The sequence below is a fragment of the Arachis hypogaea genome, chromosome 11 (genome assembly GCF_003086295.3).
Source record: "Arachis hypogaea cultivar Tifrunner chromosome 11, arahy.Tifrunner.gnm2.J5K5, whole genome shotgun sequence".
Lineage (NCBI taxonomy): Eukaryota > Viridiplantae > Streptophyta > Magnoliopsida > Fabales > Fabaceae > Arachis > Arachis hypogaea.
This window is the reverse complement of record NC_092046.1, coordinates 143,034,005-143,165,261: the sequence shown is the minus strand read 5'-3', so window position 1 is coordinate 143,165,261 and position 131,257 is coordinate 143,034,005. Positions and strand designations below refer to the sequence as shown.

Genomic DNA, 131,257 nt, shown 5'->3' with positions numbered 1-131,257 from the left:
TTTTAATACCCAATAATAAATGTATAAATTAAAATTAATATTGTTCCGTACAAAATCATAAAATGTATAGCATACTCAAAACATATCCGATCCGTATTAACTGTCATTGTTTCTCAGTTACATTATGACAAATCTGGTTATTAAAAAAGATTAAAATTAACTTAAATATACACAATATTATTTTATGATTTTTATTTCTAGTTTATTATCATAAAAAGTCATACATATTATAAGAGAACCTCATCTTTTTACTAATGGTTCTTCCATTCAATGGTTGAAGCATAGGTTTAGTTCTTAACATATTCGTAGATGAAGTTCAGAGTATATAAAAAGATGGCTAATAAAAAAGCATAAATTACTATTTGTATCTATGAAAGATACAAACGCTTACAAATGTATCCATATAAGAATAAAATGGCAATTGTACCCACGGAAGATAGCTTCCATGTGCCAAGAATACCCTAATGGACTAATTGTATAACCAACGTCTGGGTACTCTTGGCACATGAAAGCCATCTTCCATGGTTATAATTATCGTTTTATTCTTATATGAGTACATTTGTCAGCATCTGTATCTTTTATGGGTACAAATGGTAATTTATTCTTTAAAGGTAAAAATCTCTCTATAACTATTAACATCGCCGATAACAAAATTATAAGTCTCTATAAAATAAAAATAAAAAATATATAATTTTAAAGTTATTAATCATAGACTATGGACAAATTTTTAAAAAAAATTATGGATCAACATGTAATTTTTTTTATATTTTTATTTTTTTCTAAAATTTTTTAGACTTATCAACATTTAAGTTGTCTATACATCACTTCTCAAAATATTATGATTTCATAAGTTATAATATGTGGAGTAAATCACTTTTATAAACCATTTGCAAACCAATTTTACGTATATCTGTCAAAGTAAAAAAAATTACGCGCATGTCTCAATTTACATATCTATGTAAATCAAATTTATGGAGTTCAAATTATGTGTTTTCGTAGTAAATCGAATCTATAAGATTCGAATTACTTGGATGCTATCTATGCTACTAAATCGAATGAAGGAGATTCGATTTACAATGAGATGGATTGCTATTAAGTGAGTATAAATCGAACATTTTTACTTCGATTTAGTATGGACCATATAAATCAAAATTTATAGATTCGATTTAGTAGGGGGTGACATAATTCGAATTCATTGAATTCAATTTACTTTCTAATCACAATGTCAAGTAAGTCGAATCCTATAGATTCGATTTATTATTTATTACCCTAATTCGAATTCATTAAATTCGATTTATATAGAAATGTAAATGGAGATAACTAGGTAACGTTCTTGGGTTTGGGGGATTTAGGTAATTTTGGGATGACTTTGGTTTATCAATATAAATTAACCTAATATGTGATATATAATTAAAAATGAGTCATTAATCAATTCTAAATTTAAATTTAAATTTGAGGAAGAAAATAAAAAATATTTTAAATTTTATCTCAGTGACCAGAATTAATTTCAAGATAAGAAATTATTTTGTATATATATATATATTGTGGAATAGTATGGTCATTTGCTATTTTTTAATGGTAAATATTATCAAATAAAATGGTGTAAGAAATTAGAAGAAAATGTATTTATAAATTTAGAAAATATTAATTTATTTTTCAATAGAATAAATTATATATTGAATAACAAAAGTTATTATTGGTTTCTTTTCGCACTAAGTAAAACTTAACGATGGTGTTTCGGTACACCATGTTATCAAGAAATATTAATCGATCTAATAACTTTTGTAATGACATAAATTTATGAATTTAAAAATTTAAAAATCATTTCATAAAATGTGAAGTTGTAACAAGTAACAATATTGATCATATTATTTTGACTTCAATAATGAATACGATACCAACAAATAAAATTATCCTAAGTAAATTTCAACAAAGACAAAAGTCCATAAGTATTGCTATTAATGAAAAATTAATCTATTTTAAAGATAAATACAATTTTTTTCTACGGATTTTCTAACTCGGCGAATCGAGGATTAATCCACCACATATTGATGCTCTATTTATTAAGGGTAAGATTCAAACTCCAAATACTTGCTTAAGCAGACAAAGGCCTAAGTATTGTTTTGGTCCCTCACGTTGAGGGTCGGAATCGAACCCGTCCCTGATGTATATTTTGATTTAAAATCATCCTTAAAGTCGTATTTAAATTTAAAATCGTCATTTCTAATAAATTTTTTTTATTTATTCCTAAACTACCCCTATAATAAAAAAAATTATAAAATTTAAAAAAAAATAAAAGAAAACACGGTGAGGGGGAAGAGAAAAGGGTATTCGAAGGGAGGGGGAGGGAAAGGGGGAAGGAGAATGGGGAAGGGGAAGGGGGAAAGGGTGGGCATCATTGCCACCGTCGCCGCCGCTGTGCCGTTAGGAGGGAGATCCGAGGGAGAGAGAGAGAGCGTGGAGTTGAGGGAGCAGAGAAGCGCGCCGCCACCTCCAGACGCCCTTGCCGCCGCCGAGGAGAAGGAGAGGAAGAGGAAGGGATGTTGTCCGCGCCCTGCCACCGCGTCAGTTCCCCGCCACCGTGCTGCTTTGCCGTCTATGGGGAGTCGCTGCCGATCCGCCACGAGCCGCCATCGCAAGTCAACAACGAAGAGAGAGAGAGCCGCGAGGAGGAGGATCGCGCCACCCAGTCGTCGTCGTCCTCGCTGCGCCGCCGCTTTCTTGCTTTCTGTTTTTCGTGTTCTTGGTGGTGGTGGTGTTGTTGGTGTTGGTGTTGGTGGTGGTCTTGCTTTCTGTTTCTGTTTTTGGTTTTTGTTTGGTGTGGTTTGGTGTTGTTTGGTGTTGTTGCTGTTGTTTGGTGTTCTTGGTGGTGGTGGTGGTGGTGGTGCTGGCTGTGGTGCTGGTTGTGGTGGTGGTAGTTGTGGTGGTGCTGGCTGTGGTGCTGGTTGTGGTGGTGGTGGTGGTGTTGGTGTTGGTGGTGGTGGTGGTGGAGGAGGAGGTAATTGTGCTGGTAGTGGTGAGGGTATATTTGTCCAAAAAAAATTAAAAGGACGATTTTAATACGAAAAAAAACGTTAAGTATGATTTTAAATCAAAATATACATCGGGGACGGGTTCGATTCCGACCCTCAACGTGAGGGACCAAAACAATACTTATCCCAGCAGACAAATGAGATAGATAACCATTCAACCAATCCAAATTAATTAAAATAAATATTAATTATTTTTAATATTTTTAAATTATAAAATATTTATAATAATAATTATTATATATTTTTTTATTTAAATTTTAATAAAAAAAATTTATATAATTTTATTTATTATCCCGTGCAGGACACAAAAACATACACTAATTCTAAATAAAAAGCAAAAAAATATTAGAAAGTTAACATTTTACATGAATATTAGTTAAAATTTAATCAACGTCTTATTTTTATACTATTAAAATTTAAAATTTATAATTTAATATTAATTAGTATTTAGAATATTAAATAAATATTAACAAAAAATAATAAATTTTATTGAGCGTTTAGCATTATTTAAAAAAGTGATGAACCACCGTGTTGATAACGAGTTTCATATTTAATTTTAGAATTTTGTTAGAGAGACAATGAAAATCTTGACAATATGTACAATGGCTAGTTATTTAGCTTAATAGAAGTAAAAAATAAAAATCATTTTATAAATTACCCTAAATCCAAAAATCTCCATTCAATTTCAGAAATTAATAACCATCCAAACCCTAAATTATAAATAGTTTTCACTCCCAAGTCACTCTTCCTCCCCAGTCGACAGTCACTCCTGTAGCCCCCTCCCTGTTACCGTAGTTATTAAAATAATTATCCGACTAACTAGTAAAATAATCATCCAACATTTATTAATTATATATACTTAAATTGAAACAAACAAAATAACCATCCAATCCAGCACATTTGCAGGGTGAAAAAAATCGACGGCGACTAGATTGTGAAAGAGAGCAGAATTAAATCAGAAGTATTAAAGAAGAGGGCAAAAAGAGTTAAAGATTCTATATCTTCATTAATTGTGGATATGTGGATATTATGATATATAGCCATCAAAGTCATGGATTACCAACAAAGTTTTTGCCATTTCTGTCATTAATTATGTATCTTCATTGATTGCAGATAATTAAGTATAGCACGGAGTGATGCACGTATGAAACGACCGCCTCGTCTGTCCCCTCGTCTCTTGCGAATGAAGACGCTGGAACGGTGAAACTAGCCGTCTGCCGAGCACTGCACATGGCTTTTTTGACATGGCTTAGATGTTATGCATGGGAAAGTAATTTTCGGTCTATCTTGATTAATTTCTTTTGCATGCAAACAAGAATCACATGATGATGTGTAGTGTAGTGCAGTGCCTTTGATTTTGACTGTTGCTGGATTATTTATGATTATGAATTTTTTTTCTTATCTTTTTTGTTGAATTTCTTGCTACTTCTTTGGTGATCTTCTATGAATTTGTTTGTAAAATTTTGCATCATGGGTTAGGTTGGCTTATAGTTCTATGACCTCATGTATGGACAAAAAATTTCCCATTTTTCTATTGATTTGTGTTGCTTTTTTGTAATCTGCAGAACTGATGAGGTAATCAACACTCAATTTATGGTTTCTCGATAAATTTGCCAAAAATAGGTCAAGCATTTTTCTTCATATTTTAGCTTGAAACAAAGAGGTTGTTATGGCTTATTGGCATTACATTCGTAGTGTGTAAATTAAGTTATTAGTTTTGTTATGGAATTGTAATTTTTTTAATTATAATTATAGCATGTAAATAATTATGTAGATCAATAAAAAAAATCAATTTTTTTATATTTTCTTATTTTCTCCGGATGTATGTCTCCTATTGGCACACTTTTGTTACTATTTTAAATGGCACACTTTTGTTACTATTTTAAAAGAAATTTGTGATGACATTTTGCGATAGTATTGCAACTAATTGACTACATATTATTTCCTAGCAAATTAGCGACTAATTCATAACTTTACTTTATCATTTTGAATAGCTTTGATTTAGCGACAAAATTCCTACAAATTTGATTAAGGATTTTCAAAGATTAGCTATAGATTTGCGACAAAATGTGACAGATTTGCGACTACATTAGCGGACAACTTGCGACGAGTTGAGTTTGGAAAATTTCTCGCTAATTAGCGTCAACTAATCTTTCTATTTTGTCTACGAAGTTAGCTTGCATTTAGCGATGAGTTTGCTATAGTAGAGTTTGTCGCTAATTAGCGACTACTGTTTAGTCCATTTCTTCTACGGAATTAGCTTTTACTTTAGTGATTGATTTGCGACTATTTATTCGGTAGCTAAAAAACTTTCCGATGAATTAGCGACTGTTGTGTTTGCGTCACTGATCTGCGACTTGTAATTAGCGAGGAAACCATTAGTTGCTAGTCGGTAGCTAATCCGCCACAAATTATATTTTGCGTCAGATTAGCGATGATTTTACGACTCTTTTTGTAGTAGCTAATCGGCCAAATTCTTATAGTGGCTGCGCATATGACGCAAAGTGCATAACGGTGTTGCTCGGACGTTTGCGGTGCGCAGCGTAGCGGCTGATGTTGCTGGCAGCGATGAACCTGTGAGAAGGAAAGAGATTAGACGAGAAGAACGTTCCTGAAGAAGTCATATCACATACGGAGAGGGAAGAGTTTGCGGTATACGTAACTGTCGCTGCAAATCCTTATTTTTTTAAATTTAAAAATGGAAATTATTAAAAATTAATTAATTTAATTATCATGTGAATTTAATTTTTTTACCTTTATTATACATATTGTACACTTAAACTCATTGTCTTTTTATACTTTTTCTTAATTTTAATTGAAGATTAGAATATTATGGTAAAGAATTAATGTTTAGTAACTTATATTATTCTAGTCAAAATATATGTCTCTATCCTTTGATTAAATTTACTTCATTATTTTCTTTAAAAAGTTGGAAGCATTGTCTTTTAGTTTTTTTTTTTTTTTTTTGAACGGAATTCTCCTATGTGATAGATTTGTTTTATGAATTAGAATATGCTGATGAAGGTAACTCAATATATATATATATATATATACATTCTTCTTGTAAAAGTGTAAAACTGCACATCCATTGAGAAGAAGGAAACAGAATATATATACTTTATAAGATTGTGGTTTTTTTTTTTTTTTGTTAATATATTTTGGTAGGTGAGTTTAAGAGAAATGAATGTCACTACAAATACTAGAATGTTGCAGAACATGCTTTACAATATATATGCTTTACATATATTATTTATACGTGAAAAATTAATTTTTAAATTAGTTATTATATATATATTTATATAAAAATATATAATAAATAATTTTTAACGTAGATATAATATTTTTTAATCGATCAAAGTCCTGCGAGGCTAAAATATTTATATTTGATTTGATCAACTGAAATAATTCTCGTGAAAACGTTAAAAGTGTGAGACTTTGATGATAAGGTTAGTTGACTAAAACATTTCATGCATACTTGCATAGGATTATAGGAATTCAGTCAAAAAATTTTCCATAATATCGTCTTCAATGATTCTTTTAAAAAAATTATCTGCGTTAACCAATAGTTTGAATAAAATTTATATTCTCCGTTAGTGAAATTGCCAAAAAAATTAACTATATCTATTATACATTTATATTTATATATTAATTCACATATTATTTTTAATTAAATAATTAATTACTAAAATAATAAAGTTTGCAATAAAAACAATTAAATTCGTTTATATTAATATAATAATTTTTTAATGAGATAATAAATACATATTTCTATACGTATATATTTCTTTCACACATGGTATAATTAAATTATTCACTCCAATTACATATCTAAGTATTTTTGGCAATTAAGTCTAACTAAATTCATCCAAATTCAACAAAAACCACTTTTATCGCACCAGCATATACACATACGCGTTTCAATAACGTAAAACATATCCTTCTTCGTCTTCTTCTTCTCCTTCTCCATTTCCTCCTCCTCCTCCTCTTCCTCTTCTTTTATTGAAATTCATGCACGTAAATTCTTCTTTTCTTTCGTTATTCTCAATTTCTCATCACCAACAACACTAATATTTTGCTAACATCTTTATCGGTTCTGATTTTTTCTGGTGCCATCATTAAATAATTTTGGTTCGTCTTCGATTCATTTGTAAATTAATTTCGGTTTATTTGTGTGTTAATTGATGTTCACCTAATGTTGCTGATAAGTATTGACCAAATTTTTTATTATTTCTTAAGTAATATCGGTTCATTTCTTAGTTTATTTGAGGTTCATATATTTGAATCCAGATATGAATTCAATGTATTTGTGTTAATTGAGGTTCACTTGATGCTACTGATAAGTATTGACCAAATTTTTTATCAAAGAAAAATGAAATTATTTATTATCAGTTTATTCAATTACATTAGATTCTACTATATTCCATTCACTTGGTGCATATTTGAATAAGCAGTCAAAAAAACTCAATCATCAACAAAAACACATCAAATTCATTTCTAGATCCAAACAAAACTTCAATTAAACTAAGAAATGAACCGAAATTACTTAAGGAATAAAAAATTTGATCAATACTTATCAGTAGTATCAAGTGAACCTCAATTAGCACACAAATGAACTGAAATTAGTTTAAATTGAACCAACAGTAACAAAGACTCAATCATTAACAAAAACACATCAAATTCAATTCTAGATCCAAATGAACCTCAATTAAACAAAGAAATAAATCGAAATTACTTAAGAAATAAAAATTTGGTCAATAATACTTATCAGCAGCATCAAGTGAACCTCAATTAACATACAAATGAACCGAAATAAATTAATAATGATGAACTGAAATTATTAAATGATGGCAACAGAGAAAATCAGAACTAATAAAGATGTTTACAAAATGTTGATGCTATTGGTGACGACGATAACGAAAAAAAAAAAGAACAAGAAGAACTTGTGTGCAAGAATTTAGAAGAAGAAAGAGGAGGAAAAGGAGAAGGAAACAGAGAAGGAGAAGTAGAAAGAGACGCGTGATTTAAAAAGTTATTATAACAATTTGGTTAGATTTAATTAAGTATTTTAGTTGGATGTAGAGCTTTATTATAAATTATTTTACTTCCTTTATTTCATATTAAGTTTTTTTTTTTAACTTTTGTTGTAAATTAAATATCGTTTGCTAATTTTAAGAAGCCATTAATTAATATTTACTGTATTTATGTATAAATACATATGGTATTTAATTCATTTTCAATGCATATTTTATATTTCAATATATATAGAGGGCTTGTTTAGGTTAATTTAAAAAAAAAAAAGATCTTTTTTCGAGTTATATTTTTTTAAAAGATCTTATGAAAAAGTAAAAGTAATTTTATATTTGGATATCTCATGCAAAAATATCTTTTTATCTAGGGTAAAGTACTAAATTGGTCTCTTACGTTTGGGCGTAATTCTGTTTTGGTCCTTAAGGTTTAAAGTGTTCTATTTGAATCCAAAAAAGTTTCATTTAGCTTCAATTTAGTCCCACCAAAGGTCAAAGATAAATAATTGACAAAATGTCCTACATGACAGCATAATAAGAACAAGGTTGATAATCTAGAGAATAAGTACAAGTTCCAGAGGTACAAAATCAACCATGGATGCATCAATACATTTATTTATCATTTTTTTTATAATTAAAATGAAATATTTTCTATAAAACTAAAAAAAATGTTAAATACATGTATTGATGCATCTACGGTTGATTTTGTGCCTCTGGAGCTTGTACCTATTCTCCAAATTATCGAACTTGTTCTTATACTACTGTCATGTAGGACATTTCGTTAATTATTTATCTTTGACCTCACGGTGGGACTAAATTGAAGCTAAATAAAACTTTTTTTGATTCAAATAGGACACTTTAAATTTTAAAGACCAAAATAGGATTACGCCCAAACGTAGGGGACTAATTTAGTACTTTACCCTTTTATCTATCAATTATATTTGAGTATAACAATATAAAAATATTTTTTTATTTATTTATTACATGAAAAACATCTTTTTCTAACGAAAAAGATCTTTTAAAAAAAGATGTAAATTACATATTTTCAAAAAAGATGTTTCTTTTATTTTTCTAATGCTTTTACTTTTACTACTAAAAATTTGTCAAATATGCTAAAAAATAAAAAAATTATTTTTTTATTAAAAAAAGATATTTCTCATTAAAATAATGGCACCCAAACAAACACTTTATATTAAAAACTAACTTTAATGTACAATAATTATTTTTGTTTTATCAAATTGAATTCAGATAACGGCCAAACTAACCATAAATAGCTGCCAAACTAACTCATAATTCCTCACTGAATCCCAACCCATCATCGTTTCAAGAAAAAGAAAATGAGGAATAAGGTCTCAACCCCTTTAAAACTTGTTCTTCTCTCTTTGACTCTTCTATCCACAACATATTCGGATGATTTGATAGACCAAACATGCAAGAAGACACCATACTATGAACTCTGTAGCAATGTCATCCATTCAAACCCTGCCACCCCAAGTGATCCAAAGGGTATGGTTGTGATAATGATCAACTACGCTCTAGCAAATGCAACTGACACTCTCAAATACATTGGAGACCTTATTAATAAAGTCTCTGACCATGAATTGCAGAACAAATTGGCCTTTTGTGCTGGTCAGTCATATATGCCTGTTGTTAAGTATGTTCTTCATGAAGCTGTTGATTCTATAAACCAAGGCGACTTTGACCTTGCAAGTCACTATATTTCTAATGCTGAGAAAAACATTGTTGCTTGCAACAAGAAATTCACTGGGAATCAGTCACCTTTGAGTTCTAGGAATGGGATTATGCTGCAGCTTCTTGATATTTCTGCTGCAATTCTTAAGAATTTGTAAATCGCTGATTTTTTTTTTTTTTTTTCTGGTGACTCAAATAAACCTATATAACTACTTTAATTATTGCACAACTAATTTCACTTTACACGAATTTAGTAGGATTTATAATTAGTCTAATAATGATAAATTCGGTATTTACCATCATAGTTTTTCGAATCGATGGTTTAACAAAGTTGGTTTTCTATAAACACCACATCTGCAATCTAATGGCTAACGACATTTAAATTTATTGAAAATGAGACGATTTGCATGCAATTGCAGCACAATCTTTTGATCCATGTGCGTCCATAGTACACTAGTGCGTTCATTATGATTGTGGACAACTTTTAAATTGCGAATTATCTTTCACATTTCTTTATTTTTATTATTTAAGTTTTAATTTTTTATTATAATTTTATATATTTAATTATTATTATGGATTATGCCACATGTACACCAAAATCAGCCACCAGTATAAAGAGAGCAAAAAGAGCTAAAAATTTTATATCTTCATTAATTGTGGATATGTGGATATTATGATATATAGCTATCAAAGCCATGGATTACCAACAAATTTTTTGCCATTTCTATCATTGATTCTATATCTTCATTGATTGCGGATAAATATAGCACGGAGTGATGCACGTATGAAAGGACCGCCTCGTCTATCCCCTCGTCTGTTGCGAATAAAGACGCTGGAACGGCGAAACTAGCCGTCAGCCGAGCACGACCGGTGCGTTGGGGGCTGCGCATATGACGCAAAGTGCATAACGGTGTTGCTCAGACGTTTGCGGTGCGCAGCGCGGCGGCTGATGTTGCTGGGTAATGAACCTGTGAGAAGGGAAGAAATTGGACGAGAAGAACGTTCCTGAAAAAAGTCATATTACGTGCAAAAAGGGAAGAGTTTGTGGTATACGTAACTATCGCTGTAAATTCTTATTTTTTTTAATTTAAAAATGGAAATTATTAAAAATTAATTAATTTAATTATCATCTGAATTTAATTTTTTTACTTTTATTATACATATTGTACACTTAAACTCATTGTCTTTTTAGTCACAAAAAAAAACTCATTGTCTTTTTATATTTTTTCTTAATTTTAATTGAAGATTAGAATATTATGGTAAAGAATTAATGTTTAGTAACTTATATTATTCTGGTCAAAATATATGTCATTATTTTCTTTAAAAAGTTGGAAGCATTGTCTTTTAGTTTTTTTTTTTTTTTGAACGGAATTCTCCTATGTGATAGATTTGTTTTATGAATTAGAATATGCTGATGAAGGTAACTCATAACAACCATATATGTACATTCTTCTTGTAAAAGTGTAAAACTGCACATCCATTGAGAAGAAGGAAACAGAATATATATACTTTATAAGATTGTGGTTTTTTTTTTTTTTTTGTTAATATATTTTGGTAGGTGAGTTTAAGAGAAACGAATGTCACTACAAATACTAGAATGTTGCAGAACATGCTTTACAATATATATGCTTTACATATATTATTTATACGTGAAAAATTAATTTTTAAATTAGTTATTATATATATTTTTATATAAAAATATATAATAAATAATTTTTAATGTAGATAGGGACGGATCCAGAAATAATATTATGGGAGGCCAATAATATATATAATATTAAAAAATTATGCAAAAAATTATATAACGTAAAATGCATTACAAAAATATACTGATAGAGAATATATTTTAAAGTACAAAAAATATATATGTCATTTTTATTAACGAAGTGGTTGATTTCTCATTTCATAAAATTCATCGATAATAGAATTTGTATCAAATTTTTCTACAATTTTCTTTTCAATATAATTAAAATACAATTAGCAAAAAATTTATCTTTCATTTTATTTCTGAATTATTCTACACAATATTCATAGCTGAAAAAGAACTCTCGGTTGTAGTAGTTGAAACAAAAAAAATTAATACCAAATAAATAAAAAAAACGCTCACAAGAAGAAAATAATATACTTGATGGGAATTGAAAAATTTTATTTAATTAAAAATATTAGTAATAATATCTTTTCATATTTTTTTAATATTGTTACTTACTTTTTAGATATTAGAAATCGTTATTTTTATTTATATTAGACTAAATACTAAATAAATTTTTAAAAAATTTAAATCGTACTTAATAACTTATTACTATTAATCTTTTTTTTTTAAAAGTTGTGGGGGTCGAGGCCTCTACTCGCCCCGTAAAACCGTCCCTAAATGTAGATATAATATTTTTTAATCAATTAAAGTCCTGCGAGGTTAAAATATTTATGAAAATGGATCTTCTCCAGTTTTTTTAACACTTAAGAAAATAAAGTGTGATCTCTCACCGTTAACTTTACAAGTGAGACTAAAATTAAATATAAAAGAGAAAACAATGAAGAGTGAAAGATCACAATTAACACCAACCAATTTTTTTTCCACCGGAGAGGATCCACTCCCAATATTTATATTTGATTTGATCAACTGAAATAATTCTCGTGAAAACGTTAAAAGTGTGAGACTTTAATGATAAGGTTAGTTGACTAAAACATTTCATGCATAGGAATTCAGTCAAAAACATTTCCATAATATCGTCTTCAATGATTTTTTAAAAAAGTTATCTGCGTTAACCAATAGTTTGAATAAAATTTATATTCTCCGTTAGTGAAATTGCCAAAAAAATTAACTATATCTATTATACATTGTAAGTATAATACCCACAATTTAATTGGCCCTAAAATCACTTACTCATATAAATGACGCTATTATATTTTTTATCTCTCAAACTCACCAATACTCATATGAAATAATAGAACAAAGAAATACTTCACATAATCATATCTTTTTTCATTACATGGAACATACAAAATACATAAGGCATATATGCCTTTATATAGGCAAAGTTTTATACTAAAAGTTCATGATTCTACTAGCTTCTTAATACACATACTTATTCAACTTTGCTTCTTACTTTGACTATTCAAATAAGTAATTTCTAGCACATCTTGAAAATTCTTCATTAAGCTTAGTCATCAATCTTGAAGCTTCCAATGCACTTCATGATTCTTCTAGTATGGAGGTGATGAGTGCAACTTCCTTTCAATTCCAATTCAATTTGATTTTGAACTTCTTCATTGTTGTAGAATGTTGTAGTTATACTACTCTCTTGAATGCTCTTCAAAAATCTTCAAGCTTCCACCAACATTAGCTTCTAGCAATATCTAGCCAATTGATGATTATTGTATTCAACTCAAACTTTGCTTCTTCAATTCTTTAACCATGCTTCATGAAAATTCTAATCTATGCAAGTTGATTTAATTTTTAATCAACATTGCCTCCCTTAAATCAAACTTGCAGAATTAATCATTCCAAGCATCTTCTTCAATTTGTAAAATAATTCAGTCTTCAATGGCTTTGTAAATATATCTGCAACTTGTTCTTCAGTTGGACAGTACTCGATCACAACTTCTTTTTCATTCACCAATTCTCTGATTTTGTGAACCCGAATATCAATATGCTTCGATCTTCCATGAAATACTGGATTTTTGCAAAGTGCAATAGCTGACTTGTTATCACAAAATATTGTTGTTGGAGTACTTTGTTTCTCGTTCAATTCCTCAAGAATTCTTCTTAGCCAAACTGCTTGTGTTGCACAACTTGCTGCTGCTATATATTCTGCTTCTGCTGTAGATAGTGCTACTACTGGTTGTTTCTTTGACGACCATGAAATTGCACCAGAACCAAGATAAAATACAAATCCTGAAGTACTTTTTCTTGTTTCTATATCTCCGGCCCAATCACTATCAGTGTAGCCAACAAGGTTTACTTCATTAATATTCTCATAATAAATTCTATCATTTAAAGTACCTTTGATATATCGAAGAATTCTCTTTGCCGCTTGCAAATGGTTGGTACAAGGCTCTTCCATAAATCTGTTAAGCAAACCAACTCCAAACACAATATCTGGTCTAGTCGCAGTTAAGTACCTCAGACTTCCAATCAAGCTTTTGTAGTATGTGGGATTTACTGCTCTCCCTTTATCTTCTCTCAGCAACTTGAACTTCTCTTCGACTGGAGTAGGAACTGGCTTTGAATGTTCCATCTGAAATTTCTTCAAAATATCATTTGCATATTTCTTCTGAGAAATGAAAATGCCATCATCTTTTTGAACCATTTCAATGCCAAGAAAGTAAGACATTAAGCCCATATCTGTCATTTTAAAGTGCTTTATCATAGCCTCCCTGAATTCTGTAATTATCTTCAAATTGTTGCTAGTAAAGATTAAATCATCAACATAAAGACACACGATCAAGATATCTCCAGGTTCAACGAACTTGATATAAAGAGTATGCTCAAACGGGCATCTTCTGAAACCATTCTGAATAAAATAAGAATCAATCTTCTTGTACCACGCTCTTGGTGCTTGCTTTAACCCGTACAAAGCTTTCTTCAATTTGTAAACTTTATCTTCTTTTCCAAAAAATTCATATCCTGCAGGTTACTCAACATACACTTCTTCTTCTAAAGTGTCATTTAGAAATGCAGACTTAACATCCATTTGATGTATCTTCCACTTATTTTGAGCCGAGAGTGAAATAATCATACGAATAGTGTCTAATCTAGCAACAGGAGCAAATACTTCAAAGTAGTCGATACCTGATTTTTGTTTGTATCCCTTTGCAACTAATCTTGCTTTGAAACGATCAACTTCACCATTGGGTTTGTACTTAGTCTTGTAAACCCACTTTACTCCAATCGGCTTCTTATCTGCTGGTAAATCAGTCAGCTCCCATGTGTCATTCTTCTCAATGGCATGAATCTCCTCATCCATTACTTTATTCCAATTGTTGTCTTTAGAGGCTTCTTCAAAGTTCAACGGCTCACAATCTGAAAATAGAGCAAAATTTATGATTTCTTCATCGGACGGATCGTTGTCATTGCCAACTTCATAATCTGCTAATCTAGCAGGTAGTCTCCGTTCTCTTTGCGATCTTCTAGATGATTCTGGTTGTTCAGTTGTGTCAGGTTGTCTTTCTTCTACTTCGTCACATGTATTTGGAATTATAGTCAGCTGCTTTTCTGTCTTTGTGTTCCAGTTCCACATGGCTTTCTCGTCAAACGTCACGTCTCTGCTGATGATTACTTTCTTTGTTTCTGGATTGTACAACTTGTATGCTTTTGAGTCTGTGCTATAGCCAATAAAGATACACTTCTCGCCTTTGTCATCTAACTTCTTCCTTAATTGATCTGGTACATGGGCATAAGCGATACACCCAAAGACTCTGAAATGATGGATGGAAGGCCGCTTTCCACTCCAAGCTTCCTCTGGAGTTTTATCACGAACACTCTTTGTTGGACACCTGTTTAAAATATGAACTGCTGTTGCAACTGCTTCTGCCCAAAATTCTTTAGGCATTTGTTTTGACTTGAGCATGCATCTGACCATATCCATGATGGTTCTATTCTTTCTTTCAGCAACTCCATTTTGTTGAGGAGTATATCTAGTTGTTAGTTGGTGTTGAATTCCGTGTTGCTTAAAGTATTTTGAACACGCAAGATATTCTGTTCCTCTGTCTGTTCTGAGAATTTTGATTTTACAGCCACTTTGTTTTTCGACAAACGCCTTGAATGTCTTAAAGACATCACATGCTTCTGATTTCTGCTTCAGAAAGTATACCCATGTATATCTACTAAAATCATCAATAAAAGTGATAAAGTACCTGCTACCACCATTACTTGAAACTTCTACAGAAAAGAGATCTGAATGTACAATTTCAAGTAATCTTCTAGCTCTCCAAGACTTTCCTGTAGGGAATGGATCTCTATGCTTCTTTCCCAGTTGACAAATCTCACAAACACTAAACCCTAATTAATTCACATATTATTTATAATTAAATAATTAATTACTAAAATAATAAAGTTTGCAATAAAAACAATTAAATTCGTTTATATTAATATAATAATTTTTTAATGAGATAATAAATACATATTTCTATACGTATATATTTCTTTTACACATGGTATAATTAAATTATTCAATCCAACTACACATCCAAGTGTTTTTGATAACTAAGTCTAACTAAATTTGTCCAAACTCAACAAAAATCACTTTCATCGCACCAGTGTGTACACATACGCGTTTCAATAACGTAAAACATATCCTTTTTCGTCTTCGTCTTCTCCTTCTCCATTTCCTCATCCTCCTCCTTTTCCTCCTCTTTCATTTAAATTCACGCACGTAAATTCTTCTTTTCTTTCATTATCGTCATCACCAACAATACCAACATTTTGCTAACATCTTTATCGGTTCTGATTTTTCCTGGTGCCATCATTAAATAATTTTGGTTTATTTTTGGTTCATTTGTAAATTAATTTCGATTTATTTGTGTGTTAATTGATGTTTACCTAATGTTGCTGATAAGTATTGACCTAATTTTTTATTATTTCTTAAGTAATATCGGTTCATTTCTTAGTTTATTTGAGATTCATTTGGATCCAGATATGAATTCAATGTGTTTGTGTTAATTGAGGTTCACTTGATGCTACTGATAAGTATTGACCAAATTTTTTAGCAAAGAAAAATGAAATTATTTATTATCAGTTTATGCAATTACATTAGATTCCACTATATTCCATTCACTTAGTGCAGATTTGAATAAGCAGTCAAAAAAACTCAATCATCAACAAAAACACATCAAATTTATTTCTAGATCCAAACAAAATTTCAATTAAACTAAGAAATGAACCGAAATTACTTAAGAAATAAAAAAGTTGATCAATACTTTTCAGCAGTATCAAGTGAACCTCAATTAGCACACAAATGAACTGAAATTAGTTCAAATTTGAACAAACAGTAACAAAGACTCAATCATTAACAAAAACACATCAAATTCAATTCTAGATCCAAATGAACCTCAATTAAACAAAGAAATAAACTGAAATTACTTAAGAAATAAAAATTTGGTCAATAATACTTATCAGCAGCATCAAGTGAACCTCAATTAACATACAAATGAACCGAAATAAATTAATAAATGATGAACTGAAATTATTAAATGATGGTAGCAGAGAAAATCAGAACTAATAAAGATGTTTGCAAACTGTTGATGCTATTGGTGACGACGATAACAAAAAAAAATAGAAGAAGAAGAACTTGTGTGCAAGAATTTAGAAGAAGAAAGAGGAGGAGAAGGAGAAGGAGAAGTAGAAAGAGACGCGTGATTTGAAAAGTTATTATAACAATTTGGTTAGATTTAATTAAATATTTTGCTTGGACGTAGAGTTTTATTATAAATTATTTTACTTCCTTTATTTCATATTAAGTGTTTTTTTTTTAAATTTTTTTTAATTTTTTTTGTAAATTAAATATCGTTTGCTAATTTTAAGAAGCCATTAATTAATATTTACTGTATTTATGTATAAATACATATGGTATTTAATTTATTTTTAATGCATATTTTATATTTTAATATAGAAAAAGTATAGGTCACCAATAATATTTTTGAACAATGTGTGAACAATGTGAATTAATAGGGTTAAAAGAGTAAATTAATCTTAAATTTAATTAGTAGTATTAAATTAGGATATAGTGTATTTTTATTTGATTGGTGGTTGTTCATGTTGTTCAAGATGGTCATTGTTTACCTAGCACTCCCCAATATATATAGAGGGCTTGTTTGGGTTAACTTAAAAAAAAAATCTTTTTTCGAGTTATTTTTTTTTAAAAGATCTTATGGAAAAGTAAAAATAATTTTATGTTTGGGTATCTCATGCAAAAAGATCTTTTTATCTATCTATTATGTTTGGGTATAATAATATAAAAATACTTTTTATTTATTTATTACATGAAAAACATCTTTTTCTAATGAAAAAGATCTTTTAAAAAAATGTAAATTACAACTTCTTAAAAAAGATATTTCTTTTATTTTTCTAATGCTTTTACTTTTACTACTAAAAATTTGTCAAATACGCTTAAAAAATAAAAAATACATGCTTTTTTATTAAAAAAAAGATCTTTTTTATTAAAATAATGACGCCCAACAAACACTTTATATTAAAAACTAACTTTAATGTTCAATAATTATTTTTGTTTTATCAAATTGAATTCAGATAACGGCCAAACTAACCATAAAGACCCGCCAAACTAACTCATAATGGTTCAACTAGTAATTTAGTATTTTGACCAGATTAATTTAGAATTCAATTTTAATAACTATCAACATAATAAATGAAAAATGTACAATCAATTCAACACGAGTATGTGTGAGGTGGAGAAATTTGACTATGTTGTTCGTGTGGGTGCCCTAGTGTGTGAGGATCTAGCTTCTATGAAAAAGTTAAAGATATCTTTTTTTTTTTTTAATCAAAAAGCTCAATACAACAAGTGGTGTAACGATAATAAACAATTTAGAAATCACCAGGTAAAGGCATAAATTATTTAGCAAAATTACATGATATTTTTTGTCATCTTTGACATTGTCATCAACAACAGAAGGGATCCACACCTAGCCACTCCTTAAAGTTTATGAACGACTGGTAGATAATATCGTCAACCCTTTTTCTTTTATTCTGAAAGATCCTCATATTCCTTTCAAGCCAGATATTCTAGATTATAGCACAGAAGGATACCTTCCACCTTTTTGCGCTCCTACTTACTAGTTAATGACTCAGTCCAACTCTAAAAATATTTCTTTAGCGTCCCTGAGCATGACCATTGCCTTCTAACAAAAGATAGCCATGCACACCAAACCTGCCAAGAAAAATCACAAGCAAGAAACAAGTGGTGACCAAATTTAACACCGTTATTACACAACACACAGACCACATCTTCTTGGTTAACCACTCCCAACCGACTCAACCTCTCCTTTGTATTGACCCTCCAGTCAAGACAAACCAGATTCAACTCTTGGTGGGACTAGACCCTTCCATACAGTCCTAGTAAAGCTGAAACTCGCTATATCCTCCGGAAGCAATTCCATCTGCAATTCCTGCACAAAAGAGTTAGTAGAAAATACACCCTATTTATCAAACTTCCACACCACTCTATCCTCTCTGTCATATACAAGATTAACCAGTCTTAATGTTTCATGCAGCTGGTTCAGCAGGTCCAACTCCTATTGGAATAGCTCGCGCCTCCATTGGAAATTCCACATCCACTCTAATCCGTCCCAGAACCCACAATCCCCTATGACGAATCCTTTTTGGTTTGAAACTGAGAAGATTCTCGAAAAAGTATCTTTCAGGGGCCCACCATACAACCAAACATCCTCCCAAAATCTCGTTCCTCTTCCATCACCAATTTTCATAGACAACTCATTAATCATCTTCTGTCTTACTCGATGATCCTTGAACTGTATTTGGCATATATCCTTCCATGACCCCCCGAGTGGGTAATGCCTGGAATGATAGCATCACCATGGGATTCAGATTGTTGCAAGAGCATACAACCTTCTTTCATAAAGGGCAATCCTCCTTCAAAAATCGCCATCAAGTTAAAGATATCTACAAAGTCATTCTAACGCTGGTTATAGTGTGTTGAGAAGGAGATTTTGGGAGTAGTTGATCAGGTCACTAAAATATGGTGGTTAGTTAGTATTATGTTTGTCAAATTTTAAAATTTGTTAAGGACTATTTTATCAATAATAAAAATTAGATACTATGTATTAAAATCTTTCGAATGTTGATTTGGTATTGAATGAACTCTCTCAATTTTTTTTTTTTTAACAATTGAAGAAGTAAAGTGTAATCTTTTTATTCTTTTACTATTAATTTTATAAATGAGATAAAAAAAATTATGAAAGAAAAAGAATAATGAAGGACTAGAAACTATACTTTACTTCCTCAATTTTTTTTAACAATTAAGACTTGAGAGAATCCATTCTCCCCACTTAAATTTTACTAATAGAATTTAAACATAAAAAAATAGATCTCACTTTATTGTATTTTTATTTTTAGACAAATTAAACCCACCTTCTATACACAAGAATTCGTCGTAAATGTAAAGTAGTCAACAGAGGATAAAAAGAAGGAATTCTCATGTGTTATACATTTAGGAAAAGGAGGGGGGAGGGGGTTGCTCAGAACAGTTGTAGAGGATTTCTTTTTACTAAATTTAACATAAGAATTATAAAGTGATAAAATAATAAAGTAGACAAAAAAAATAATAATTATTAAATTTATAATTTTTATTATGTGAAAGTTATATGATCTTTATTTAAGAGTAATTCAATTATTCTTTTTATTTTATTAATTTTTTTATTGAGTAAACTACTAAAATAGTACCTAAAAATTTATATTATTAACAAACGAACTCCAAAAAATACTAACGACAAATAAGTTATCGAAAGATTTAAAAACACGAAAAAAATTACATTTTAAATATATATTCTAAAAAAACTTTAAATATTATATTTTGATGTAAATTTCTATAATTATTATTATTTTTTATTTTTAAAATTTAATAATTTTTTGTCAAAGTGAATTTAAAAAAAAAAAATTGTATATGACCACATTTTTTTTAAAAAATAAAAAATCCAGAGATTAATTTTGTTCTGATTTTTTTTACATCTTTTAAATATTCAATTCAAATGTATTTACAAAAATTTAAATTAAATAAATAATTCGTTTGTTAAATACAAAATTTTTTTTGTCACTTACAAAAAAAATATAATTTATTTATTATTTTTTACGCATTTTTCAAATCTTTCAGGGGTCATTTTATTAATAATGCATTTCAAGAATTTTTTTTGTTAGTAATTAATTCTTTTAGATATCAAATAGATAGTTAATCCTTTTCTTAATTTAGAAGATCTTAGAACATCACCAATGCTAGTTCTAATTTTATTTCATGTTGGGTCCTACAAGAACATTTGTAGGACCATATATCATAAATAGTAATTTGAAATTAAAAATGAAATTTGTTTCTGTAGCGCTTAATTTTCATTTAATTAGAATTTTATATTATTTTAAATTATTTCATCATCATAATTATACAAATGATAAAATTTTATTAGTTTTTCATTAAAATTTTTAAAGTGATATCAATTTCATTTCATAAATTAATTTTAATATAAATTTTAATTCTACATCAATTCAATTATTAAAAATATCAAAAGTGATATTCAAAAATGATAATGCATAAAAAAATAACCAAAATTTATTTTATTTAATATTTTTTAATTATTACAATAATTAATAAATATTAAATAAAACATGTTATCACGAATTTTAACTAATTTCTTTTAATTACTAAACATTTTGGATTCGAAAAATACTCCATTTAAAATGCTCTTGAAATTAAATTTAGAACACAATTCACGAAGCATGTAATATTTCCTAGATTCATCTTTGACCTACATTATTAGCCAAAGAATCCACCCACCTCTTCCCAAAGGAAATGGTTGTCTCACACTCTCTTATAAAATACTCATACAATCTTGAAGCTTTATAATATAAACACGGAGAAAGTCTAGGGACAGCATATTTTGTGGTTTTTAGCCATCAATTAGCTATTAATGATATTTTTAATGGTATAATATTATATTTAGTTGTGTAAAATTATTCAATTTCTTTTTTATAGTTAAGTACTGGCCAAAATTTAACAAAAGTACTGCCTCTAGCACTTCTCTATAAACATGAAGCAGCAGTACTACTTATCATCTCTTAATATATTCTTGTGCACTATTATTGTTGTTGTAGCTTCAATGTCTCATAGTGATGATGACAAACCCAAAGTTATAGTGCAAGCATGTAGCAACACACCAAACCCTGACCAATGCTTCCACTACATCAAAGCTGATCCTAGGAGCAACACTGTTAAGGATGTCCAAGATGTTGGAATACTCATGGCAAGAATTTTACAACTCAAAGCAAAACTCGCCAGGGACAAAATCTACCGAATGATGTCGGCCGCAGAAAGACCGGATTTGAAGGTTCATAAGTTGAAAGCATGTCTTGGAAGTTACAATAATATTTTGAATGTTGATGTTGAAGTAGCCATTGATGCTTTCAAAGATGGGAATCCACGGATGGCTGAAGTTGGTGCTGATACCGCTTCCCATGGAGTCAGTGATTGTGAGGAAAGCTTCAATGGGGAATCTCCAATTACCAATTTCAATACTCTTATTTAGGGGTGTTCAAATCTAAACCGATCCAAATTAAACTGTTTATTCAATTCGATTCAAACCGAAAATCGATTAAAACCGCATTAATTCGGATTTGATTAGATTCTATTTTTTGTAAACCGCTGGATTGGATCAGATTTCAGATCTACTTTTCATAACCGATCCAATCCAATCCAAACCGCACAATGTGCTATAATATTATTATTTTATTATTATATTTACAATTATACTTATAATATGTTCAATTTGTTATACATTTTTCTATTATTCATGTATTATTATTATTTAATAAATATTTTATGTTTAAAATATTATTTATTTATCCATTTTAACTAATCTATAATTTTATTTCTATTGTTATGTTATCGTTAGTTTTTTTAAGATATTGTTAAGACTTGTTATGTCATCGTTGATTATTTAAAATTTGATGTTGAGACTTGTTTATGTAATTAATTTTTTTATTTAAAAAACCGCAAATTCAAACCGATCCAAACCGCTTGTAATCGGATCGGATCGGATCGAATTTTCAAAAAAAAATTTCATCCAATCCAAACCGCACCGCACATAAATTAAACATTCGGATCGGATGACTTTTTCCCTTAAAACCGAACCAAACCGCACCGCGAACACCCCTACTCTTATTCATGATATTGCTCTCTTGCTAGCGGCTATTGCTAGAGAATTAGAAGAGTAATTAAACTTAATTAAGTATGAATGCATGTTTATGTAAATAAAATAATTAAAATATTAATATATATTATGTTAAGTAATTTAGTTATTTTATGTTCTTTTTATTAGAGTAAATTAATAAAATGACAAATAAAATTTTGAAGATTTATATTTTAAAGAGATTAGTTCATAAAAAATATTAATAAAGTATTCTAAAGACAAGTTAACTCAAATTAATTAAGACCTTTTATTAATTAGGACCTAATTTAAAAATAATGTATCAACATCTACTATTTTAAAAAATTATTGATATTTTTTAAAAATTAATTTATTCAAAATATTAATTTTTACAATTATTGATATTTTTTAAATTAATTTATTCAGAATATTAATTTTCAGTGCTTATTTGTCACTCAACTCATTTTATTATCATCTTTTACATGAAAACATTTATTCACATGAGGAATCACTTCAAAATAAACCACGCAAGGGGTTTATTTTATTTTGTACTTTTCTTTCCACTTCTTTTGGTCCATTTTTTAAGGGGTTTATTTTATTTTTTAAAATCTTGACAAAACTATTGACATATCTGAGTTTTAATTTATTCTTTCAAAATCATCTATAATTATATTGTTACACTATAATTAATTTTTTATTATCTTTCAAACATTATTATTCAAAATATAAATAATCGCATTAAAAAAAACTAGAGGTTTCAATTTAACAAAATAAAGTAAGAATTTAGTTAACATGTGTGTCTTAGCTTATTAAGGACCCATGATAGATTTATTATTAATAAAAAATTTTAAATTTTTTTATTTAATAAATATAAAATAAATATATTAAAAACTTAAATTTTTTGTATTTTTAATAAAAAAAATTTAATTTATAATCTTAACCTATATATTTAAGACATATAATAGATAAACTCATAAAATAATTGCATTGAAGATATAATCATAGTGGGAGACAAGGGTGATATATGTTGAGTCTTAATTGTAAATCTAAATAAAAATTGAACCACGGTATTGTTAACGAGTCTCACATTTAATTTTAATTGAAAACGAGATTATTATGGTAAAGAATTAATGCTTGGTAACTTAAATTCTAGTAAAAAATTGAACCACTATCACCCCTACCACCGTCATCATCATTTGGGTAAACTATTAAAATAGTTCCAAAAATTTATGTCATTTGACAAAAACTATTTTTAAAGATATAAACGATAAATAAATTCTTGAATAATTTAAAAACATGACGAAAATAACCATCACTACAAGAAGTTCGTCAAAAACCGTTGAATTTATTAACAAATTTTTAAAAAAAATCTGTCGATAATATATTTACCGTCGAAATAAATTTGACGATATAAATCTCACCGGTAATTATTTATTGGTGAATTTTTTCGTCCACCGCTAATTACTATTGAACAATTCTGCCGGTAATTTTTACCATCGGATTTTTTCCGATAAATCCGACGGTAATATATTATTAATTAATAATTACCGGCGAATTTTACCAATGGTAAATCTGTTGGTAAACTTAAATTTTAATTTTTTTAAAAAAATTTGTTTAAAAATTAATATATAATTTTAAATATTTAAATTCAATAATTTCTAAACTGATATATCAAAAAATATAACACTAATTAACTCAAAAAATAATTAACTCAAATAATAATAAACTTAAAAACAATAAGTCAATAATGAATTCAGACAATAAATAAGTTAAAATTAATTCAGACAATTAACAATAATCAACTAATTAACTCAGATAATAATAAACTTAAAAAATTAACAACAATAAACAATAAGTCAATAATAAATTCAGAAAATAAACAAGTTAAGATTAATTCAGATAATTAACAATAATCAAATAATTAACTCAAAAAATAATAAATTAAAAAAATTAACAACAATAAATAATAAAGCCAATAATTAATCTAGATAATTAACAATAATTAACTAAATATCTCAAAAAATAATTAACTTAACAACATTAGAATAGAAATCAGAATAATACAATTGAGGATGTTACACTTGTAGATTCGAATAACAATTAACTAATCAGAACAGTGTAGATTTCAAACACAGAATTATTAAAACAGAATAAAAAAAATCCAAAATCAAAACAGAATTAAAAAATTCTAAATCTAAATTAATATATTATGAACTAAATCTAAAAACTGTTAAATCTCTAATACAAACATCCTAATTGCAAATTTTTTAATACATAATAAATTAAAACCAGCTAAAAAACTGACTATTGAGTTACCTGGAGACAATGGCGATACAGAAGACTTTACTGACGTGGTGGCAACACAGACGGCAAAATGGCAGCAACGGTGACCAACCGGCAAGGCTGCATTAGGATTTTTTTAAAGAAATTGAAAAAAATAATAGGAAGAAGGAGAAGGACAACATACTTGGAGGAAGAAATGAGGTAGCTCCGGCGACACAGGGAGCAGTGGCGACAGTGGTGGCAGCCGTGGCGGCGGTAACAGTGGCGGAAGCGACAAAAACGGCGACAATAGAGCGACCAACGCAACGCAAGGAGTCCACGCAGTCTTTAAATGCTGTTGGTAGTAGCCGACGCTGGTGGAAGAGCTGTCTGAGGTGGTTTGGAGGGGGAGAGAGGGGGGAGAAGGTTAGAGAGAGAGATTGGTTAAAAAATGATGGGGGAGAGGGTTCGCGATTCGAATTTAGAGTAAGATTACCATCGGATTTACCGGCGGATAAATCCGACGGTAATATACTTTGTAAATGTTCAAAATGCAGCATTGCACTAATTTGGATTACCGGCGGATTTATCCGCCAAATCCGCCGGTAAATCCCACATAATAATCGCACCAATTTTTTTTTTCTCTAATTATTGCCGGCGAATTTATCGTCGGAAATCAAATCCAGCGGTAACTTTTTTACCAAACGAATTTATTGTCAAATCTAACAGTAAACCCGCCACTAATGTTTGATACTAAATCCAATGGTATTCAGCGTTTTTCTTGTAGTACAATAAATATATCTTTTAAGCGGCAAAAAAATGTTTAAGTTTAGCAGACTACTTATCCATTGAGACTAATTTTTTTCGGTAACATTCATAAAACTATTTAGAAGGTACAAAAAAAATTGAAATTTGATCTCTAGAATTTTTTATTCTTAAAAAAGAATTAATCATTCACAATAATTTTTTTAAAAATTCACTTGATATGAAATTATCAATTTTATAGATAAAAAGATATTATTTTTTAATAACTCTTGAAAAAAATTATCAAAATTCGATTTCTAAAATTTTTTATAAACATATATTTAGTATTTAGTTATTTTTTATAGCGTTTTTAAATTTTTTAAAAATTTATTTGTCGTTTGAATCTTTTAAAATTATTTTTGACAACAATGTTGATGAGTTTGAAAAATTCCAAATAAAATTAATGATGATCAAATATTATTAAAATAATTAATTACAAAATTATTAATTTAAATTTTAATTATCATATGTTAATTAATAATTTTGTTATGCAGATTTTGTGGCTAGGTTAAAAATGGAACAAGCCCAATGTGATAATATTCAGCTTTGTGCAAAAATGACTAAGCATAGATGGCTGAATCTTCTATTTCATTAATTGGGCCAGCTTTTGGTGAACAAGCCCAGATTAATATTTGCTTCTAGACCAAAAAGATTTGGTCCGAATTGAAAGAGAAGGAGGGAACTTTGCATGCTTAGTTCGGTTACTTTATTCACTCCTTGGATTGGAATTCAAATTTGATTAAATGGAGTTAATGCAGACATTGGTAACATGAAAGAGAAATAGCAATTGATTTGATTGCCATCATTAATGACACACGCTACTAAGCAAAAAGGAAGTGGAAATTAATTCATTTTAATTTCTTTTTTCAATTACATTGAAAGTTTTCTCTCTTCTCTCTCTTTTCTCTCATCACTTTCGATCATGTCACAAAGAAGAAGAAGTTGCAAGCTATCAGAGATTAGGCACTGTAGCAGTGAAGCTATGTGCAAGCAAGAAGCCATTGTGATGATAGCGTTGGGAAAAAGAAGATCCACAGTAGGGTGTGGTTGAGATCTTTGCCACTTATAGTAAGAAGTGGTGAGGAAGTCTCAAGCTCTCCATACTCAAAAATGGAGAAGATCCAACTCGGTCAGAGGAAGAAGATCCCTTGGAAGCATGACTCGTCTCTACTTTTGATCAACCACCACAGGAGGTAGCTACTGTAGCTACGTGGAGGAAGAGGCAGAAGATAAGAGCAGGAGGAGCTGTCAAGCATCAAGGACTCATCAAGGGTCAGGAATTCTTCTTGAGGAGCAAGTCAAGATGGAAGGTTCGGATTGATGAAACTTGGTGAGAAGGGATGACACAGAGGTAATTGCATGTTGGTTTTAGCGTTTAGTTTCCTCTCCTCTCTCTCTGGCCGAACCGGTTTTGTGTGAAGAAGAAGAAGATTAGCTCGGTTGGATCGGTTTCAACCTTGGAGGCTTCCCCTTCTATAATAAGGGTGGACAGCCAAGGCTTGAAGTAAGGAGAAAAGAGTGAAAAGTACAGAGTTCTCATAGCTACCCAAGCTAACAGAAGTTCTTCTCCTTCAATATTTTTCATATTGTATTTTTCTGTTTAGTTTTGTCTGTCTTGAGTCTCATGGAAAAAGGCAAACAGTGAGGTTTGTAAGAAAAAGCCATAGAGCGAAAAAAGACAGAGTATGCAAAATTAAAAGAAAAAGTCATAGATGTCCGTCCTAGAGGTCCTTTGTACATCTGTATTGTGTTTCATGATTTTGTGGGAATCCCCTTGTGATGAGTTTGGAAAATTCTAAACTAAATTGATGATGATCAAAAATTATTAACAGCAAAATTATTAATCTAATCATGTGTTAATTAAATTAATTTTGCTGTGCAGGATTTTTCTATTGGGCCGAAAAATGAGTTTCTGGCTTAAGCCCAAAAACCAGCCTTGTTGCATGATTATATACTAAGTGGCTGAAATTTTATATTGTTGGGCCAAGCTTAATGTTGCTTACAACCAAGCCCATGGTTAATTTTTTATGAGAGCCTCTTATGCTTGATCCGAAATAATTTTCATCAAGAAAGCAAATGTTAACCAAATATGCCAGAATTTAAATAGTATCACTAAGCCCAATTTGTTATGCATGCATGGTCCGAAAAGAAAAATGGAATTGAGGCTCAAAGATGAAAACCCAACTCATTGAACTTTGGTTGCATGCTTCCAACGGACTTCACACATTAACTTATTATGGAATTCAAATTTTATAAAGAAAAGTTAATGCAGTCCTTGGGAATATGAAAGAGAAAAAGTCAAGTGATATGATGGAAATTAATGGTAGCTTACACGCTACTTCACAAGCTTGGAGAAATGCACCTAATTAATTTATCTATCATAACTCTCATAGCTTTGCTTTTCTCTTTCTTCTTTCTCTCTATTTGCTTCTCTTCTTTCTTCGGTCCTTATCCAGGAAATAATGGAAGAAATGTTCTTCAACCAACAGAAGGAAGAAGCTGCATGCATCAAGACCATCAAGCTAATGATGGCAAGAAAACATACTAAAATAAAAATGAACTGTGGCTAAGATACTTACCAAATATGGTCAGATTTGGTGAGGTTATCTTGAGCTTTGCATGCTCAAAAAGGAAGAAGAAGATCTCGGCCAGCAAGGGAGATTCTTGAAGCATGGCTTGTCTTTGATTCTGCTCAACCACCACAGGGAGTAGCTAGAGTGGCGAAGTGATGGTTGAAGGCAGAGATTGAAGCAGATGAAGTCATCATCATCATGAAGCATCAAGGGCCAGAATTCCATCTTTGAGAGCAAGCCAAGGATGGAGAGCTCGGATTGATGAAGGGTGATGATCAAGAAAGGACTAGAGGTAATTGCATGTTGGTTAATGCATGGTTATCTCTTCTCTCTCTATGTGGCCGAACCGGTTTTGTTGAAGGAGGAAGAAGTTGGTTCGGTTTTGGCTTCAATAAGTGGAGGCTCCCCTCTTCTATATTAAGGGTGGACAGCCACTGTTTGAAGCAAGGAGAAAATTTGAGAGTGCAAGGCACAGTGTTCTCAGAGCTACTTGAGCTAACAGTTTTCTCTTCTCCTTCAATGTATTCAGTTTTGTATTTTTCTGTTTAATTTTTTCATGTCTTGAGTCTCATGGTAAGAGGCAAACAGTGAGGTTTGTAATGAAAAAGCCATAGAGCGAAAAAAGGCAGAGAGTGCAAAATTATAAGAAAAAGCCATAGATGTCTTAGAGTTCCTTTGTTCATCTATGTTGTGTTTCATGATTCTGTGGGAATCCCCTTGTAAGTTGGATTAGCACTTTACAAGTTGTAATCAGATTGATTATAGTGAAATTTCATCATGTTTGTGATGGAGACTGGATGTAGACTGCACTGCACTTAGCAGCTGAACCAGGATATATCTGGGTGTAATCTTTCCTCTCTCCAACTCCATTTCTGTTCTATACTGCACAGGAGCAAAAATCAAAATGTCTCGTGGCAAGTGACGAGCAAAAACAAAAAGTCTCGTGTCCAGAGACGAGATAAAACAGAAAAGTCTCCTCTGAGTTCAGCAAGTGTCAGCAACATAAAAAGGGGGCTAAGATTCAACCCCCCTTCTCTTAGCCACTGAAACCATCAATTGGTATCAGAGCTTGGTCTCAAAGAGATCAAGCTTTGCAGCTTGGAGTAAAGATCCTCATGGCAGAAAACAGTGGCGCAAATGTGGTGTCCTATAATCTAACTGAAGGTCAATCAAGCAACAGACCTCCTCTTTTCAATGGGAAAAACTATACCTATTGGAAGGAGAGGATGAAGATATTCGTACAAGCAGTGGATTACAGACTTTGGAAGATTATTCTCGAAGGGCCTCAATTTCCAACTATCACAAGTGCAGAAGGAGTTGTTTCTCTCAAACCAGAAGCAAGATGGACCGAGGAAGATAGGAAGAAAGTGGAGTTAAATGCCAAGGCAATAAATCTGCTCAATTGTGCTATCAGCTTCGAGGAGTACCGACGGGTATCAAGATGCACAACGGCAAAGGAAATCTGGGACAAGTTGCAAATCACCCATGAAGGAACCACCATTGTCAAGAAGACTCGGACAGATATGCTAAATAGAGAATATGAAATGTTTGCAATGAAGGAAGGAGAGTCCATTGATGAACTGTTCGAACGGTTCAATGCTATCATTGTTGGCTTAGATGCTCTGGGAATTACTCATTCTGATTCTGTGCTAGTGAGAAGAGTGTTGAGATGTCTCACAAAAGAGTGGGAAACTAAAGCCTTAATTATTTCTGAGAGCAGTAGCTTAGACTCCATGACTCTTGATGATTTGAGAGGAAATCTTCTTGCTTTTGAAAATACCTATTTGAAAAAAGATACAAAAAAGAAAGGAATTGCATTTTCTTCTGTGACTAACCCTCTGGATGATGAATCCAGTGATAACTCTTCTGAAAATGAGTTTGTTTTATTTGCAAAAAAATTCAGGAAAATGGCTAAGCTCAAAGGCAAAGGCAGCAGCACAAGGAGAGTAAAGAAAGACCTTAGCAAGGTAACTTGCTATAATTGCAAGGAAATGGGGCATTTCAAATCTGATTGTCCCAAGCTGAAGAAGGAGGAAAAACCGAAAAGAGGAAAGAAGAAAGGACTGATGGCCACATGGAAAGACCTGGAGAATGACTCTGATGATGATGATGAAGAAACCGAGACCAAGTCACAGACATGTCTCATGGCAGACCACATAGATCAGGTAGTCTTTCATAACCCTAACACTGAAGATCTCCATCTTATGATAGACCACCTTTCTGAAAAAATAAGATGCTTTCTGCTGGAAAATCAAGAACTTGAACAGCAAATTACCATTCTTAAGGCCGAAAACAGTTTTCTAAAAGAAAAAGTGAGAGAGGCTGAAACTGCTTATGATCTTGTTGAAGAAAATAAGTAGTTAAGAGCCCAAGTTAGGAGCTGTGAAAGTAACCATTGTGTTCTTGCATATGTGGACTGTTTTAAGCAAAATGAAGAGTTGCTTAAAGAGGTTAAAAGACTTAAGGAAGACTTGGCCAAGTTTACACAAAGTTCCGAAAATTTAAATCACATCTTGGCTAGTCAAAAACCTCTTTATGATAAGGCTGGGTTGGGGTTTTATAAATCTGAAAATTCACATTTTGAAAATATTGCTTCATCTTCTAATGACACAAGATTTCAAGATCCCACCTACTTTAACAAAAATGCAACTCCAAGGTTTTGTAGACTATGCAATCGGAATGGACACTTTCCCATTCAATGCTTTTTCGGTGAAAGAATGGTTGGTGACAAGGTTTATAAAATTGTTTTTGATTACAATGGCTTAGGACATAGAAGATGGTTTAACGTAAAAGGATCCAAAAAGATTTGGATACCTAAGGTTACTTAAGCATTGTTTTGTAGGTGTGCCTAGCATCCAAAAGGAAGGAAAATGTGTGGTATATGGACAGCGGATGCTCTAGGCATATGACCGGAAAGGCAACCTTCTTCATAAAGCTTGATGACTATGATGGAGGACTTGTCACTTTCGGTGATGATGCAAAAGGAAAAATTGTAGTTGTTGGGAAAGTTGGTAAAAACTTTTCTTCTTGTATAAATGATGTTCTCCTTGTACATGGCTTGAAACATAATTTGCTTAGTGTTAGTCAACTTTGTGATTTGGGTTTTGAAGTTATCTTTAAGAAATTTGTTTGCTTAGTTGTGTGTGAAAAAACTGGGAATGTTCTTCTTGAAGCTAAAAGATGTAACAATGTGTATGGATTAACTCTTGAGGATTTAAAGGAACAAAATGTAACATGCTTCACATCTTTTGAATCTGAAAAATGGCTTTGGCATAGAAAATTAGGACATGCTAGCATGTATCAAATTTCTAAGCTAGTCAAAAGAAATTTGGTTAGAGGAATCCCAAACATCAAGTTTGATAAGGATCTTACTTGTGACGCTTGTCAATTAGGCAAACAAGTAAAATCCTCTTTTAAATCAAAAGATGGAATCTCAACCAAAAGGCCATTGGAAATGTTACATATTGATCTTTTTGGTCCTACTAGAACTCAAAGTTTAGGAGGTAAACATTATGGTCTTGTGGTGGTAGATGATTACTCTAGATTTGGTTGGGTACTTTTCCTTACTCATAAGAATGATGCCTTTCATGCTTTTTCCACTCTTTGTAAGAAAATTCAAAATGAAAAGGATTTGAAAATTGCCCATTTGAGAAGTGATCATGGAAGAGAATTTGAAAATCAAGATTTTGAAAAATTCTGTGATGACTTAGGGATTTCTCATAACTTTTCATGTCCTAGAACCCCCCAACAAAATGGGGTGGTTGAAAGAAGGAATAGAAGCCTTCAAGAAATGACTAGGGCTATGTTATGTGAGAGTGAAATTCCTAAATTCTTATGGGCTGAGGCTGTGAATACAGCATGTTATATTTTGAATAGAACAATCATTAGAAAATGGTTAAAGAAAACGCCTTATGAGCTATGGAAAGGAACCCCTCCAAATCTTAAGTACTTTCATGTTTTTGGATGCAAATGCTTTGTGCTTAACAATAAGGAAAATCTTGGAAAATTTGATCCAAAATCATATGAAGGAATGTTTGTTGGATATTCCACCACTAGCAAGGCCTATAGAGTTTATCTCAAGGAACATAGGACAATAGAGGAATCCATACATGTTATTTTTTGTGATTCTAACTTAATTCCTAGTATTGTGAAGGATATTGATTCAGATTGTGAAGAGGATGGAACAAGCAAAGAAAATCCCAAATCTGTCCAGAATGAAGAATCTGTCAGCCCGATTCTGTCTCGTCAGATTGAAGGAGAAACTTCCATTTTATCTCCTGAGCAGACACGAGAAAATGAAACAGCAAGACCACCAGAAGCTCATCAAAGTTCAACACCTGGCCGAAAACCTAGAGAATGGAAGTCTATGAGGGGTTATCCTCATGACTTCATCATTGGTGATCCCTCTCATGGTGTAACAACAAGATCCTCCACCAAAAGGCAAACCGAACCTAGCAACTTTGCTCTTTTGTCACAAATGGAGCCCAACAATGTCAAACAAGCTCTTGAAGATCCATCATGGGTCAAGACCATGCAAGAGGAACTAGCTCAATTTGACAAGAATAAGGTTTGGACATTAGTACCTTATTCGGATGATATGAAGGTAACGGGTACTAAGTGGGTCTTTAAAAATAAACTTGGTGAGGATGGACAAGTTGTTCGTAACAAGGCTATATTAGTGGCCCAAGGTTACGATCAAGAAGAGGGTATAGATTTTGATGAGTCTTTTGCTCCGGTAGCTAGAATGGAAGCAATTCGGTTGCTTCTTGCCTATGCCGCCCATAAAGGTTTCAAAATGTTTCAAATGGATGTTAAGTGTGCTTTCCTTAATGGCTTTATTGATAGAGAAGTGTATGTGGCTCAACCCCCCGGTTTTGAACATAAAGAGTTTCCAAATCATGTTTTTAAATTATCTAAGGCTCTTTATGGGCTTAGACAAGCTCCAAGAGCTTGGTATGGAAGGCTTAGCGCCTTCTTGTTGGAAAATGAATTTCAAAGGAGTACCACCGACACTACTTTATTCATTAAAGCATCTAATGATGATATACTTCTTGTTCAAGTTTATGTTGATGACATTGTATTTGGTTCGGCCAATATTTCCTTGTGTGAAGAGTTTGGAAAACTCATGACTAGTGAGTTTGAAATGAGCTTAATGGGAGAGCTTACCTTCTTTCTTGGCCTCCAAATTAAACAAACTCCTAGTGGTACTTTTATTTACCAAGAAAAATATGCAAAAGAACTTATTAAAAAGTTTGGCCTAGAAAATTCCAAAGCAATGGGCACTCCAATGCATTCTAATATAAAACTTGAAAAAGATGATGATGGCCAAGATGTGGATGAAACAAGGTATAGAGGAATGATAGGTTCACTCATGTACCTTACCTCCTCTAGACCGGATATTGTTCAAAGTGTGGGTGTATGTTCAAGATTTCAATCTCACCCAAAAGAATCCCATCTTACGGCTGTTAAACGCATCATTAGATACATTAAGGGAACTTGTGACTATGGCTTATGGTATCCTAAATCTGATGAATTTTGTGTAGTAGGGTTTTGTGATGCAGATTATGCGGGAGATAGAGTGGATAGAAGAAGCACGTCCGGCATGTGTTGCTTCCTTGGAAGCTCACTCAACATGTGGTCAAGCAAGAAACAAGCCACAGTGGCTTTATCCACCGCTGAAGCAGAATATATTTCCGCATCTGCATGTTGCACTCAATTAATTTCGTTAAAAACACAATTGGAAGATTACAAATTAAAAATCAATAGTATTCCCCTATTTTGTGATAATATGAGTGCAATAAATATTTCAAAAAATCCTGTTTTGCACTCAAGAACCAAGCACATTGAGATAAAGTATCATTTTATTAGGGAACATGTGCAAAAGGGTACTATTGATATTCAATTTGTAAAATCAAAAGACCAAATTGCTGATATTTTTACAAAACCCCTCTGTGAAGACAGATTCTGTACCTTGAGAAAAAGCTTAGGAATGTTTGATTTAAGTTTCATTGAAAATTTGTGAATATTTGACTCTGCTCAGTTTTTGCTCGTAGGTTTGGACGAGAAACAATAAATGGCAGAATGGAAGAGCTGTGGTCAAGGGGGAGGCAACGCAGAATTCGAATTTTATGGGCCCCACCAAAAATTCTTTGACCCCACCATGACAGTTTTGTTAGTTTCATTTCTTTTGAAAAATTAAATCAACAAAATCCCTTGGTTGTCTCATCAAATCTTGTTGGAAGAAGCATGTTGTCAAATCAAATCTTTCCCTCCAACTAATCCCTTGATTTAGGGAAACCTATTTTCAGTTTTTGAAACTCCCATGGATAATAACCGCTCTCTTAATGGGTAATAACTTCTCTCATTCTCTCTCCAATTAAGCATTTAATGCTTCTCTAACCTCCCATCACTCACCTCACTATTCGGCCACCCTTTCATCTCCAACTTCCATCTCCATTGATCTCTTTCATTATGAAAAAGAAAACAACCCCAAGAAAGAGTGAGAGAATTCGCCAATCTCAAAAACCTTCTACACCTCAATCACATACCCACATTCACATCGATTCCACCTCCTCCTCTTCTCTTTCACCCCCTCCAAGCGGACCGAGACTATGAGGCGCAAAGTTATCACTCAAAAATCTTCTGAAGAAGGAAGAGCGAGAAGGCGAAGGAGCCCAGCATTGAAGAGGAAGTAGAAGAGTCTCATACCTCACCTTCTCCATCATCGCCAAAAGAACCTCTCCACATGCATCCGGAAAGAGTTCCAAAAAGACGAAGGGTTTCGAGTTCCATGAAACTAGAGAACCCGCAAACCTTGGGTCAATGGAGTTCAAGAACAAGTTTCACAAACAACACTCACATTTCGATCCTTCCAGGTTCTCTACGTGTGCTGCTTTTGAATTCCACAATGAAGTCCTGGAGAAACGGCATTTGTGTCTCTCTTATCTAGTGAATCTAAAATCTCTGGCATCCAAAGGACTCGATTTACAGCCCATGTTTGAAGGCCTTAAATGGTCACCTCTGCTTCATATTCATAAAATGGTGTACCCAGGGCTGGTTAGGCAGTTCTATGCAAATCTAAGGTTTATTGATGGCAGCCTTCACTCTTATGTGAAACGGGTTCAAATCATATTGGATTCTGAAACAATCTCTTCTGCCCTTGGATACATTGATGAAGGGCCAAAGGTTTATATGAGTGATAAATGGGACTCACATGTAGGAGTTACATACAAGCAAGTGATTCATCAAATCTGTGAAAATCTGTCTGGCCTAGATGGAACTGTTCCGACTCATAAGGCTTTGGGTCCAACTAACTCTCTGCTGCACCGCATCATAATTCACATTCTCACTCCTCAAAGTGGTTCTCACAACAGGGTAACTGTATCTGATTGTCTCATAATATTTGCTTTAGTTACTTCAACTCCTATTTCATTTAGCTATATTATGATTCATCACATGTGGGAGTCTGTGAAAAGTACAAAAAAGGCCAATCTACCTTATGGAATGTTTCTTACATGCATTTTTGAGTACTTTAAGGTAGATTTAACCAATGAGGATGTAGAGAACCGTGTTTCCATGATTAGAGCAGGCGGAGCTGCAAAAAGAGGAAAGAAATCTGATGATGACTTTGAAGGCCGCCCAGAATCCTCAAAGACGATTGGTTCCCTCAGAGAGATTCTCACAGAATTCACCAATATGTCCGATCTCATGGTTCAATTTCACAAGTCTACCCGCAAACTTGCTTATGAAAATGAATTGGCATGGAAGAAATGTCAAGAGAGGGTCAGTCTAATGTTGGAAAGTCTTGAAAAAGAAGCTGGCAGTGATGGCGCCGAGGAGGACCCTTACTTTAATCTTTTCGATGATTAACTCTCTGGTTACTATTTGATATTGGCACAATTTGGCTCAATTAGCTCTTTTGTTTTTTGTTAGGGTTGCAATTGACAATAGCTACCTTGGTGATACTTTGATGACACCATTTGGTTATGTTTTGGACTGTTATATGGCATATTCTGTTTTCTATAACAATGTTTTGTGCAGGTGCCCCCATGATGACAAAAGGGGGAGAAATTTAAGGTTCCAAAATTGAAATTGGAACGAAACAGGGGCTGGAGGAAAACAGGGAACAGGGGATGAAATTTTCAAAATTGAAAATTCATGATCACCCTTGTTCAAAGAATGCATGTTGTTATTGCATTCACTATGGTTGCTGCTTAGTTTATCAGGATTAATTAATGATCATTTGGCATTTGGTTTATAATGATGGTTGAATTATTTTAATGCCTGATTACTGATTCATCATTGATAAACTTTTTGGATTAAAAACTTATTTTTGGCAGTTCCTTTAAACTATGTAATAAAACTGCCCTGTTTGTTTGCTCAAATACTTTTCCATCATGTTGTTTTGCTCTGATATCTTTAACAGGAAAGGATTTGAAAAATATTTTGATAATTTTTGTATGAAATTGTTTGAGCAGTAAATCAGTTTAAGATATCAAATGAGTTTTGATTATCAATTAAAACTGCTCATAAATCAAGCATTTAGCATCATAAAACATGCTAAATAACATTGTTACTTGAAACTTGATTTAAAATGTTACAGGTTAAGTGCTTCCCTTGGTAACATAAGCATACATCAAGGGGGAGCATTGTGACATTTTGAAAGGGGGAGAAATTCAAATCAAAGGGAGTATTCTTTACTCAATCTCTAAATCTTTTCCCATTTCAATTTTAATAATGTTTGTCATCAAGGGGGAGATTAATGAGTTTGGAAAACTCTAAACTAAATTGATGATGATCAAACATTATTAACAGCAAAATTATTAATCTAATCATGTGTTAATTAAATTAATTTTGCTGTGCAGGATTTTTCTATTTGGCCGAAAAATGAGTTTCTGGCTTAAGCCCAAAAACCAGCCTTGTTGCATGATTATATACTAAGTGGCTGAAATTTTATATTGTTGGGCCAAGCTTAATGTTGCTTACAACCAAGCCCATGGTTAATTTTTTATGAGAGCCTCTTATGCTTGATCCGAAACAATTTTCATCAAGAAAGTAAATGTTAACCAAATGGGCCAGAATTTAAATAGTATCACTAAGCCCAATTTGTTATGCATGCATGGTCCGAAAAGAAAAATGGAATTGAGGCACAAAGATGAAAACCCAACTCATTGAACTTTGGTTGCATGCTTCCAACGGACTTCACACATTAACTTATTATGGAATTCAAATTTTATAAAGAAAAGTTAATGCAGTCCTTGGGAATATGAAAGAGAAAAAGTCAAGTGATATGATGGAAATTAATGGTAGCTTACACGCTACTTCACAAGTTTGGAGAAATGCACCTAATTAATTTATCTATCATAACTCTCATAGCTTTGCTTTTCTCTTTCTTCTTTCTCTCTATTTGCTTCTCTTCTTTCTTCGGTCCTTATCCAGGAAATAATGGAAGAAATGTTCTTCAACCAATAGAAGGAAGAAGCTGCATGCATCAAGACCATCAAGCTAATGATGGCAAGAAAACATACTAAAATAAAAATGAACTGTGGCTAAGATACTTACCAAATATGGTCAGATTTGGTGAGGTTATCTTGAGCTTTGCATGCTCAAAAAGGAATAAGAAGATCTCGGCCAACAAGGAAGATTCTTGAAGCATGGCTTGTCTTTGATTCTGCTCAACCACCACAGGGAGTAGCTAGAGTGGCGAAGTGATGGTTAAAGGCAGAGATTGAAGCAGATGAAGTCATCATCATCATGAAGCATCAAGGGCCAGAATTCCATCTTGGAGAGCAAGCCAAGGATGGAGAGCTCGGATTGATGAAGGGTGATGATCAAGAAAGGACTAGAGGTAATTGCATGTTGGTTAATGCATGGTTATCTCTTCTCTCTCTATGTGGCCGAACCGGTTTTGTTGAAGGAGGAAGAAGTTAGTTCGGTTTTGGCTTCAATAAGTGGAGGCTCCCCTCTTCTATATTAAGGGTGGACAGCCACTGTTTGAAGCAAGGAGAAAATTTGAGAGTGCAAGGCACAGTGTTCTCAGAGCTACCTGAGCTAACAGTTTTCTCTTCTCCTTCAATGTATTCAGTTTTGTATTTTTCTGTTTAATTTTGTCATGTCTTGAGTCTCATGGTAAGAGGCAAACAGTGAGGTTTGTAATGAAAAAGCCATAGAGCGGAAAAAGGCAGAGAGTGAAAAATTATAAGAAAAAGCCATAGATGTCTTAGAGTTCCTTTGTTCATCTATGTTGTGTTTCATGATTCTGTGGGAATCCCCTTGTAAGTTGGGTTAGCACTTTACAAGTTGTAATCAGATTGATTATAGTGAAATTCCATCATGTTTGTGATGGAGACTGGATGTAGGCTGCACTGCACTTAGCAGCTGAACCAGGATATATCTGGGTATAATCTTTCCTCTCTCCAACTCCATTTCTGTTCTATACTGCACAGGAGCAAAAATCAAAATGTCTCGTGGCAAGTGACGAGCAAAAACAAAAAGTCTCGTGTCCAGAGACGAGATAAAACAGAAAAGTCTCCTCTGAGTTCAGCAAGTGTCAGCAACATTAAAAGGGGGCTAAGATTTAACCCCCCCTTTCTCTTAGCCACTGAAACCATCACCTTGCAAGTTGGGTTAGCACTTAGCAGTTGAAAGCTTGGTAGGTGACCAAGTCAAGTTCAAGATTAGAGATAGATTCTGGACTTGTCCCGGATAGGAAGGGTAGTTCCTAGGGAGAATTGGTGTCTGTAATCTATTTGATTATAGTGAAATTCCATCATTGTTGTGATGGAGACTGGATGTAGGCTGCACTGTACTTAGCGGCTGAACCAGGATACTTCTGGGTGTGATTCTCTCCCTCTCTTCTACTCAATTTTTGATTCTGTTTGTAGAAGACAAAAATGAAAAATATCTCTTCATTGGTTACGAGAAAAAAAAAATGTCTCTTGACTAGTGATGAGACAAAAAGCAGAAATATCTCCTAAAACATTTTAAAAAGGCAGCAAGTGTTATTCAGCGAAAATGGGCTAAGATTCAACCCCCTTTTCTTAGCCATTGATAAACCATCGAATGTAAATTTTTTAAGTACCACTTAGTTTATCCTTGCCTTTTACTTTTCCTAATGGAATTCTCCTATGTAATAGATTAGTCTTATGAATTAGAATATGTTGATGGAGGTAACTCATAACAACCATGTATGTGCACTCTTGTGAAGAAGAATACAATCTCAATAGTCAATACTACCAATGATGACCAAACTAATATGTCACTACAAAACATTGCTCCCAATAAACCAATTCTGGAAGAGGAAACATGCATAGCAGACGACAAACCAATCATGGCCTTTGGACTTTGTGTTAGAGAAGAAGCGCTGTGCACATGTCCATGGGCAGAGTAATCATGGCTGAAATGATGACAAGCAAACCAAACATTGCCTTATATAGGAACTCTGAATGCATCTCTTAATTTCTTTATACAAAGCAACATTCTTGAATGGTAATGTTGTAGTCTTGTGGAAGCTAAAGCTGGCTAGCTATTGATTCTTTTAAATTTAAGGTGGGGGAGTGGGACACTAATTTTGAAGAACATGCTCTGCAGATAGGCCGTCAAAATCGCAGGTTTTTTCTCTAAAATTAAGCCTGTTTAAATTTTGGCCTAAATGGACTGAACCCGATTAACCCGAAAAAAATAACGGGATAAACGAGCTAGCTCGCGAATTAAATGGGTGGTCCATTTATTTTTTTTATATTTTTTTTTTAAAAAATTGCACTTTTAGCCGATATTTCTCACGATCCGACCCGAAAATTCGACCCATCAACTAAAAAAAAAAATTTAAAAAAAGTTTTTGACCTAAAAGTGATATTTTTTGTCAAAATATTTTTCAAAAAATAAAATAAAAGAATAAACGGACTAGCCCGTTTAACCCATCAGGCTGACCATAAACGGTCCGGACTAAAAAATTATATCCCGCAAATAAAGCGGGCTTAAACGGACCAGCACATTTAACCCACAGGCTTAACGGGCCGGCCCTAAATGGGTCGGGCTAGTCCGTTTGACAGCCCTATCTGCAGATATGATTGATTAAAGGTGAAAACTCAAGTGCAGTCGACTTCACGTGGAGTGGATAACTGAGAGTCAATGGCTATCAACTATCAATCTCACGTAAAATCGACTGCACCTGAATTTATTACTCATGTAAAGATGTATTTAGGTGAAGATATCAGTTAAAATATAAACACATGGACGTTAAGTAATTTAATCAAACATATTAAATAATTTAACATTCTCAATCATACCTTACCTTGATTGAAGTCCTTTGAGACCAGCTTCCATCAAGGGAAAATCAGCAATATAGTCACCAATAACATGGATGATGCCGCGTTGTAGTTATTAGTTAAACATGACGAAGATTATGATGCAATTAACCAATTTGAGTTGGTCAGGTGGTTAACTCACTCGTCCATTTAAACAAATGTTGGGAGTTACTTTTAAATGGAGCTCATATTCACGACAGATTAGTTCTTATTATGATGTAATTTAACCATATGTTTTATAGTATATGATTGATTGCATGCGTGTGTTTGTCCAATATGAAAGTGCTATATTAGCTTAGCTTAGTCCTGCATTATCATATCATATTTACAATAACAAGTTAATAACACACTAGTCACTAGCCTCAAATAATGTATATATAGTTCTGTATATATGGACTCTCGTGATTCTCGTTTGATTTGTTTCTGGAATAAAACATTCGAATAATTTTCCAGCTTTTTACTTTTTTTACTTTTCACCCCCTTAACTTCCTGTTTTGTTTCTTATTTTATTCTTGTTTATTGTTCAATTATTGGAACGTTGTTGGAACCAGGTAGGTCATACTCATAGGTATAATTTCATTAATTTGATGCATCTGTCTTTTTCTCTCCTTTTCACACGGATTCCTCTCAATCTTATTTATTAAATATAAATTGTGGAGAAGAAAATTAAAACAAATAATATTGATGATGGAGTTGGCCGAACCAAAATCTTATTTAACAAGTAGAACAAATTATGCATATAGGCTCGTCCTTTTCTAATGTTAAGAACTAGTTTAGGTTGGTATCCCCTTACATTAACAAAATAATTGGTTTAATTTCAAAGTATAAGAAACTCTTGGTATTTACTGTCAAAAGAAAATATTTGATAACAAAAAAATTAATTAAAAATAATTAGAATTTATTTTGTTTAATATTAGTTAATTGTTACAATAACTAATGAAAATTAAGTAAATCAAGTTCTAATTATTTTTTTTTTTGTTTCTCTAGTATTACTGTGAGAATAATGATTATTTTCTTTACTTCAGATCAACTATGTCAAAAATAATATTCGATTTGAATTCTTGACTTTTTAATTATTAAAATATTCTCTTAATTACTTTAAGACATCAGATGACGTGTCATCAAGCGACACACATGTATTTACCTTTATTATTAATTTATTATTATTATTATTATTATTATTATTATTATTATTATTGGTCCAACCACAAGAAGTGAACACCAAACACCACATAACAAAATTGGTGGCTCTAAAGAGAGGAGTGAAATTTTGGAAGTAAAAAAATGTGTGATATATATTTGATTTGATCACCTAAAATATGAGGCTACAAATAATTGTAGAATAACTTTAGTATGTTAAAAGATTCTTCAGTGTCAATGGAGGAGAGCATCAAAATATTAGTTAATAAGAAGACAAAAAAGGTGATGATTATGTTTGAGTCTTGAAATATAAGAAAATGCAAATTATTATTATAGTTGTTAGTTAGTATGTCATATGGTGTAAGGGAATGCCTTGATTGATGAGGAAAACAAGATTGCTCTAACACAATGAAATCATGGGAGTATTTGTCCTCTAATGTATACTAAAATCTTAGTTAAAAAACAATGAACAAGTATGTGTCAGTCTCTTGGGGTCAATAATAATAATAATGTTTCTTAAATTCCCAGGGAAAAAGAATTTGATTTAATGAGCAAACATCATATCAAAAGATCTTTGATTTGGCATCTTACAAGTAAAGTAGGAAGAGAACAAGAAACAGAAGAGAACAGAACAGAACAGAAGAAGGTTTGGCTGGGATTGGTTTCAATTATAAATAGAATTTAATTTTAATGAACGGTTAGTGTTAGACTATTAGTATTAAGTAATTATATACATGAAGTGTTTGTTTAGGTGTTATTATTTTGTTAAAAAAAATATTTTTTTAATGAAAAAAAGATATTTTTTCTATTTTTTAGTGTGTTTGGCAAATTTCTAGTAGTAAAAGTAAAAACACTAGAAAAATAAAAAAAAACATATTTTTTGAGAAGCTGTAATTTACATCCTTTTTTAAAAGATCTTTTTTCCTTAAAAAAAATGTTTTTCATATAATAAATAAATAAAAAAGTACTTTTATATTGTTATACCCAAACATAATTGATAGATAAAAAGATCTTTTTGTATGAGATATCCAAATATAAAATTATTTTTACTTCTCCATAAGATCTTTTAAAAGAAGATAACTTGAAAAAAGATCTTTTCTTAAAAGATCACCCAAACAAGCCCTTAATTATATAACGCTCAATAAAAATAATTATCTTTTATATTAACTGCATAAATGATCATTTAAAAAAATAAATGTAATTGCACAACTGTGTAAAACATTTTATACTGCCAATATATCAAAATTAAATTCTTATAAATAAAAGACGAAGATGAAAACAAGGTATCCGTGATATCCAAGCAGGATTTGACCTTTCTAAAAACAAAGGATTCATCCAATAATTACATTGGTAGCCCATAGTTACAAAGATAAAACAACATACTTGTGACCATTCTTCTATTGAAAAGACTACAAAATCTACATTAAAAAAATGGTATACACCGACATAAAGTGGTGCTCCTTAATGTGGAATTGAATCCTCCTATCATTTTAGGAGAAATGTTGTTTATATAATTAGAACAACTAATAATTATTGTGAAAAAAGTTTAAAATGTTCATTTATACTACTAAAATTTATCATTAGTTGATTATGTTTTCGAATTTTCTATAGAAATTAATAGTTGTTTGATGAATCCTAGTTATATAAATAATTATTTTCATTATTTAAATCAAATTTTGATTAATTAAATTTGACTTTTTACTTTTGGAATGTGAGAGACCTTAATAATAAGATTAGCTATTATTAGAATAGTTTACCGATAGAAAAAATTTAATTCACCCAAAAAATTTTACATAATTTTTTTTATAGATTGATTTGTTGGTTAATTTTTTGTATGTACTTATTATGGGTAATTATTTTGTAATAAAAATAAGTGAAAATTTAGGTACAATTAACTTTATGTAAAGTTGATAATTCATAATCGTTAGATGACAGTTTAGTCAAACTTGTTAAATCATTTAAGAACTCTCAACTATCAACTTCACATAATATATATTAACTGCATATGAGTTTCTATCATAAAAATACTATGTACATACTAAAAAACAGTCGTCAAATAAATTATTATTATTATTATTATTATTATTATTATTATTATTGTTTAATTTATTTTTAAAGTATATTTTATACAAATGATTGATTTAATAATTAATTTTTAGTAGACAACTATGATCATTACATAATAGAAATTAATTTCTGTTTCTTTAACCATTTACCTTATTTAAAAAAATATATATAAATTACCAAATTGAACTCAAACAACGGCCAAACTAACCATAAATACCTGCCAAGAAAGAAGCATAGAGAGATCAGAACTCACAACTCAAAATTCCTCTCACAAATCCCAACCCATCATTTGAAGAAGAAAAAGAAAATGAAGAATAAGGCCTCAACATCTTTAACACTTGTTCTTCTCTGCTTGACTCTTGTATCCACAAGACTAGTGAGTAGTCAATCATCTTCAGATGATGGTGGTGATGATTTGATAGACCAAATATGCAAGAAGACACCATTCTATGAACTCTGCAGCAGCATCCTCCATTCAAATCCTCTCACCCCAAAGAGTGATCCAAAGGGTATGGCTGTGATAATGGTCAACAACATTGAAGAAAATGCCACTGACACTCTCAATTACATTCAAGACCTCATTAAGAAAACCTCTGATCAACAATTGGAGCAACAATTGGCCTTTTGTGCTGAGTCTTATATCCCTGTTGTTAAGTATATTCTTCCTCAAGCTGTTGATGCTTTGAAACAAGGCAAATTTGGCTTTGCAAGTTACTGTATTTCTGATGCTGAGAAAGAACTTGATGCTTGCAACAAGAAATTCTCTGGGAATCAGTCTCCTTTGGGTGATAGGAATGGGATTATGCAGAAGCTTGTTGATGTTGCTGCTGCAATTGTTAAGCTTTTGTTAAATGGCTGATTCTTCTTTTTCCTTTTCCTTTTCCTTTTTTTTTTTCTTTTTAATTTCTTACACATTATTCTTGGTTGTAGCAGGTTGCGTCTAGAATCTAGATACTGTTTCTGAGACAATATATATAGAAACTCGTTTGGCACTTGTATTTAGCATTGCTGTTGTTCTTGTTTCATAATAGTAAATGCTTTAATATATGCTTTGGTTTTGGTTATGTATATATTTCCATAGACTCATATGATATGATTCTATTTCTATGTATTTTTGTTTGAAGTTTTTCACGATATCTCTTAGTCCGATAGATCAAGGAATAATACGTGAATTTAAGTTCCATTTAAAGGTCTGTTATTGGTTAATAAATTGTTGTATGCACAAAACAGGATTTGAACTCCTAATACTTGTTTAAGTGAACGACTCGACTAACCCGGTTATATTTCTATGTACTTTGAAGCAGATGTTTATAATAACCTTAACCTTTTCTGACAACCTGTCAAACTTACCGTTACTTCAGTTTCATTCAACTTTAAAATCATGTAATTAATTGTAGATTCCAAGTATTATCTGATTTGTTCTTTTGGTGATGTTCTAAATTATATAATTTGTAAACAAAAGTTATAGTTGTTGATTTTGTTAGCATTTCTCTAAATGATTTTTCAACTTTTTAATATTAAGTAGGTTTTAAATAAATAGAAGGTCATTTGTAACAATTATTATTACTATTACTGCTAGTGTACTAATAAATACTAATTTATTTATTAATTAAACTTTTTATTTATCAAATATGTGAAATAATAATAAATATATGCATACCCAAGATAATTACTGTTTTATATTCCATAAGTTAATGTTTTGAAAAATAAGAAGAAAAAATTATGAAATATTGATAAATTATGTTTTAGGAACAAAAATTTGTGTACTAAACTTTTTAAAAAGTGAAAAATTAGGTTGAGGAGCTGCCAATGTGAAATGGGTTTGAGTAATCGAGAACTTTCGATTGATACAGATTGGAAACTGTTATAGGTGTCGATTTCCCATAAGACGAAGGTTGCTTTGTCAACTTTTTTCTTAAATATGTTTGTCGGATCACAGATAGAGCGAGGCATTGTCACATGCACCATCACATGTCTATCTATTCAGTTCTCAACATTGCAACATGCACATTGCAATTTACAATTAACAATTAACAATTAACATTGCATTATGGTCCAAACTTGCCATCACATAATTGACTCATAATATGGTATCATAGCCACATCTATCTTCCTTGTCTCAATGTTTAAATTCTCTATTAAACCAATCAACCGTCCCTTTCTTGACATTGTATTCCAATATTTCATTACATACATACATAATTTGTTGCTGTCAAATTTTAGTCTCTGATCTTTTCCTCTTAGATGGATTTCTACTCAAGTCAAATGTAGCTCAAAGCACTCTTGACAATTGTTCCTAGATGATAAATATTTCTGAGAACATGGCGTAAATTAAACTGACGTTTGAATTCAAATTGAGATACAGATACAAGTTCTTTCTTTCTAAATCAGGTAGATTCATATCTGAAAAAAGTTTACAATAATTTCTTTTAAAATTTTGACTATTTATCTCTTGAAATGTCTACGAAATACCTGCGATCGAGTAAATAGCTCTACGAACGAGTGTTCTTATTCTACTCGAGTCAAATGTTAGCCCAAAACACTCTTGCCAATTGTAAAACCCATGAATTTTAATCCATGTCTCCTAGTTAGAAAGATGGTACCAAGAAAGATTTGAAAGGCCTTCTCTTATTGATTCACAAGAGGGAAATGATACAAATACATCAATACAACATAAATTAGGTGATCATATTCATACATAATTATCAAACTTGGAAAGCAAAATCTCCTCCAACTCTTAACTTTAGAGAGTATGAAAAAGCAACATGTAGTTGCTAAGGAGGTAAGTAACTACACCTATAACACTATTATGGTAATTTAACTCACCCCCATCATTGATTAATATACACACTGGGGATAAACTACCCAACATATTGAGTCTCATAATGAAGAAAATGCTTTGAAAGGCAAGAAGAGAAGCAGCACAAGAGCACTAAACCCTCTTTTCTTGGTCAAGAACAAATCCTTAATGTGCATCTCTGCTCAGTTTTACAGGAAAATCCGAACCGGTAATTCGCTGAACAAAGCTGCAAGGTACCATCAAGTAACAAAGATGATGTTACAAGGCTGCTAACTCCTATATTAATGACAAAAACAATAGGAAGAAAAGGGTTCCACCAAAGGCAGTTCGACGAACAACATGCATTGCATTTCAACTTACTTGTGAGAGTGAGACTCAAAACTGGGGGCAGTTACATCACTTGAAGATGGATTGAGGTGGGGTTGAAGTTGAACTTCAATCAGAGCAGCTTCTGCTTCTCCTGCAGGTTCAGGAGATCCCTGGAAACTCGCCACCGAAGTTTTTCCAGGCGACATGCCTGCAAAGGGAACATGTTAAAAAACTGGGTTAAAAAAGGAAGTTACAGCATTCAAAATGGAGATGAAATACATAATTTGTTAAAAAAGCTCCATGTGATGATTGTTCATACATAACAACTATTGAATCAAGCTAAATTCTAAACCTAATCATAGAACTTTTGATTCTTTAGTTATTCCTTATTAGAAAAAACAGTAACTATCATTAGATATGTGAGTAGAAATTCAACATGGTGATATTTCATAGAAGAGTACTCAACAAATATTAACATTAGTTATCATCGGTCTATAATTGTGGACAAGGAAATTCTATCCAACATGCAAGTTTGACCAAAACAATGACTTTTCATGGAGTCATTAAACATAGTACTTAAGTATAAGCATGAAATTTGAATTGACCAACATGCAGACATGATAACGAAAGCAAAATACAAACAAACCAAAACAAAGTAAAGCGAAATTCCAACTCAATGATTCCAAATAATGTTATCAACATAGCATCTATCGATTCTAACTTAAACCCGCCATCATGTTATAGTGCACAAGATTAGAAACAAAAGATCACATGCATAATATAAATTACTTTTGTTATAATATAGTAACTACCTTGGAGTACTATCACAATGCAGAAGATAACAGTAAAAATCATGGCAAACATGCTGCTTCCGGAAGCCGAAGATGTCTTTGCAGCTTTCATCTTCTTCAAGGCTTTCATGCGTTCTATCCTCGCACGCTTCAACATGGCGAGTTCAGATATCTCCCTGATTAGCTTTTGGTCGGCCGCATCCAACGATGGAGCTCGCGGAGGCCTTGGAGGCTTCGGAGACTTTTTGTTACAGGACTTCTTATGCTTCTCCTTTGAGGTAGGAGTTTTGGCTGCACAATGTACTGAAGACTTGTTTGTAACTTCCGAAAAATCCATGGAAGCTCCACTTAAATTCGAGTCATTGCAGGATACCCTATGCTTATTATCATCACTTTTCTGAAAATCATCACTTATTGCCACCCCACATTCAAGATCAATTTCAGCATCCTCATCTTTTGCACTTCTATGATCCATCCCAAAACTAATGCAAATTTTCCTCCAAACTGTCCCAATTAGGAAAAGACAAGTTCTTTGAACTCAATTTATAACAGAAAATCACCTTGTCAATATATAATACAGGGTGATTTTCTGTTCTTTTGTGATGTAAAACAAAAATGTAACCCTAGAACTGAATTGACTGACCCTGCATCATAACAAGAGACAGAATTCAATCAATTGAACCAAACTAAAATCTTACAATAGCTAAAAACAGCAATCCAAACTTACACAAACAACATTCAAAGGAAGGAAAAAAAAAAAAAGAAAGTAGCACTAGGAAACACTCCACATTATAAAATGAAAGCTAAATTGCAGCCACATCATTGAAATGCATATATTCAGCTGGAAACAGATGAAAAGGGGCCAAAGGTAGCAGCTTTAATTTAAAGGTAGCTTCAACCATGAATAATAATAATAAATTAATAATATAAAAAAAAAAGAGCATTCAAGAAAAGAGGAATACCCTTTGAGGGAAAGAGAAGTAACCCAAGATCCGATGAGGGACAAAAGAGCTTGAAGCACGGACACGAATGGAGTTTACAGATTTCAGAACATGGCTACTAGGAAACTACCTTAACCTAAGTTGGAAACTGGAAACTGGAATTATTAACTGCAATTATGTTAATAATTAAAATTAAAATGTGTATATTTTATTTGAAATTTTAGTGTGTTCCGAAAAAAAAAAAGAGCATATTTATACAGCCAAAATATAACCAAAGGAAGCTTCAAAGGAGAGAACCTGCCGACAGTTGGCAACTCCACATTTTACTATCAGCTTCCTCGTGTTTCAAATTAAGTTGAATTGATCGAGTGGTCAACTTATCCATTTATTTAAATATATGTCAACAATTTAAATTTTATTTTATACATGTAATATTTTATTTATTAATAACAGATTTTTAAATAGCCAACTGAATTATAACTCAAACGGTATATAGTCTTTTCATATTTATTTAGAGACCGCGAGTTTAAATTTCTCTATCTTTAATTTAAAAGAAAAAACAAACTCTTAAAAAAAAAGCTTCCTCATGTTTCTTTCATTTTTTTTCTTTCTTTTCTTCTTCTTTTCTTTTTGAATGAATTTTGTCATGTGTGCTTGTTTGGGACCATTAAGTATACATCAATATCACTATTAATTAACGTTGTTTTCATATTTGAATTACTATTAGCAAAATAGATATTTTTGTTATAATGTTGTTATCTCTGGGAATATATACAAAATAATTTCTTCAATCCGTGTATTATAAAGTTATTACCAATTTTAGTTTTTTTGATAAGTATCTTTTTAAATTAGTAAATGAATATTTTTACTTTTGTTTGGATAACGTTGTTCATTTTTCCTTAAATTTATATTATACAATAAAAAAAATGATAGGTAAAGTAATATTATAAAAAATTGAGTGTATTTTTTTTTAATTATTACCATACTAAATACATTGTAAATTCTTACACAATTATAACAGTGACAAAATCTTATTCTATTAAATAAAACGAGCTACATGAGTCAAATTATTTATATTTATGATTTTATTTTATTTAGAAATTACAAAATTATTAAAAATATGATTAAAAAGAGTTTAGTTAATATATATTTTTAGAGCACATAATAAAATTATTAATTAAACAGTTATAAAAAATATTTAAAGTTCAGATTTTTGATATATTTATTGTGCATTTGTTAATATAAATTATTTAAAAAAAATTATTATTAATAATTTTAACTTGTATTTTCCAAATATCTATGTTAGTTAAATCTTTAAAAAAATTATTTCTTTCTTCTTATTGTTTGATTTTATTTTAAACAATTTATCATGTGTATGTGTATCCACTATCGGTGGAGTAATTCACATAAAACCTTAAATAGCGTCATTAATTCATTATTGATCGTTGATGCTACACCGACAATTTTTTTTGGGTTAATGATATGCAGAGTTGTATCTATCTATTATCTATTATTATTTATAACAAAAGAAATATCTGCAATGATTATCATCAAAAAAGAAGTCTCTGCATTGGACTCCACAACCTCAGGATATCACTCATATCAGATTATCTGGTAGTGATATATAAGAAATAAAAATTTTAGGACAAAAACAGAAAGGGTAAAGGTTTACCTTTTCTTTTTTATAAAAAATCTTCTCTTTTTCTTTTTTTATTTTTTAATTTCCCCCAGGTCGTAAAGGATTCAGATTTGAAACACGTTTATCACTCTACGCATCTTCGGTGCTATTTCGTTAAGCATGTGCAATACTGCAAATTTCGTTCATTATAGAATCTAATATATAGTTCTATAGCTAGTGAAAAACAATGATGTTATACCCAACAAACTGAACAGTGAAACTTACATTACATGCTTATATGGAAAATAACTTGTTTTCAGTAACCAGATTTCATTGCCATGATAGGTTTATTATTATTTAGCTAGTATGATTATTATTTTCTTTTTGGTATTATTTCCTTGTAAGTATAACTTTTATTTGATAAGAAAATGGCTTCAAGGTTCATGAACTGAGTCCGCAGGGTAATGGGACGTGACAGTAGGACCAGTCCACCAAACTTAGCGAGAGATATGCTGAGCATCTACAAAAGATTATTCCTTGCGAAAATATTTATTGCATTCCATTTAATATAATTTATTATGCTCAAGAATAAATTACTATTTGTACCCATAAAAGATACAGATCCTGACAAATGTACTCATATAAAAATAAAACGACCATTATAATCATGAAAGATGGCTTTCGTGTACTAAGAGTATCCAGACATTGGTTACACAATTGGTCCGTTAGAGTATTCTTGGCACACGAAAACTATCTTTCGTGAGTACAATTATCGTTTTATTCTTATATAAATACATTTATCAGCGTTTATATCTTTCAAGAATACAAATGGTAATTTATTCTTATGCTCAACGATAAATGAATCAGAACTGTATTCACATAGAACGAATACTTCTAATTCTTCCCCTAAATAAAGCTGCTTTAATCACCAGGACGTTGGGATTCAAAGTGAGACCTTGAATTTCTTGAGAGGATGGACTCTTTTCCTTGATCAATCAAAATTTAACGTTAATTCATCGTAGCCTATAGAATATTGTTAGTTTATCGTTAATAGTTCTTTGGATACGTCGTATAGATGTAGCTGTTGTGTGGGGTTCCTTGTATTTCATTTAGATTTAAGGGTTGCATCCTTGGGGGCAGAACAAACCAATGAAAAGAACCTTTGGCATAACACGTGCAGCTTATTTCTACATGTTCAATGACAAAGGTACAAATGCATGTGGGTTTCGATATTACAAGATTTGGAGGCCCCAGCACTGAAATTGAAACATAAACATAAGTCTGTCAGATCAGCAGAGCTAATAGAACCACCACGTTAATCATGTTTCTATAATTGACTGCACTAAAAGGAAAATATACTAGATGGATTTAAGAATTATCAACAAAATTAATCGTTTTGGCTATACAAGCTAGTATATCAAAAGCAACTATGAAGCAAATCAAGGAGCCTCTAACCTTATTACTCCATATAGACCATAAGCAATTTATTAAGATCTAAAAAATACCATATATGTTTCACAACTTTCAATCATAAAAGGAAATAAATTAAAACTTGAAGATGGCAGCACCACTTGATGGCTTCGAAGCAAAAAGATAAAGACCAAGGTCGTCCTTCTTGATAACACCCTTGTCAATCCTCTTTTGGAAATAATGTTCCTGCAACGTATAAAGAATCCATTGTTAAAGACATGTTAATTAATAATTACAAATTCTCAATGATTTAGGCAGCCTAGTATTGTAGGGATGCAAACCTTCAAATTAAGGATATACTGTGGGACTATGCTCTCTTTCACCAAAGCAACAGCACAGCCACCCCATCCAGCTCCAGTAAGCCTTGCCCCAAGGGCACCATTCTCACGAGAAACTTTTACGAGTTCTTCCAACTCAGGACAGCTGATTCAATCAACAAAAAATATTTTAAACATAACGAAGAAAAAGATCAACTTTCATGCCAAGAAGGGAAAGTAAAGTTTCCAAGAACTATTCCTCATTCTGTCAAAAATTTTGAAAGCAAGTATAAGTATGCTGCCAATACCTGCATTCATATAAAACGCTGCAGCTATAATGACTCTCGTTCATTAGGTCACCAAGCTTCTTTAGCATCTCCTCATCACTGAAAAGAATTGAGAAGTTAACTTCCACAAAATTTATGCGCACACGCAAAAGAATTACAAAATAGACAAACAGGTAAGTCCTTGCCAATTTGCCATCATGTTGATGAAAACAGAAAGACAAATAACTTTAACTCCTATCATGTACTATTCATACAGTAAAATAAAAATGTTCAATCAAACAGAATTCAGATTTAACTGTAACTTAAATTTTCCAGGGTTAAAATGATCTGTAAATGAGTGTTTTTTATCCCTTTGCAAATGAACTACCAAATACTTGGACAATTCTTCTAGAAGCTTTAAGCAATCAAGAAATATGTGATGCGAATAATAATAATCAAGAGCACAGAAAATGAAACACTAATAAAAGAACAAGGGTTCGATCTCACCTTAGATTTGATGATACAACGTCCTTGAAAGCGTGCACCCTCCTGGCTTCCGAATAAACATGAGCAGCTCTCTAAGAATAAATGCATCAATGCAAAGGCACAGGAAATAGTTAGATATCATATAATTGGAGAAAATCATACATGAACTCTAAATAATCAAGAATATAATCAAAAGGTGCACAAACTATCTGATCAGCAGTTTTCAATTATTAAAGAAATCCTGAACCAAAAAGCATGACTAATTCCGTACAAAACTATAGGTTTCAAACCAAATAATTAACAAGAAAAGTTATGTTCAGAATTGCAGCATGGTAATACAAATGAGAGAAAGTGTCTCCACTACACGGGTGCAAATGCAATCTAGATAATCAGAAATGACCCTACAGCATTACAGTAGTCACTAATCAAGAGAGAGCAGAACTAGATGAACAGTTGATACCATATTAAAAGTTATCAACCAAGTGATAACATAAGAATCAGATCTCAATAACTTTGCTAATGAGGATTAGAAAAGAACCTGATGTAATTTGTAGTGCTTTGCAACTTTTAAAACTTCCACATAAGCAGCATTGCTGCCCAAAAATGACCTCAACTTTTCACCCGTAATTGCCTCGATTTCTTCAGCTGTATATGGTTCTTCCTTCAAATATTCCTGTACCCAGAACATAGTTAAGATTTTAAACAGGAAAATGCTAACAATTTCTATGAACTTAAGAAAAAAGGTAAATTTTATATCAATTGAAACAAAATATTCATAATATAAAGTTTAGAAAGAAGAAAGAAACAACATGTCTTGCTTGTCCAATATTATAGATGGCATAATACCAGGTAAAATTACCTTGACAGCAAGTACTGGATCAGAGGAATTATGTTTACCAGCAAATTGTACACATAATCCTTCAACGTCAGACAATGTGCTCACTTTTGACATTGCCTCTTTGGGATTCAGTCCCAACTTTATACCAAGCACAATCTGGAAAATTTAAAAGAAGCACTCTATTAATATAGTTAACAACACAATAGGATTAGCTAGTTAGCCTAAGCAATAAGCATTTGACAGACACCAAATTAGCAGTTCTAGGAAAAAGGGCCAGAAATAGCAGAAATGAAGAGATAATGGTATTATCTTGTTCAATAAATAGATATAAACATTTAGATGCTAGGATATTCAAGAACTTACAAGTTAAATCTTATTGAGAGATAAAAAAATGCTAGTGGTGGATATAAGATATAGGTCGATCATGGAAGGTTGCTACAGAAATAATACAAGAAGATACAACAAATAACATCGATTAGTCTGAAATGTACTTACAGAAGCCAAACGGCATTCAACAACCCTATTATTATAATTTGTAGCAGCAGTAACAGCCTTCTGAGACTCTGCCAAAGAATGGGCTATCACAAAAGTCCCGCCAGCAGGAAGTTGCACATCAGTTGCACGAATTGGGTTGAAATCAATCAGCTCTGCAAAGCCAGTTTTGGCCATGACAGAGATTGCCTGTCAAGTAAAACAAAGGGGAAAAGTTAAGTCTAGGTTACATGCCAGAATGTCCAGGAAAGAGCAACAAATGTAGGAATTCATGTGCTGGATAAAAATGCTGTGAATCACGTAACAATTAAAATTTATTCACAAACAAAAGGGCTGACTGGATACAGAATAATGCACTAATGACTTGATGCAAATGACTTCTACAAAAAATTTAGGTCTCAACTAGCATTTTCAAATTGAGATATCTATTATAGTGGCTAATGAGTAAAAAGAGAGTAAGAAGCTACAATGCAATATTTATGAAGGCCACTCCACAGGGAGGAGATTTGGAATAAAAGACCAAACCTGCATTAGTGATAAGTAATCAGCATACATTTGCAGAATTTAATTTTGATGCACTGTAAGTGTAAAATAGTTTTACACGTGCATCCAATTACGTAACGTCACATCAGTAAAAATAACTACTTTTTACACTGACCGCGTGAATGATTATCGAAAAGAACGAATGTGATTGCACAACTGTGTAAAACGCTTTACACTATCAATGCATCAAAATTAAACTCTACATCTGCATTAAAATTGGTATAAAACATACGTATGAGAAAAGATGTACCCAACCTGATCCATCCCACCAGATTGGGTCCCGACATATCGTTCACAGTCACATGTAACTTGTGCAATTTCTTTCTGTCAACAATATAGGATAATGTATGTTAGGTACAAAACCAGGAAAAAAAATGTTAAATACATACATTACATAATTAATTATAAAAAAATACATGAATTCAACAAGATGGTAATTGTCCATTTATCCTAGCATATCTTCATTGTGACAGATAGATAAATAAGTTAATTCATTTAGTTGGCACAACCTGACACTAAGAAGGTCTATTCGAAATGTATCTCAGATAATAGTCATACTAAAAAAAATAAAAAAGATCATGAAAATCAACAAAGCATGGAGGATAAAGATTTCTGAAACAACTTCGATAGCCTCAGTTTGATATTTGAATTGATGACTAGATCTGATTTTCTAAGAGTGTAAGAATTGGAATTCCAGTAACACTATCATGTCAATGGGGGCACTGTATCAAATAGATTTTTTTCATAAAGTTGATGTGGCATAAGTTAATCCGGATGGGCACATCTAAAAGGTTTAACAAGCTCTTTCTCTTTTGTTACCTGAATGATACAGACAGTTTCACTTCTATTTTCTTAAAAAAATAATTATTACAGTTAAAAGATAAAAAGTCCAACAAGATGTTACAAATAATTTATCCATGCAAATTTTAACCAGATAAATTTGCAAGCTCCCCCTGAAGGGCAAAATAGTATTTACAATCAAGTAGAAAATGCAGACCTTTGGGAAGTTAGCATCAAAAGCAGCCATAATAGCAATTGTGGAAGAACAAACAAATGCTGCAGAACTTGATAGTCCAGAACCTATAAAAATAAATAGTGAATAGATTAATAAATTATGTTTCTCTCATCATCTCCAATAGAGCAAGAAAGATAATGATGGTGATCACTTGAGCTAAACTTTGATATCATTGGTGACATTCTAATTTGGATCAATGAGCACACCTGTTGGCACAATTCCATCAATAACAACATCAAGTCCAACTGGTGGGCCAACATTCACCCCTTTTGCTTTTGCATAGTCGTAGAAACCTTTGTACCTACAGAAACCATATAGACAGATAATATTAAGAATTCATTTAAAAAAAATGCTACTAATTATTTCTTGTTTAGCAAATAGAGAATATCATTGGCATCTATTTTAATGATTTATCCTCCTAATGCATTCAATACTTTTTTGTTTTGCTTAAGAATTAGGAAGAAAAAAGAAACATAAACCAAAATGAACTCACCCACAAATAAAATAGTGGCCCCATTTGTGATTCTTCAAATCGAGTTGCTGCTCAAAATTGAAACCCAGAGTATATTAACAAAACAGAACTATCTTATTGGTAAACTGAATCTTCAAATAAACGGTAAACATCCACTCTTAGAAGTTAGAATAATAATAATAATAATTAAAAAAAAACGCAAAAACAAAGAGGAATTGAAGAATTGAATTGAGGATGGACCTGGTTGGGGTCAGCAGGGTAAGTGCACATGGAATACTTTTTATCATTAACATTAGCGATCCTAAGCTTCTTGCTGCTTTCATTCTTCCGAATTGCCACGATCGTATCTTGACGAATTGCCATAGGCAACACCGAATATCCTTCATAGTCAATGTGCTCCCCAATCAAGTTCACTCTCCCTGCACCACCGCAAACAATAACAATAAACATATTCATAATTAATCTAATTAATTAATTAATTAATTAATTAAAACACACAGAAAATGAATCAATCTCGCGATTCACGAAGATCCGTAACCAATGCATATCCATGCAAACACACATGCTGACATGAAAATGTTCAATAGAGAGAGAAAGAATGAACGAACCAGGTGAGCGAGCGAAGAGTTGAGGCGCGTGACCGAAGAATTCTTGAAACTTGGACTTGGCCGTGTCAAAGCGGAGCTTAGCTTCTTCGAGCTGAGAGCCTTCGCCATAGACATCGTTCAAGCTTTGGAAAATGGGGATCGGAAGCTCCTCGTGTTTCGCCATTCTTCTCTTCTCTTTGTTTCCTGATTCAAAATGCAGAATCTCTCTTCAGCTTTCGCTTTCTGTTTATGTTTTTCTCTCTTTCTCTCACTTTAGAAGCGAGTTTTCAGATTTCAGTGTTTTTATTTATTTATCTGTTAAACGACTTTGAAAATTGAAGCGTTTTGTTTTATTTGTAGTGGCGAGTGATGATTACCACTGAAAACACGTAGGGTTGTTTACACGTAGCACTAATAGACAGAGAATTATTCCCCTTATCATTTGAGAAAAATAACAATAACAATTATTATTAAGGATTTAAGATTTTAAACTTTTTTGTAAATTGAATAATTAATTAATCACGAATTGCAACTAATGATGGTAAGTGAGTGGATGAACAACTAAGTAGGAACTTTTAATCCCGATTGTTGTTGTCAGATCCACTTAATTCTCGTATTACCTTTTTAATATGTTTCCAAGCAGAAATAACCCCACTCAATCAATCTGAATTATGAATCTTTTCAGGATTTTGAAATTGAATTCAATTATACATTCCCAAAATTTTAGACAACTATGAGCATATAAATTCTAGAGTAAACTATCAAATAGTAGCCAAAGTTCACATTACTTACAAAAAGAATTTTAAAAAATAATAACAACAAATAAATTTTCGAAAAATTTATAAATGAGATAAAAAAATTTAAAATATTAAATTTATATTCTAAAAATAAATTTTAAAAATCAAATTTTAATATAAATTTTGTAATTATTATTAAAAAATAATATTTTTTATCTTTAAAATTTAATAATTTTATTCAAATAAATTTAAAAAAATTAATGTAAATGATCATATTTTTTTAAAAAAAATATAGATATTAAATTTTATTTTAAATTTTTATGCACTTTTTAAATATTTATTCAAATATTATTAAAAAAATTCATATCAAATAAATAAGTCATTTGTTAAACACAAATTTTTTTGTTATTTATAAAAAATATAATATTTATTAGTTATTTTAAGAATTTTATTATCAGTAACTGAATTTTTTTAATAGTGAATTGGTCGCTTTTTAATTTTCATATGGAAGTATAGTATGTGTTGGATGTCTTTATGGAGAAGGGTGCTTCACCTGAGTGTGGTGTCAGGTAAACCACAAATCAGACCGTGTGTCTTGTATGACTCGGACAGTCCGTGTTGTAGGTGAGAAAACGAACCCTCCAACTTGTGCTTCTCCTGCCACTTGTCGCGCTCAGTTGGCTCCCCCAACGGTGCCCTACCCAACATTAAGCCCCCGCACTCACCATCCGTTTTCACTTGATCGTCCTCTCAATCATCCAAAATATGTAAAAAAAAATTTTTAATTTTTTTATATTCCGTAATTATAATTATTATTGTTAGGTGGTTAATTATTATTGTTGTGGTTAGAAATTGAATTTAGAAATTATTATCATTTTTACCAGATGTAGCTTTTTTTTTGAATTTTTTTAATATTTTATAATTAAAATTATTATTGTTAGGAAGTTTATTATTGTTGTTGTTATTGTTAGAAGCTGAATAGAAATGTGTATTATTTTTGTACTCTATCATCCAAAATAATACACTTTCAAAAGTACTTTTATCATCCATTTCTCTCACTCTACTAAATAATAACAGAAACCACGTTAACAAATTTTTGGATTACATACCATGAAGGAGAAAAATACAAATACCAGAGAACTAGAGGAAGAAGACGAGCAAGCTTGAAGAAGAACACGGAATCTGAGAGTGTTGAACGAGTTGCACACTTTTATATTTTCAATAACTCTATATCAGACCCACTGTTTATCATCATTGGCAGATTTAAATTAATATTAAAAAAGGAAACTCGGATCCTACGATTTCATTTTCAACTTGATAATATATATATATATATATATATATATATATATATATATATATATATATATATATAAAACGCACAGTCTATTTTGCATTGTTAAAATTCAAATTCCAGCCATCAATCCTCTGACTGTTTGTTTGTTTATTTTTACTTAACAAAATTCTTTCATCTAAAAATGACATAAAGCTGTCACACCTTTTTGTCTATCACTCCCTATTTCTATATCCGGAAAAAGCACACTAATGGGTTCATAACTAAAGAATTGAGCCTGAATTGGTAGTTAATCTTAAATTCTATATTATTATTATTATTATTATTATTATTATTATTATTATTGGTTTGTATTTCATGTGACAGTCAATATAAAGGGTAAATTATATATTAGTCTACAAGACTACAACACATCCCATCATATTCCTAAGCTTTCATGTGGGGTACATAGGGTTTAAGCTTAGATATTTTCAATTATTGCTATAGTGATGTGTTCAATATGAAATCTACCGATTTTAGATTCCTCAATTATCATAGCACAAACTTGTAGTGCATCATTAATTTATAGATTTGGTATGTCTGTGAGATAAAGTGGGTTTATCTTTTTTGAAAGTGATCATTCAAAAACTAGTAATATATATATATATATATCTTATTTAATTACCAAGAGCTTCGGGTGTGTTGGAAGGCATTTTTGTATTTTATTAGATATTAGTATAATTTATTAAATTAAAATATCAAAATTATTATATATTATATGTTAGGTATATTAGTATGAGAAGACGATAAAATTTTATATTTGTGTAGTGATTTCAAGGAATGATTAGATCGTTTTTTTTAGAGAGATATTTGTCCCTACACTTAGTTGCTATAGGATTGATGACAATACTGTCCCAAATACAATGAAATCTAAGAATTTCTTAATTAGCAATAGTAAGAAATTCTCAACTCTCTTGAACAAAAAATTTCTTAATAGTTGATTAAAATTTACACTTAGTACTTCTATTTCTGAAATTGTGGACAAGGACTTATTTATACATATTGCACGTAGCAATTATAATTAGTTACGTATACAAATGGTTATATCTTTTCTATTGCCAATAGATACAATGTTTTGAACATACACAATTCTTAAAGAGTTGTGTCCATCTAGCCAATAGACACAATATTTTGAACATACACAATCCTTAAAAGGTTGTGTCTTTTCAACCAAATGGTACTAAACGGTTAGTAACTGTTTATTAATATTAATAATATTAATTAATCAAAGTTGTAAATACCCTTCAATCCCCTACTATTTACAAAATTTAAATGTCATACAAGTATATACATAAAAAATGTGTCACTAAGATTAAACATTCTTTTAGTGTAAATTTTAAAGTTCTAACGAAGTAATAGGTGTCTAATCGATTAAACATATACTCCATATGCTAGTACCAAAAATCACACACATTACTTATACCCTCCAAGTTCAAGAGTTTACAATTTTAAACACTTATATGGCTTTGTGCTCATCCTGATTTCATGAATATTTATGAGAATAAAACCTCTAAAATTCTCGATTAGAGTGGCACCACTCTTATATTCATATAGGTGGAATCTTTTAATAGATAATATTATCATTCCATTAAGAGTTTAAACTCACCCTCCTAATTTATTGTAAATAGCACTAAATCTTATACCTTAGTGCTCCAATTGCTAAATAACTTGTTATTACCCATTAAACCTTGAAACTAGTGGTCTACTAGAATAAGGTTGGGTTCCCATCATTTAGCAATAATAGGTTTTAATCCTATTTTAGCAGTAGTCTCTTTGATTTTATCCCTTAACAAACCTTTAGTCAAAGGGTCTGCTAAATTTCCTTGAGATCTTACATAAGTAATGGTAATTACACCATCATCTATTAATTGCCTCACAAACTCATGTCTCAAACTTATATGTCTAGACTTTCCATTATAAACCTTATTATATACTCGAGACATGATTGATTCACTATCACAGAAGATTGAAATGGATGTCGTCTACTGTGGCCACAGCTTTATATCATATAACAAATTTCTTAACCATTCCGCTTCTTTACCTGTGGCTGATAAAGCTACAAACTCAGCCTTCATAGTAGAATGTGTAATACATGTTTGTTTCTTTTAGGCCCAACTTATTGCTCCACCACCTATGGTGAAAATCCATCCTGAAGTGGATTTGTTGTCACTAAGATTTGTAATCCAACTTGCGTCGGAATAACCTTCTAAAACTGCGGGATAATCACTATAATGTAATTCCAAGTTTATGGTTTTCTTGAGATAACCAAGAACTCTTGTTATAGCTTTCCAATGTTGATTGCTAGGCTTTCCTATAAACCTTGATAATTTGCACACAGCAAATGCTATATCAGGTCTAGTACAATGCATTGCATACATTAAACTTCCTATAGCACTAGCATATTCTAATTGTGTTATAGGTCTTCCCATGTTTCCTTCTAATTTAAGATTAGGATCATACGGCGTATTGGATTCTTTAATTGTGAGATGATCAAACTTTTCCAATACCTTTTTGATATAATGAGATTGACTTAAAATAAAGCCAACTTCATTCTTATGCACCTTTATGCCTAATATTGTATCAACTTCATTCAAATCCTTCATCTTGAATTTAGAAGTTAGATACTCCTTCGTTATACGAATTCCTTCTAAATTTGTTCCGATGATTAACATATCATCAACATATAAACAAATGATTACTCCATAATTTTTAGTAAATTTTGAGTAAATACATTTATCCGCACTATTATGCGAGAAGCCATTTGATAACACCACTGAATCAAACTTCTCATGCCATTGTTTAGGCGCTTGTTTTAACCCATACAAAGACTTAATTAATTTGCAAACTTTCTTTTCATTTTCGGGTAGCACATAGCCTTCCGGTTGCTCCATATAAATTTTTTCATTAAGATCTCCATTTAGAAAAGCCGTTTTAACATCTATTTGATGTATATGAAGCTTATGTATAGATGCTAATACTATAAGAGTTCTAATAAAAGTCATTCTTGCCACAGGTGCGTAGGTATCAAAATAGTCTAGACCTTCTTGTTGTCTAAACCCCTTGGCTACTAACCTTGCTTTAAAGGTTTGTAATGAACCATCAGTGTTATACTTTCTTCTAAATACCCACTTACATCCTATAGGCTTTGATTCTCGAGGCAAATCAACCAAGACCCAAGTATTGTTAGATAATATTGAGTCCATTTCATCATTTATTGCTTCTTTCCAAAAAGCAGAATCCCTTGAAGCCATAGCCTCTTTGAATGTTTGAGGATCACTCTCTATGTTCATAACAATATGAATCTTGTTTGTTACAGAATTCCTAGTTCCTTCTACCAAAAAGGTGATAGACTGAGAAGAAATAAAATATGGACCCAAGTCATTTTCTTTTGTTACTCTCAAAATCTTCCTTAGTTCAATTAACTCTTTGTCGCTTAGACGTTTATTATTTTGATTATTTATTTCTTGTGAAATATTAGTATCATTTTGGGGATACTCTGAATTAGAAGTTGAATCATTGATATATTTATTTTCAATAAATTCTACTTCTCTTGATTCAACAACTACATTAGACACTAAATCTAATATTCTATATGCTTTAGAATTTTGAGCATATCTTATAAAAGTCCCTTTTATGGCTCTTGGCCCCAATTTGGTTCTCTTTTGATCAGGAACTCGATAAAAGGCTAAACACCCCCACACTTTAAGATAATTTAAATTAGGTTTCCTTTCTTTCCAAATTTCATAAGGAGAAACATTTCTATGTCTTGATGGTATCCTATTATGGATATGACATGATGTCAATAATGTTTCACCCCACAAATTGTAAGGCAATTTTGCATTTAGTAACATTGAATTAACCATATCTACTAAGGTACGGTTTTTCCTTTCCGCCAAACCATTTTGTTGCGGAGTATATGGAGCGAAAGATTCATGCACAATACCATGTAATTCACAAAAGTGATCGACTTCATTAGAAAAATATTTTCCACTTCGATCACTACGAAGAACTTTTATTTTCTTATTATGCATATTTTCTACTTCCATTTTATATTTCTTAAACATTTCAAAAGCTTCATCTTTATTTCTAAGCAAATACACATAAGTAAATCTATAACAATCATCAATAAAAGTTATAAAATATCTTTTTCCTCCTCTAGTAATATTGCCATTTAGTTCACAAATATCACTATGAATCAACTCCAATAAATGTGTATTTCTTTCAACTTTAGAAAAAGGTTTCTTAGTCATTTTGGATTGTATGCAAATATCATATTTCTTATTAAAATCCTTATTACTAAGATCAATATAGTTATTCTTTTGCATATATTCAATTGATTTGTAATTTAAGTGTGCTAATCTACTATGCCATAAATCACAAGAATCAACAACATACAATAAAACATTCACTTTATTAATACTAAGTTTAAACATGCCTTCAGTACAATATCATTTTCCTACGAATACATCATTCTTAAGCAAGATCACTTTATCGGATTTCATTACAACTTTGAATCCTTTCTTACACAAGAGACTAACAAAAACTAAATTTTTTCTCAAATCTGGAACATATGAAGTACATTTATTAAACTTAATTTCTTTCCAAATGTAAAATTCAATTCCACAGTTCCTTGACCACAAACTTTGGCTGAGTTGTCATTATCCATTAAGACCTCTCTATTGTTCACTTCTTCATATGTTTGAAATTGGTTACGATCATTGCAAATGTGAATAGTAGCCCCTGAATCTAACCACCATTCAGGTGATTTTTCTTGTGTTGCTATGTTAACTTCTGTAACCATGCCAATATGCATAGCAATTAGATCCTTCTCTTCCACTAAGTTGGTCTTTGATGCTTCTTTTTTCAGAAGTATACATTCTTTGATATAGTGTCCTTTCTTGTGACAATGATAACACTCTCTTTGTCTCTTCTTATCTTGCTTTGAATCTTTAGAGAACTTTCTTTTCTTCTTATTGGTGTTGTTTTCACCAATATGATTCACTTTAAAACTTTGAGAAAGATACATAGCATCACGTTTTCAAGTTTCCTCCTCTATACGCATATGCCTTAGTAATTTTTCAATTGTGAAGTCCTCATCGAGATGTAAAAGTTTCTTCCTATAACCATTCCAAGATGAAGGCAATTTTGAAATAATTGCTCCAACTTGTAATGATTCAGGAATCACCACTTGTAGATCACGAAGTCTACTTACAAGGATTTGTAATTCATGAATTTGATCCATGACAGGCATAGTATCATTCATAATAAATTCAAAATATTTCATCATAATAAACTTATATGTTCCTTGTCGTTCGATATTGTACTTTTCTTCCAAAGATTTTCAAATCTCTAATGGTGATTGAATTGACATATAGAGATCATAGAGTAGGTCGGATAAAGTATTGAGAATATGACCTCGACATGCAAAAGTATCTTCATCACGTTTCTTCTTCAATTGAACAATCTTTTCTTTCTCTTCCGGTGTGGAATTTTCAGCGGCATCGGCAATTGGTGTAGTCTTTGGGTCAATCACATATGCAAGATTGATAACTGAAAGAAGAAACATCATCTTGTCTTTCCAACGGTTGAAGTTCGTTCCATCAAAGCGATCTAATTTGACGAACTCTTGATTCGTGACCTTGAACGTACTATTTTGATCTTGTGCCATCTTCAAGAAATATCTCTCTAAAATTGTTGGGTATATTAGTTTGAGAAGATGACAAAATCTTATATTTGTGTAGTGGTTTCAAGGCACGATTAGATCGCTTTCTTTAGAGAGATATTTGTCCCCACACTTAGTTGCTATAGGGTTTATGACAATACTCTCTCAGGATACAATGAAACCTAAGAATTTCTTAATTAGTAATAGTAAAAAATTCTCAACTCTCTTGAACAAAAAAATCTCTTAATAGTTTATTAAAATGTACACTTAGTACTTCTATTTCTGAAATAGTGGACAATGACTTATTTATACATATTGTACATAACAATTATGATTAGTTACGTATACAAATAGTTGTATCTTTTCTATTACCAATAGATACAATGTTTTCAACATACACAATTCTTAAAGAGTTGTGTCCCTTTAGCCAATAGACACAATGTTTTGAACATACACAATCCTTAAAAGGTTGTGTCCCTTCAACTAATGGTACTAAACGGTTAATAATCGTTTATTAGTATTAATATTATTAATAATAATATTAATAATATTAATAATATTAATTAATCAAATTTGTAAATACCATTCATTATAAAATATATGGAGCATTTGTGTAATTGTATTTCATTAAGTCATATTTTAGATAAAACAATTATAATTGAGTGGTTAAGAAGAATGTACAAGGATTAAGGAATATCTATTATGTCTTACTCAAAAAAATTATTTTACCAAAACAAAATAACTTTCATACAATGATTACAAATTGGTGTATTTTAAAAATAAAAATACTATGTGCATATAAATTAGATACTAAATTATTTACTATATATAAATATATATATTATTTAATTATTTTAAATATATAATTTATATTTTAATATATATTCTATATAAATAATAACTAATTTGATAGTTAAATATTAATGTACACCTAACATAACCTAACATAATTGTTAAAAATTTATTCGAGTACGATTGATCAATACAAATACTTAATATTATACTTATATTAAAAATGTTGTCTTTTCCAATTATGTATAGGCTTATCTAGATTAACATAAGGATTAAGTATGGTTTTGGTCCCAAAGGTTTTCAGCCAGAATCGAAACCGTTCCTCATCTAATTTTTTATTTAGAATCATCCTTAACTTTTTTTCGTATTAAAATCGTCCTTTTTATTTTTTTAAACAAAAATACCCTCACCACTACCAACACAATTACCTCATCTACCACCACCGCCACAACCTCCACCAACACCATCACCACCACCACCAACGCCGCCGCCGTCCCCCTCCCCCCTTTCCCCTTCCCCCTCCCCCTCCCTGTTTCCCCTTCCCCCAACCCCCACCCCCCCACCCCGCGTCCCCTCCCCCTCCCCGTTTCCCTTCCCCCCACCCCCCACCTCCACCTCCAAGAATAACAGCATCAACAGAGAAGCAGAAAATCAATAAATCAACACAAATTTAACACAAGCAGAAACAGAAAGCAACAAATCAACAAATCAACACAAAGCCAAATCAACAGAGAAGCACAAAGCCAAATCAGAAATTCAAAGCACAAAGAAGTAGATGCAGAAGGCGAATCGTGGGCGACGGAGCAACGGCAACTGGGTAGATTGGCGGTGGCAGGAGCATGCATGAACGGCGGCGACACACTCCACGGCTGGGTAGATCGGCAGCTCGGGCTCCCCTTCCTGGCGACGCACTCCACGGTGGCGGCAGAAAGATACATGAAGGGAAGGCGGCGACATCTTCCTCTGGTCGTGGTTCCGGCGGCGACTCGTGGGCGGACCGGCGATGGTGGCGGCGGCTATGGCGATGGACTCCTCCCCTCCCTCCCGCGTTTCCTTTCCCCCCACCCCCACCCCCACCCCCAACGCGTTTCCTTCCCCCCCCACCCCCAAAACGCATTTTTTTATTTTTTTTATTTTATTTTTTATTAAAATAGGGGTAGTTTAGGAATTAAATTAAAAATTTTATTTAAAAGGACGATTTTAATACGAAAAAAAATGTTAATGATGATTCTAAATAAAAAATTAGATGAGGGATAGTTTCGATTCTGGCTGAAAACCTTTGGGACCAAAACCATACTTAACCCTTAACATAAAAATCAACCATGTTATCAAACTTCTTTATCAATACAAATTCTTGATCCAAATTTGTTGTCTAACATTTAAACTCACAAATGTGTGTATAAAACACAAAAATGCTAGAATTAACTATTAAATTAGTCATTATATATTTGTATATAAATATATAAACAACAACAACGAAGCCTTGTCTCATTAGGTGGAGTCGGCTACATGAATCAAACGACATCTTTGAACTCTATCATGTCTACAAAGAGACTGTTTACATGTAGATCTCGTTTGACCAATTCATTGATGGTTTTCCTAGATCTTCCTCTACCTTTCATCCCTTGTCTATCTTCTATCTCATCCACCCTCCTGACTGAGTGCTCTGTTAGTCTTCTTCTCACATGTCCAAACCACCTGAGATGCGATTCTACCATCTTTTTCCACAATAGGTGATACTCCAAGTCTCTCTCATATATCTTCGTTCCTTATTTTATCCAATCACGTATGACCACTCATTCATCTCAACATCTTCATCTCTGCTGCACTTAATTTATCTTCGTGCTCCCTTTGGCCGTCCAATACTCTGTACAATAAAGCATAGCTGGTATGATAGCAATGCGATAGAATTTACATTTCAGTTTTAAAGGCACTTTTTTGTCACATATAAAACCAGGCGCGCTCCGCCATTTTGACCAATCTACTTGAATTCTATAATTTACATCATGTTCAATCTTTCCATTATCCTATATGATGCACCCAAAATACTTAAAACTTCTAACTTTTTGTAGGATGTTTTTTTCCAATCTTCACCTCTGTATTAGGGTTTTTCCTTCGGGGCCAAACTTACATTCCATATATTTTCTCTTGCTATGACTGTTAAAGAATCGTAAATTGAGGTGAAGCAACTCTCATCATCTCAGTCGTGTAAGCTTAGATGTGAAGAGAAGTGAAAAATGGAGGAAGAAAACTAAAAAAATCAAGAATGAGTAAAAGAACGAGAAGAAAGTTCTAGAAAGTAGAAGAAAGAGATGGAAGAAGAAGTTGGTTCTCAGAGAGAAAAAGCATGAACATTGGCATCTCCAAATGAGAGAACGAACCCACTTACTCAGGTTCTATCCAATATATATGCTTACAATTAAAAACTAACAAACTAACCTACTGTACAAATTTTAACAAACTAAGTTTAACTAACTTAATGATCATCTAGCAAGCTTGGAGTACAAATGTACTCTTAAACTAAATGTATAATGGCTATTGATCATGTAACACCCCCTCTCAAACTTGGAGTGCAAATGTCCAATAGTCCAAGTTTGTTATGACAGTTTCGAAACAGGCTAGGTGCAAGAGCTTTAGTTAAAATATCTGCTGCTTGATCAGCACTTGTTACCGGCAGCAACTTAGTGACCCCCTCTTGCCATTTATCCCTTGTAATATGACAATCCACTTCAATATGTTTTGTCCTCTCATGAAAAACAGGATTAACAGCTATATGTAATGCTGATTGACTATCACAATAAATTCTCACTGGTCGTTGTTGGTCAATCTGAAGTTCCTTCATCATGTAACGAAGCCATTGCGCCTCTCTTGTTGCTGAAGCCAATGCCCTGTACTCTGCTTCACAGGATGATGCTGCAACTATATCTTGCCTTTTTCTCTTCCATGAAATTAATGAAGTGCCCAAGAAAAAATAATACCCTGTGATGGATCTTCTAGAATCTAGGCATGTTCCCTAATCACTATCTGAGAAGCTAGAGGGAGTGAGGTCAGTGATTGAAGAAAAGAATAAACCCATTGCTGGTGCTCCTTTGAGATATCTCAACACTCTCAATGCTGCTTGAAAATGTTTATCTGTAGCACAATCTAAGAATTGACTTAATCTAAATACTACATAACAAATTTCAGGTCTTGTGTTTGTTAGATATAAGAGTCTTCCAATAATTCTACGATATTCTAAAGTTGAGGCTAGAGGGGTTCCCGAGTCCTTTGACAAATGAGTGGTATAATCCATAGGAGTGGATATTGGTTCGGCAGCAAGCATTCCTTAATCCTGCAGTAAGTCGAGGCAGTATTTTCTCTGACAAATGGAAATGCCCTTCTTGCTTCGAGCTACCTCCATGCCAAGGAAGTATTTGAGCTCCCCAAGATCTTTAATTCTGAACAAGTTATGCAAATAAGTCTTGATGTAAAGAATTTCCTATAAGTCACTGCCTGCAACCACTAAATCGTCAACATATACCAAGATAACAGTGAAACCCTTCGAAGTGTTCTTGGTAAACATGCTATAGTCATGCTTAGATTGAGTGTAGCCAGCCTTAGTTAGAGAGCCAACAAGCTTTGTGTTCCATTGTCTACTTGCTTGTTTTAATCCATAGAGGGATTTATCTAATCTGCATACCAGACCTGATTTGTGAATTTTGAGGCCTGGTGGAGGTTTCATATAGACAGTTTCATTGAGATCTCCATGTAAAAATGCTGTATTGACATCTAACTGGTGAAAATGCCAATTCTTGATAGTTGTAATAGCCATAACTATCCGAAACGTGTTCATCTTTACTACAGGGCTGAAAGTGTCTTTGTAGTCAACACCCTTAGTTTGAGAAAAACCCTGTGCCACCAAGCGTGCTTTGTGTCTCTCTATAGATCTATCTAGGTTCAATTTGAGTTTAAAAACCTATTTGCAACCCACTGCTTTCTTTCCAACAGGCAATTCAGTAAGTGTCCAGGTCTTATTCCTCTCCAAAGCAGAAAGTTCATTATTAATAGCTTCTTTCCAATTCGGATCCTTAACAGCTTCATCATAAGTTTTGGGTTCTAAATGCATGAATGTAGCTAGTGTGAATGCTTTGTGCTTTGGGGACAACGACTCATATGAAACTACTTGTGAGAGGAGATATTTATGTGTGGTGCTGGTAGTAGCTGAACTATTGGAGGAGGCAATCATGCAATGAAAGTCTCTTAAATAAGACGGTGGTCTCTTAGGGCGAAGTGACTTTCATGTCTCTAAATGCAACTCATGGTTTTCATGTAATGTATGTTGATGAGGTATTATTTGGGGTGCTGAACCTCTAAGAGTAATTTCCAATTGAGGACTATTAGGTGCAATTTGATTAGAATTGTCACTGCTTAGCTCAATGGATGCAGAGGTGTGTTGAGAGTCATGAGATGCATGCTGAGTACCATCAGATTGTGTGTGATCTGTGTTATTGTTGATGATATTATGATGAGGTGAGTCAAAAGGATAAAAAAAATGTATAGTGTGTAGGTATGCAGGGTGCTGTATGATGTTGTAATGATGATTCAAGTTTCTCAGTTTGCAAAAAAGGTAGTACATGTTCATAAAAACTGACATTTCTTGACAAAAATACTTTTCTATTTGACAAATCATATAAAAGATATCCTTTAACTCCAATTTTATGACCAAGATGTACACATTTGCTGGCTCTTGTATCTAATTTCTTCCTATGTGCAATCAATGTAGATGCATAGGCAAGACAACCAAATACTCTCAAGTAAGCAATTTTAGGTAATTTATTTTTTAAAATTTGATAAGGACATGATTCATTGAGAGACACACTAGGAAGCCTATTGATTAAATGGACAGCATGTGCTACAGTAAAATGCCAAAAACTTTTAGGTACATTTGAATGAAACATTAATGTTCTAGTAACTTCCAAAATATGTTGGTGCTTTCTTTCTACAATTCTATTCTGTTGAGGTGCTTCAACGCAAGTTGTTTGATGAATTATTCCTTTGGAATTGTAGAAAGAAGGCATTTTGAACTCAAGACCATTGTCGGTTCTAATTTTCTTTATGGTGCTGCCATATTGAGTTTGTACGAAATTGACAAAATTTTGCACATGGGAAACAGTTTCAGCTTTAGAGCGCATGAGATGCAACCAGGTATATCTACTTTTATCATATATTATTGTTAGAAAATATTTGTGACCTTCCATGGAAGGTATTCCAATAGGTCCCCATATGTCCATGTGCACAAGGTCAAATAAAGCTGAAGATTGAGAGAAACTATGCGAAAAGGCTATCCTTCTTTGTTTGGCAAAATGACAAGAATCACAGGGATCCATAAATCCTTTATTTGTCAAAAATTCATATGATTTTTGCATTACATTTATTCTTTGAAATGGTATATGTCATAGTCTAAAGTGCCATAAGGCTCCTGCTTCATGTTTATTGGAGTTGTGAGGCCAACTCAGAGATGTTAATGTTGTATGTAGTTTTGGTGATGCAATAGTTGTCAGACTCTCAAATGCATATAATCCTCTTCTTTGTTCAACTACTCCAATTATCTTCTTGGAGAGACAATCCTGTATCTCACAAGTAGAATCATTGAAAATGAATTCACATTTCAGATCAGTAGTCAATTTTGATACTGAAATAAGATTGAATTTAAAATTGGGAATGTATAATGCATGTACTAGATGAAATGTATTGCTAAACTCTACTGTTCCAGCTACATCAGTAACTGTTTGAGTACCATCAGGCAAGTTAATACGTATAGGTTTTATGTGATACAAATTTTTGAATGATTTTAATGAAAAAGAAATATGTTCACTAGCTCCTGAGTCTATGACCCAGGAATTTGGACTAAATGTGGCCAAAGACATAATGAATGCAATACCTTGATTTGATGGTAGAGAAATGGTGTGATTAGAACCTGTGTTATGACTCTACTGTTGATTATTCTCCCTTTCAAGAAGTGCCAATAATGCTGCTCTCTGATCTGCAGAGAACTGAGCCTCTAACTTGCTAATTGCTTCTTGAGTGTTGTTACTGATGTTATCACCATTCAAATCAGTAACCATGTTGATGATTCCACTGCCACCGACACTCCTCATATAAGGAAGGTATCCATGTTTTTTATAGCATACATCCTCAGTGTGTCCACTCTTACCACAAAATACACACTATTTGTAAGTTTGACCTCTGCCTCCTCTTCCATTTAATCTACCCCCTCTGGCTCTAAAGCTCCTACCTCCTCTAGTGGCCATATTGATCTGAGGGTTAAAGCCTTGATTGGCTCTAGTGTCACCCGTGGTTATCAATGCTTTTCCTTCAATGATATCTGCATTTTGTCTCTCTTGCTGTAACAAAAGTGAGAAGATTGCATCTACCGTTAGAAGCGACTTCATCAACATGATCTGGGACCTCACTACGGTAAACTGATCATTTAGTCCCCTGAGGAGCCTCATTACATTGGTATCTTCTTGGTAATTCCTCATCACATCTAAACCACAATCACAAGTTCCAGTGCAGTACTTACATGATGGAATTGGGCGAAAATTATCTAACTCTTCCCAAATTCCTTTTAATTTGGTAAAGTATGCAGTAATGTTCAGGTCTCCTTGCCTTATTCCAAACAAGTCTTCTTGTAACTCAGCCATTCTGAAAGAGTCTCCCTGGTAATAGCGATGTCTCAAACTACGCCATATGTTTGCAGCAACATCCATCCACACTACACTGTGTGCTATCTCTGGACTTAAAGACAAATTCAACCAAGACACCACATATGTGTTGCATCTATCCCATGCATCAAACAGTGAATCATCCTCTGATGGTTTTACTAAAGTTCCATCAACAAACTTCAGTTTATTTTTAGATCTCAACGCTCTACACATAGCTCTCTCCCAAGCATGATAGTTACTGTGACCTAAAATCACAGAAATTAAAGGAGTTCCTAGACTCTCACCAGGATGCAGAAAATACGGACTCATTGGATCCATAATCGGACTTGTGTTCGCTCGATTTGCTGCCGATTGCAATTGATTAACCTGATTAACGAGGTTCGCAAGTGTTTGAATGTCAAAATTCGAGGTTTGGTTGGCCATTCTTTCTGAAAATTAGGGATTCAACTCAAAGATCTTGTAAGTTCCAAGATCCGGATGCTAGAAACCACAAGTTTGATTCAAACTTTAAACCTGTTAGATCTTTCACATTAGTGCTCGTGATCGGAGCCTTCACCACGATCCATGCTCACCGCACCATGTTAAAAAACCGTGAATTGAGGTGAAGCAACTCTCATCATCTCTGACGTGTAAGCTTAGATGTGAAGAGAAGTGAAAAATGGAGGAAGAAAACTAAAGAAATCAAGAATGAGTGAAAGAACGAGAAGAAAGTTCTAGAAAGTAGAAGAAAGAGATGGAAGAAGAAGTTGGTTCTCAGAGAGAAAAAGCATGAGCATTGGCATCTCCAAATGAGAGAACGAACCCACTTACTCAGGTTCTATCCAATATATATGCTTACAATTAAAAACTAACAAACTAACCTACTGTACAAATTTTAACAAACTAAGTTTAACTAACTTAATTATCATCTAGCAAACTTGGAGTACAAATGTACTCTTAAACTAAATGTATAATGGCTATTGATCATGTAACAGTGACTTATGCACAGACCATACACTTCTAGAGCTTCTCTCCATAAATCCAACTTCTTATTTAGGTATTCCTTTAACTCTCTCATAAGGATAATATCATCGACAAAAAGCACACACCATGACACAGACTCTTGGATATGCTCTGTGAGTACTTCCAAGCCTAATGTAAAAAGGTATGGACTTAAGGATGAACCCTGGTGTAATCATATACCAATAAAAAATTCTTCTGTCATACCATCTTGAGTCTTCATACTAGTTGCACTCCATCATACATGTCTTTAATTGCACGAATATATGGGATCCTTACTCTCTTTCTTTCCAAAACCTTCCATAAGACATCCCTTATTACCCTATCGTACGCTTTTTCCAAATCAATAAACACCATATGTAGATCCCATTTATTACTACGATACCTCTCCATCATCCTTCTTAACATGTATGTAGTTTCAGTGGTGGATCTGTCTAGCATAAAACTAAATTGGTTCTCTGTTACTTATGTCTCTTGTCTCAGCCTCGATTTTATCACCATTTTCCATAACTTTATGGTATGGCCCATGAGATTGATCCCTCTATAGTTTTTGCAACTCTGTATATCCCCCTTATTCTTGTAGATAGGTACTAAGGTACTATTTTTTCACTCATCTGGCATCTTCTTTGACCTTAAAATCTCATTAAAAAGCTTGGTTAACTAACTGATGCTTTTCTCTCCAAGGCCCTTCCAAACTTCAATCGAAATATTATCGGGTCCTACTGCTCTACCATTTTTCATCCGCTTTAGAGCATCTTTTACCTCGAAGTCTCGAATCCTTTAATAGTAGTCGAAGTTTTGATCTTCTTCCCTCGTGCATAATCGACCAAGACTCGAAAGAGTCCTCTATCCTTCATTAAATAACTCGTAGAAGTAGCTTTTTCACATTTCATTGATCTTCTTATCTTAAGGGAAAACCTCTCCGTTTTTATCCTTTATGCATTTAACCTGATCCAAGTATCTCGTTCTTATTTCACGACTCTTTGCAATTCTATATATACATTTTTCTCCTTCCTTCGTGCCTAAAGACTGGTAGAGACCCTCATATGCTCTTGTTCTTGCTTCACTTACAGCCACTTTTTTTCTCTTTCTTAGCCACCGTATATTTTTTTAACTATATGTATTGCTATTATATCACTTTTATTGATGCATATACTCGTTACACTTCAATTTATTTACTACATATTAAGTCTCAAGCGTTTTAGGCATTTGTTCAATTTAAATCCAAAATAGAAAAGTTTACAGGTTTGAAGATCAAAAACCTTCAAACAGACCATGGGGGGAGTATCTTTCTTCAGTCTTCACCTCTTTTCTCCTCAACCATGGCATCACTCATCGATTTTCCTGCCCATATACCCATCAACAGAATGGGAGGGCCAAAAGAAAACATCGACATGTCACTGAGACAGGACTTGCCATGCTTGCAACGATTTCTTTTTCTTTATAGTATTAGGATGATGCTTTTCTTTCGGCCACCTATATCATTAATCGGTTACCTTCCTCTAATACTCATGATCTATCTCCTTTTGAACTTCTTCATAATCATAAAAGGAGCTATCTTTATGCTAAAAGGTAGCTCATATGCATACAAAAAGAAGCTACCTTTAGCACCGCTGTCCCTCACATGTGCTATATATGCTCCAGCTCCTGTTTAAAGGACTCTGTCTCCGTATCCTAAGCATCCCTCTCTCCCATGCGTGCGAAGAGCTCGTTGTACCTCTCATCAGCCAAATAGAACTGGTGACCCTGCTGGCTCTATGTCAGGCTATAGATCTACTTACACAAATCAATGTCCTGCGGATCTGCAGGGCTGTTGGCTGAGGTGGAGGAAGCCCAGAAGGTGGATGTGCACAGGTTGCTGGTGAAGAATAACCCCACTCCAAAGATGATGCTCTTCTATGGTTAAGATGCAGTCTGGTGCCACATGACATCAAGATCCACTATGGATGTGCTCGAGGCATTGCCATTGTCTACTGAGATTGCTGTGTTGCAACCTCAAAGTTGTAAGTGTATAAATCCTAACACATTCAATATGAATGTCAATATAATTATAGATACGATAGTATATTATAAATACTATAAAAGGTTGATTACTTACATAAAAGTCTGTAGACCTCTGATCAGCAAATCTCTCATTGTTCTCCTTGAGCGTGCGGGTTTGCTTGAAGAGCTCGGCCAAAGAAACATGACGCTCCAACGACTTTGTCTGCACATATTGGATAAGCATATTAAAAAAGTCCCAATTAATTAAAGAAACAAAGATAAAACTAGCTAAGCATATTTAAAGAAGTTATATCATTTTGGCCTTTGACTTCATAATCGTTGTCGAACTCCCTGTGTTCTTTGACGCCCTGTTGGTCCTATTCATGGCCTGACGACGTTTGAAACCTTTATCTGTCTCCCAGTAGAAATACAAGGCCTTCTTAATGTTGGGTCGAAGTCACTGCGTCAGGTGGTCCCTCCTCATTCGCACGTCCTCTAACATATACTGAAGATGATTCGCCATACGGTGGTGGAAGATCTTTTTTATTGTCTAGTTGTGGAGCCTCATCCCACGTGATTTTTCCTACACAATGAAATAATATATGGTTAAAAACTAACATTATAATACCATAAATGAAATGTAATTAACATAAATAAATAACTTATCTCTCACTTGTCAAATCATCTCTCTCTGACCTCAAGGAGGACCTTCTTGTAGCTGGGTCAAAGATGGTCATAAAGTAACTTTATAACATTTATATACTCCCGTATACAAATATTATTATTTAGTGCAAACCTACAATGAGATAATTTACATTTAGTAGAAAATATACATTAAAAGTGAACGAAATATAAATAGTTATACAAATTAAAGAAGTTTAATGTTTACTCAGTCATGCCATCAGGCCAAATCAACATCTTAATGACCTGTTGTGATGTGGGATCTGGCTGGGATCCATGAGAAGAAGCTGGCATTGCTTCGGGGTCGACCACAAGAGGTGGCGTGGATGTCGGGACCTGCTAAGGAGGTGGAGGCAGTAAAGGAGTCGACTCTGGCTCAGATCGAGGTGGAGCAACAGTTGCAGAATCCCAATAATTGGGGTTCAAGATCATGATGAAAGACTGGTTCCCTAGAACATGTGCTTGTGATGTTACCGGCATAGCAAATGTAGAGGGTGATTGAGTAGTCATCGGGGGTGAGTCCCCCACCCTCTACCCTAACCATGAGGGTGACCTCCGCCACTACTTCTACAGGACATGTCTACCTGAAACAAATAATTAAGATAGTTAAACCCTCTCAAAGAACTCAGGTTTTGTCCCCCTAGTTGTTTGTTATTCCTGTCATGCATTCACAAGCGATAACTTAGAATCATTTTGCTACAAACAACCTAGAATTTAACAAACAACAAACTTAATTATTAATTTTCTTTTTAGAAATTTTGGCAGAGTTTCGACTATAATCAGCGACCTCCACCAAATATAAATTTCAACTTTTATATACCAATTATGTCCGTAAACAATTTTAATAGAAATTCGACAGAATTTTTTCTTAATTCAGAAACCTCAAAAAAAAAAAAAAAATTCAATTGTCACAATTTAAACAATCGCAAGCATATATTAAAGCAACCAACCAACACATTTTTTGAATTCTTTAAAAATTTCGATAGAGTTTCGGCTATAATTAATGTCCTCTACCAAATGTAATTTTCAACTTTCACAAATGAAACATGTTTAAAAACAATATTGACGAAAATTCGGCAAAATTTTCCCTTAATTCAAGAACCTTCACCACAGAAATTTCACAGTTTAAACAATTGTAAGCATATATTAAAACAAACAAACATTCAAACAAGGGTAAAGTATATTTTTTGTCCCTGAAGTTTGACAAAAGTTTCAAAAATACCCCTAAGTTTTATTTTGTTTCAATTTTGTCCCAAAAGTTTTCGATTTGCATCAAATATACCACTGACGGCTAATTTTTCAAAAAATTAAAGACCAATTCAACAACAATTTCATAAGAACAACCCTCAACACAAACAAATCAAGCATAATTTTTATGTATTATTGTTAGATTGATCTTAATTGTTTTGAAAATTTAGCTGTCCAGGGTATATTTGATGCAAATCGAAAACTTTTGGGACAAAATTGAAACAAAATAAAACTTAGGGGTATTTTTGAAATTTTTGTCAAACTTCAAAGACAAAAAGTATACGTTACCCTTCAAACAAACATAAAATCCTAGCCATTCTAGTTCGCATCCCTTTATCACTATGCAATTTTCTAGCAACACAAAGATTTCAAGATAGCGCTACTAGGCAACCTTTTCTTATTTCTGTCCTAAAACTCTATCCTAAGAAAAATAAGTCCGACGTAAAATTTAAACAATTTAACAAGTTTAGAGATAAAAAAACTAACATCGGTACTACATGAACAATCTATATATATAAGCAGCATGAACAACCCACAATAACACTACATCATCTTTAAACAAAAGGAAAAAAAAAATCCTAAAACAAAGACAAAGTTAGTAAAAGTTAAAACTTAATAAACAAAATTAATAATCAAAACTAATAAAATTTTTAAAAATACTTATAAAAATTAATGAAGCTAAGTAATTATCCTAAGCTAATCCAATAAACTGTAAACAGTAAATCTACATAATTAACTACTTAACGTTAACCCAAAATTCTAATTAACACTAAATTAACTTAGTTAATAGACGAGTAAACTAATCCAAGTTTATTTTAATTTGGGTATTTACTTAAAAAAAAAAGAATACAGCAGACGCAGCTAGGTTGGGACGGACGAGCCAATGTTCGTCAGTTATCATGAGTTGAAGACTTGAGACAACATCATCCGAATATCCGATAGTGTTGTCCAGAAAGAACAAAAAACCACAGGTAGTTAAAACGAAAAATGATATAACGTTGGGCAAGCAAGCAGATAAGGAGTCACAGTCAAAACTAAAATGTTTGTAGTAGTAAGAGTTACATGGGTTGGGCCCAGTGCTTATAAAAGGCCCAATTCGCATAAAACAGAGACGAGTCAAGTCGTCGCTGATTTTCCTTTGATCGTCGTTGTCACATTTGTTACGCTCTATAACCTGAAAAGAAAAGTGCCACAACTCACTCAGCTCCCCCAATCGTTGCACACAGCTTCTAACACTACGGATTAATTACACACGCTCTCTCCCTCTCTCGCAAATTTCTCTCTCTTTCTCTCTCTTTCCCTCTCTAACTTTCTCTCTCTAGGGTTAGGGTTTCGTTCCAATTTAGTGTTGGCCAAGCTGGATAGGCACAGAGGAGACCGCTATGGAAACAATAACAACAACAACAACGATGATTCTCATGGCCACCGTCACTCTTCGAGGCCGCACTCTCGCTTCTCCGATTCTCCCATGACATACCACAACTCTCGTCGGAGCCCCGCGCACTTCCGCCCTGGAGGCCGCGGCTTCCACAGCTCGCCACGTCGCTCTCCCGCTGGGCCTGGAGGTTTCCACCCAATCGGCCCCGGCGAAGGGTTCGGGCCGATGGGTGGTGACGGTTACGGAGAATACGGGTTCAACACTTACCAGGCTCCTCCTCCGCAGCTGTCTGGTCACAAGCGAGGGTTTCGTGGAGTTTCGCCAGGTGAGTCTGAGTTTGAATTGGAGCTCTTCGTTTTCCGTTTGTTGGCATAATGTAATTTTGCGTGGTTTGGTTTAATCGCAATTGATTGAGCTGGGTGGCGTTGGCATGAGGCTTCTTGAGCTTTGGAGTTGGGATACGTTTTTTAAGAGTTTAAAGCTGTATTGAATATTGTTATTAAGAATTTAAAGTTGCTGTACGTAGTGGCAATTGCGGTTGTGATTGTCAGTTTACCCGGGAATCGTGTGCATAATTATATTGTTGTAAATTGCAGTGATCACAACACAACCGCACCTGATTACCTGAATCATAAATTCATAATTGAAAACCTGCAATTCGGATATATATTTTATAGAGGAGTGCTAGGGGACCAGCAATTTTTGTGTTTTGTAACCATCAATTGGCCATCAATAGTATTTTTAATGGTGTGAGATTACATCCAATGTTGAGAGATTACTCACTTTTCTTTTGATGGTTAAGTGCTGGCCACAAAACACAAAAGTTGCTGGCTCTCTAGACTTTCTCTATTTTATAATGCTGGTATTAGCTTACGTTTTTTACTTGCTTAAAGTACTGTTATAATTCGGTTCCTACCAGAGCTCCAGAATATATAGGCGTCCACTTATTCTGTTATTTTATAGCCATGGTTAGTTGGAGAAGGCTTGATTGTAGTTTTATATGTCCTGCAACATTAGTTGTTTCAGTTTTTGCTCTATTAATTTAATTTCACCCATGCTTTTTCTACCCTAATGTTTTCCATGTAAGCCCAGCATGACTTATGGCACTTGCTATCCTATAAATGAAATGATTGAAACATTTGTCCTTTTTAGATCGTTTTGATGGTGGAAACTTTGCCAAACTATTTGTTGGATCTGTGCCCCGAACAGCCACTGAAGAAGATGTAAGATATACTAACCGTGTTTATTGTTATTATATTGTTAAATTGTCAAGAGAGATCTAAACATAAATGCACTTGCTACAAACATGATGCCTTACAAGACGTTATGACATCGTTTAATCTATATAGCCAATCTCGCCTTGTGGGACAAGGCTTTGTTGTTATTGTCTAATGATTTAATGCTTTTCACAACATTGAAAGATATTAAACTAGTCTAGTATTTGATGACTAATTATTTCCTTGTCACGATCATGATGTTAGATTCGACCTTTGTTTGAGGAACATGGGAATGTGATTGAGGTTGCGCTGATCAAGGATAAAAAAACTGGGCAGCATCAAGGTATTTATAATTTTAATATGCCGAGACTGTTGTGATTTATATGCATCTTATTTCAGGTCCTTTGAGAGGCTGATGGGAGGAAAAATGAGCTCATCATCATCTCAGTTTGTTTTTGCAACAAGTTCAGGCTTGTTGGTTTTGGTTCCACCTTTTTTGTTCCTCGTCCTGTCATACCAGAAGGAGGCAAGACGTGTAAACCTGTAAGCTGCTCTTTGTATAGCAGATGGGATCTTGGAGGACCAAAAGATCCTGCTCTTGCAATTGTAGCTGCAGCAGTGGGGGCATTACCCAACAACTAATTGTAGTGGGAGTTTCGGATGCCATAGTTGTAGGGTTGTTTGTGTCAAGAATTTAGAAGGCAGTTTTTGTACAAAGGGAACAGAGAAAAACATTGGGATTGTTACAATTGAATGGTGTGAATCACAATGTATTTCTAGTGGTTTCATGTTTTTCATGTTTTGGTGAACATAATAGCTTATTGAATGGCTTGGCATGTCATATATCTGTTTTAATTCAATAAATTGCATGGGTCTGAAGTTGGGTTGACAAAATATGGGTGGTACACTTCATTAGTTCCCTTATGAATGCCAGACCGGTTGGTGATGTGACTGATGGATGTTCATTTGCAGCTTGTTATGTAAAGCGTAGGCGAGTGGATTCAGTTTTATTGTTGCGCTTATGTGATGGATTTACTTTAACGTTTCGTGATGGTGTGGATTTAGAATTATCATTATCTTTTGGAACATTTAATTTGCTTCGTCGTGATGCTAGGCATGCGATTACGTATAATTATGCCACCCCTTCCAAATTAATTTTGGAAGCCTGTGATTGCTTATGTGTCCTGGTTTGGGATAAAGATAGTGATGTCCACATACATGTATTTGTGGAGTTGGTATTTCCAACTGGTATAAGTCATTTATGCTTCTGCCTTCCCTTATTTGTGCTAAGGTTGGATTCACCATTTTGCTTCATTTATTAGAGCAGTTCAGTTTTTATACTAAGTAAATTACTAGGCATGAGTGTGTATTCAGCGCACATACTCATGTTTTGAACCAGTCGATTGTGAATATATTAGTACAAGGATTTCTGTTCTGTGGATCTATCTGGTGTAGTTGCTTTAGTTAATGTCTTCTCAAGCGAAGTTTCTCTCTCTGCCTTGAGAAAGTATAAATCTGCATAATATGTGACGTCAGCTTCTTATAAGAGATATGGAATAGAATTTTATTTGCTCAGCTAAAATTAGATACTGCTTATGATATAGTCTACTGGTGATAATTGCCAGTTGCCTGATTATGTGTTAGTATTCATTGTTTAGGATTTTTGGTCTCTTGACCTATGGGAACTTGTCAACATGGTCCATTGAAAATCCTGTGTTAATTGTTTTTTTTTTATAATTTCAATTGCTCATTATGCTCTTAAATTTTATTTAATCTATTGTCCTTTCCCATATAGTTGTTACAATGTGCACAATAAGACGTTGATCTCATTTGTTCAGTAATTAATAAGCATGGACAGAACTTTTTTTTCCCAACTTTCTATCTATCAAAACATTTTGTAGTTACTGTTAACCTTTGGTGGCAAATGAGTTCTTTGGTGGTTGTGGATTTATATTTGATATCTGTTGTGATGAAAAGGTGGGTTTGGGTTATAATTTTAATATAACTGCCATAAAAGATTTTTGTTGTGCAGGTTGTTGTTTCATAAAATATGCTACCTCAGAAGAAGCTGATCAGGCAATTAGAGCATTACACAATCAGCATACCCTTCCTGGAGTGAGTTGTAGTGCTTTTGAATCCTAAATACTGAACATTGAGGGAAATTTATGGTTAATAGTTTTCTGACACTTGTATTGCCAATTAGGGTGTTGGTCCTATCCAAGTACGCTATGCTGACGGGGAGCGGGAACGGCTTGGTAGCTATCTCTCTTTCTTCAAATTGATATATTTGAAAATTTTTAAATCCATATGTACATTACTCTCTCCTCCTCAAAATATGTGTCTCTTTTACTTTTTAGGTTCATTGAAAATTAATATATCTAGGCAGGGATTGTCCAAATATATTAATTTTTGAATGAATCTAAAATGTGAGACAGTTATTTTGATGAGGGACTATACAGAAAGATTAGATAATAACTACCCATAGGTTATAAGTTGAACATGTAGTTTCCTGCTGCTTTTACAAATTAAAATGTCTCTATAGCTATCAAAAAACCCTGTTAATTTTCATGTGAGGGGTTCTAATGATTGAAACATATTTATTATGAAAGAACATAAAAGGTTGATCATTGATGTTACAATCATTAGCTTTTCTTTTTTTTTTTTATATGGTAAAAGGTTGAAAAACATGTTTATTACATTTTTTTGTTAGTTCTTCTTATTTAACTTTCCATGCTTCAAGCCTTCTGTCTATTGCAGTATTAGCTTAATATTCCCCTCAAAAAGTTATTTGAACCCTAGTGAACTTTAGTTTTCAGTTTGAGCAATATCTTAGTAGATGAGGGAAAAAGGTGGGGGGAGACTTTTATGGCTGGGTGATCTTTTGTTGTATTTATTAAAGCATTAGTACTCAGGGTCATCGAACTTTCTTTGCTGACTTCTTCATGTTGCTGCAAACAATTTATGATAGGTGCAGTTGAGTACAAATTATTTGTGGGATCTCTGAACAAACAAGCTACAGTGAAGGAAGTTGAGGAAGTATGTGGCTTACTGATTAAGCTTCACACTAGATGTTATTATAGAAATATTTTCAGTGAAAAAACGGTTTGGTATTCAGAAGGAAAATTTTGGCACCAGGGAATTGATGCCTGGATTATTCAATGATTTATTTCTATCCAAAAATATATAAAGAAATTGTCTAATGAATTATTAAATCCACTCTTAATATTTAATTTCTGTTTACTATACTTCTTTAATTATGTGGTGGTTTTTTTTAGGTGGGGGGGAGTATTTTCCTTTCTTTTAATTTTAGCATGGAAGTAATAGATGTACCTCTTTGCTTCAGGTTTTCTCAAAATATGGGCGGGTTGAAGATGTTTATCTCATGCGTGATGAGAAAAAGCAAAGCCGTGGTATGTTTTTTTATCTGTTCGGAGATATAGCTAGGAACTGTAGGATGCCGGATTAACCTTTTACTTCATTCTTTGGGCCATGCTAACATTTATTCTGGTTTTGTCGTCCATGTCTCGTTATCTGTATTTCTGTTTGACGACAATATCCATTACATAATATTTTGCATCTTTTTTATTGAAGGATGTGGTTTTGTTAAATACTCGCATAGGGATATGGCATTGGCAGCTATAAATGCACTGAATGGGATTTATACAATGAGAGTAAGGAATATTTGAAGTTAGTAATGGTCCTCCTTATGGAAGTTTTCTGCTTTAATCTCTTGTACTTTGCTGCACAGGGTTGTGATCAACCTCTAATTGTGCGGTTTGCTGATCCCAAGAGACCTCGTCAAGGAGATTCTAGGTGAGCTGAAGTCTATTTTAACTCCAAAAATTTAACAAAATTGTTAAGTTGTGCAATTTTCATGCTTGACCCAGTGATTGCATTATGCTTACTGATATCATTTATCAATCCCAAACTAGAAGTAATATGTTCTATTTAGTATTTGGCAATCTGAACTACAGCTTTGTTCAAATTTGAGGTTGCTATTAACTGATAAGTTGATGAAAGGTATTGTGGACCTCATTTTTATGCACTCAACAAGTTTTTATTTTCTATTACAATCATGGGTGAACGAAAGGAGTTTATTTTTTGTATTTGAATTTGAAATTTTGAATCAGGTAATATTCTTGATGCGTGAGTTCTGACATATAAATGAGTGTGCTGTGTTGTGTAAGAGCCTGGCATCTAGATTAAGTAGAAGAATGAAACAATAATAGAAGGGCAAGGAAGATGGAGTGATATCAGTGAGATGTCACCCAATTTCCTAGTATTTATTATTAGTAAAAAGAGGGTATAACATAAGTATCCGGTATTCAAGAGACTTGATTCTCTCCTAAGTCCTAAAGTCTGATCTCATCTCATCTTTTTTCCTTCCCTCATAACAGAATGCTCTCTCTCACTCACCTTCCAGCTAGGCAAGTTAGTTACGATACCCACCATAGCCCATAATTCACTCAATAACAGTTAAGTCCCTAATTTTTAATTAGCTTGGTACCTAACATGTTGCAAAGAAACAGACATAAATCAATAAGCTGATACCCAAATGGCTGTCCTATATGTACTATTTTTGGTGTCCTACATATTATTCAAACTTTGAAATGCTTTATATATATCTCAAAGTTGTTACAGAAAATTTTCTTGCTCATTTCAGGGGTCCTGCACTTGGTGGCCCAGGATATGGTTCTAGATTTGATGCACCAGGCCCAAGGTATAATGTACATCCATGCCCTTTTACTTCTTTCTTGTATCTCTTCATTCTCCTGTGTCTATATATACATATGTATTTGTGGTTCGGTGATGTAATGTTTCATTCTGTATAACATCGTGCAGATTTCCATCAAATATTACTGATCCCATGGGTGATCGTATGCCTCCTCCTAATGCTTGGCGTCCAATGCATGCACCAAATATGGGCCCATCCCCGAATGCTGGTTTTCATGCGGTGGGGCCTCCAATGCTTCCAAGGTCTGGTGACATGGCATTGCCTACAAATCCAGTAAGTATAAACTAAGAGATATGAAGTTATGCTTGCCCAAATACAACTTTTCCCTTCTGAAATGTGGTGCGTCTACTGTTTATGTTAGTATTGAATTTGTTCTGGATTCTGTGAAGTCTGGTCATGCCAAGAATGAACAATCCTATTTAATGTGTTGTCTATTAATTTGATGAGTAGAACTATAACTGCAAAATTTTGTATGTATCTATTGACATAAGTCATCCTCCTTTTAATCACGTAGCATAGTGTTGGCAGGGCTATGGGGAAAAGGGAGGGGATCATAGAATTTATTAATACTGTTGAAAATGCTGTCTTTTATTGTACTTCAAAAAAAAAAAAAAACCCAAAGTTGTGCTTGTATTTCGATTAAATGGGACAAATGGAAATGTTAACTGTTAATTGGTATAGGTATTTAGTTTATGATGAAAATGGCGGGAGTTGATGGAAACATGAAATCTGTTTGTACTAAACTAGAACTTCGTTGCTATATGTTATTGGCCAATCATCCTTCCTAGATCTATTATAGAAAAAGATGTATTAGTTGCTGGTTGTGTGATCTTTTCTCTAAACCTTTTACCCTTCTTCCTCCATCATTTGTTTATTTTTTTTCAATGATCTGGTTGGTCACAACATCTATTGTTTATACTAAAATGAAATGCAGGGTGGTCCTATGACTGGCATGGGAGGTCCAATAGATGACCGTTTCCAAGTGCAAAATTTTCCACCATTTTCACAACAGGTATAATTAAATAATCAGCAGTTTGACATGAATTAATAATTGGGGTTTACTGCTTGTTTGCTACCCTAAAATAAAAGAGAATAATACATTAATGTCACTGTCAGAATTTCAACCAGCCTATGCCACAAATTCCACCAGCCAACCAGCAACAACAAATAGCACCATTGCACAAACCGACACAATCTTCTCAGGAGTTGCCTCCTTCCCACCAGTCGTACCCGCAAGGTCCAACACCCTACTTACAAACTCCACCACCTTCATCTGTACGGCATCCTGGCCAGCCACAACTTCCACTCCCTGCTGGTTCTCTACCTTCACAGCAGATACATAGCATGAGTGGGCAGTTCCCAACTTCACAACCCCAAGCTCAGCCGAGTTCTTTGGCTACTGCATTTCCCCAGGCACCTCTTGATACCAGCGGAAAATCTGGTACAACTTTGGCTACTTCAAATAAACAGCAAGTTCCCACTGGGCAGCAGCAGACAGTTCAACCTCTTCAGCAATCCCCCTCTCAGTTAGCTCAGATGCTGTCACAGCAAACTCAGACTTTACAAGCAAGCTTTCATTCCTCCCAGCAGGCCTTCTCCCAGCTCCAACAACAACTACAGATGATACAACCATCTAGTCAGGCTAATACATTGCAGCAAAATTCAGAAGCTACTAAAAATCAGGTATTCTTGGTTAAAATCTGCTTGGCTTAGCCTTTTTAGATTCTAGTTTTTCAATTTCTCACTTTGGATTAGGTTTCACGTTTTGCGGATTAGTGTTTCTGCTTGATTTTTATTAAGTAGAATGTGGACGTGTGGAAATTGTTTTGAATCAGTTTTACTTCAAAGCTTTTGATAGTTGCAGTTCTTCCATCGATGGTATTATTAGAGTTGACATATGGTTATAGTGTATAGTAGTGTTCGTGGGATGCATCATTTATAATTCTTTGAGGAAGCTTCGCAGTAACATTCCTCTGCTAATGCTTTCTACCTGTAGTCTCAATGGGCTGGGACCATACCGCAGACCATGGTCAGCACTGCTGCAGAAATTCCTTCATCTGCATCTGCTTCTGCTTCTGCTTCTGCTGCTGTCCCAGTGGTAAGCCCAAACACAGCTATTGTGAAATGTAATTGGACAGAGCATTTATCTCCAGAGGGTTTCAAGTATTACTACAATAGTGTCACTGGTGAAAGTAGGGTAAGAATTTGTTTTTTATTTGTCATTATCTTCCCTGACTTATAATTCACTTGAGTAGTTGAGTAACTATTGTTAACTGTAATGAACCTATAGTGGGAGAAACCAGAGGAGTTGACATTATATGAACAGCAAAAGCAACAGCAAATGATGTCTATTCAGCAGTCTCAGTCTCAGTCACAGCCTTCAGTAATATCTGCTCAGCAACTTCCTCAAGTCCAACAGGTTCAGCCTCAAGGTAATCAAGGCCGGGTTCTCCACCATCAACAAATGCAGCAGCCCCCAGTGGTAAGCATATCTATGATATTCTTGCATTGTAAAAAGATTTTATGTTGCTGACTTTGCATTTTGCAATTCTAGTTCCAGGCATACGGAGTTACAGGTCACCAAGGTATTCAGGTAAAACTATTCTTGCCAACACTTGGTTAAATCGCTAGAGAGATGATTCCCGATGTTCTTCATAATCAGTCCATGGAGCCTCTGGCACTTTATGTTGTCATTATTTTGGTAGCTCCTTTTTGTTGTATTAATTGGAACTACTGCTTCTATTCAGGATTATAAACAGATACAGGCATCTGGAATTTCTGCTGTTGATGCTGGACGCTACTCTCAGGTATTCCGAGGTTTACACTTCACATCTTTCATTTGTGTTATTATGTCCTTCAGTCTAATGTTATTTCATGAATCAATTCCATGGTATCCAAACTTCTCAAGAGTGGATGTGGAAAAATAAGCCTGCAGGTTCCAATCCTTGCACCCACTTCTCTACCCTGCCCCAAATGTGCATCCACACGTGTGCACATGCATATGCACACACAAACCACATGAATTTCAATTAAAAAATAGGATGGACTAATGTTGCCATCACCTTGCTATTTTACCTTGATGTCGGTGGGGAATTCTTTATGGGATAGTTTCGCTAGAAGGGTAGTTAGTGAACGCCACAGTTTTTCAATTGTAGTATCTTTTCGATTTCCGTTGTTTCTCTGAGTTTGGGTTGGGACTTGAAAGGAGGTAACTTGTCAATTTTGTTGGTTAAGAATGCTGAAGATATTTGTTCAAGCATTCTTATTACTCTTTTCACTTCCAGTGCTGACATATCTTTCTATTCTATTTGCACCCGCAGGAGTTTGAACTTGGATTTTTTGAGCTTTGAGGCAGCAGATGGAGATGTTTCAGCCTTTCAATGGCTGTAAAAAGAGAATCTCTAATCGCTCAAAGGTAGGGCACTGTCACCTTCATTCTACTTCAAAATGGCATGTAACCCCGTTTATTGTCATTCATGAGTTATTTTGGCCCTTGTTGGGGTTTATTTATCTAATATAATATTAGCAGCTCAGGCCCAACACCAAGGGCCGTGGGGTCATACCTATACCAATATCCAAAACGCCCTACCAGAGAGCGTCTTACGTCTTGTGTAACATAAGCTTCGATTTAATTATAAATTATAAATTTTTAACACAAAAATAATTGCAGGAACATCGTAGATGAAATTTCTTAGGTATCGGTACTGTCGTTTCATATAGTAGCGAAGCATGACACCTGCTTCGTATGAGTTAAGATAATACTCGGATTAGTTGAGTATGATAAAATTATTTTAAAAAAAATGTGTGAAACAATATTAAAAATCATTAGTCAAGTTACATATAAAATTGGTTCTTAAATTTATCTTTTTCTCTTCTTCCATGCAAAGTTGATGCTGGATAGGTGAATGAGATAGCGCTTCATTTTGTTTGTGGTGGGGATAGACGGATTGTTTTATGTTGCGCCCTTATTTTAGTAGTTCTACATAGTACGATTCTGTGTCAACCGATAATGGTAGTTTGCGATGTCGTTACGATATCCGTTCGTTTTTTCCCCGTCGGGAAATCTCAACACATGAAATGTGTTCCGTTTACGGAAGTCTTAAGTGCGATTGAAGTTTTCTATTTTTCGGATTTAGCAAGAAGCTTCTTGATGTTCTGTTGGAGAATCTTATTGGTCCAAGTAGTATTTTAGACTCACTCAATTTAAATGTTGAAAGACGACTACGTCTATAAATATTCGTATACTCCCAACTGCAAAGGGAAACTAGAGCTTTAAGACGCTGCTTTATGGGTTTGATAAATCTTATAATGGTAATAACTAGCAAGTTCCAAGTATATAAGACTAAGCAATAAGGTATGTCGATGCCAACTATAATTTGATTCCATATTATAAAAAGGATTAATTAGGTAAGTTAATAGTTCGGCAGTCCCTTCGAATCTGGCCATCAATTTGAGTATTCGAACCCAAACTTCCCATCTTCACCATTGAATATCTGAAGTCGTCAAAAAAAGCAGATGGATCCTCGACATAGGTTTCCACAATTTGTCGTGTATGATCATTCCCATTGACGAGGGCTTGGTCTGACGGCAGTAGCCCCTCCCCAGAAAGTAGATTAACGTAGTACTGGCTGTCAAATGTAGCTGGTGTAGCGAGGTCAAGGTGTGCAACTTTGTTGGTGTTATCTTCTCCTGAACACAGCTGTTGCAACGACTCGATGAATTGCATATTAACATCTGATGAGTCACTGCTACTCTGTAGGCGACTGCTAAATGTCGAGCATCGCGCTTTTCCAATTGTATGAGCACCTGAAATAATCACATAGAATTTACACTTTGTTTTTGTTTGTCAACAAATGCAAGAATTCAAGAGATGATTGATTAACCTGATAAGGCCACCATGTCTTGAAGATTAAGTCCGACATTCTGGAACTTAGTCAAGAGGTCATCAACCGTTGAATTTGGAGCTGGGATGTTATTATTTGCTGCTTCCTTGCTTGCACTTATGCTATCTTTTCTTCCCATTTTCACTTCCCAAGCTGGACCTCCTGACTGTGTAGCTTAACAAATTCATTAGTGGAATGAAAACGAAAACGAAAATGTAAGTAATGGATAACCAAAGCAACAAGGACGAACCAGAACGACAGAATCTCGAGCAACAGTTGCCAATATATCAGCACAAGAGACAGTTTCAGGACACACTAATTCTAGCTCTGATTTGATTGCGTCGATCACTTCAAAGCCTCTTAACGAATTCAGGTTTGGAGCTGCACTCTTCTCACCCACAAAATCATCTCTGTCATCTAACAGAACCGAAGCATCACATCCCTGGAAACAATTATTATTGTTATTATAAACATTTGATGGAAGTAATTAATTTGTGCAGTGAAAAAAAGAAACTAAAGAATGTCTTGCATTGACAAAGCAATCATGGAAATGCAGCCTAAGTAACGAGGCTGCCATTCTGGAGTCTTGAGATATAGCTTGTTCCACCCATGAGAAGATTATTGCTTCTGCTTCCGGGCAACTATATTGGTATGTGTCACTCCCTAATGGACACCCACTATCACCATCACCATCACCATTTGCACTTGTTGAACTCGCCTTCATCAACATTAAGCACAACAATACTAACTGCATGCCCATTATTGTATATCTCACTGTTAAGGTAGCACTAATGGATTTGCATGCTTAACACTGCATGCTCTTCTATATATATATATATTGAGGAGTAAAGGTGATGAAATAGATGGAAGACACAGTCAATAATAAAGAGTGGTTAGTAATGTATCTGAATCTGTATCACTATGATTACCTAATGCCATGTGCATACCCTACAATTCGTTTTGCATTCAAAATTCATTTTCATCTTTCACACACTAAGCGTATCCCATATCATGTTTCAAAATAGGTTACTATCTTTTATTAAATAATTTAGTCAAATTATTTAATAGGTTTCAGTTATCATCTTTATATAAAGACATCTTTGTCAAACTTTCAAAATAAAGGGGAAAATGTTATATGAGTAAAGGTTTTTGAATAAAAATAATGTTTTACTGGAAAACCAAATTAGTTACAATTACACATGCCGCCAACAGATCATGACGTTGATCCATCATGCTGAGTAAGAATTTCACATGGATGTCTTTTGAAGGATCATGCGAATTAATACTGGTCAGAAGTTGATTCATGGGCTACTTTAAAATGAGTAAAGAAAGATAGGAGATAATGTGAGGCCCAAAATGACATAAATCTTGATCCAGTGGTACCAGCCCAACTCTAGTGGAATCCATTCAACATTGAGTTTTACCAACCCACCCCTCATCCATTTTATGCCAGTGTTTGATTTTCTAAACTCTATCCAATTTCCATGATAATTTACGGATATTTCAGTTTTAGAATAATGTATTTAGATTTTTTAAATTTTAAATTTTATTTCAAATGGTAAAGTGTGATTTTTTATTATTTATTTTATAAATAGGATAAAAAAATATAAAAAAATCAATAATAAAAGATAATACTTTATCTTTTAAAATAAAAATTTAAAAGATTCAAATGATAAAATAACAATATTAATTCCCTCTATTCCCTCTATGTAACAATTTGACAGTCAATCACTTTTGATACGCTTTAAAGAATTTGTAATTTATAACCACAACACAACGACTTTGGCTTTCTAATTAGAAAAACTAAAATCTTGGAGTGCCCAATGGCTGGTTGCCAGTTGCCACCGCCATACTCTAAGGATTCAGAGTTATCCATATACCTTTATTTTTGGCTAATCACTTACCTATGAACGGTTAGGTGTGATATTTTAAAATAATTATGCTATATCTACACTAAAAATTAATTATTTATATATAAATATGTTATAATTAATTTAATAATTAATTTTTTTATGTACGTATGTAACATTTTTTATTTCTCAATCATAATTATGATTATATAAAGTGAATATGAATAAGCTTGGAAAGTTGAAGTGTTTTCCATCTAGAAGTTTACATGTTGGGCGCCACATTTTACACACAATGTGCCTTTGTCCGACATATTCCTAAACTTGTAGAGCAAGTAAGGAATAAAGAAATTTAACATTTTCTTGTTTTCCACCTATTTTGAAACTTATCTTATAACTAGCAAGAGGTTGGTGCATATGTGCGGATGGATAATTGAATTTGTAAAATTAATAACAATAATAAGAGATGAATATATTGTTGTCAAATTCGTGAGTTAATTCGTAAATTTGTACGAATTTACAAGTTTAGATATGGAATTAAATTGATTCGGGTATAGATTCGATCTTGAGTAAATTCGGCTAGACTCGGTCAAACTCGCGAGTTTAGGACTGAGTTAGTAAGTTTGTGTTTTTTTTTTTTTTTTTACTCAAAGAAAACGTCATTTTGAAATAAAAAAAACATTTTTTCTATTAGGATTATGATAACACTCCCAAAGAATGAAAGAAAACTCACTCACAACTCACTCATCTGCGTCGTTTCTGTCAAGTCTCACTTTTTCCATATTTTGCCGCAGTGGCCGTTCCCCGTCGAGCTGCCGTTGTTCGCCTGCGTCTGCTACCTCTACTCTGATTTGCGCCATTGTCTTTGTGAATTTTACTCCTGTGTGCACTCGATCTGCTCTGTATTTCTTCACATCTCCACTATCGCAACTCTATCGTGCTATCACCGTTCACGAGTTCGACTACTTCTCCTACAGTTCTATCTCTGCTCTGGTTCGCGCCGTCGTAAAGTCCATGACTCTTTGTCGCCGTCATTTCGTGCTGCTACTGCACCCTCACCACCACTGTCTGGTGCACCCTTGTCATTGATCTGCTGTTGCTGGGACTTTGCCCCTTCTTTGCTTCTGCATCCTCTATTTTTTATATGTCTTTGCCCCTTCTATTGAGCCTTTGCTTCTTGATTTAGGTTTTTTTTTTCTTTTTAAATTTTATTGCTTCTAATTTTAGCCTATTGCTTATCATTTATGTTAGATGGCCAGATGGTTCATCCATTCATGACTGTTAGTAATTAATTATTTTGATTAGAATTAATTATATGTCGTAAACAGATTGTTGAAGTTATATTGAATGTTGAATTGTTAAATGTTTATTATTTTAGTTATGTAGAGTTAAATATTTATAATTTTTTTACTTTCAGTATGCAGCTTTGGTAAATTACAGTGTTAGTATTATTTAAAATTTGATTAATTTTTGGGTTTCTAATTTTATTATTTGATATTGTTCAATGTTCAATTAAAGATTTAGTATTGCAGATTTAGAATTTTTAATTTTATCTGTTCTATATTGTATTTGTATAAAAATAATTGTAGATGATTTGAATGTGTATTTTAAAGTATTTGTTATAATATGTGCTACTATTTTAATTTATTATATGCTTTAAGATTGATATTATTAATTTTGAAGGATTAGAATTGAGTAAATATACATTATATATATATATATATATATATATATATATATATATATATATAACTTCATAACAGGTGAACTTGTACGAGTCTACGAGTTAACTCGTGAGTCGAGTCTAGGTCATCTCCACGAGTTTACTTAGACTCGCGAATTTGACAACCTTAGATGAATACATAAAAGTTTGATAATGATATATTTGTCATATACATTTATTGATTTGAAAAATATGATAACAATGATGTAACTAATAATGTTAAATCATATATTAATTAAACATGCTTATTTAATATCAATACATGAAAAGAGAAGGAAGATTAGTTGTTACAGTAAATCTGCGCATTTTCCATATCATAAGTTGATAGTTGTGCTGCAATAAATTAAAAAATATCAAATGAGTTTGCAAATTAATAATGTGTGCAATATATAGATACAACGTTAAAATTAAAGGTTGGTCAAATTTTAAAAACAAATTCTTGAGACATAAATAAGTGAGAAATAATTAAAGAAAGAATTTAAAAGAATTGGGAATATGATCTTTATGAATTGTGTGTGACACAGTATCTCGAAATCAAATATTTCTGAAAATTTTATGATAAACGATATTGTTGATTTCAGTGTAATTGTTTGAATCGTCATAAAAAATAACAATCTTTAATTCATAGTTGTTAATAACTTTTGAGGTTGTAACATAAAGTTGGTCATGTGCGAAAAATTGCTGTTTAAGTAGTCCAACATAATCCAATGACTGTCCCTGACTTTTATTTATAGTCATGGCATATGAGAGTATCAAAGGAAATTGCCTTTGTTAAAACTTAAATGGTAGTTTTGTATTCGAAGGAGTTAATGTCATCTTAGGTATGAAAACCTTTTCACCAATGTTAGATCCTGATAAGATTTCTGCTTCGATAACTTTATTACCAAACCTGGTGATAACTAATCTAGTATCATTACAAAGCCCTACTAAATGATCAATATTTCTAATAAGTATCACAGGACACCCATACTTAAAGCAAAGCTCATGATTTAGAAGTCCATGAGATTTAATAGTTGTCAAAAATTCTGGAGTGTGTGTAAAATTCGTAAAATTAGTAAATAATTAGCTAATAAATTAATTATTAATAAAAAAAATTAGAAAAATTTAATTTTATAATTTAATGAAATATAGCTAATTAAAATAAGAATTTTGACATTAATTTTAAAAAATTTGACCCAAAATTAGGCCAAACGGACCGAATCGAGTGAATCGAGCCCATAACGAGCCCAAGGCACAACCCAACTCCTTGATATATATATGAGCATCAGCTCCTCTCTTCCCCTCAATAATGAAAACACGCTGCACATATGGGAAAAGGGGGGGGGGGGAGAATGCATGTGAAACCTAAACTCTCACCAAATCTTCAATTCAACATAACTTTTGATCCGAAACTCCGATTGACGAGCTGTGTTCGTCTCGAAATTCTTTACAAAGCCCAATAATCAATTTGGTCAGGAGATTACATTTTCAGTTTCGAATTTCCTCCTCCAATTTCGAAAATTCAATGTGAAATTATGTTGAATTTATATGATTTTGGTGTTTTAGGGTCAAATTAACTCGTAGATAGTGTTGGGCTTTGCCCAATTGACTCGTAAATAATGATAAAAAATTCTAACCCTTGTCAAATTACTGAATTTGTGAACCCTAAGTTAATTCTAGTATTGTCGTATAAAAATTTAGATTGAATTATGTACTTGGAAATAATTTGGTGTTATTGGAGGCTAATTGGCAAAGTTGGGAGCTTGAGCTTGAACTTCGGACTGTGGATATTTGTTAACGGTGAATACTTGAGGTGTTCCGTGCATTAGGAGGAATCGACCAAGGTATGATTTCGATTTATTATAATTAAAATATAATGTAACGTAAAAACTTAGGCTAGATGACTTGATAAGATGAATTATATATTGGTGCATATTTGATGGTTTTGGTTAATTGTGACGTGTGTTGAATTATATGGAGTATTGAATGAAGTTGATTGATGTTGTAATAATGAAGTTGATTTATGTTGTGATGATATTCATGACGTATGAATTAGTATTGTTGGTGAGTTGAGGAATAAGGTTGTAATGAGTGAAATTGTTGGTGTTAGTATTAATGATTTTGTGGAAGGAATGTCTTGATATGAGAATGAAGAATTGAGGTGTAATTGGTGTGATTTGGGCTGTATATGGTTGAAGTAGTTTGTTAGAAAAGTGTAACTTTTGTGAAAATAGAGGTTGAGAATGTTTTGTGTAAAGTTAATTTTTGACCGAACTTTGACGAGAAATAACTTGGCTTCCGGACTCTCGGTGTTCCTCAAACTTGTTTTATATGAAAATTGGATCCGTGAAACTTACACCGTTCGAAGAACGGGTGACAAATGTTTTAAAACGAAAAAGTTATGCTCGTCAAAATTTAATGTGCGAAAGGCAATTCTGCAACACTTAACAACTTTCGGCATTTTTGGGAGGCTCGCGTACGCGTGGGTACACGCGATGCGGCGGTTTGGTTCGGCCTGACATACTCGCGTATGCGAGTTTGAAAAATTTACACTTTCATGTACGCGGGACGCTGTTTTTCAGCAATATTGTATTTTGTGATTTTAAACATGATTTTAAACTTAGTTCTAAAATCCTAAAACTTAGTTCTATGCATAGTGAGGGTGTTAAACTTTGAGAGGGAGTTAGCTTAACACAGAAGAAAGGTTTAGAGTAATGAATTGTGATTGAGGAAGTGAAGAAATGATGGGTTGTAAGTGAATGTGATATGTGACCTCGGGTAGTAGGCAATGGAGTTGTTCACTTGCTCCGAGTATGAGATGAGGAAGGAGAATTATGAAAACTGAAATTAATTATGGAATTTTGAATAATTATGAAAGAATTGATATAATAATAAATTTTTTAATGACAAACCTGGGCAGTAGTAAGGATTGTGGTTCGTTCTGCTTGCTCCGGGTCAATGTTTGAGATTTGAGAATAATAATGATTGATTATTAATTGAATGAATGTATGTTTGAGATACCTGGGCAGTAGTAAGGATTATGGCTCGTCCCGCTTGCTCTAGGTCACTGAATGTGACGTCTGGGTAGTAACAGCAGTACTGGATTATTCCACTTGCTCCAGGCTGAGCTTTTAAACACCCGCCTAGGTAGTAGCCGTAGTAGTGGTTATTCCACTGGCTTTAGGTTAAGCGGGTAGTAGCAAGGGGGTTGTAGCTCAAACGCACTTGCTCCGCAATAGGTGTTTCTGTCCATGGTTTGCTACTAGGATATGTCGAGTTAGCTATATAACCAACAGATGATATCATCAGCCATAGGGCAGACATACATAATGTGCATATGTGTATTTTGTTTGATTGTGCATTTAATTAGGCTTGCCTATGTGATTACTATGCTTACCTGTTATATTTGCTATCTGCTGTAACTGTATCATGTTTGTGTTTGTCAACATTTGCTTGTTTGTCTGTGTGGTTCCACTGGAGTTTGGAGGATTGGAGGAAGGCGGGAGATTGAGGGTTTAGTTAGAGTCTGGCTAAGTCTTAGAACCTTAGAGAACTACCCTACTCATGGTTTAGAAACTATAATCTTTAAGATTTTAAATATGAGTGTCGGAGTTCTAGGATTGCCTCTGGCTTTCCCGAGATATTATATGTTAGTTATATGGGCACTGTTACCATGCTGAGAACCTCTAGTTCTTACTCCATACAATGTTTGTGGTTTTCAGATGCAGGACGTGAGCCACCTCGCTGAGGCATTCTGGAAGTTTCTAAAGCGAAGAACTCTTGCCTTATGGGTTTCTATTTTGTTTTATATATATATATATATATGATACGTTATATCTCCATTGCATATATTATGTTATGTCCCTCTTAGAGGTTGATTTGGAGAAATAGATTCTGTAAGCTGACTTTTGGGCCTTTTGGGTTTATCTTGTATATACTTATGTAAATATTCTCCGGCCAACCTTGGGTTCATAGGTTGAGGCTGGATCTTGAATATTTTGTATCTTTTGACACTCCCTTTTTATTATTCACACACATATCTTACGTTTCTTCGTACGCAAGTTTCTCATTTTACGTGAGCGTTACGACTTTTGTTTTAAACTTTTCTTCAAAGGCTCCTCGTTATAAAATTTCTTTCAACTATATATATATATATATATATATATATATATATATATATATATATATATATATATATATATATTCTATTTTAGAGGTTATAATACCTCACCACCTCAGCTTTATGACTTAAGCATAAAGTTTTGTGTGGTAGAGTATTACAGTGTGCATTGATGCCAAACTGTCTACAACTCCTTCTTTAAAGGAAGGTGAATCCGAGCTGAGATAAACTTTTTTTTAATTTTCATTTAAAGATAACATATAATCATTCACCTATTCAACAACGTTGATTGTTGGAGCCAGAATAGCACAACCATGCAAATGCCTGAACTATGTGGGATCCTATAGGTAGTCACTATATATAGCTTCAATGATTGCATGAATTGGATCATCAAAATTTATAATTAAGAGTTCAAGTGGTATAGAGACTACATTGTATCCAACTTCTGAATGAGCAAGCTTTTCATCTCCCAAATCAAGGATCCATTATGCAAATTCTTTTCGTTTTCTGATGCTTTCATCTTCTATTGAAGACTTTAATCTCATATTCTGAGATAACGTTAATAACTTGCATTCATGCCATAGATAAGAGGAATTAATCGATGCATTAACAATATCTTATCTAGATCTCTTTGTTATCACTCGAAGAATTTGCCTAAAATCACCACCAAATACGACTGTTTTTCCCCCAAATGGCAACAATGAACTTGAATGGTTTGTGTGCTGAAGTAAGTCTCTCATAGTTTGATCTAGTGCTTCAAAGCAAAATTTATTCATCATTGGTGCTTCGTCCCAAATAATCAGTTTCGTAGCCAAAATTAACTCAGCTAGTGGGCTTCCTTATTTTATGTTACAGGTGGAATATTCATCAGGAGTCACGGAGATTTTAAACCTGGAATGAGTTGTTTGTCCTCCAGATATCAAGAGCGATCCACTTGAAGCTACTGTTAAGACAATTTGACCGTTTGATCTAAGAACAGCTGAGACAGTATTCCAAACAAAAGTCTTTCCTATACTCCGTACCCATATAAGAATAAAACTTTACCACAATCTGAATTGACAGCCTGAAGGATTTGGTCATAAACATATTTTTGTTCTGTTGTCATTTGTGATAAATATTGCTTATGTTACTTCGCCAACATGACTCGATCATAACGGAGTTCATCTAATATTAATTTTTTTTTTTTGCAAAGAGCCATGTCTCATACTGTGAATGTTATCCATGTTGGGAAATAGCATTGTTGCATATTCTCGAAGTGTTTTGCCGTTGCTATTAAGTATTTGTTCAATCTCTATTAGAGTAAGGTCTAATAATTCATCATCTGATAAAACCAAATATGCAATTATAATTGAAAATCCTTATTAGAATAATAAAAACACCTCAAAACATTTATTTGTATATTGCCACATTTATATTTGTTAAAAAATTTCAACAACCTTGATATGAATATGAATATGAAGATAATAAATGGTATCTTGCGGACGTTTGATGAAAAAACTTGCAGAAAAATAAATATAGATGTTAATGAATAAGTTCAAACCTGGTAAGTTGAACATAGCTATATGATTATGTAGAATCCCATCTGATAGTAAAGTCCAACACTTCTGCCAAACTACTTCAGGTCGAGTCATTGAGTTTGACCACAAAAGAGTTGCAAACAACTTTCTCAAATAATATCCAGAACCCCAGTGACTTGCTTTTTCAATAGCATCAATGTATTCTTGATTATCATCAAGTAAGCCATGCACATAACATGCATCTCTGATTGTCGGGTAAATAACACCATTGAAAGACCAAAGTTCTTCGTAACTTCTTGGCCCTTTAACAATGTTAAGTAACATTCTTAAATAGTATAATTCACCTGTTGGCAGAGGGACAAAGAATAATCTACCAATATAAATGTTTCTTTTTTAGGTTCCCATATTCTAAGGCTGTGTTTCCAAACAAATTTAGTTGAAAAATTATTATAAGTTAATTGTCTACCTGCCTCATATTCTGCTTTTGTTTGAAACCAAGCTATGAACATGGAATCTTTAATTGTTGCTTTCTCAATAGTTCTTTGAAAATTGTCTTGATCTTCAAAGATAACTGGTTGTTCATCTGGCAAGTGAAAGTTTAACCGTTCAACTGAGGGTCTTCTATAGTAAATATCAAATGCAAATATTCTCTGAGCAGATTTACAAGGAGAGATATACCGACAATCATAATACATTTTCACTTCATCTATAATTGAATTAGAGTTGGAAAGCATTGAACTTGAATAAAAAAAAGTTGTGACTCAATCACTTCCCTTGTTAACATGCTTAAAAAGATACTTTATCGATTTTGATTGATTGCACCATTCAACATTTATGTGAGTATCATATTTCATCAATAAGAACTTATTATGTGGCACAACATACCAATTATCTAAATGAATACCTAAAACCTCAAAGGTATGACCAGCATCTCGACGTCTATAAATTGGATATCCATTTTGATCAATGGTGGTAAACTCTACGAATTTCTTAGGGAAATCTCGAATGCAAACACCATTCTCCATGCAAGGTGAAATTTTGTTTGTAACTCTGCATGGTCCAGGCATTATTAAAGCCTTAACTTCTTGATAGTATTTTGGATCCAGATTCAAATCTGGAATTTCTGCTGAGATAATGTTGTCTATGTCCTCAAAACCAGTGAATTTATGCTCTTGCGCAAGAAATAGTAGTATATGTGAATGCGGTAATCCACGCTTTTGAAACTCAATAGTATATATGACTGCAATAATAGATATGCATTAATTATGATTGTATTATAATGGATTGAAATAATAAAAATTTTCCTATGAAAATGTAGCTTTAGAGTATTACCTGTCCTAGATGTACCAAAAATTATATTCTTTTGGATATCTTTGATGAGTAAGTCCAACTTCGCCTTGAATAATCTGCAAACCATGTCTGGTCTATCTTCAGGTTTTAAGTTATTTTCCTTATAATAATGCTTCAATTCTTCCCATTAGGGGTTGCAAGTTACTGTTATAAATAAATCTGGATAACCAATTGACCTTCAAATTGCCATTGCATCTTGGTAGTTTTGAATCATATATCGTGGTCCCCCTGTGAATGTTGCAGGTAAAACAATGTACTTGCCAAGTGATGACGCCTTAGTTCCATTGTTCAGAATTGTATCTTTCAGACCTTTATAGATTTCAACTCTGAACTATCTTTCCTTTGAGTATACAAAATTAAGTCTAGAAGCTTCAACCATTAAGAATGCATAAACTAAAAACTGTTGAAAAAGTCGTCGAGAACACAACAGAACACCTTCACAACTTGGTCTATGCTGGATTCTAAATGCAAAAAAATCTCTCATGCTAACATAAGAGATTTCCCCTTTAGATTTTGTTACCAATTTCTTCAACGGGATGTTTTCTCTCCAACCGCCTTCACCATAAGGAAATAGCAAAGGATATTGTAATCCTAAATATAATGGGTTGGGTTCTGAAATTCGTTGAAGTCGCCCAAATTTTGTTTCCAGAACAATATCTCTTTCTTTTGTATTTGAATCAAAATCTCCAACAACTAAACCTGCAACCTCGTCAACAGACAGTAGATTATATCGCCTTCCATCTTTTTCCCTTTTTCCAATAAGCCGTAAATGAACATTCGTTTGAGGATTAGTCCTAATAACATCTCGCACCATGCGAAAACTTTTTGCAAAGACGTTGTGTTGATCCAGCATTTTGATAATATCGGATATGATGTCCAAATTCCATTGGTTAGTTTGTCACCAGAACTGTCAAATAAAAGTTTTTTCTGCGTATAAATTATGTTCACTATCAAAGAAAGCTTAATAAAGAGAAGTGAAATCGAATGAATAGAAAATTAATACCCAAGATTTGAACTACGATTTTTTATCTCATTTTGTATATCGTAGATGTAAAGTTGTGCAAATTTTGCTGAACTTTTCTCTTCTCGTAATAAGCTTCCCATTAAATAATAATTCTGACTAAGTAATATAAATGTAAGAGGCCCCTTAGTGTGGTTAATACATTTATTTATTTTGACACCAAATAAAGTAAAAGCAAACATACTGTTGTATGTGGGCATGTTTTTTTTGGAAGTGAGTAACCTTTGCATGGTGACTAAAAATTAGATCATTAAGTATTTGAGGCGCTTCCTGTAGTTTAGGTAATTCGACTTGGCCTTGACGACAACTTAGAGTGAAAGTTGGAATCCTTGCATTATAGTATATTTTAATTCGTTCTTGAAACCAAAATCGAGCTCCACAATGTTGGAATTTGAAATTTGAATCTCCAAGGTCTAAATAACCTGTGAAATGAAAAATGTAGTCACTATGAAATTGTATAGGGCCATTGTGAGAAAAGCAAGAATACTTCTTTTGACTATTAACTGTGTAGCATTGATTAAGAGTCGTTATGAATGTGGTTCAGCTCGTCTGGTTCTCCTGTAATATAATATTATAAAATTTTGTAAGACATTTCAACCAAGAAGGTAGCAAGTTAACTGTTTGTATGTATGAACCCAAAGAAAGTTAAAAAATTTCCTTACTGTATGATTGAATTAATTCAATTTAAATATGGCATGGAGTATGAGAAATACTTAAACAACACAATACTATATTGATGCTCTTCTTAGTCTGATCCATGTTGTCTCTCAATATTGTAGTTTCCTAAATTGGGCTTTGATAAATGACTCATTCCATGATCTGTTAAAGAAGAATAAGGTGTTATTGTTTGTAAGCCAACTTGTAATAGAGATATGATTGTTGTGAAATATGTATCAATCTTTATTTTTGTTATTGGTTTCTCAATGAATTAATTGAAGTTAGCATATTCAAATGATATATCGTAGATTATAACTTCATTTGCCTCTTATTACTGAATGTTTCTTTACCTAGGCATTACTACCGCATCAGTTTCTTTCTTTTCTGAACTCAACTCTAGTTTACAATCTTGCTTGAAACTACAATTTTCTGTCGTAGTTATCCTTTTATGCGAGGGATTAATTTTCTATTTGGAAAAAAAAAGGTGTAGTAGTGCAACAAGAATAATCAACAGAAAGTCTTATCATGCACGGCATAAATTTAAACTCAATGAAAAATAGGTTCATATATATATAAACTAAACAAGAGTAATAAAAATGTCAAAACTAAACAGCAAAACACCTCTTAATGGAGCATCCATCAGTGATGAAACTGTAAGAATAGAATTCACTGAAACCTTCATCACACGTGGTGGCATGCAACTGTCCATCTTCAGTCTTTTTAGCTTGAACTCTAAGTCAAAAAAATATCAACAAAATTCTCATTAAGTTTTGGCGGTTTCATTGACTTATAATGTATCCAAAGGAGAAACAAGTCGTCAGTTGCAGTCTTAACCATAACGGGCTTCATTCTCGGATGAACAAGAAAAAGAGAACCTTCCACTGTCTTCCGAACCTAGGTCCTTTCTACTCTGCTGAGTTCATGCCCCACTAACCTCTGCAATGGGTTTTCAACATATTGATACAAAACTTCACCAATCCATACTGTCTAAAACCCATAACCAGTCGGTGGTATATTTTTATTCCACGTCTCTTTCATTTGATTATAAACCCAGGACATCATAGAAGAGCGAAGAAGAGAAGAAGGAGCGAACGGTTTTGGAAACTTGGGACAGATTTGAGTGGTAGGACCGTGACACACGTGCGAAGCAATCCAATGCGACATCGTTAGGAAGAGAGGGGATTAGCCCTTCTTGATTCTTTAGTTCTTGTTCTTCTGATGCTTTTGATTTTTTCCGGGCACCGACGGCTTCGGCTAACAATGACATTGTTGTTGCTTTCTACTTTGAAATTCGCTTAGTGCTCCGAACACCAATTTAATATTGCATAAATGCTTTCTTTACTCTATATGCACAAACCAATTTTTTTTGTGAGGAACAAAGAAACAAACAAACAAACAAATGAAAAAAAAAAAGATAGAGAAAACGAAGCTAATTTACATCCACCTGCAGAAGCCGCAGCAAGTTCATAAGAGGTTGCGGCCAAGTGCAATGCTAAGTGTCTGCTACATGCACAGGTCAATTTAATCATTCATCCTTCATATCTAAAATTGTTATAATTTAAAATATAAAATTTAAAATTTACAAAGATAAAAGAAATAATTTTAAAATAAGTTAATATTAATCGGATAAGATTTGTTTTCAAATTAAATGCGTTCATTATTATCTAGCCACTAAATATCTTGCTTTAAATGCAGCCTAGCCAACTAATCTCTATGTTGAAATATAATTAGTATCTCTTCAATATAATTTGTTTCCACCCAAATTTTTAACAAAAGGTAAAGATAAATGCAAAAATAAAAAAATTAACAAAGAAAACTGAATATTAAAAAACTAATTTATTATCAATATCAGCCAATTTTTTAAAAATTATTTTATTTATCTTAAAGAGTAAAGTATCGTTTTTGTCCCCAACGTTTGGGATAAGTCATATTTGTGTCCCTAACGTTTAAATCGTCCTATTTGTATCCTTAACGTTTATAAAAGTGATTCAATGTTATCCTACTATCAATTATACTAACAAATCAGATTATATTTTTCAATTATTCTCTCTTTTGGATGTATTCATTCTCAATTAGGTCTCACTTAGATGTGTTTAATTCTAATATTATACCCACTATTTGTGTTTAGATTCAATTATGTCCTTAGCTTATAAAAGTGAATTATGTAAATGTTGTAGGAATTAGTTTCAACATTTGATGAGTTATTTTTCGAAGTAGATCATCGATTCTATCACAGACATTTGTATTCTAACTTCAAGAAGAGATTTTTAAAACTCAAACTAAAGCGCTCATGATGTGTAATTGACGGCAGGATAACATTGAATCACTTTTACAAACGTTAGGGATACAAATAGGACGATTTAAACGTTAGGGACACAAATAGGATTTACCCCAAACGTTGGGGACAAAAACGATACTTTACTCTATCTTAAATTTTACACTCTAAATAATAAAATTTTTAATTATAAATCTTAAATTCTAATTTTTTTAAAAAATAAACATTTTTAGTATTAAAAAATGACTAATATATTTACTGTATAGTAAATATATTTATCAAGAGAAAAAGACAAATAGGTCCCTGACCTTTTGTTCTGCGGATATTTTCGTCCCTGACCATTGAAAAATACTTTTAAGTCCCTGACCTTCACAAAATTTGGACGGATCAGTCCCTCCGTCCAAATGCCTCCGTCAGGGACTGATCCGTTCAAATGTCTCCGTCAGGGACAGATCCGTCCAAATTTTGTGAAGGTCAGGGACTTAAAAGTATTTTTCAATAGTCAGGGACAAAAGGTCAGGGACCTATTTGTCTTTTTCTCTTATACTTTTAAATCTTTTAACTTTTTATACAAATCTTTGTAAATTATAAATTTTACATTCTAAATTATAACAATTTTAGATATAACGGATGAATGATTAAATTGGCTTGTGTGTAGTTGACACTCAGCATTGCACTTGGCCGCAACCTCTTATGAACTTGCTGCAGCTTCTGCAGGTGGATGTAGATTAGCTTCGTTTTTTCTGTCTTTTTTTTCGTTTGTTTGTTTGTTTGTTTCTTTGTTCCTCGCCAAAAAAAAATTGGTCTGTGCGTATAGAGTGAAGAAAGAGTTTATACAAGATTAAATTGGTGTTCGGAGCACTAAGCGAATTTCAAAGTAGAAAGCAACACCAATGTCATTGTTAGCCGAAGTCGCCCGTGCCCAGAAAAAATAAAAAGCATCAGAAGAACAAGAACAACAGAAGCAAGAAGGGGTAATACCCTCTCTTCCCAACGATGTCGCATTGGATTGCTTAGCACGCATGCCACGGTCTTATCACTCAAATCTGTCCCAAGTTTCCAAAACCATTCGCTCCCTTCTCTCTTCTTCGCTCTTGTATGACGCCCACACCACCCTCTATGGTAAACAAACCATGCTATACTTTTTCATCAACTACCCTGATTCCAACCACGTCTAATGGTTCATGGTCAACCCTGACGACCCCGACCCTGTCCTCCGGCTTCCACTCAGTCCTTCACCCACGTTCCAACTGTCCACCATGTGCGCCCTCCTAAATCATGACATCTATGTAATTGGTGGTTACTCCGATGACGCCTTTTTCGCCGATGTGTGGGTTCTTGATTGCCGTTTCAACCGCTGATGACAGGGTCCCAGCATGCGCATTCCTTGTGACAAAGGCGGAGCAACTACCCTCCACGAAAAGGTCTACGTGGTGGGAGAACCATCGCAAAACTTGGGCATCCTTGGCGAGATTCTTGACCCAGTGGTTGGTAGTTGGGAAGAGATCAAGGACATCCCCGGTTTTGATGATGGATCCCTTATGTCTTGTGTTTATATCAAATGAAAGAGGCGTGGAATAAAAATATACCACCGACTAGTTATGGGTTTCGGACAGCGTGGATTGGTGAAGTTTTGTATCGGTACGTTGAAAACCCATTCCCGAGGTTAGTGGGACATGAACTCAGCAGAGTGGAAAGGACCTAGGTTCAGAAGATATTGGAAGGCTCTCTTTTTCTTGTGCCTCCATGAATGAAGCTCGTTATGGTTAAGACTGCAGCTGACAACTTGTTTCTCCTTTGGATACGTCATAAGTCAATGAAATCGCCGAAACTTAATGAGAATTTTGCTAATATTTTTTTTCCTTAGAGTTCAAGTTAAAAAGACTGAAGATGGACAGTTGCATGCCACCGCGTGTGATGAAGGTTTCAATAAATTCTATTCTTACAGCTTCATTACTGATGGATGCTCCATTCAGAGGTGTTTTGCAGTTGAGATTTGACATTTTTATTACTCTTGTTTAGTTTATATATATATGAGCCTATTTTTTATTGAGTTTAAATTTATGCTGTGTCTCATAAGACTCTTTGTTGATTATTCTTGATACACCACTACACCTTTTTTTTTCAACATAGAAAATTAATCCCTCGTATAAAAGGATAACTGCAATAGAAAATTGCAATTTTCAAGCAAGATTGTAAATCAGAGTTGAATTCAAAAAAGAAAAAAACTGATGCAGTAGTAATTAGGGGTGTTCACAGTGCGGTTTGGTTCGGTTTTTTAGAGAAAAGTCATCCGATCCAATCAATTAATTAAACTGCGGTTCGGTTTGGTTCGGTTTGTTCGGTTTTTCAATCAATTCAAACAAAAACCTCATACTATTTCACAAAGTTATAACATGAAATTATAGAATACAAGTACACCATAACTAACAAAAGTCTTGATCCATTAAAATTCAACGACAAAAGAAATTAAAATATGACAATTAAAAAAGTTTAAAGGTTCAATAGTTAACACAACAAAAAAAATAAAAACAAATTTCTAGGAACAGATAGCCACGTTTTGGTGTCCTCTCCAACAAAGCAATGAAACTTCTTTAAGCTAACCAACCTGAAATAAAAAGACAGTTACATAATAAAAACAATAATAATTGGAAAAAGCACTTGATCATGTCACAGGTGAATCTTCACCATCGTCTCTTAGGACCCATTCTAGGGACTACCTTATCAAACAATGTTAAAATTCTACGACTAACATGTTCAATACTCCAATCAGAAAGGATCCACACACATAGACCACTACAACCTTTATTTAAAGTGCACTTGATTTTATGATTAATTTGAACAATTATTTTAAAAACAATATTATAACATTAACCATTTTACTTGTCAACCTAAAATTTACTTAACAGACCTACGATCAAGATCTATGGAAAGCACATACAAAACCATGCCGTTAGATAGATGAGTTTATAGTTACCTTCCGATGCAATGGCGAAGTCACCATGGATAGTTCCAGGATTAGATGCCAAGAGATTTGTTGCTCCAATCAACTTTCGGCTAGTTGCAACAACATCCTTACCCTCCCAGACCATGGCAACAATAGAACCAAAGATAATGTATTAGACCAATCCATTAAAGAAAGTCTTTGTAGATAAGTCAGCATAGTGCCTCTCGGTATAAGGCTAAAAATTTGTGGAGTTTCTAAGTTAAATTGTTAACACGTATGTTAAGTAGTAACAAAAACAAAAGAAGTTACCTTTCAAGTAAAATTCCTTCTTCTTAAATCTGCTAATAATTTCCCCAACCTGAAATAGAAAGTAGTTTTCTTTCAAATATTATAAGGGAAAAAAAAACAACAACATTGACCTATTTTACAAAATAGCTACCTTCATCAACCTAATTACTAACAATTTCAAACAATCAGTAATGAACAAATAATTAAAAAAATCAGTAATAAACAATAAACAACAATCATAATAGCAGAACCAAATTAGATAATTAAAACAAGAATATTCATAACAATTTTTCAAAAAAAAATTATCTAACAACCACAAATTTTTAAATTAGAGAACTACAAATTATCAAAACTGCAAAAACAAATTAGAAAGAGCAGAACCAAGAATCCTAAACTAAAAATCATAATAGCAAAATAAAAATAGAATTAAATATTAGAACAGAACTAAGAACAAATAACCAGATCCAAAAAAATTAGAACAAATAATTTATTTGAGAGGCATCCCTATTCTAGATGTAGAGGAATTCTACTGTACTGACTGCAGCGCGAAGGATGATGGACGACATTTTTTAAGTGTGACTGACGGGTGACGAGCGACAGACGATGGCGGCTTCACCTGCGATGGAAGGAAAGGGAGAAGCTTCGAGAGCGAGGGAGGGAAAGGGAGAAGTTGCGACGCGAGGGAAGGAAACAGCGACTGTGAAGTGCAAAAGGAGGAAGGGAGGGAGAGAGGACCGCGCACGAGGTGCTGTCCGCGAGGTTCTGTTCGGCGAGTTGGCGACGGTGAAGGAAGACGGTGCTGGGAGGAAGGGGCTCGGCGGCTAAGGCTTGGGGATTGGGGATTGATGTTCCTTCGTTAGAGAGAGACTTTTTTTTTTTTTGTCAGTGAATTGGACAATCCTCAATTCTAGGTACCTCAAGTGGATTGGACAACCCCCAATCCTAGGTACAACATACACATTACTCACACGCTCCTCACATACTTACCATTTTTTCTTCCTCGGTTGCCGTTGGTAGGAGTTGAGCTCGAGACCTTTGAGATGGGGAGGGGACGGAATGCCGTGTGACTGTGTGAGCTAAGGCTCATTGGCGTTTGCTAGGTTTAGGTTATCTAGTGTTTGGACCTTTTTGGGGTTTGGTCTTTTAGGGTTTTTTAAATGAACGGTTTGATTCGATTCGTTTAGGATTTTTATTACCAAAATTGAAAACCGAACTGAACCGCAAAAAAAAAAAAAAAACAACAAAACGTAATTTTTTTTGTTTTCGATTTGTTCGGTTTTTAATTTTTTCGGTTCGATTGATCGATTTTGTTCGATTTGAATCGGTTTTGAACCCTTCTAGTAGTAATGCCTGGGTAAAGAAATAGTAATAAGAGGCAAATGAAGTTATAATCTACTACATGCTATTTATTTTTTTTCCTTTTTTTTTTTATACATCTTGGGCGCCACATTTTACACACATAATGTGCCTTTGTCCGACATATTCCTAAACTTGCAGAGCAAGTAAGGAATAAAGAAATGCAACATTTTCTTGTTTTGTTTTCCACCTATTTTGAAACTTATCTTATAATGAGTTTGTGTGGAACATTTAATATAAGATCAGCATGCCCGCATACGTTTACTCTATTTTAAATGGAGCATATCATATATATAGTATCTTATAACGTATAAATCAAGTAAATATTATTTTCCCACGCAAATTATTAGAAGTGTTATTTATTACTTGATTGAATGAGTTACATACCGACGTTTGGATTCAGATGCCTTGAAGAATCATATGGGTTGTATTATGCAAATGAATAGACCTTCTTTTTTTTCACTTCTTCCAATTCCTTGATTCGATGATATTTTTATTTTTTGAAAGCATCAAATTGATTGGCACTCCTACAGTTGGATTACAAGAAGATACGCCCTTAGCTTTTGCAATTCGAGAACATAAAGTTTTGATGGCTGGAAAGTTTGGGAATACCAAAAAAGTCATCACAATTAGTCTCAAATGGCTTTATATATTAATTAATTTTTATATCAACCGAAAAAAAAAAAAAGAAGAAAGAAAGAAAGGAAAATGTTTTTTGATTGCTTGAAGCACAGAATATTCATTCATTGGTATGCAGCATGGTTGAGAAATGTGTACAGCTTTATGATCATGATCAACTTTACATGTTGATTATTAATAAAGTCTTCTCTTTTTATTTACTTCTTCCTATATCTAATTATGTTCATATTTTTACAGTAAAAATTTAGGTACAGTTGATTTATGTAAAGTTAATAGTTAAAAATTATTAAATAATTTAACATATTTTATTAAATTATTATCTAATAATTTTTAGTTATCAATTTTACTTATTTCTATAGCTACTTGCAATTGCATGCATGCCAATCACAAAGAACTTATTATAATTCAAAGTTTTTGCATTCAACAAGGCCTTTTTTCCTTAACATTTATTTACTATAATTTAATTCGCGTTGCATTGCCATTGTTATGCCTCTGAAATGTACGTTGATTCATACCAACTATCTTGTCAAGGCAGCTTTTCTAATAGATTCAAGTATATGAACTATGATGAAAAATTAATTAAATTAAAGGATACACAGAATCCTTTATTCTCAAAATTTTCCATCCTATACATTTTCTTCCTACCTCCTCACTTCGATATTAACTTTATTCAGAAAACACAGACAAGTTAAAAACATGCACAGTCTATATCCGAAATATTCTGTCCACATTCAACCAAGTTTACAACAATATTCATATTTTAAAAAGAGAGTAACATATTAATCCAAAATAAAACCTTTAAAAACAGTAATAAAGTAAATTGTAGGCGAGAAAATACCAAAATTCCTCAAACGAACTCATCAATATCGTGAAAAGAATTTATTCCTGGCCATGCATATTATGATAGATATATTCTTTTTCTTTTTTCCTTTAAAAAAAAGTTTCAGATCATAACTGCAATTAATTAAGCCCTTATTCCATCTTTGATGAACAACCTAACCAAAATAACCAAAGCTCGATAATCTCTCAACGATTTCAAATAGAAATAGTAGTAAATATAAAACTTTTACCAATGGAATTAGCGAAGATGAGCACAAAGAAGTGGAAACTAAAAGCAAATAGAAGTAACCTAATTAAATCCCATGTCCCAAACAAAGTACCTATTTGAGGCATGACTACTTATCGTTGAATATATACCGTATTTATCCAAGCTGTCATATATACTTTGTGTCAAGAGAAGTGATAGAAAAGCAATCAAAACTAGTGGTACATAGAATTCAATTGCTATCATCTAAAGCTATATATATATATGGCACTGTATGTAGAACTAATTATAATTAGCATGTACCTTCATAAATAGGCATGGCTATAAGCCAATTCAATATAATTCAGCTAGCAAAGCAGAATCGAAATAAAATTCCCAACCTAATTGGAAAGCATAGTGGCATGGCCATTACACAAATGGCTTTTGCTCTATCTATATATCACAATTACAATGATAGGGCGTATATATATTATAACCATGTTAGATGTTAGATGTATACTAAAATCCGTCGCTTAAATAAGTCACAAATATATAATACATATTAAAATACAAAATATATATTAAAAATAAGTTAAATTATATTTATATATAAACACATTAGTGACTGATTTTAATAATTAATTTTAATATATACTTAGTATTTTTGATATATTATACTTAAAATAAAAATGTACAACTTTAATGAATTTGGCAATACTTTTTCTCCACACCAATATGTTATCAATCATGATGCATGAAGAAGAAGAGAACCATGCTCTAGCAATTTCCTTAGTAGGAAAGATACATCATCATTGAATGGCTGAACCCCATCTTTGTATGTAGCTTATAGAGGAAGATGATGAGAAAAAAAAAAAGAAACAAAAAATAAAAATAAAAGGAACTCCATCATATATAAGAAAAGGCTAAATGGTGGTACTACATGCATTGCAAGCAAGGTAATAGGCTAAGTAATAATTTTGCAACTTTTTATCCGATCCATACCCCCCTCATGCACTGTTTCATGTCATGGAACAATCATAACACATACCAGGCTTTATTTATTTCTTCTTAAAAACCATACATATATAGAGAGAGAGTTGCATTCCCATTCACCAATGCCAGCTCTGCCATGAATAATATCCGAGTGGGAAGAATTGAAAAGACACACACACAGCTAGATACAAGATCTGCTTAAATTAACCACATATATACATGCAACCAAGCTATCTAAGTTCAATAATGCACAAATTTGACTGAAAACCCTAACCCTAAAAGTATTTGGATAATCTATCCAACAATAAAAAGAAAATCGACGTAAGTATGCATATGTGCGGATTAATTAAAATAAAGGGGAGAAGAAAATAAGATAAGGGTAATTAACTAATTATAATATGTCTGATTGTCGAATAATAATAAATATCTAGTTAATTACAAAGAAATGGACGATGGATCAAGGAAATTAAAGAAAGAAAAAGCTAAAAGAAGCAAAATGAGAATCTAAATTAAAGCCCCCTGATCCATGGCATCTAAAAACGGATCTATCCTCATCCAAAATGATGCTTCAATATATCTCACATACACCAGTTAGAGAACCTTAACTTACATAACAAAATTAACTAATATATATATATATAGCATTAGCATTAGTAGTAGAAGTCACATATATATTTATATAGATGGAATAATTAATAACACGAATAATAATAGTAATAATGTAATAATAAAAATTAATTAACCTACTTTCGCTGGTTCTTGTTGATTGATTCATTCGATGTTATCCTCCTTCCTGATCTGAGATGGAACAATGTCCTGAAGAAGACCATGGTCTCTCAAGAAAGCTTGATCCATGCTCAACCTAGAAGCTGCAGCAAAAGCTCCATCCTGAAGAACGAAGGTCCCAAACGACGACGCATTATTAGGTGGAGTTGGATTAGTAGTAGTAGTGGAGTTATATAACGAAGGCGGAGGCGGCGGTTGCTGGAAGTGTTGTTGATGAGGAAGCAGAAAGTGTGGAGAAGAAGATCCAATGGTGGCGAAGGAGGGTTCGTGCATGAACGCGAGTGCGGCGCGTGAGGTAGCGGGACAAGGGTGAGTGTGCTGCCCTTCATAGGTAGTTACAACAATGCTTGGGTCGTCGGAAGAACGCTCCACGCGCTTCTTAACACCACACCCGGAAGTGGTGCAACGATAGTAGCTCCTGTTATTTTTGGCGTGCCCCGCAAGAAAATAAATAAATAAATAAATAAATAATATTAATTGGAATAGAGAGAGGGGTGAAAGAAAGCATGATGAGCATATACCTTGGATAAGGGCTATTTTTCACTGCTTTCTGTCCGTACTTACGCCATCTGTAACCGTCGTCTAAATGATCCACTTCGCTCTTTGTCATAAACGCAAACCGAGGTTCTCTTTGCTTCTTTTGATTCTTTTTCTTTGCTTTCAATCTGCAGTAGATGAAGAAAAAATTAAATTAAATTAAATTAAAGCAGAGAAACACCATATTCCAACTTCAATTAACAGAGATAGAGAGAGAGAAAGAGGGATTTTTATTACTAACTGTTTCTTAGTCTTGTCTTGATTCTCTTTGGATCCATCGGCGTCTTCATCCTCTGCTTCATGTTCATCATCCGCAACTACTTTCCCACCGTTATGCTCTTCCGCGTTGTTGTTGTTGCTGCCGACGCCGGCGCCGCCTTCGTTCGACGAAGACGAAATCGACGACGAGTTTGGTGACGCCGGAGTGTTCAAAACCTCCGAACAGTCCGGGACATTGGAGCTCGCCGGCGACGGCAGAGGCTGCTGCTGGCTGCTGGTGATTTGCTGCGGCGTGGCTTCGGCGGGAAGCCAATCGAATAAGGAAGGAGTGTAGTCATGGAGAGCGAGCAAGTCGATGAAGCCATTGGCAGAAGTTTTGTGATCAGAAGAGGGTAGTAATGGAAGTGGCATCATGTCAAAGATGCTTGAGAAAGGGTAAGAAGTGTTGATTGTGTTTGTGTTTGTGATCGGAATCTCATCGGAAAATGCGACGGAATTAGCCATAGTAATAGCAGTAGCAGTGGTGGATGCTTCTTCTTCCTTCTTCTTCTTCTCTCTCTTCCCTTCTTCCATTGATTTTTGTAAGGGTGCTTTCTATTTTCCTATATATCAACAAAAAGCTTTGCACATATTCCTCATTATTTTTATTTTCAAATATTTCTTTCTTTTTCTTCTCCCAAAACTCCAAAAAGTGATCACCCCTCTTAATTAATTAACCTCACTTTCTATCTTCTATTATCACTAGAGAGAGAGAAAGGGATAGGGATAGCTTCGGAATTTTCTTTTTATTTTTTCTTTTCATTTTTGTTTTACGGAAATAAAGGCTTGTCCCTTAAGTCAGGTGGACCCTAACTAAATAACTATCCATTTTGAGATATTTTCTGTAATAATTTACAAATAATTACTATTAATAAATAAATTTATCCTTTAGTTTAATCAATAGTGCATTATTAAAATATTTAGTTGTTATACTACCCAATAAAAAAATATGTAGTTGTTATACTATATGTTTCGAAATAGATTGATGTTATAATATATACAATATTTTATATCAACAATAAATGACAATTCTCTCATTAAAATTAACAATAATAATATCTAATCAGATTCTATCATTTTTTATATAAAAAAAATTATATTTATAATTTTTGTATGTGAAAGGGGGCATTTGGTTTGATTTAGTTGGGGTTGGGAATTTGGACAACAGGTTGTCTTGGAGAGGTTTCCCACCATAGGGATGACCGACATGTGTCGGTTGACTATGGAACGAGGCGAATAGCATTTATTGCGTAAAAGAAGAGTAGAGGACCGCCGTCGGGGCCCACATCTGAGATATAACGCGGGTATTTGACCGGCAACCGGTTTGGGTGTGAACAGGGGGAGTGAACACGTGGGCTGTACGTGAAAGCCCAAAAGCCTTCTAATCTCTGATCGTGTGCATGTGATGGGTCCTCCTCCTGCCCCCCCCCCCCCCTCCCCCCTCTCCTTTTTTTTTTTATCCTCTTTATAAAATAAAAGAAAGAAAATCTCTTTTTTAACTTTTTTAGATCATGTTATTATTCACTCTTCATTTAAATAATGGGATACTGCTGGGTAATAATTCATTAATTCTTCCCATTTTTCAATCATGTAAATGTAGGTAAGGTTTTAACTTCATTCTATATAAATCAGTGGAAATGAAATATATTTTTTAATTATTTACCTTTAAGAAAAATATTTTTTATGAGAAGAATATCTTTTGGTACATTTACATTGCATTTTTGTTTTTAGTAGTTTATATTTTTGTAATTTTGTAAAAAATAATAAAAAATATTTCATATTTTCATATTTTCATTTTTTTTGGTAAAATTTTAAAAATAAAAATACTAATACTAAAAACAAAAACAATCACTACAATCTTTTATTATGACAGTGCAATCACTATATTATTCCAAAACACGCATCTATTGTGTAATCTAGCTAATTAAAGTGAAATAGATTCAACCCATGTCATTGATTGCAATTAAATACGCGCGGTATGGTTGCATGTTTTGGCTGGTACTACTAAGATTTGTTTTATTAGTTTATTCATACCTTAACCCTAGACTACGGATAAATAGTTGCATGCCCATAAAAATATAAATAAAACCTATCATATCTACCAGACTTTAACTTCATTGGCATATATATGTAAGTGAATACTTAAAAAGTTAAAATCTATTATTATTTGTTAAAATATTGTCATTATTGTTGAATAACTAAAGTCAAAGAGAATCATTTGCATTTTAACCTAAAACAAGTATATATGTAACTGGTGCATGTAATATCATCAACTATCTAAACTCAAATGGTAGTTAATTATTAGTACTTGGCAAAGGAAAATAGTGTTGGAGGATTAACTCCACAAATGAAATGAAATAATCATGGTTATTGAAACTGGACCAAATCGACTATGAAATAATGGAAAATTTGCTACCAAATCAATTATTCTATACATAATAAAAATCAATTATTATTGAATTAGACAAAAATAAAAAAATTGATTAAATTAATTTAATTTTTTAATAACTAATTTTAAAAAATATTTTAAAATTTATATTTTTTATATATTATTTTATTATATTCTGTTTAACTTTAATTAAATCTCAATTAAATTTTGATTTAATTATTTTGTTGGTCTTTATAGTTTTATTAAATTTTTAATTAGGTTCTTATATTATATTTTTTTAAGTGTGTCCTTTCATTGCTTTTAATTTTGTAATTAGATCGTTTTCATGTCTAAAATATTAAAATTAATAGAAAATTTTTCTCAAAAATATATAATTAAAGATCTAATTAAATTCTTAATTATAGATAAAATATTCAGTTAACTCTAATATTTTTACACTAAAAATAACATAATTATAAAATTAAAAATAATATACAGATTTAATTAAAAAATATATAAAAATTTAATTAAAAATGTAATAAAATTATAAAAATAACAGAATAATTAAATCTTACCTTTTTAGACTATTACACTTTAAATTCTATCGGTTTAATGATTACTTTGATTTTCTTAGAAATAACTAATTAAAAACAATAAGGGTTTAACTAATAATATGTGTTTTAAAGTATATATATGATAAATTTATTATTAGTAAAAAAATTTCAATATTTTAAACTAATAAATGTAAATCCATTAAAATTTTAAATTTTTTATATTTTTAATAAAAAATTTTATTTTATAATTTTAATGTGTGTTATAAAGTCACATGATAAATAAGCCAAACAATAATAAATAGTACATATAAACATTATGGTGGTGGAAGTTTGAGCATTCATTCATTAATTAACTCCTTTTTGCATGCAATAGATATAAATAACCTTTTAACTAGCTACCTCATATGGACCATTTTCTTGACCACATTTTTCTGCCCTTGAGAATATGCGGTGTCTCATAAGTGGGTGGGGCTAACTTCTCTTTCTCTTTAGGCCGCTATTTGGTTCCTCCAATAATAATCATCTTCTTTTTCACCCCAAAAAGTTTCTCTCAAATTAAAATCTAACTTGTTTGTTTAACCATGCATCTTGTCTTGTTTGTAAATAGAAGATGGGGCACCAACCTAATAAGCTAGCAAATCCAGTTACGTTTCCGTTACTATTCCCTTTACCGGCACAGTAATAATAAATGTTCATTTCCACCACCAACTTTTAAAATACTATCATATATACATCATGCATCATATAGATATAGCACCATAGTCCGTAGCTTCCAATTTAATTTTGACGTTGATACATTATTCAACTTATACTGTTTCAAACATTATGGCACCCCACAAGGTATATATATATATAATTGTATTTTCTTTATCACGGTATGGTATTATTGTTAAAATACTTTTAATTTGGATATTAAATTTTTTTGGAATCCTCTAGTTTGAATTTGTTGAGAGTCAAATTTCAAGAAAGTAATACGAGAAGTAGACAATGTGAAGTCTATATATATAATTTGGTCAAATTTGATGGATTTTTTTAAAATAAATAAAATAAATATTTTATTTATCAAAATAAATAATAATTTATAGTTTTTTTTTTTTTTTATCAAAATGCAGTTTATCTCTTATCTTATTTATCTTTTATCATATTTGTACGTATAGTGTGTAATGGTCATATCTCGTTTATAGTGTAAACAAGATATGTCTATTTTTATTTCATTTACACTGTAAAAGATAAAAATAGAGGATATATATATATATATATATATATATATTTCGTCCATTAAATCATTATTACATCAATTTCTTCAACTTTTCTCCCACCTCTATTCTTTTCTAAGCAAATTTTCGAATTACTACGAGATCGCGCCGATGCATATGATGCGGACATCAATCGACTGAACGTGAGATGGCATATTGCTAGGGCAGTCGACTTTGAAGTTGGTATTGTTTTTGTTTATGTTAAAACATACTTGTGTAGCCAGTGACGGATCTAAAAAAATTTAATAGTGGGGGCGAAATATATATAACATGATAATAATTTTTATAATAAAAATATTAAATTTACATAAAAAAACTAGGTATCAAATTATCTACTATAAATTTGTATATAAATACATATATTATTTAACTTATTTTTAATGTGTATTTTATATTTCAAAATTTTTATTTTAAGATTTATTTTGTACAAGTGATTATTTTATGTATACGTAGCATAGTTATTATTATAATTATATTTTGTTATTGTAAAATATGATTAGGTTTCAAAATATCTAATTACAAATTAAAATATTAAAATAATAATCTAAATAATAACATATAAGTTAAATTTAAATTTTTTATATTTCATATTTTGAAACCTTGACAATATAATAATTAAAATATCTTTTTTTTTTTGTATATGTCGTTGAACAATCATTTAAAACTCAACTTTCATACAATTAGCTCTTGACGATATTCATAGTTGAAAAAGTTCATTCAATTAGTGTAGTTGTAAAAAACTAAAGCTAGTTTCAAAAGAAGAAACACAAATGGATAGATAATATTCTTTCGAGTCGACTTCTAAGAAAGAACACTAATCTTATTTAAATTTAAAAATTGATCATTATAATAGACATCTAATATGAAGTACTCAAATTGACTATCAAGTGTCGAAAGTTGAATAAAAAATTATTGTGGAGTCAAATTTAATAATTTTGTGGGGGCAAATAAATATTATTATTATATACTAATCAATAATATTTCAAATTGTAGTGGGAGCGCTTGCCCCCACACCCATAAGAGTAGATCCATCCCTGAGTGTAGCCATATTTAGGATACTTTTTTAGAAGTAGTATACAGTATATGTTAGGTGAATGAATATATTATTAACAATAATTTAAATGATAAGGTATGATTTTAGGCATACTTTAAAATGGATTTGTTATTTAAATGTTTATTTAGGTTTATTTTTCTTTAAATTAAGTTATTAAGTATATGTATATCAATTTAATTATTAATTATTTAACTAAATATTTCTTAGTTAACTTAATTAAGTAATAAGATGTTTATGTTTCTAGTTATTAAATATTTAAGTAAATAATTTTATTTAATTTTATTATTACTTAAATTAAGTTATTAAGTTGATGGTTTATTTGTTGTTAGTTATTTAAGTAAATATTTTTATTTAATGTAAGTTATAAAGGAGATAATTTATTAATGTTGTTATTAATTATTTAACTAAATATTTTTATTTATATTAAACTAGATAGACATTTATTAATCTAGTTATTAATTATTTCAATAAATATTTTTATTTAAATTAATTTATAAGGTAAATATTTGTTTTTATTTGTTAAACTAGTTGACTTATAATTTAAATTAATTTGTTATATAAAATTTTTTGGGAGAATTTTTTACTGTGAAATTTTTATAACTTTATAGGGTTATACATTTTTAATTCAGTTTTTTTATTATTTACCAGAGGTCTCGCCTACTTCTTCTCAGGAGAATGAGTCACGCACTCTCACTATCCGATGTCATTGTCCTCTACTTGCACAACAAGAAATTATTGGAATAGCGATCGATTCTGGTGATCGCTAACTGTTAGCGATCGATTTTCAACCAATGCTACCAAATTAGTACCAAACGAAATCTGTCGCTAATAAAATCGGTCGCTAAATGGTGACCACTTTTTTTATCGCTAAATTGATCGCTGAGAAAATCGGTTGCTAAATTGATCGCTGAGAAAATTAGTCGCTAAATAGCGACCAACTTTTCAGTCGCTGATAAAATCAGTCGCTAAATCGGTCACGGTTACTGATTTCCTAATTATAAATTTTTACTAATTTCACATATACCACTATTAAAACTTGATTTTTATAAATAATTATATTTTAATAAAATATAAAAAGAATCAAACATAGATCAATTTTTTAAATAAATACAAAAAATATTTACAATATTTATATCGAAATATAAAAATTAAAAGAGACAAAATTTACAAATAAATCAAATTTATGATTCACAATCTAAATGTACATTGATGACTTTATAGCCAATTGCCCCAAATGTATGAAAAAACAAGTAAAAAAAATTCCATTTACATAAAGTAAAAAAAAAAAACCTTTGAAAAAACTAAGGCTGATCCTCTTTCATATGCCTCCTTCTCTGACTCCCAAAGTGCAACCTTCTCCCTTACTTCCATAATCAAATTATCCTGTCACATTACAAAAAAAGGCATAAATAATGGTAGGCATAGTCAATATTTTGGTAGTTAATATTTTAGTACCTTTCCAGAAATAAAACTAGATAAAATATTAGAGGAAAGCCAAAAATATTTATACAATAAAATAAGATTAAAATAAAATTTTAGAAAAGACTAAACTAAAATTTACATATAAATTACATATATAAAAATAAAATTAGGGAAGACTATTAACCCTTTTCCTTTAAGGTAGCTCCGCCCTTGTGCCTGCCGCACCTTGTAAAAAAGAAACTTAATGGCAAGTCCAGGGACAAAAGACATACATCCTATTCTCCCGAAACATAAAACTACAATTAACTTACAGAGTTGCTAAACATTTTACCAAAAGGAATAGGAAATCTCTTAAAAAGGTAGAATTCAACCATAGATAAGTAGAATTTAGAAAAGGGTTGCTGAAAATTTTAAAGTCAATTTTACTTTATACTCTACAAATAAGTTAAAACGAGTTTAAGTCTCAACTTCATTTTTAAAATTGGCTGTGCATACTAAAATAATTTTAAAATTCTAATGACACTAATTTTAAGTCTCAACTTAATCTTAACTTATTCTAGTTGCATTTGAAATTCGAAGTCAAGATTGCTCATTCATGAGAAGGTGGACTATGTGCTCGTACTGATGAGATACATTATTCTTCTACCAGCAACAAATGATCGTTATTTGAGGCTTTAGAATATCAAATAAATTAGTTTGAGAAGAAGTTATCGGAAATACTGTTGTTGTTGTTGCCGGAAAAAAAGCTACCAGAGGAGATAACGGTGAGAAATGAACTACGCGACAAGGAGCAACAGTAGATCTGGACGGCAAGGCGACGATCTGCAACAAAGGAGTGAGTAGAGGAGGCGGCATGACCAGAGGAGGCGACGGTGAGAAAAGAACGGCATGACAATGGAAAGTCAGATCTGGACGGTGATGAGATGATCTGCAAACTCTGACGATGTCAACGCCGTCGAGATCTCAAAGACAAAGGCGACGACGCCGAGACCTCAAAAGACGACGGCAATGAGACCTTAGGAGATGGCACTACAATCAGAAGACGACGAAGACAGCACTGCGACGAAGAAGACGGTGTTGTGCTTCCGGCATGTAACTCAGTAAGTGTTTGGAAAAGATGAGAATGGTGTGGGTAAATTGAGTTAGGGTTTGCAAGGGTATAGTATTTCAGTAACTATATTATTTTATTTAAATTAGTGATCGATTTAGCGACCATTACCTTAACGACCAAACAGATTTTTACCCTATTTCTCTATCGGTTGCAAAATCGGTCGCTAAATTAAAAAATAGCGACCGATTTTGTGACCAAGAATCCCAAAGACGTTACTTCTCTTGTTTTAGTTGATAATTCGGTCGCTAAATTAAAAATAGCAACCGATTTAGCGACCAACTTTATTCTGGTATCGGTCGCTAATTCGGTTGCTATTAGTGACCGATTTTGTTGGTCGTTAAAATCGGTTACTATCTTAACAATTAGCAACCGATTTAATAACCATTGCTTTAGTAACCGAATTAGCGACCAAACAAATTTTCACCCTATTTCTCTATCGGTTATAAAATCGGTCGCTAAATTAAAAAAATAGCAAACGATTTTGTGACAAAAAATCCCAAAGTAGTTTCTTCTCTTGTTTTGGTTGCTAATTCGGTCGCTAAATTAAAAATAGTGACCAACTTTATTCTGGTATCGGTCGCTAATTCGGTTGCTATTAGTGACCGATTTTGTTAGTCGTTAAAATCGGTCACTATCTTAACAATTAGCAACCAATTTAGTGATCATTGCTTTAGTAACCGAATTAGCGACCAAACAAATTTTCACCCTATTTCTCTATCAGTTACAAAATCGGTCGCTAAATTAAAAAAATAGCAACCGATTTTGTGACAAAAATTCCAAAGTAGTTTCTTCTCTTGTTTTGGTTGCTAATTCGATCACTAAATTAAAAAATAGCGACCGATTTAGCAACCAACTTTATTTTGGTTGTATAACAAACTTATCGGTCGCTAATTCGGTTGCTATTAGTGATTGATTTTGTGGGTCGCTAAAATCAGTCAGTGAATATAATTTAGCGACTGATTTAGTGACCAATTTTTTTCTGGTACTAGAAGTTTTATATTGGTCGCTAAATCAATCGCTATTAGCAACTAATTTTTTCAGTCGCTCTTCTGATAATTTTTTGTAGTGTAGTGTTTTGTGTCTTATCTCGTTTACAATCTAAACAAGATATATACGTTCTTATTTTATTTATACCGTAAAAGATACAGTGTATTTTAATAAAATTACTATAAATTATTTATTTTGATAAATAATACATTTATTTTATTTATTTAAAAAAAAGTCCCAAACTTGTTCATTCTGGATCGTTATTGGGATAGTGAGTTGATTATTAAAATTCAGATTGAATTGTGAGATTCTCTTTATTTGTTGATTGGTAAATAATTATGCAGATATACTTAATAGCAAAATGAGCAATCAAGGCTAAGAGAATTGTCAATGTTATTGCACCAAGAGATAATCTTCTAGAAGAAATTCTGTGTGATTGGACATTTAGAATTAATTTTTTTTATTTAAATGCTTTCTTTTTCTTTTGCTATTTTATCTTAAAAAGTTTAAGAATAAGTAATTTTAATTTATATTAATATTTTTAATCAGCATTCAATATTTTTAGTCTAGTAGTTTAATATTATATTTTTAGTTAATTTTTTTAAATATTATTAATAAAAAATAATAAATAATGCTGATTTTATAATTTTTACTGTAACAAAAATTATTTTTAGTAGCAATAACATAATAGTTATTAAATATTTTATGCAACTTATATTTTATAACAATTATATTTTTTTGCGGTCATTAAAAATATTTGATTGGTAATTGTATAATTATTGTTAAAATTTTTTAGCGATAAAATATAAGACGACTAATATTTAATTGTCAATGTGTAAATATACAACAAAAATAAAAAAATAATTATTAAAAATAATTTTATTTATGGGACAACAATATAGTGCAGTCGTGGGCATATAATTAAGAGAGGTATATATTGAGTCACATTTTATAACATTCAACATGTATAGCGCTGACTATTTGATTCGATAAAGTGACCGAACGAGATAATGAAATCTTGTCGTTTATTTTTAATAACACTTTTTAACATTTAGCTCAAATTTTACGCAATTAGTAATGCATATGGTGCCAGTAATCTAGCGGGAGATAAAACAATCTGAATCATGATGATTTAGGCCGAAAACTTAATGAGGATTCAAAATTCAAATATCAAGTCCTATTAATATTAAATAATCCTTTCTTATTATAGCTATATATAGCTATAGCTCTAGCTGCATTCCAGCCATATCGTACCATCACATACAATAACATGTTACATGCTCTTCATATATAAATAAATAAATAAATAAATGAGAAATGATTCAATAATTACGCGTTAAGAAAGAGTCTTATTCATGCAGGAGCAACAAAGCAAATTGAGGTTACTTAATAACATACTTTAATTCCAAAGTACTCAAAAAGGACTATTCAAGGAGTGAATAATGCATGGTTAAGTTAAAATAGTATATGAGATAGTAACAAATTAAATTAAAGTTTAATTTTTTGAGGTGTGAATGACATGGGGACTACTTTTTATTTATGAGCGTCATCATTCATAGTCTCTAAGAAGCTTCAGCACGTGCATTCCATGCCTGACTTTCTGTTTAGCCTAGCCAAGAAGCTTTGGAGGTGCTGACATCATCATCACGTCATTTATTCCCTCATCATTTATAACCCTACTGCACCATGCACCACCACCACCACCACCTTATTTAATTTTTACGGCAATGCCTTTCACATATTAACTCATAAATGCTATAGAAATGCAATCAATGCCTATGTATGTCATTTCATTTTAATAACAATTAGCTAATATTTTAGAAATTTTCAACATAAGTATGTTCATGTTAAAAATTAAAATGCACTATTATTTTCATTTTTTAAAATATCAATCATGTTCATTCGCTCATTATTTAATGATTCTAGATTTCTAGTTCATAAGATCCAACATATATGTTATTAATTTCAAATTAAATAACCATTATAAACATAAAATATTTATTGACATAGTAATAAATAATTTAATAATTGTTTTAAATTAATTATTTTATCAATAAATAAAATATATGTAATGATTTTGTTATTTAAATAACATTTTATATGAAAGACACAAACTTAAATATTTTTTAAAAAAAGTTTAGTACAGTGTATTTGTGTCAAATTTTAAAAACTCCTTTCAAGTATTGTGAAAACATTTTAATCAACATAAAAGATGCATGATCAATTGAGGTATATATATGAAATGACAAGTGTGCCCCTATGAGTAGAAAAAGTCATGATTGCCCATTATTAGGATGAGGTTATTAGAATTACGGTTTAAATATACAACAATTACGAGAAAATTAAGTTTAAGGGAAAAAGAGTTGTAATTTACTAATTCTATTATAAAAACTTTTGAATTCAAACTAAACTAATTTTTGTTACCCAAAAAACACTAAGTTGAATAGGTCAATGATAAACAAATAATATCGTTATTAAATATTCTTCATGAGAACTGAGAAGGCAATGTCACCTCACCGATCAAAGGTTGTGTGGAGCCCAATGGGCAGAGACGGGCCCACCTAGCCAGTGGAGTACACGTGGACGCATCTGAAATAGAAGTAGCTCCTGCTTGTTTCATCGGACGGCTAGAATTAACTGAAGCAAACCTTGAAAGCACATGCACTTTACGCGGTTTTGGTATATTCTATGATTACTTCTAACACACGCTCCCCCTCAAAAGCTATATCATATCCCCAATACAATAACGATATTATATATTTTAATATTTATATGTTATGTAATTCTTTTTAATTTCCAATTCCCTTGTTCATCCTTGGATTTATCGCTTGTCTCTTTGCACCATTCTTCCCTTTTTTTTTTTTATTGAATTGAACTTCCCTCTCTTTATTTTATCAATCCCATGAGCTATCATATTTTAATCATCATGGCCACATGATTCCCTTTGTTTCTCTTAATTTTGTGAATGACATGTGCATATAAAAGTATTGTGACTTGTATATAGAGATAAAATATAGGAAGAGTTTTAAGTGTATCGGAACACTGGTGTTCTAGTTGTTTTAACCGTGATCTAAATTATAAAAAATATATATAATATATATTAATTAAAATCAACAGTTAAAATAACTGAAATACTGATATTTTCGGTATACTTAAAATTTTTTCTAAAAATATATATAAAAGTATAAGAAAATTTTTAAATGTACTGATATATTGGTGTTTCAGTAATTTTTAATTGTTGATCTTAATTATAAAAAATATATATAATATATCTATACCAATATATAAAGGCAATACTAGAGTTTGGTGTCCAATTTTTATAGACACCATTTGCCCTCAAATAATTCATTTTACAAATCAAATTTATGGATAAAATAGTAATAATACATTTTTGTTTATAATTAAAAAAAATCATTAACCCATTAAATAACTGCTGCAATCGTGAGAAAAATAAATAACTGCTCCACTTACAAATATTCCTCACTGTTGTCGATCCTTTTTTCTGCATCTTGCTGCTATCTTTTGGTTCTGACATGTATTTACTAAGAAAGGACACCTGCAAATCATCGTGAGAGAATTTGACAAGGAAGTTGATACAATTTCTATGCCAATTCCATTGCCAAATACAGGTACCTTTTGAGTAATAATAGACGTTATGAGTACTAATTTTTAATTTTTAAAAAAAATTCAAAGGACAAGTACTCTTTATCTTATTCCATTTTTACATCTAAAGTTTGTATTTTTTTTGTATAATTATAGATCGAGCACTACTACTCAAATATATTCTATAGTATTAAAATTTATCTATAAATATATTCTATATTTATTAAAATTTATCAATATTTTTTTTGCATTGTTTGATACGTATTATCAAAGTCTATGTTTATTAATTGATACGTATTATTAAAGTCTATGTTTATAATTTTCTAAACTATCTAAACTATTAATTATGTAGAGTATTAAATTTGACATTTATTTATAAAGAGTACTAAAATTGACATTTACTAATTTTTTAAATTATTGTAAAAAGATTAATTAATTTAATATTATTCATCTGTCATATGATTGGCATATAAAAGATGTAAAAAAAATTATATTTACCAATGGTAGAATGAAAAATCTCTACGTATATTTTGTTAATTTTTTTCTTTATTTTTAATATGTTCTATATTAAAAAATATTATTTTTTATTAATTATTAGATTCACATATAACACAATAAATATAATAAATATAGTGAGATACAATAAATATAGTAAGATACGAACTTTGTTAATTGATTTTTTAAATAATCTGGCAACTTAAGATAAGAACTTTGTTAATTGATTTTGTTAATCTCTTTCTTATTTTTAATCTATTTTACATTGGATAATATTATTTTTTATTAATTATTAGATTGACATATAACATTTAAATGTGTTAAGATAAGAATTGTGTTATATATTTTTTGTTATTTCAACTTTCATGATTATTTCGTTCTCTTTATTTTTCTATGTCATAGACCAAGTAAGTTTTAATTTATTATTTTTCTTTTATATATATATATATATATATATATATTCTATTTTAAAAATTATTTTATTTTTTTAGGTTTTCTAATATGTTTTATTGTATTTTTCTTTTACTTTAAAGATTTTTTGGTTTGAAGATCTTCTGTTAAACGATTCTAATCACATGATCAAGGAAGAAGTTCAAGATAATAAGTTTGAATTTTGGTAATTTATTGAGTCTAATTGAAATAAACACATTGAAATATAATAAACAGAATCGTTAATGCAACATTTATTAATGAATAATTACTAAAAAAATATTATCTATACCAATGTATAATAATTGTGGTATCCAATTTTTTCTTCTTATTTTATCCCTGTTTTCTTTTTATTAAAAATTGGCTTTATCATATGACAGGACTTAAAATTTAAAAACATCATCAATTCTTTTTATTTTATTTTATTTTTTTCAAAAACTGGCTTTAACCCACGACAGATTTAAAACTGATTCACTTTCAACCATGACAGAATTTAAAGTTGATTCACTTTCAATAAAAAAAACTATTAATACGTACTCAATTTAAATATCGATTCACTTTCGATAACAAAAACTTCTGCGCCTTCAATCGTACTTTATTCACTTTCGATAACAAAAACTTCTGCGCCTTCAATCGTACTTTACTCAAGAGAGTTAAATATCTGTTTCACTTTCAATCATGCTCTTGCAACCTTATGTTCTGACAATTATAATTGGAAAATTCAACGAATCAGCAATCATATTATATCAACTAATATAATTCCTATTCCAAATCCATTGTCAAGTACATAATTAACTACAATTAGACAAATGATAAGAGCCACCCATCATCATCATCATCATCATTTTGTTTCAGGTAACATAAAACTTAACATGTCTTATGATAATTTAATTTTTTTCGACTATAGATTCAATTTTTGCTTAAAATCTGTATTCTACTCTTTGAAAATTCTAGAATTGAAAGCGCATGATAATGAAATTGGTACAAATAACAGACGTCATAGTAACATAATTGGTTGGTATTCTATAACAAAATTAATTAAATTAATATACACTATTTATATATTTTTGATGCTTATTATTTAACTTAAAAAAAATTACATATATAACAGAGCACTCCTTACTAAAAAATACAAAAAGTTACTAGAATTTGGTGTCCAATTTTTTTTAGACTTCGTATATCCTTACATAATTTATTTTATAAAATAAATTTAGTGGACAAAATAATAATTTTTTTAATATTTCATCTTTATCATATAGTATATAAATAATTAAAAAATTAAAATAAACAATGTATTCATAAAACTAATAATAACAAATAGAATAAAGAGAAAAAATATTAACATATCGCTTATTTTTTTGCCATGTGTATTTTTAAATTTGAGTGATTAAATATATTTTACAGAGTAATAACTATAAAATAAAAATAAATTTTTTGCTCTAAATTATTAAAAGAAGTATTGAGTACTCTTTAACTAAAATTTTTATTATAAATTTATTACAAAAAAAATATATTTATGTTTCAAATTAATGTAGATGCTTGGGATAAAATATTAAAAATAAAAAAAAAGATGCATTTGCATTCTCATATTAAAAAAATAAATAAAGTCATTTTAAATACAAAAATACTACGTTATAAGATAATTATAAAAAGTTGTCAAACATAATAATTTTATTATCAAAATAATATTTATATATTGTGTTAAATTAATGTAACATAATGATTTTTAATATACTTTAATTTAATTTTTTTAGTTTTTATTTTAATTTATATATTTTCATATTTTAAAATTTTGGTAATAATATATATTTTTTATAATTTAAAAATAAAACCAGGAGAATTCTGACTTAAATACAAACATAATGATAGAAGAAGAATACAAGAATATTAATATTTCATCTCATGTATTTAAATACATGGCATAAATAAAAATTAATCCTTCTTATTATAAAATTATTTTTCATTTAAAAATTTAACAAATGCCAAAATTTGATCACGGTAAAATGGGTCATAATTTTATAAAAAATCTAAATACTATATTAAATATTACAAACAGTGATTGGATAAATAATTTTCAAATTCTAAAATTAAAAACATAGATAACGCTCTACATATTTATATGAGTTACTGAATCAATTTTTATTGAATAACTATCTTAAATATCAATTATAAAAAAATGCTACTATATCAACCAATAATATTAATAATCATGAGACACGTAACATTATTTATTATTAAAAATATATTAATTTAATAATATTAAATATGTAATAAATTTCTAATGTGAAATATTAAAATATAAACACAAAAAATAAAGATAAATTAGAGTATAACAAATAAACTATTTTTTAAAAAATATTTCTGCAATCTTAACGGACAAAATACTCATCATATTGTTAATTTATCATAATAAATTTAAAAAATAAATTTAAAAATGTCACAAATTAATGGACGATATTCAAACTTTGAAAAAAATCAATGAAAAAAATATAATAGAAGAATATTATTTTTAAAATATTCTCTGTTTCAGAATAAAATTAAACAAATTTAAAATAATTAAAATTACCTTTATACGCGACATAAAAGTTAACTTTAATCATGATAACTAATTTTAATCTTATGAATTCAAATTATGCTTATTATCTGTATTGCTCTTTAAAAATATAGGTCTGGAATCACATTATAATGAAGTTGTTCAAGTAAAAGATGTGGTGATGTCCTAACTGGTTAGTACCCTATATATTCAAAACATGTAATAACGTCGTTTTAAGTCATTTTGCCTATACATTAAATCTTAATATAGAAGATTAACAAAATTAATTAACTTAATTTACGCGATTTGATTTGATTTCTGAGAACTAATTTTTAATTCTTTTAAGATAATCTACAACATATTAAGTTTGTATTTTTTTGTATTAGTGTAGGTCGAGACATACACCACTGCTACTAATTCAATGCCTCAATCAATCTCTTATAATAAACCAGTTACAAATAATACTAAAAGACATGCAAATATGAAGTTAGTACTCACATACTCTACTTATATTTTTAATATTTTATCTTCATCGCATAATATTCATTTAAAATATTTTTTGTATTGAATAAATTAAGAAGTTTGATATTGTGCACTATTATATAAAATGCCTAATGTTAAACAAAATTATGAAGTCTATAATAAAAAAATAAAACAAATAATTAACAAATACTATAAATTTTAAATAGGCAATACATTCGTAAGACTAATAATAACAATAACTTTGTAATAAAATTTTGGTAACAACATATATCTTTTAAAATTAAATAGTAAAATTAGAAAAGATCTACCTTAAACACAAAATAACAACTATTGTAAAATAGTACAAAAATATGTCTTATTTTATCTCATGTATTTATTAATGTATTGTATAAATTATATAGATCCTTTTTATTATAGAATCTTTACCCAATTAAAAATTTAATAGATAGTAAAATTTGGTCATGGCAAAATGTGTTCTAATTTTTTAAAAAATATCAAAATACTATATTAAATATTATAAGTCAATAGGTAACTAAACTAAAAATCCTCAAATTAAAAATATAGATAACATTGTATATATTTTTATGAGTTATCGGACAAATTTTTATTGAATAACTAATTTAAGTACAAACTAAAAAAATGCTACTACAAATATTATTTAATGGCAATAACCGTAATACACATAACATTATTTAGTGATGAAAAATAAATCTTAATTAAATTACAGTAACTAAATAATAAGTCCTTGATGATAAAAAAATTATCAAATTAAAATTTAATAATGTATGGAATATAACATAAACACCCAAAAAAAAAACAAAATAAAGTACAATGAATAAACTAATTTTTAAAAATATTTTCGCAATTTTAGCGGACAAAAACTTCATCATATCGTTATTTTGTCATAACAAATTTAAAAAATTAAATTAAAAATTTTATAAATTAATAGACGATATTCAAAACTTTTAAAGAAATACAATAGAAGCATTATCATTCTGAAAATACTTTTTGTATATTTTAGAATAGTTGAGAATAAAAATTTACTCTATCGAATATTTCACCTCATATATTACCTAGAACTTTAACTATGACGATTTTATATTATCTCTTTATTATGTGGTTTTATAATTTAACATTTTAAAGTGTTTTATAGTAATTTTAATTTCAACAAAATATGATATAAATAAGATCACGTCAATATTAAAATAAAAAAATATTTATCTAATAAATTTGAAAAGTAAATAATATATTAACAGAAAAATAAAATTAATTTCTTAAAAACAATAGAAAAGCGGCTGAAGAGGCACGTTAGTGCCTGTTGAGCCGCTAGTATAATTAAGATCAAAAGTTAAAAATCACTAAAATATCGGTGTACCAATATACTCAAAAAATTTTCAAAAATATAAATCTATCAAATAGACAATTCACTCGTCAACTTAAATATTGTTAAAAAATTTAAATTTTGTTTTGAATATACAATAATATATTGACCAACGACTATTTAAATTTACAATAAATTAGATCTTAATCTACCCTATTAAGTGGAAAATTAGTGTGTACATACCGTGTATTTATCATTGTGAATGTGTTGTGAAACCACTATGTTTTTTTTTCCTTCAATAATATAGATTAAGTAGATGTTATTCCATAACGTTTCGCACCACATAGCATTAAGTCATTAACCATAGATATAGTACAGTGCACCAAACAAGGTATTAAATAGTTACACAATTGGGCTAATTTTTTTTTTTTGTTATGGAAGTAAAAGTGGTGATATACTTTAACATTATAATTTTTGGTGTTTTTTAAAATTGTGAAAGTACACAAATCTCTGAGTCCGATTTCTGTACTTAAAATTTTTTAATTTTTTTTAACACAAATCCCTGGGACCGATTTGTGTACCTCTTAAAAATTTCTGGGTCTGATTTATGTACCTCTAGAAATCAAATGGTATAACACCTCAACAATCCACATTTAAGAAAAACACCACTACCACTCCAATATTAAAAATAAAAAATTCTACGCAATTGACTTAACTACACCAACATAAACATTGTGCCTCTCTTAAAATGGTATACATAGAAGTAGGATTAGGTTGCAAAATATATATATCACAAAGGACACTGGTCTTAATACTAATTCAAACGGGAATTTATCAACCATGCATTATCTTTCACTCTATTCAATTAAGATTCTAATACTCGTAAAAGAAGACAAAGTGTACTATAAAAAGGTAGAGTGTCTATATTAAGCTCACAAGTAACAAGTGCCCATAACTCCTACTTATCGCTTTTCTACTTTCATACGTGCATTTCAATAAGTTATACTTTTAATTTTATAAATTAAAAGTAGTTTGCACTTTGCACTCTCCAAAGAACCAAAAAAAAAAAATCACAATAACTATTTTTTAAAATAATTTTAGAAAGGTTCATTGCTGTTCTAAGCCCGTTTCATTTTTTTGTTAGATCGTTTTCGAAAGAACTCGATCCTGAACGGGAAGAACACAGAATCACATGGTTCACAATTAGACCCCTTTCGATATTGTCATCAAGGGTTAATTATTCTTGATTATTATATTGTATTTAAGCATTTCATGTTGGTCTATTATATTGTATTTAAGCGTTTCT

General features: G+C 32.0%; 9 protein-coding genes and 1 long non-coding RNA gene across 12 annotated transcripts; 5 read left to right on the top strand and 5 right to left on the bottom strand.

Moving 5' to 3' along the window:
- Window positions 1-9,393: 9,393 nt before the first annotated feature.
- Window positions 9,394-9,906, top strand: LOC112724106 (cell wall / vacuolar inhibitor of fructosidase 1-like). Its single transcript, XM_025775376.3, has one exon. It carries the CDS (start codon window positions 9,394-9,396, stop codon window positions 9,904-9,906), a length of 513 nt encoding a protein of 170 aa, XP_025631161.1.
- An 11,608-nt stretch (window positions 9,907-21,514) lies between these two features.
- LOC112722073 (cell wall / vacuolar inhibitor of fructosidase 1-like) lies at window positions 21,515-22,009 on the top strand. Its single transcript, XM_025773052.1, has one exon. It carries the CDS (start codon window positions 21,515-21,517, stop codon window positions 22,007-22,009), a length of 495 nt encoding a protein of 164 aa, XP_025628837.1.
- Window positions 22,010-43,983: 21,974 nt separating this feature from the next.
- On the top strand, window positions 43,984-44,845 carry LOC112723192 (cell wall / vacuolar inhibitor of fructosidase 1). Its single transcript, XM_025774455.3, has one exon. It carries the CDS (start codon window positions 44,089-44,091, stop codon window positions 44,638-44,640), a length of 552 nt encoding a protein of 183 aa, XP_025630240.1. The 5' UTR covers window positions 43,984-44,088; the 3' UTR covers window positions 44,641-44,845.
- A 1,546-nt stretch (window positions 44,846-46,391) lies between these two features.
- Window positions 46,392-48,990, bottom strand: LOC112723191 (uncharacterized). The gene is made up of 4 exons (XM_025774454.3): window positions 48,644-48,990; window positions 47,703-48,325; window positions 46,942-47,098; window positions 46,392-46,807 (listed from the first exon to the last, which is right to left on the bottom strand). The coding sequence occupies exons 2-4, from the start codon at window positions 48,154-48,156 to the stop codon at window positions 46,747-46,749; spliced, it is 672 nt and encodes a 223-aa protein (XP_025630239.1). The 5' UTR covers window positions 48,157-48,325; window positions 48,644-48,990; the 3' UTR covers window positions 46,392-46,746.
- A 2,593-nt stretch (window positions 48,991-51,583) lies between these two features.
- LOC112723190 (galactokinase) lies at window positions 51,584-57,071 on the bottom strand. Its single transcript, XM_025774452.3, has 13 exons — window positions 56,688-57,071; window positions 56,320-56,498; window positions 56,101-56,147; window positions 55,814-55,908; window positions 55,590-55,672; window positions 54,848-54,916; window positions 54,053-54,238; window positions 53,579-53,713; window positions 53,258-53,392; window positions 52,741-52,811; window positions 52,276-52,353; window positions 51,992-52,133; window positions 51,584-51,896 (listed from the first exon to the last, which is right to left on the bottom strand). Exons 1-13 carry the CDS (start codon window positions 56,848-56,850, stop codon window positions 51,786-51,788), a joined length of 1,494 nt encoding a protein of 497 aa, XP_025630237.1. The 5' UTR covers window positions 56,851-57,071; the 3' UTR covers window positions 51,584-51,785.
- A 20,847-nt stretch (window positions 57,072-77,918) lies between these two features.
- LOC112723187 (flowering time control protein FCA) lies at window positions 77,919-87,796 on the top strand. Of its 3 annotated transcripts, none has more exons than XM_072207599.1 (19): window positions 77,919-78,508; window positions 79,336-79,406; window positions 79,665-79,743; window positions 81,433-81,515; window positions 81,604-81,655; window positions 82,369-82,436; window positions 82,744-82,810; window positions 82,992-83,071; window positions 83,149-83,213; window positions 84,064-84,120; window positions 84,243-84,408; window positions 85,070-85,147; window positions 85,252-85,818; window positions 86,132-86,332; window positions 86,426-86,617; window positions 86,690-86,728; window positions 86,883-86,943; window positions 87,026-87,070; window positions 87,456-87,796. In XM_072207599.1, exons 1-19 carry the CDS (start codon window positions 78,274-78,276, stop codon window positions 87,461-87,463), a joined length of 2,214 nt encoding a protein of 737 aa, XP_072063700.1. In that variant the 5' UTR covers window positions 77,919-78,273; the 3' UTR covers window positions 87,464-87,796. The 3 variants fall into 3 exon arrangements, with proteins under 3 accessions (XP_072063700.1, XP_072063701.1, XP_072063699.1); XM_072207598.1 differs by having other exon boundaries at window positions 77,924-78,508; window positions 81,418-81,515; XM_072207600.1 differs by lacking the exon at window positions 87,026-87,070 and having other exon boundaries at window positions 86,883-86,942.
- A 738-nt stretch (window positions 87,797-88,534) lies between these two features.
- LOC112723189 (peroxidase 40-like) lies at window positions 88,535-89,034 on the bottom strand. The gene is made up of 2 exons (XM_025774451.3): window positions 89,019-89,034; window positions 88,535-88,941 (listed from the first exon to the last, which is right to left on the bottom strand). The coding sequence occupies exons 1-2, from the start codon at window positions 89,032-89,034 to the stop codon at window positions 88,535-88,537; spliced, it is 423 nt and encodes a 140-aa protein (XP_025630236.2).
- Window positions 89,035-89,102: 68 nt separating this feature from the next.
- LOC140176429 (uncharacterized) lies at window positions 89,103-89,920 on the top strand. Its single transcript, XR_011867959.1, has 2 exons — window positions 89,103-89,391; window positions 89,519-89,920. It is a non-coding gene; the product is annotated as an uncharacterized lncRNA (long non-coding RNA).
- A 7,606-nt stretch (window positions 89,921-97,526) lies between these two features.
- On the bottom strand, window positions 97,527-100,407 carry LOC114924707 (uncharacterized). Its single transcript, XM_029289994.2, has 7 exons — window positions 99,990-100,407; window positions 99,537-99,674; window positions 99,109-99,444; window positions 98,671-98,910; window positions 98,228-98,548; window positions 97,895-98,008; window positions 97,527-97,696 (listed from the first exon to the last, which is right to left on the bottom strand). Exons 1-7 carry the CDS (start codon window positions 100,405-100,407, stop codon window positions 97,527-97,529), a joined length of 1,737 nt encoding a protein of 578 aa, XP_029145827.2.
- A 10,721-nt stretch (window positions 100,408-111,128) lies between these two features.
- On the bottom strand, window positions 111,129-113,439 carry LOC112723186 (uncharacterized). Its single transcript, XM_025774447.3, has 3 exons — window positions 112,319-113,439; window positions 112,062-112,205; window positions 111,129-111,958 (listed from the first exon to the last, which is right to left on the bottom strand). Exons 1-3 carry the CDS (start codon window positions 112,867-112,869, stop codon window positions 111,526-111,528), a joined length of 1,128 nt encoding a protein of 375 aa, XP_025630232.1. The 5' UTR covers window positions 112,870-113,439; the 3' UTR covers window positions 111,129-111,525.
- Between the last annotated feature and the right edge of the window lie 17,818 nt (window positions 113,440-131,257).

Excerpts from the sequence above, each read along its gene's own strand:
- LOC112723192 (XM_025774455.3), top strand. The coding sequence starts at position 44,089 with ATGAAGAATAAGGCCTCAACATCTTTAACACTTGTTCTTCTCTGCTTG.
- LOC112723191 (XM_025774454.3), bottom strand. The coding sequence starts at position 48,156 with ATGGATCATAGAAGTGCAAAAGATGAGGATGCTGAAATTGATCTTGAA. Across the intron at positions 47,099-47,702 it reads CATTGTGATAGTACTCCAAG|GCATGTCGCCTGGAAAAACT; the intron begins GTAGTTACTATA and ends TTCCCTTTGCAG. Across the intron at positions 46,808-46,941 it reads TTTGAGTCTCACTCTCACAA|CTTTGTTCAGCGAATTACCG; the intron begins GTAAGTTGAAAT and ends GGTACCTTGCAG.
- LOC114924707 (XM_029289994.2), bottom strand. The coding sequence starts at position 100,407 with ATGCTGGATCAACACAACGTCTTTGCAAAAAGTTTTCGCATGGTGCGA. Across the intron at positions 99,675-99,989 it reads GCATAGACCAAGTTGTGAAG|AATTGAAGCATTATTATAAG; the intron begins GTGTTCTGTTGT and ends CCTAATGGGAAG. Across the intron at positions 98,549-98,670 it reads AAAAGCAGAATATGAGGCAG|GTGAATTATACTATTTAAGA; the intron begins GTAGACAATTAA and ends CTCTGCCAACAG.
- LOC112724106 (XM_025775376.3), top strand. The coding sequence starts at position 9,394 with ATGAGGAATAAGGTCTCAACCCCTTTAAAACTTGTTCTTCTCTCTTTG.
- LOC112722073 (XM_025773052.1), top strand. The coding sequence starts at position 21,515 with ATGAAGCAGCAGTACTACTTATCATCTCTTAATATATTCTTGTGCACT.
- LOC112723187 (XM_072207598.1), top strand. The coding sequence starts at position 78,274 with ATGACATACCACAACTCTCGTCGGAGCCCCGCGCACTTCCGCCCTGGA. Across the intron at positions 79,407-79,664 it reads GAACAGCCACTGAAGAAGAT|ATTCGACCTTTGTTTGAGGA; the intron begins GTAAGATATACT and ends TCATGATGTTAG. Across the intron at positions 83,214-84,063 it reads CCTCGTCAAGGAGATTCTAG|GGGTCCTGCACTTGGTGGCC; the intron begins GTGAGCTGAAGT and ends TGCTCATTTCAG.
- LOC112723190 (XM_025774452.3), bottom strand. The coding sequence starts at position 56,850 with ATGGCGAAACACGAGGAGCTTCCGATCCCCATTTTCCAAAGCTTGAAC. Across the intron at positions 56,148-56,319 it reads ACCCTGCTGACCCCAACCAG|CAACTCGATTTGAAGAATCA; the intron begins GTCCATCCTCAA and ends AATTTTGAGCAG. Across the intron at positions 54,917-55,589 it reads TTGATGCTAACTTCCCAAAG|AAAGAAATTGCACAAGTTAC; the intron begins GTCTGCATTTTC and ends TATTGTTGACAG.
- LOC112723186 (XM_025774447.3), bottom strand. The coding sequence starts at position 112,869 with ATGGAAGAAGGGAAGAGAGAGAAGAAGAAGAAGGAAGAAGAAGCATCC. Across the intron at positions 112,206-112,318 it reads CAAGACAAGACTAAGAAACA|ATTGAAAGCAAAGAAAAAGA; the intron begins GTTAGTAATAAA and ends CATCTACTGCAG. Across the intron at positions 111,959-112,061 it reads AAAAATAGCCCTTATCCAAG|GAGCTACTATCGTTGCACCA; the intron begins GTATATGCTCAT and ends CAAAAATAACAG.